General features: G+C 42.2%; 2 protein-coding genes across 6 annotated transcripts in view; one reads left to right on the top strand and one right to left on the bottom strand.

Moving 5' to 3' along the window:
* Positions 1 to 16,297: 16,297 nt before the first annotated feature.
* Positions 16,298 to 99,313, bottom strand: LOC133411721 (contactin-associated protein-like 4). 2 transcript variants are annotated; one of them, XM_061694381.1, is made up of 24 exons: positions 99,194 to 99,313; positions 82,233 to 82,343; positions 72,512 to 72,705; positions 66,872 to 67,019; positions 65,249 to 65,491; positions 61,812 to 61,987; positions 61,607 to 61,732; positions 56,684 to 56,963; positions 55,734 to 55,877; positions 55,489 to 55,663; positions 51,829 to 51,935; positions 49,259 to 49,378; positions 48,975 to 49,175; positions 47,456 to 47,618; positions 44,503 to 44,630; positions 42,929 to 43,099; positions 37,390 to 37,608; positions 33,924 to 34,163; positions 31,986 to 32,225; positions 28,025 to 28,158; positions 22,840 to 22,927; positions 20,388 to 20,606; positions 19,460 to 19,522; positions 16,298 to 18,152 (listed from the first exon to the last, which is right to left on the bottom strand). In XM_061694381.1, the coding sequence occupies exons 1-24, from the start codon at positions 99,270 to 99,272 to the stop codon at positions 17,956 to 17,958; spliced, it is 3,966 nt and encodes a 1,321-aa protein (XP_061550365.1). In that variant the 5' UTR covers positions 99,273 to 99,313; the 3' UTR covers positions 16,298 to 17,955. The 2 variants fall into 2 exon arrangements, with proteins under 2 accessions (XP_061550365.1, XP_061550366.1); XM_061694382.1 differs by lacking the exon at positions 19,460 to 19,522.
* Positions 99,314 to 126,166: 26,853 nt separating this feature from the next.
* The window catches only part of pold3 (polymerase (DNA-directed), delta 3, accessory subunit), an 8,296-nt gene continuing 2,497 nt past the window's right edge, over positions 126,167 to 131,965 (top strand). For all 4 annotated transcript variants that reach the window (XR_009769681.1, XM_061694174.1, XM_061694173.1 and 1 more), the window contains exons 1-8: positions 126,167 to 126,307; positions 126,921 to 126,976; positions 127,082 to 127,181; positions 127,276 to 127,315; positions 127,401 to 127,533; positions 129,488 to 129,734; positions 130,850 to 130,922; positions 131,405 to 131,540. Coding sequence is in view for 3 of the 4 variants with exons in the window: in XM_061694174.1 (XP_061550158.1) it covers positions 126,233 to 126,307; positions 126,921 to 126,976; positions 127,082 to 127,181; positions 127,276 to 127,315; positions 127,401 to 127,533; positions 129,488 to 129,734; positions 130,850 to 130,922; positions 131,405 to 131,540 (860 nt within the window). In the remaining variant the exon portion in view is untranslated. The remainder of the gene's footprint in view (positions 126,308 to 126,920; positions 126,977 to 127,081; positions 127,182 to 127,275; positions 127,316 to 127,400; positions 127,534 to 129,487; positions 129,735 to 130,849; positions 130,923 to 131,404; positions 131,541 to 131,965) is intronic.

Below are 131,965 nucleotides of genomic sequence, written 5' to 3'. Positions count from 1 at the left end.
AAGCGCGAGTACAAATTTATGACGATTTTGTTTTGGAGGAGCCTTTCCTGAATGTTTTAGGACTTAAACAAGTTTGTGCACCCCTCTCTCTCTTGAACACACCCAAAAGGGCAAAACTAAGCTGTTTCCCCCCCAAATAACGGCATCGTGTTAAACTGATAAAACTAAATTATAGCTGTTGAATTTATGTCGAAGAACAGCATTTCCCGATGCATCCCTGTCAACACACAGTGGGCCCTGCACACTCCCTTTAAAAAAACTAATCAAAGAAAGATGATTACAGAAACCAATCACGTTGCAAATTAAATGGAAACTTCACAGTAAAGATCCAATCAAAATATGGGCAAGCGTCAGTGGAAATTGGCGGCACTCACTTCTGAGGTAAAACGGTCATTCCCATATTTTGAAGCCACGCATGCCCTTCAACAACATTGCGACAGAATTGGCGCACCCCCTCTCACCTGCACACACCCTGAAAACAACAAAACAAAGCCTGTTTATTACCATTTAACTGACCAGGTTTCAAATTAAATTTCATAAATGCAATTACAGATGAAGTAGTCGTAGAACATCCATCCATCCATTTTCGGACCCGCTTATCCTCACAAGGGTCGCGGGTGTGCTGGAGCCTATCCCAGCTGTCTCCGGGCAGGAGGCGGGGTACACCCTGAACTGGTTGCCAGCCAATCGCAGGGCAGACAAAAACAAACAACCATTCGCACACACATTCACACCTACGGGCAATTTAGAGTTGACAATTAACCTAGCATGCATGTTTTTGGGATGTGGGAGGAAACCGGAGTGCCCGGAGAAAACCCACGCAGGCACGGGGAGATCATGCAAACTCCACACAGGTGGGCCCGGGATTTGAACCCCGGTCCTCAGAACTGTGAGGCAGACGCTCTAACCAGTTGTCCACTGACCGAGTTGGTGCACCCTCTGCTCTGCACACGCCTTTAAAAGCATCAAAAGAAAAGCTACATACAGTCAACAAAGGCCTCCTTTCGTCATGCTGAAATTCTAATTGCGGTAAACCCAAAGAAGGAACTAGAACTAGAAGGAAGTAGGTCCTGTCAGACTGGTAGGCTGTACAAAACAAGCGTCCACTAGATGACGCAAGAAGACAAGTCAACGTTGCACTTTTGTCGATCCCTCCGGTTGTATTTATTTATTTTGAAAAAAAATCAATATTTTGAATCCATCTAAAAAAATCGCAGCAAAGTGCAGCAGACACATATCGAAAATGGGAACTAACATAATAAAAAGAATAAGAGCTTGAGCGTATGTTTGTGTGTGATAAAGTGACTAAGTGAAGATTTTAAGTGTGCTGAATGTAAATGTGAGGCAGCAGTGGCATAACAAAAGGGCACCTGAGTGCTTTGCCTAAAAGGCTGTGCTGAATATTCACGCAGCGCACCTGATGATGTTATTTTTCTCCTCCAACAATTGCTGCTGAAAGCCAAAAATGTATTTTGTCACATGGACAAAAGCACAGAAAGAAACAAAAAGGGTTTTACAACTGTCAATCACACAAAGATGAGACGTTTATACAAAAGAGTTTTTACTACGGGCTACGATGGATTTGAGAACAAAAATCAACAAGGACATATCAAAGTGTGCAACATGTTTAAAGTCTGACACACACGCACACACAGACACACACACACTGTGATGTAACATGACTGTAATGCCAACAATTCTGAAATCAATGCAACACACTGTTTCATCACAACTACTGTGTGCTGTGTGTGTGTGTGTGTGTGCGCGTGTCCATATGAAACTGACATGGGTGTGTGTATCCGAGTGCATAAAGGTGTGTATATGTGAAATAAAGAAATTAATTCGAAGCACTAACTAAAAACAATTGTTGATTTTCTATTGAAACAAAATGTTTTTAAATAACAGAAATAAAAATAAAAGTAAATATAAAAACAATCTTTAAAACTAAAAAAAACAAACTAAAAATGAAAATAGAAAAACATCCATAAAACACCTTAACAATTAAAAGTCAAATTAAATACAACAACAACAAATGAAAATGGAAGTAAAAGTTAAAAAAAAAAAAAGAAAAGAAGAAAAGCCAGAATAAGGGAAATTCTCACCCATAAAAATAAAACAAAAACAATCTCTCAACCATAAAGCCAAAACCCAAAATGTGAAACTAAATAGGTGGGAATTAAAAAAAAAAATCCTCAGATAATAGAAATCAAACTAATAATATATATATATATATAATAAAATATAAAAATACAAAGTAAAAGTAAACAGGAAAAAAAAGCTGAAATACAGAAAAAAAACAGAAAAAAACGGTATCGTTGACATTTTTGCAGATTAACTAAAAAGAAAAACTGAAATACTATTTCTTCTGATCATCCTTGAGATGGTTCTACACCTTTATTGGAGTCCAGCTGTGTTTGATTATACAGATTGGACTTGATTAGGAAAGCCACACACCTGTCTATATAAGACCTTACAGCTCACAGTGCATGTCAGAGCAAATGAGAATTATGAGGTCAGAGGAACTGCCTGAAGAGCTCTGAGACAGAATTGTAGCAAGGCACAGATCTGGCCAAGGTTACAAAAAAATTCTGCTGCACTGAAGGTTCCTAAAAGCACAGTGGCCTCCATAATCCTGAAATGGAAGACGTTTGGGACGACCAGAACCCTTCCTAGTGCTGGCCGCCTGGCCAAACTGAGCAATCGGGGGAGAAGAGCCTTGGTGAGAGAGGTAAAGAAGAACCCAAGGATCGCTGTGGCTGAGCACCAAAGATGCACTCGGGAGATGGCCGAAAGTTCTAGAAAGTCAACCATCACTGCAGCCCTCCAACCAGTCGGGGCTTTATGGCAGAGTGGCCCGACGGAAGCCACATGCAAGACATGCTCAAAAACACCTGAAGGACTCCAAGGTAGTGAGAAATAAGATTCTCTGGTCTGATGAGACCAAGATAGAATTTGTTGGCCTTAATTCTAAGATGTATGTGTGGAGAAAACCAGGCACTGCTCATCACCTGCCCAATACAGTCTCAATAATGAAGCATGGTGGTGGCAGCATCATGCTGTGTGGGAGTTTTTCAGCTGCAGGGACAGGACGACTGGTTGCAATCGAAGGAAAGATGAATGCGGCCAAGTACAACGATATCCTGGACGAAAACCTTCTCCAAAGTGATCAGGACCTCAAACTGGGCCGAAGGTTCACCTTCCAACAAGACAATGACCCGAAGCACACAGCTACAATAAACGAAGGAGTGGCTTCAGAACAAATCCGTGACTGTTCTTGAATGTCACAGACAGAGCCCTGACTTAAACCCGATTGAGCATCTCTGGAGAGACCTGAAAATGGCTGTCCACCAACATTCACCATCCAACCTGACAGAACTGGACAGGATGTGCAAGGAGGAATGATAGAGGATGCCCAAATCCAGGTGTGAAAAACCTGTTGCATCATTTCCAAAAACACTCATGGGTGTATTAGCTCAAAATGGAGCTTCTACTAAATACTGAGCAAAGCGTCTGAATACTTATGGCTGTGTGATATTTCAGTTTTTCTTTTTTGATGAATCTGCAAACATTTCAACAATTAATATGAGGTGCCGTGTGTACATTCATGAGGGAAAAAATTTACTCAAATGATTTTAGCAAATGGCTGCAATATAACAAAGAGTGAAAAAAAAAAAAAAACCTCTTATCCAAACATAAAACCATCCACCCATTTTCTGTACCACTTATCCTCGCACGGGTCGTGGGCATGCTGGACCCTACCCCAGCTATCTTTGGGCGAGAGGCGGGGTACACCCTGAACTGGTCGCCAGCTAATCACAGGGCACATAGAAACAAACAACCATTCACACTCACATCCACACCTACGGGCAATTTAGAGCCTTCAGTCAACCTACCACGCATGTTTTTGGGATGTGGGAGGAAACCGGAGTGCCCGGAGAAAACCCACGCAGGCACGGGGAGAACATGCAAACTCCGCACAGGCGGGGCCGGGGATTGAACCCCGGTCCTCAGAACTGTGAGGCAGACGCTCTAATCAGTCGTCCACCGTGCCGCATAAGTCAATTAATAAATAAATAATCACCACAAGACTTTCTATCTTTCCGATTACGACCTGTCTCCTCATTCCGGTTGCCTGGCAACCATAGCTATTTAGGAAGCGAACGCCACGATGTGATACGTCACCTCTATTAAGGATTAGCAGTCGATTAAAGTTGTGCAAATCCTCTTCTTTGCTCCAAATCTACTCGGCAGCTTCCCTCTCAGCACACATTTTATTGCCCTTGTTGGCACTTGTCACTTGAAAGGGATGCCATTAAAAGCGGCGCCACCCGGCATATTTTATAGTTATATTTTTTAAAAAGTGCACCCCCCACAGAGAGGGTGGCTTCCCAAAATCTTCTTTTCCTTCGTTTGAGTGAGTGTCGCTGTCAGCAGCATCTGAACACACACGCCCACGCGCACACCCACGCACACAAACACACACTTGGCTTTAAATACATCCATTTGCAAATGTATTATTCATGCAGGCCCGGTAAGCACTAATGTATTTTTACCTGATGTTTAATGCATCGCAGCACACCAGCATGCTGAGACATGTTGTGTAATAACAGCTCTCCAACATGTCATCAAACCTCCCGGATGCTGGAAATATTCCGATAAAATGCTCACGTCGGAGCCTTATGTCGGAAAAGGTAAGGCTCGTCAAACATAAGTGTCAATCAAACATGCTTGCAGCTGTGCATACAGTCTGTTTGTTTTTTAAATCCAGTAATTTTTGTACTTTTCAAGTAAGGGGCGGCACGGTGTAGAACTGGTTACCGCATCTGCCTCACAGTTCTGAGGACCGGGGTTCAAAACCGTCCTCGCCTGTGCGGCGTTTGCATGTTCTCCGGGTACTCCGGTTTCCTCCCACATCCCGAAAACATGCATGGTACATTAATTTAATAGTCTAAGTTGCCCGTAGGTGTGAATGTGAGTGCAAATGGTTGTTTGTTGATATGCGCCCTGCCATTGGCTGGCAACCAGTTCAGGGTGTACCCCGCCTCTCGCCCGACGATAGCTGGGATAGGCTCCAGCACGCCTGCGACTTTAGTGAGGATGATGGAAAATACGGAAAATGGATGGATCCATTTTTTAAAGTACAGTTCAGTTGTATTTAACTTTGAAATACATTTACATGTCTGTTTTTAAAATGTTCCTAAAGTGCAGTACAACATTTGTTCAAGTTGTCAGTACAATACATTGTAACTAAATCATGTAAGTCGTTTTTTAATTTTCCAATACAGTGGTACCTTGAGATACGAGTTTAATTAATTCCGCGGACAAGCTCGTAACTCAAAACATCTCAAATCAGCTTTCCTTATTGAAATAAATGTAACATCCAACATGTCTTTTTAAATAAGAATAATAGTACTTGATAATATTGTACTTTATGCAAATACACAATAATGCCATAATTAAATAGAATGTAAGGAAGTTAAACAGTTTTTGCTTCAATTCAATGGACATTGTGTTGCTTCTTCTGGTGCCTGCACCTTGGCCGCCTTAGAGGCAGAGTATGATACTAACATGCAGATATACTGTACACAGAGACAGACACATCCTCAGTAAGATGCAAAAATATTAGTCATTCTTCACAGAGAATAAAAATATATATATACGTTGTTATATTGTCTGTCTATATATCTAAGTTTCCTACCTGGCAAGATAGATGCATGCTTAAAAATAAAAATGAAAGTAAAACTACTAAAACACTAAAACTACAAATTAAAACCGCAGGTGAAAGTACAATTAAAAAACCTTCACCCATTGTCTAAAGTTTTGAAAAAATATAGAAAAAAAGGTTTTTAAAAAAATCACCATCACAAATAAGAGTAAAACAACCAAAAGTAAAAAAATAGGTAATACAAATAAAAGTAAAATCATTCAAATCAAGCATCCATAAAACTGAAACTTAAAAATTAACTAAATATGTGTGATGATTACTTAAGTGATTTCTTCATTTTTCTTTTTAAGAAAAATTTTCACATCGTTGTGGTGTGTTGTGTTTTGAGGTTAAAAAAGCCATTTAATTCCATTAAAAAAAATAATCAGGCAAAAGTGAAGCGCTGTAAAAAAAAACAAAATTCAAAATGACAAATTGTTAGCCTAACAGCATCGTGCCTAAGCCATATTTGAACGTTTTGGGAAAATAAGAAATACCATTTTTAGCAAGCACATTGTTATTTTTTATTCATTTGCTAAGCGTAAGTTAAAAAGGACTTAGACAATTATGCTATTGGGCTAATGAAATGTACAATTGATGACTTGGAGCACAGTGTATGAGAAATTTAAAACAAATACGATTGTCTGATCGCAACTTAGCATGCAAACATTAGCACTACCACCTGCTTTTGGAAACTAACAGTGATTTTTTTTCCTTTGATGCTAATTTTGTCACACTTTTCTGCACGTGGATGCCAAAATGAAGGATTTATAAAATCCTTTGTCTTTGGAAAATAAACAAGGTCCTCAGAGGTGCGGCCTTCGCGATGGGGTCGTCGAGGTGTGACATTCGGAATGTCCGGATTAGACCAGCAGCGACTGGCACAGCGTGAGTGGCTCTGACAAAGCTTCCACTGAATGTGAATGTGTCTTAGTGTATGTTTTTGTGGAGATAAAATGGCCGCAGTAGCTGTATTGATTTCTCAGGGAAAATAAAAGACCAAGCCAGGACACACCTTTTTCAAAACAAATATTTAATTTTCCCATTTATGGCTAGACAGGAAAATTGGTTTTCATTGTTTTTTTGCTGGTTACAGTGTGCGCTGTTATTTCCTTACTTGAGACAATTTCATTAAAAATGTGTTAAGGTTTAGGTTAATGGTAGGGGATAAAGATTTAGGGATAGGGATTGGATTTGGGTTAAGGATTACCTTTAGGATTAGGGTTTTGGTAAAGTAAGATTTAGGGTTAGAGTTAGAGTAAAGCTATGGTTAGGGTCATGGTTGGGATACTGTAGGGTTAGGAAATAGGAGATTGGGATAGGTTTAGGGTAAAAATAAGGGTGAGAGTTTAGAAGTAGCGATTAGAGTTAGGGTGAAGATGAGGGCTTAGGTTTAGGAAGTCAGTACAAATCCCTGTGATGTCAAAATAAACAAGCTGTCTATATTTGACACACCACACACAAGTGTTGTTAAAAAGCCTGCCAAATTTTAATTGTTGAAAATATTTGCCAAGTATATACAATGAGGGCGGCACGGTGAGTCAGCGCATCTGCCTCACAGTTCTGAGGACAGGGGTTTGGAGTTTGCACTGTGTGGAGTTTGCATGTTCTCCCTGTTCCTGCGTGGGTTTTCTCCGGGCACTCCGGTTTCCTCCCACATCCCAAAAATATGCGTGGGAGGTTGATTGAAGACTCTAAATTGCCCGTAGGTGTGAATGTGTGCGCGAATGGTTGTTTATTTATATGTGCCCTGCGATTGGCTGGCAACCGGTTCAGGGTGTACCCCGCCTCTCGCCCGAAGTTAGCTGAGATAGGGTCCAGCACGCCCGTGACCCTCGCGAGGCTAAAGCGGTACAGACAATGGATGGATGGATATACAATGAGGCTTCAAAATCATGAAAAACCAAGCCATTCGATCCACTCATAAGTGCCATTTGGTGCGTTCACTCATTGTGCTGAAACCAACCCAACTCACCTGTCAACTGTCAAACAAACACAAATACTGCGATCTGGAAAAATGGATGCTACTTTGTCTAGTCTCTCTCTTATACATACACATAACCACGTATATATATGTAATATGTTTACATAAAGCCTCCAGTGTCTGGAATATATCTCACCGGGTCATTGCTTGGCTTTTCCACACCGCAACAATTGAAGCCCTGGTTTACACATTGACTATCAAGTCTGACTTTTTTTTTTATTTCCACCCTCCTCAAACTTCCACCTTCCTCTCCGTGACGTGTGCACACTCAAGGCCAACAACGAGGCTCTCTAAAGTGATCACGCCAGCCTGAAACCCCTGCCCACATGCTGACTGTCACATCGGAAATGACATTTTTTTTTGCCCTCCTTGCACTTCCACCTTTCTCTCAGTCATGTACAGACGCTCACGCCCAACAACGAGGCGCGCTAAAGTGGCCATATCAGCGGACTATCCATTTAACACTCTATCTCCACAATTGAGTAATACATAGTTCTCAGTCTTTGCACATTTTCAGCAATTATCTGAAACATGTATAATGTATTTTGAAACAAATCGTTGAATTGGACTTTTGGTAAGGTTAGAGCTTGGGTAAGGGTTAGGTCTATGATTAAGGTTACAGTTTGAGCAATTTTCGGGTTAAGTTTTTTTTCTGGGGGGGGGGGGGGGCAGTTTTAGCATTTGTATAAGGGTAGGGGTTACAGAAATTGTAGTGTCAAGTTTCAGATAAGGGTTAGGTATACGGTAATGACAGCATTAGTTGGGTAAACCCAACCCTTGTTCAAACCCTAACCCAACCATGACTGAAACCCAAAGGCCCAATCCAACCTTAGCATTACTAACCCTCACCCCGAATATCTTCCAGTTCAATGGACGCCATCTTAAAAATGCCGACAAACACACCACACGTGATGCTCATTTCAAAATGTCGATTGTTTTCACATGGAATCATGACAGCAGTTATCCACCAAGGCAAAGAAACGGCAAACGTAAATGAGACTCACGACATTCAGAGCTGCAAAAATGGTGATGTTGAAATAGGACTATCAGTTTATATAAATAGTAAAGAAAAGTGGACCTCATCCATAATACTGGGGTATACCTTTGGAGACTATATGCAGTAAGACCCTCCAAAGTGAATTTAACCCAAACATGCCTCAAACCCGAACCTTAATCATAGACCTAACCATTACCCAAGCCCTAACCTTACCAATATTCTAATTCAGAGATTTATTTCTAAATACATTATACATGTTTGAGGATAATTGCTGCAAACCTGCACAGACCGAGAATTATGTAGTAATGAATTGTGGAGATAGCAATTGAGAGAATTGTAAAGACAGCGCATGAAACAGTTTTTCATCATTTCATTTATTCACCAATTTATTTTTAAGGCCTGACTTTTCCGCGCCTTCAGGATGTTTTCGTTGATGACGTCCGAGTGTTGCTGATCAGACCGGGAGGGGCGTTGTTGTCTGCAGTTGTGAATAAAACTTTGCATTGTGGAACACACCTCGCTGTCTGTTTCAACCGCTTGATACACAATCCGACACGCACTTTTAAAGTGGAAGGAGAGTGGGGGATTATTCCAGCACACACAAAGAGCTCTGTGATTATTTGCAAATGTTGCTAACTCCCACCATGAAGAATCTGCTGCCCTGGTGGGCCTCGAATGAGGACTGGTTCCTCTGTTTGGCCAAGTTGTGCAAACGCTATCTGGCTGTCCCAGCGGCAGGCTGTGAGTGAGAGGTTTTTTTAATTTTCCTTTTTATATTCTTTTCTCTGCTATTATACAGTAGTACTCCACTCGAAAAGATCTCAGTGATGTCTGCGACTAGTCAACATTGACTCGACTTTCATCACATTCGTGTTGACTGAAAAAAACGCAACTCCTAACCTCAAACCTACCAGTCAAACCCTACCCTAACCCTAACCCTACCCTTACCCTGACAACAACTCCCACTCAAACCCTAGGATTACCCTAAACCCTACTCTAACCCTAGAATTAGCCCAACACTAACCCAAACACTTCCATTACGTGAACCCCAAACCCAACCCTGGTCTAACCCTACCTTGAACCAAATCCCAACCCTACCAGTTACCCTATCCCAACCATTACCTTAACTCTACCATAAACCTAGCTTTACCATAACCAGTTCCGTTACCAATAACGTAATGCTACCATGACTCTAACCCACCCAGTGGTTCAACCCTTACCCTACCATTGATGTAACATATCCTTACTCTACAAGTACCCAAAACCTACAATAGCCTAATCCTAACCCCAGTGGTCATTCAAACCCTACCATTACTCTATATTCTAACCCTATAATAACCCTTAATCGTAACAAAACCCTAATCCTAATCCTTACCTAAAACCATAACACTATGATGACTAGTACGCCAAACCCTAACTTTACCAATACTCAAATGCAAACTTAACCCAACCATTACAGCCACCCTAAATGAACCCTTACCTAAACACTAACCCCAAGTCTACTACTGCCATAACCCAAACTCTAACTGTACCGTTAACGTGACCCTCAACCCACTTTTGAGGAAAAAATGACTTGTTAAGATCAAGAATGGATAACATGGTGGACGGCTGGTTAGCACATCTGCCTCACAGTTCTGAGGTCCCGGGTTCAAATCTGACCTTTTTTGTGTGGTGTTTGCATGTTCTCCACGTGCCTGCGTGGGGTTTCTCCGCATATTCCGGTTTCCTTCCACATTCCAACATGCATGGGAGGTTGATTGAACACTCTAAATTGCCCGTAGGTGTGGTATGGGAAATGGATGGATGAATGAAACAAATATACCTGATGATATATTTGATGATACCTGAAACAAATACTACTAATACCAGTTACTTGCGCAGTTTATTGTCTTTTCGGATGGGTTAGACAATTTAACTTGGAGACAGGTCTGACCAAGAGAAGGTGTCAAAGCTGGATTTTTAACCTTCTTACATGCAAATGATCCAATCAATACACATACTACAGAAAGATATAGCCAAGTGGTCAAAGAAAGAAAGATGTCTCAAGGGGCGGGTTCCTAAATGCATGCAGTCTCCAAAACATCAAACCTTGCTCGTCCATCTGATGAGCTCATTTCAAATACTTTCCAACCTGGTCACTCATGGAGAGAAGCCCCACATCTTCATTTCCACCACTTTGAGCTCTTCTTCCAGTTCTGTCCTCTTTAGTGTCACTGTCTGTAAGCTGTACATCATGGCAGGGCTCACCACTGTTTTATAAACTTTGCCCTTCATCCTAGTAGAGACTCTTCTGTCATATAACACACCTGACACCTTCCGCCACCCGTTTCAACCTGCTGGGACCCGTTTCCTCACTTCCTGACCACACTCATCATTGCTCTGGACTGTTGAGCCCAAGTATTTGAAGTCCTCTACCCTCACTATCTCTTCTCCCTGGAGCCTCACTCTCCCCCTTCCACCCCTCTCATTCATGCACATACTCTATATTCTGTCTTACTTCGGCTAGTCTTGATTCCTCTTCTTTCCAGCGCATGACTCCACCTATCTAAATGTTCATCTGCTGGCTCCCTGCTTTCACTGCATATCACAATGTCATCTGTGAAGTTCATGGTCCATGGGGATTCCAGTCGAGCCTCATCTGTCAGCCTATCCATCACCACTGCACTATTCTAACATACTTCTCTGCCACTCCAGACGTCCACATGCAGTACCACAGTTCCTCTCCAGGTACTCTGTCATAGGCTTTCTCTAGATCTACAAAGACTAACTGCAGCTCCTTCTGACCTTCTCTGTACTTCTCCATCAACACTCTCACGGCAAATAATGCATCTGTGGTACTCTTCCTAGGCATGAAACCATACTGTTGCTCACAAACACTCACATCTGTCTTGAGTCTAGCCTCCACTACTCTTTCCCATAACTTCATTGTGTGGCTCATCGGATGTATTCTTACTAATCATTGCTACTTCCTGGTCCGCCACACTTCTCTTCTACTTCTTCCTCCTCTCTCCTTTTCCTCATTCATCAGCTCCTCAAAGTATTCTTTCCATCAATGAGCACACTACTGGCACCAGTCAACACATTTCCATATCAATCCTTTATTACCCTAACCTGCTGCACATCCATCACATCTTTAGCCCTCTGTCCGGCCAACCTGTATACATCTTTCTCTCCTTCTTTACTGTCCAATCTGTTATACATGTCATCATTTACCTCGATTGGTCTTTGCCGTATCTACCTTTGCCCTAGGTCACATTCGTGTGTATTATTGTCCCACTTCTTATTAGCTAGCCTCTCTTTAAATGCTTTCCTGTACTTTAAGGTTCCACCAGCAAGTCTTCTTCTCCCCTTTCCTACCAGAAGACACACTAAGTACTCTCCTGCCTGTCTCTCTGATCACCTTGGCTGTAGTGGTCCAGTCTTCTGGAAGCTCCTCTTGCACCCCGAGAGCCTGTTTCACCTCTTCTTCAAAAGCTGCACCAAATTCTTCCTTTCTCAGCTTCCACCACATGGTTCTCTGCTCTGCCTTTGTCTTCTTAATCTTCCTCTCCACCACCAGACTCATCTTATACACCACCATGTCATACTTCATCACCCGTTTCCTTCATCAACATGTCCATTACAATTTGCATCAATCACAACTCTCTCTCTGCCTGGAATGCTCTTAACTACTTTGTCTAGCTCCTTCCAGAACCTCTCTTTCACCTCTGGTTCACATCCTACCTGTGGGGCATAACTACTAATTACATCATACATTACACTCTCAATTTCAAGTTTCAGCATCATCACTCGATCTGACATTCTTTTCACCTCCAAGACATTCTTAATTAACTCTTCCTTTAAAATAACCCCTACTCCATTTCTCTTCCCATCTACACCATGGTAAAATAATTTGAACCCTGCTCCTAAGCTTCTAGCCTTACTGCCTTTCCAACTACTCTCCTGGTCACACCAAATCTAGTATAGCTCCCTTTCTCTTTATCATCATGTCAACCAACTCCCTAGCGTTTCCTGTCATAGCCCCAACATTCAAAGTCCCCACTTTCAGTTGTGGGTTCTGTGCTTTCCTCCTCTCTTTCTACCTAAAAACCCGCTTTCCACCTCTGCTTTGTCTTCGACCCAAAGTAGCTGAACTTTTACAGGCGTCCTATTGGTTAAAGGTACCAGTGGCAGATGCTGTTAACCTGTGCCAAGACCATGGAATTCTTTGGATCAACACTCAACAACACATTGGGAGTGGCCTACAGTTTGCACTGGCTTGTGCCCCCACCTTAGGGCTGTGGTCCTTACGCAAACCCTGACCCTAACTAAACACTAAACCTGACCACAAAACAATCATTTGAGATTGCATGGTTCCAGTCAAAAACAGCTGACGTTGGTTTTCAAAGTAGTCATGAATCGGTCCATTACCCAGTCGTCATTCCAGGATAATCAATTAATTAGCAAAATTTCTCTCCTGCTGTAATAGCAGATGCTATCTTTACCCGAGCCGCGCTCTCGCTCGTTTCGCTTTCAAGCCTCACGGAGCTGACGAAAGGGTCCGCCCACCTCCTCCTCATCATACCCCCACCCTCCCACTGTGCAAATGGAAGCATGGGATTAAAGGCGACATGCAAGATGAGAGTGGCACTCAGCAGGCCCGCGGGGGCATCTCGTTCTGTTCATGGCACTGCTGCTTCTGTAGCGTCGATGCACCAACTGTTTACGTGGCAGAAAAAACACGAAATTATAGGGGAATGCTGAGAGATGATCCCCCTTGATACAATGCCTATATGCCCCCAGGTGGCTATATGCATTAGAAGTGATGATGTCAAAGAAGATTGGACATAGGATGTCGTTTGGTTCTGTGATTGCATTGGAATCGGTTAAACGGTAGCGACGATATTAATAGTGATAAATGATAACAAGCTCATATTTGCATTAAGGTGAATGGTGAAAGCGCTGTTAGATATTTTATGAGTGACGCCAGGACAGAATTTTAAATTTTTTTAACAAAATCATGTTTTAAAAATTCTATTAAGATTTCTTCGATTTCATTGAATCCATCGAACGCTAGCACAGCTATTATACGCGATAACCAAATAATAATAATTTTCATATCAGCAAAGATTGTGAATGCTGAACATTCTGTTCGATATTTGGGTGGTTTCAAAATTATTATTTTTTAAATATGCTAATAAAATTAAATTGTTTGATTGTGTTTGAATCCATCGTGCGGGAGCACCAAAATTATTCAAGACATCAAGTAAAGGTGTTTATATCGGCATGAATGTGAATGCATTCAAACATTTGATCTTTTGGTGATGCCGTGATACAATTATTTTTAATCATGAAAACGTCTTTTCTAAATTAATAGCACACAAAGACAGAATCAAACACACATTTTCTTCTCTGATTGCGTTGGAAACAAACAAACAAACAAACGGTAGACCTGCTGTTAATCACGATAAGCGCTAACGTTTATATTCCCGCCAGTGTGAATGCTGATCGCTAAGTGGCAATAAAGGAAAAGGTGTTACGTGATTATTTATAAAACATCTTTTAATATCATCAGACAGTGTGTCAACAAACAAAAACAAAAAGAAAATACGCTTCAAATATTTTGGGGCATTATTTTTACAATTTCAGACATCTATGAAAAATGATAACGTGGAGAAGATGTGGAGTTTGGACTATCGTATCGGGACACTTAGAGGAAGTTGGACAAAAGCATTGGGACACCTGCAAGAAGTGAAAAAGTGAAGAAAATGTGGAATTGTGACAAACGTTTGGGGACACCTCCAGGACTTTTGATAAATGGGTCACCTGCAGGAAGTCAAAGAAAATGAGGACAAAAGCATTGGGACAGCTATGGGAAGTGAAAAAGTAGACAATATGTGGAGTTTGGACACCTCAAGCAAGTTCAAATAAAATGAAGAGTTTGGACAACAGTATGGGGACACCTACAGATTGAGAAAAGTGACAAAAAAAATGAGGACTTGGTGGACAAGATCTTTGTCCCAATATGTTTGTCCATTTCATTTCATTTCCCTTTCCTGAACCGACCTTCTGCCAGGCCAGCACTTTTGATTATTTTCGACCTTTTTGCAGAAAAATCAAAACAGCAGAAAAGGGAAAAAGTTCTACACAGGCAAGAAATGCAGAGATGCACCTTGAAGTTGTTGATAGTTTCCTCATTAAAACGCTTGCCGTCTGTTTGACAAACAGCTGCCGCGCCGTCTATCAGGATGGCTTCGCTCCATCGCGACGTGTCTTCATTACATCCATGAGTGCCTGAGACGTCGCTCTCGTCGCCGTCAAAAGGAGCTCTTCGAAAACAAGCGCCGCCGCCGCCAGCCTTCTTTGGAGATGCTTCAAAGCTTCAAAAGCTCTCCGAGGACTTTTAGCGAACTGCCACACGCTCGCAGCAGGCGGGAGAAACATGAAATAAAAACTACAAAAAAGCAAAAAGCCCTCTGTTGAGGAAATAAAGACGTTTCACAGACGTGTTTTGGATTTCCTGTCTCACATTGGCAACCTTGACAGGATTAATAATTCAGTAGGCCAACAAGAACAAAGTGAGTCATCAACCTCCTTCAGTCCACATTTGGATGTCTTTCAGCGCATAGCTTGAATGTCACTCAGTCGAGTGTAGACCTCCGACAAGGCAACAAGAATGGAACAAAACATTGTGCAGTGTCTTATTTTTGTTTGTTAGCTTGCAGGGTACATCGTGATTCATGGAGGTTGGAATCAGGTTCGGATTTTGAGCTTTTTTTGTTTTGTTTTTTTGGTTACAGTATTTCTTGCATGTTCTCCCCGTGCCTGCGTGGGTTTTCTCTCGGAACTCCGGTTTCCTCACACATCCCAAAAACATGCATTAATTGAACACTCTAAATTGCCCGTAGGTGTGAATGTAAATGCGAGTGGTTGTTGGTTTCTATGTGCCCTGCGATTGGCTGGCGACCGGTTCAGGGTGTACCCCGCCTCTCGGCCGAAGATAGCTGGGATGGGCTCCAGCACACCCGTGACCCTAGTGAGGATAAGCGCAACGGAAGATGAATGAAAGAACAGACAAGTCCAAAATTTTCGCATGACTATAAAATGACACTGAAATGGTAAGTATTATGCTTTATGAATAAAAATTAAAAACAGGTTGGTGTACAATAATTGGTTTCTTGAACTAACCCTTAACCCCTACTAACCCCTACCTTAAATGAACCTTTAAACCTAACCCTTCAAAGGGGAAGACAAGTCACATTGATTGCTGATCGTGCCAATGCCATCGTTTTTGTTTCCCGTTAGTTTCATAAGATATACAGTATGAGCAATTGGTAATGTATTGTGTTTCATGTATACTATTCTCTCGTTCAAAACACTTAGCAAAGACATTTTTACAATAATCTTCTTCATCGCTGCTACCCTCAAGATCCTGTCGACTCACTTGATTGCGACCAACATTGGCGAAGGCTTCCTTGTAGACTGCGGACCTGATCACTAGCTCACTAATGAGTTCCATGACATCATCTCTCTCGTACCATTTCATGCAATTAGGCAATAAAGTTGAAAGCTCACGTTCAAGCACAATCAAAGCTACAGTCGCAGCGAGATAACGAGAATTAACGGCCGCAGACATGTTTAAGGATGAACGTGATGACGTCAATACTGTACGTACAGGCTCGTGACGGAGTGACGGAATGAGATGATGGGTTAGGGTGCAGTGAAATGGAGCTTATCGGTTTCTGCAATAAAACCTTTATTTTCAAGGGGTTTTACATGTACAGTAGGAGTTGTTCGGTTTTGCAGGGTGAGGAAATGCAACATCGAACAATGCCATGATAAGCAGTCTGCTAGTAGGCGTGGCTCTATTTTTGTCTCAATGGCGATTGTCGGCTTTTGTGTTTGAACACCACAAATACATTCCTGTATGCACACTTTAATTCAGAGACCTACAAAAATACAAGGAATTCTTCCAAATACAAAGACAGTGTAGGTGACGACCGCATCGGAGCATTCTGATCGGAATTTGATCTTTCGGTGAGCCCAGGACGTCACTGCTGTTTTTCACTCATTTCCTTTTGATTTCAGTCAAAAGACAATTGTTGAGAAAACGCTCGTTTGTTAGAAAAATAATAGCACATACGCCCAGAATAAAATGCTAATTTTTGAATGCGTCTGTTAGTAGCGCCTCTATTGAGTGCACTCAAGGATCAAATCAATTTCTGTATGTGCACCTTCATTGAGATCCTGTCCTAAATCCAATGGACAATTGTACAAAAACTGAAGGGGAGTGTTTGAAAGGCGGCTTGATGCCCTCTATTTTTGTATTGTTTTGTAAAGAGCACATTCCGTGTTCTATTCAGGTCAATTTATTCAAACTCACTACCAGTTGATATGTGAAAACCGCATTTTCCTCCATACACCACTGCTGTGATTATGTCTTTTCCACATACACTACAACATGATCTGACGTTTGATATCAATCCAAAAGAAGTTTAAGGGACAAAGCTCACGTTTAGGAAAAATAATAGCACATGACTTAAAAACAAATGCTTATACTGTATTGTATTATTATTGTACATTTCTGTACGGGCACCTTTATTCAGATTCTGTCTTTGCCATGTATGACATGATCTGACATTTGATCTTGAGCAAAAAGACGTTTTGTGAAAAAGCTCACAATTGAGAGAACTAATAGCGCAAACCCCCAGGGTGAAACGTGCATTTTGTTTTTTGAAAGCGTTGGAATTTGTCGAGCGGTATCGCTGCTATTCATCGCAATAATTGATAAAATGCCTTTCTGTATGTGCACTTTTATCCAGATTGACATTTGATCTTTGTCCCCCAAATTGGGGGAACAAAATGCCCATAACAAAATGCAGATTTTGTTCTTTAAATGTATTGAAATGTGCTGAGAGGAATCACCGCTATTCATCGCAATAATTGATCAATAACATTTCTGCTTGCGCACCTTTATCCAGATCCTTTATCCTTTTGTGCATTTTCCACGCGACTTTCTTCAGGTTTGATTGGCTAAAACGGCCTTACAGTTACCTGTTACCGGTTGCTTTGGCATGTACCTTACACCCTACGATACGCATGTACTTGCGGACATGCTGGAATCATCCGGCTCATGTGATGTTTCCTCACCATTCTCCATTTGAAAAACTGAAAGATCGTTTCAAAATTGTCCAGAATATCGTACAAAGACACATTGACATTGTTGAATATTTACATGTGTACAACTATTTATAAGTGTGACCAAGCATGTCCGATTGCCTTCCCTCGCGCTCAGATGAAGTACTCTTTTGGGCTCTGCCCCAAGGCATTGTGGGAGTCTGTCTGGCATTCGAAGGGTAAGTCTTGGCTTTCCTCCTGCTGGCTGCCTTTCACTTCCTGGTTCTGGTACGTTTCCTTCCGCCGGTACACAAATTTGGCGACCACGGCCAGGCCGGCCAGCGTCACGAAGATGATCACCGCGATCACGCCTGCCAGGAAGAGCCACGAGTACGTTTGATTACGATGGCGGTTTTAAAATCTTTTAATATCCTTATATGAAATAAGCATATAAAAAAAGCTGTTTTCAGATTTAAAAAAAAAAATATTCCATTCTTTCCCCCTTTGGCCCTTTGGGGAGTTATGACCGAGCTCCACAAATGCTGCCTAGCAACAGGAAAGGGAAATGAGTGGGGGAAAAGTAAAATTTTGAAGGAAAAATCAAGATATCACAATATTAGGGGCAGAGTGCTAGTGTTCCACTAGATGTCTTTTTTTTTTTCCTTTCTGTTCATAATACAGTATGCATTTTATATGTAATACAGAGCAGTGGCTGCATTTTCAAATTCTAACTTGTTCATTTGCCAAAGGGGCAGTTGTGGTCAAGCCCCATTAATTCTGCCGAGCAACAGGAAGGGGAAAGAAGTGTGGGGGATGGGGAGTCAAATTACTGTATGACAGAAAAGTTGTGAAGAAGAAGAATAAAGTCTCCAAGATGAAATAATAAAGTCATGATCAAGTGTTCTACTTTGACAATACATAATATATTTTATTATTAATACTGACTGAATTTTCAAATTTTAACTTTTTCATTTGCCTATGAGGCAGTGATGATTGAGTCCCATGAATTCTGCCTAGCAACAAGAATGGTAGAAATGGGAGGGGAAAGTCAGATTATGATAGAAAAGTTGTTTAGTTAAAAGAATAGAGTCCTAATATTACAACAAGTAATGAAGTCATATTACTATGAGTAAATTGAATTTGATGAGAACAAAGTACTGTACTTAAGACTGAATTCTGAATTTGGGACAGATGAGCTAGTGCACCACCAGATCTAGCAGCCATTTAAAAAAAAAAATGTAATTTTTTTTTATATGCAACACGATATTTTATTATAAATAGAGAGCAGTGAATGAAAAGTCCAACTTTTTCATTCGCCTGAGGGACAGTTATGATCAAGCCTCATGTTTTCTGCCTAGCAACAAGTGGCCATGCTATGAAGGAGTATTAGGGTGACACCGAGTGAAAAGAAAACGTGTGGAATTACCAGACAAAGTTTCTGGTTGTGACTGCATTTGGGGTAGAGGCCCACCACACGTAGAAGTTTTTCTTTCTACGCATTTTATATTCCATACAGGACAGTGATTGAATTGTGAAATGGCAGTATTTTTTTTTTCCAGCTATGGGGCAGTTATGATCAAGCCCCATGAATTCTCCTGATAGGATTTATTCCCTCTGTTTTTACAATCACGTATCTATTTTATATATAATACAGAGCAGCAATGAAAATGTTAGATACCTCCAATGAGTGCAGAGTCTGTCCGCATGGCATTGACTAAAGGCTGCCCAGAACCGGACGGGTCTACAGCGACGGAAGACAAGAAAAAGAGGAAAGGAAGAAGACAAGAGGAATAAGAGTAAAAGTTAGGGCAAAGCAGGCGACATAACGCAGATGTCTGATGAGGCACAACGCGACCAGGCGGAAAATAATTAGATAACAGCGGAACACACAGCACAGCGGAAATAATTAGGTGATATCTAGTTATCCATCCATCCATCCATCCATCCTCCTACTGTATGTCTATCTACAGCACTATGAAAAAGAATTTGCCACCCTTCTCAAATGATATTTTTTGCAGAGCTTCCCCACTTCAATGTTTAAGATAATCAAAGAAATGTAGATATCAGACAAAGCTAACCCAAGTCAACATAAAATGCAGTTTTTAATTGGTGATTTGGTTTACTGAGGGAAAAATAGCTATTCAAAGACGGTGGGGAGGCCGCGGGCCCCGAAATGACGAGCTAGTTACACCCTGCTTCGAGCCAGCGCAGCCACCGCCGCTCAGCATGACAACCAAAGTGGATTAGCGGCTCGTGCATTGATGAAGAACTAATGTGAATTGCAGGACACATTGACTGTCGACATTTCAAACGTACGTCGCCGTAATAAATATGCATGCTTCAATTCGGCGCGACGTGACATTGGGTCTCGTCTTCCCCGATGCGCCGTTCCCCGCAGCTGGGAAAGCCCGTGAGCCTGACTGATTAGCCAGCAGCAGCTGGACGGCGGATTGAAGTATTTTACAAAGCGGGGGGGGGGGAACTAAACCCTTAACATTGTTCACTCACAGCAGAATGAAAGGGCTCATTTTGAACTCGTTTGAGTTTTGGCACAGGCAATTTTGATTCGCCAGCGTGGCAAACATGGGCAATATTCGCTTCGCTACCTGACAGGTGTGGCGTGTTGTGCGTGGCGTAGCTATTGGACGTCGCAGGCGAGCCGCAGTTAGAGCGGGCCAATGGCCCACTGACGTCCACGGTTCCACCGTGCAGCCGGAGCAGCGCCTCCTTGAGGGGGCTGATGGAATTAAAGCGAACCACCGACAGACAGCCACTGAATCCCAGCGTGGACAAGCGCGCCAGATCTGGATCCACATCGTCGGACTCTGAAGGGAATGAGAAGACCACCGAGGTGAGAATTGAATCAGTGGACAGTACATCCCCGCCAATTCATGATTCACCATGCTAGCCAACAATGAAGTAGTTGTGATAAAACAAAAAAACATTTTTGCCCCCAATTTAACAACTTTTTTCGAGTAGTTTTATGACTTTTCTGTCCTATTCATAAGATCCGTTTTTTAATTGGCTATTGTGAATTTGTCCTGCATTGTTGCGACTTCTTCACCTAGTCTTTCAACTTTTTTCTCCAATTGTCACGACCTCTTCCCGTATTCTTCCCACTTTTTGTCCTATTCTTACAACTTTTTTCTCCTACCCTCACAAATGTTTTCAAAAGACTTTTTGCTTGTGTTCTTGTGACGTTTTTCTCATATTCGTATCTTCTTTTCCTCAAATTCTTGCAGCATTTTTCTTGTATCATCACTTTTTCTCGTATTTTGGTGACGTTTTTTTCACCTATTCTTACAACGTTCTCCTATTCTTACAAACTTACAAATTGTTCTTGAGACATTTTCTCATACCTTGCGACTTTTTTCTGGTATTCCGACATCTTTTTACCCCTATTCTTAAGAATTTTTGCAAATTCTTACAATTTTCGATATTCTTGCTACTTTGTTCTCGTATCTGACAATTTTTGTTGTATTATTGCGACTATAATCTTGTATTCTTACGACTTTTTTCTTGCATTGTTACTTCTTTCTTGCACTCTTACAACTTGTTTCTCCTATTCTTCCAACTTTTCTTCTTATATTCTTAGAATGTTCTTCTTGTTTTCTTTCTTGTTTCTCCTTTTCTATGACGTTTCTCATATTTTTACTATTTTTTAATTTTATTATTACCACTTCTATCTTGTATTCTTACTGATTTCTCGTATTAATACAACTTTTTTGGTATTCTTGTCATTTTTTTCTCTCATTATTGTGACTTTTTTCTTGTATTATAACTCTTCTCTCATTCTTACAACTTTGTACGCGTTACTGTATTTAGTTATTTCCTACGTAATATTTTGCGAATGGTAGTTTGCAAATCGGCAGGGGTTGACTATAAACCATTCATCATCTTTCTTGTGTGTGAGTGACACTTGGCCCATAAGCTCGTCTAGGCCCAAACCCTCCATCACGGCCGAGCCCAGCCACCCACCATGTTTGTGCTTCCATTTGTAGCGCTGATAGATGACGGGGTCAGCGGGAAGCGACAGAAAATCCACTTTCCCGTTGCTTTTCCTCAATGACGGTTTGACACCATTGGTTAAAACACAAGCAGAAAGCACATCGTCGCCTTATGAGTCTAGTAAGTGTTCGCGATGAGACCATAACAGGCCACTTGTTTTACAGACAGGCTTTCTCACTGGCTTCCTGTTAAATTGGTGCATCCGAGACATAACGGTAAAGCCAAGATTTATTGGTCTGATCCTTCAAGACAGAACTCAAAAAGCAGGACATCACCTTGTCTGAAGTATGCGCCTGCACGGCTGTTGCGGCTTCTCACACTTAGATAATTGCGTCAACACGACAATTTGGCAATTTAGTCTCATCCATCTGACTAGTATATGTGATTCAAATTTGGTAGCAATTAGACAAAATATGTAAGACAAGTTTGTCTTTGAAAGACCCCTTGGAAATGGCCGAAATGTGCCTAAATATGTGTTTTCGGGTTCCTGAGAATTTTTTCATGAGTCTACTACACATGATAGACATGCCCAAAAAGTTTCAGAATGTCAAGTGAAACAGCTTTCAGGGGCTGCATTAAAAAAAAAAAAAAAGTCATGAGATATTACTTCATTTTGAGGAGAAGTTTGTTTTTGAAGGAGGCCTGGAAATGACGAAACTGACCTGAAAATGGCCACTTCAAACCAAAATGGCAGCCCTCCTGTCTGTATACAGGGATGGGTTCTTGAGACTTTTTTGAGTGTCTTCTCCTTATAGATACTGTACATCTGCCAAGTTACCATTTGCAAAGCAAAACTGGCTTCACAGGCTGAATTAAAAACAAATAATTTGTTCGCAAGCATACAAAACCTCTAGAACAGGTTTGTCTTTGAGGGAACCCAAGAGATAGTCAAAATGAGCCAAAGTTGGCCACTTTATTTCACAGTATGGGTTCTTGATACTTTTTGTGGGGGCCTACCCATGATACAGTGGACATGTCTACCGTATTTCATGCTGCTTAATGAAACTGGCTTCAGGGGCTGAATTTTCAACAGCCGTTGGTTCCACTCACCTTGTACTTTGCCAAGCAAAATTGACCTGATGCCACTGAATTCGCCATCTGACGTCAAGTTGAAGACTTCGCTGGTACGTTGGTCAACCTGGAAAAGAGACTCACAATATGGGTTGATGGTTTTTTTTATTTTTTTATTTTTTTTAGTCATCGACCTTTGCAGCCATTCTTTGCCAACACACCAAGACAAAAACTCAAATCCCTTGCAATTTAATGCTGACCATCTGTCGAATATAGGTGATTTAAATTTAGTAGAAATTTGGACACAATCTCTGTGAGAGAAAAATTACCTTAAATGGCCGCTCCAAAACCTAAATGACAGACTTGTTTTTTTTGTTTTTTTTTTTTTTTGGGCATGGCATTTTGAAACTTTTATGTGGGTCTACTCATGACATCAGTGGCGGGCGGTGTGCATTTCAGACGTGGGCCTTCGCCCAGCAGCCAAACCCCCACCTCCGTTGATGAATGTACATCAGTGGGGAAGAAGTTCCATCAGAACACCCTACCCTCACCAGACCCCTCCACGCCCCCACTCCACACACACACACACACACACACACACACACACACACACACAGTTGACAAAAGAGAAAGTTTGCTCAGCACCAAAGACCCTGATTGACGAATGCACTACGATGGAGAAACATTTAAAAAATTAAAATTGTGGCTGGTGACAGTTCATGTCAACCCCTTTTTATCCTCCATTACAACATTCAACTCTGTCGCGAGCCTACCCGACTAATGAATTATGATGTCATTGTTTAAAATCCGGCGGCACGGTGCACGACTGGTTAGAGCGTCTGCCTCCCAGTTCTGAGGGACGGGGTTCAATCCCCGGCCCCAACTGTGTGGAATTTGCATGTTCTCCCCGTGCCTGCGTGCGTTTTCTCCGGGCACTCCGGTTTCCTCCCACATCCCAAAAACATGCATGGTAGGTTCATTGTCAACTCTAAATTGCCCGTAGCTGTGAATGTGAGTGCGAATGGTTGTTTGTTTGTATGTGCTCTGCGATTGGCTGGCAGCCGGTTCAGGGTGTACCCCGCCTCCTGCCCGATGATAGCTGGGATAGGCTCCAGCACGCCCGCGACCCTAGTGAGGAGAAGCGGCTCGGAAAATGAATGGATGGATGTTTAAAATTGGATAAAACGGCACCAGACGTCAGCATTAGCGGCAGTGCCCAGTAGACTTGCGACACTGCTGTCGGAATCCTTTTCAAAGGCAGTTAATTAGGCAAAAATGAATCAGGACACTTAAAGCCTTACACGTTCACAGTTCCTATTGATTAATTTTTAATAAACCAGGCTCACTCAATTCAAATGTGCTGTTTTAGTGGGGTTCTGATACCAAATCTACAGTATAGCGGTTCACAATCATGATTTATCTAACAACATAACAAAAACCTGAAAACTTTCAATAAAACGCATCGTACTCACAGGAGATGCGTATTATTTATAGACAAACTCCACCCTCTTTTGCTCGCTGTGTTGGGTACGAGCCAGCCACGTAGTTGTTGAAGTGGTGAATAAATATTTTACCAGGTTGAAAACAAGCCAGCCAGCTTTAAGCATCGCCCGGCTTGTCTCGAAAAGTCTGCCCTGAAAGTAAATTTTTAACCATAATTTCTGTTATGTTCGTCATGTTGCTCAGCCCCCGGCTTCACGTAATGTTATGTGGGGAAGAGCCAGTCGAGTGGCTCTAAACCAATCAGAGTATAGAAAAATTCTAACGTCACTGGAGGCCAGCTAGCTACCGCTGTTTACTGAATCTGAAATCTGAAAAATAATGGATATGCCAACCAAATTTCATGTTTCTAAGTAAAACTGTCATGAGGGACTTCATTAAAAAATAAGAAGAAGAATTTCATGATTTATTACTAGTGTTGTCTTTTGTGATGTGTCTTCAAACTTCGCTGTCATGCACAATGATAAAAACTCAAATTGTTGGCCATTTAGCGTTGCTCATCGTCATGTACAATTTTGGTAGCAAGCGGACAAAATCTCTGGGGGGAGTCTGCCACTGGAAATGGCCAGAATGACTTTTGCATTCTACAAAATGGCTGACTTCCTGTCTTTTCAGGGATTACTTCTTGAGACTTTTTTGTAGCTCTCCTCGTGATAGACATGCCTTTCAAATTTCAGGCGGCTCAGTCAAACTGGCTTCAAGGGCTTAATTTTCTTGTCTCTCTGAGAAGTTCCATTTTGAAGGACCCCTGGGCACAGCAAAGACGATCTCTAAGACAACCGCTTTATATAAAAATGGCTGACTTCCTGTGTCTTTTCATGCTGCTGAGTGAAACTGGCTTTAGGGGCTGAATTTAAAAAAAAAAAAAAAAGGGATTAGAAAGCTTTGGCAGTGGTGGTTTGCTAGTTACGACTACAATGTAACATACAGTGTATTTGTGTTCCGGTTATCAGAAGCTAATCTATGCATCCGACAAGACTGCGGTTCTGCTTAGCATTCAATTTTGACATGATAGTCTGTTCGTGAAGTAAAAAAAAAAAAAAAAAAAAAAAAAAGTTCTCCAGCTCTTGGTTTGGAAATCTCGCACTAAAACTTTGCCAAGTGAACCGCGTCTGCGTTAAACCTCATCAGACAGACAGTGAAGCTTTAACTCGGGCGACCCCGGGCAGCCCGGAGCAGACTCCCTCTGTTCAGAAGTCCGACGTCGTTTGTAGGGCTAAAGCCTTAAATCCTGTCAGAAATATTTTAAGTTCCTCCTTCAAACGGGCGAGCCGGCCAGCCGGCGAGTCGGCCGCTAGAGCTTCTTTCACGTCAAGCAGACGGTTCAAGTGTTTCCTCGAAAAAAGATGCACTGAACAGGGGAAATAATGGAAATAAATTGCTAGCTTTAGCAATCTTTTCCTTCCGGAACTTTACTCATAGCTCTATGTCTTGAGATAAGCACTTTCTGACCATTTTGAAGTGTGTACAAGAACTCGAAACAATTGCATTTGTAACATTGCTAACGCTAATGCTAATTCAACACTTCCAGGCTGGTCCACCTGCACACAAACCGCTATAGCAGGTGACACAGGGTTGTCGTATATGCATTGTCTGATCATTTAACAGTGTCAACATTGATTAGTAGTGTGAGCGATGAGGCTAAAGCTAACTCAACACAAGAGGTGTCAAGGCTGGTCCAAATGAGCACTTACATTATCAGGAGCCCTGTAATATTTGTGGCATGAATGTTGCCTTTTCTCCTCCAAATTAGTTAAAATATTAGTAAAATCAACACTTTTACCAATGCATTTTTTTTTAACTTTATCTAATAACATTTAAATAAAATTACACTATTAAACAAGAAAATACCTGCAATTCAATCAAATAATTGTAAATAATACAATTATAAATGAGATGTAATTATTTTGTTATTAAAATAAAACATTTTACATGTACATTTTTCGTCTCTAAATTATCTGGCCTGTCTGTATGTTTTAATGCCAGTGACAATGCTTGTGCTAACGCAACAAGAGAGGTGTCCAGGCTGGTCCACTGACAGCACCTATTGTCATCGTAATAACAGACACACGTTTGTCCTTATTACAAACTTACACTAGCTTGTAATCTTGTAACCGGCCTAATGTTAAAGTTAAAGTAATAGAAATGACTGATGTCCTAGAAGACATGATTGGAAAGACCACTGTAGCAAGAGGAGGTCACATTGCGTTTCATCTTCTGACAATTAGGCGGTGAGATGACTTTATACATCATCGACTGCGGAAAAGATGAATATTTCATCAGAGGCTCTTTGCATGTTCCTGATGCAACTTTGACATCTCGATGAGGGTCGGTCGTCGTTTCTACAGGTCATAACCCTACAAAAATGATATATAGAATTTGAATAATGATGGAATGAGACTTGGATGTTGATAAAGCCAAGTTGGCTTGGCCACAAAGCAGAGCAGGTAGACTAAATTCAGACAGTCTCTTTTATGCGAGTACGAAATGCTTCAAACCAAAACGGTCAACTTCATGTTCCTGTTTCGATAGACATGTCCACTCTGTTTTGTGTCCAACAGGGAAACTGGTGTTGGAAGGCGAATTTTTTTATAACTTTCCAGGTGTGCGACCAAGTGCGGCGTCAAACCAAAATGGCTGTCTGGTTTCAGGGGCATTTTTCCCCCCAATTTTCTAGGGGAGTTAATCGAGTGCGAAATGGCTGCTCCAAACCAAAATGACTTCATTTCTGTTCAATTACAGCCATGGGTGCTTGAAATCTTTTCATGCCTCCTATTATGATAGCCATGTACACCCAATTTCCTTTCAATCTGAGAAACGTTTTCCTAAAGGCCTTTCCACTCAGTGTGGAAGGGCCCCCATGTCAAAGCGCAATAATGAAGGCAACGGGGGTGCAGTCATCCCATATTTGTATATGGTGACGTAACAGCCTGGAAGCATGTTGGGAGGCTTTCCCCGCTGAGTGGATCGCAACTTGGCAATATGTATTTGTCACACTGTTGGAAAACAAAGTCCTAACTTTGCTAATTCTTAAGGAGGAGGAGGTGACACAGCAGCGAAAAAAAAAAAAAAAGGGAATGGGAATATCCCATATTAATTTCATGGCAGCAACTCAGTTTAAACCTCCCACACAGCCTCCCACAGAGATGTCTCGGTATGTCATTTTCCTACTGGCCCAAAGTTCGGGTTAGGACGACACCTCAATTATTATGCCTTCCTCTATTTCCCCCTTACAGTTTACAGTACAACTCTGCCAAAATAACTCAGAAATCACTCCACTAGCCTCTCTGCCACTGAATGAGCTTTTTTGACGTCACAGCGTCAAAGTTCTTGAATAGAACATTTTTCTATCCAATGACACGATGCTCTCCATTGACACGACGCTCGGTGTCACGGCAAAATGAATGGGAAAGTCGTGGGCGTCAGACGCTTTGCCAAGTGCAGTGTGAAAAGGCCTTAACTTTCCAGGGGGTGCGACTGAGTTTGAAAATGCTGCTTCAAACCAAAATGGCTGACTTCCCACTCAGTTTCAAGCATGGGTTCTTCAGACTTTTTCTTGTGTCCTGTTATGATAGACATATGCCCCCAATTTTACGTCAAATTAATTTTCAAGGCGGTGCGACCAATGTTGTGGTATTTCTTTTCAACTAACCAACGTGCTACTGAGTGAATTTTGGGGACACTAAATATGTTTGTCTATTCTGTTAAGTGTGTTTTATGTTACCTGCAGAGACACGGCATCCATCACTCTGCTGACGACCACCGTATGCAGACGACCGTCAGCCAAACCCTTGGCTTGGCTCCTCAACACTTCGGCTTCCTTGCTGCTGTGGAGTTTATAGCGGACTTCCAGCTTATCTGCACACGCACACGCACACACACACGCACGCACATAATTCAAACCTTTTCTCATTTCTTATCTTGCCAAGCATCCGTTATCATTATTACAAAGTTACATCTTTCATCCTTAACCTGAATCTCAATAAGGAGCTTTGCATATTAAAGAGGATTAGGACTCATTGCCCATCAATAACACTAATTAATTTTTCTAATATTACCGCAGCATTAAGAGGAGATGTTCGGAAGTCTTTGAGGCAGTGTGGAGAGAAAAAAAAACATTGTCCTTCACGTGGACTATTTAGAGCCGCTTTCAAATACACTAATTGATCTTGTAAAGAACAGTGCTGGGCTGGGAGGTTATTTTTATAACAGCAAATGGATGTAACAATACACCACTGAACAAACCACGCCAAGATTTTAATAACCTATTTATCATGCGACGTTAGCATTTAGTGCTATTTTAGGAGCATTTGAATAGTCAAAGCTCTAAAAAAGACAAACTGGAATAGTACCCAGTAGAACGAAGACCTTCGCCAAGGTGGAAACATGAGCGGTTTGTTGGGTGTCATCAAACTTCGCTGAAATGCTCCACTCACACATGATGATGAGAACTAACATTTTCTCAATTCAGCGTTGTCCATCTGTCTAATATACTTGGTTTAAATTTGGTAGCAATTGGAAAATCTCGAGTAAAAGTTGATCTTTGAAAGACTTAGCTTCAAAGCAAAATTGCAGACTTGCTGTATCTTTATTATCTTTCTTCTTGAGACTTTTTTTGTGGGTCTATTTAGGATAGACATGCCTACCAAAGTTCAAGTAGGTAAGTGTAACTGGTTTCGAGGGCTGGATTAAAAAAATAAAGAAATAAAACATCACAAGCAGAGATATTATTATAGTTTCGTGTTTTATGGCAAATCATCAAACTTGGCCGCTATACGCCCACACGCAATGATGACAACTCAAAATATTTTCAAATTAGTGTTTTTTTTTTGGTCCTGTTCAGCTGCATGGCCGTGCAGAATGGTGGCTCTGTATGCCTTTTTTGCTGGAACAGTTTTCCTGTGCAACAGTGGAGTTCGAAATACTCCCTCTGCTTAGTTTTTAATTATTTAATTATTCTGATGTTTATTAGGGCAGTGGTCCCCAACTACCGGTCCGCGGACCGGTCCGGTACCGGTCATGAGGCATCGGGGACAGTGCCTCTGGATTGGCAGACCGGGGTGGTGGCTGCTCTTTGTCACCGATTCTGTTCATATTTTTTATGGACAGAATTTCTAGGCGTAGCCCAGGCGTAGAGCGGGTCCGGTTTGGTGGCCTCAGTATTGCATCTCTGCTTTTTGCAGATGATGTGGTTCTGTTGTCTTGATCAAGCCGTGACCTCCAACTCCCACTGGAGCAGTTCGCAGCCAAGTGTGAAGCGGCTGGGATGAGAATCAGCACCTCCAAATCTGAGACCATGGTCCTCAGTCGGGAAAAGGTTAGCGTGCCCTCTCTGTGTCGGAGATGAGATCCTGCACCAAGTGGAGGAGTTCAAGTATCTTGGGGTCTTGTTCACGAGTGAGGGTCCGTTGTAGTAATGAAGGAGCTAAGCCGAAAGGCGAAGCTCTCGATTTACCGGTCGATCTACGTTCCTACCCTCACCTATGGTCACGAGCTGTGGGTCGTGACCGAAAGAACAAGATCCAGGATACAAGCAGCCGAAATGAGTTTCCTCCGCAGGGTGTCCGCGCTCTACCTTAGAGATAGGGTGAGAAGTTCGGTCATCCGGGAGGATCTCAGAGTAGAGCCGCTGCTCCTTCACATCGAGAGGAGCCAGAGGAGGTGGCTGAGGCATCTGATTCTGATGCCTCCCGGACGCCTCCCTGGTGAGGTGTTCTGGGCACGTCCCACCGGTAGGAGACCCCGGGGACGACCCAGGACACGCTGGAGAGACTACATCCTTCGACTGGCCTGGGAAAGCCTCGGGATCCCCCCGTGTGCTACGGACACACGCAATGACTAAAAGTCAAATGTTTGGCAGTTTAGCACCACCCATTTGTCTAGTACACACATTTGTTAAACACACACGAGGTTAAAATCTTTGACCAAATCTCTAGGAACAGTTTGTCTGGAAGAACCTTCAACTGTGTGCACGCCACATATCAATCGACAACTGCCTTTATCCTGTTACCTTATGTCGCTAATGTCATTACGTTACTGTGCAGGAGCATACCAGGATACAAAATAGGAGTCACCAGGAAACATTTACAGTCAATCTTAATGTTGACAAAGTTACATGAGTTTCATTGTGACCTACTGAAAAGTGGTGGTAATGTCTCACTAATGACACCAGTGGACTTACCCTCCTCCAGGCCTGGGTTAAAAAGCTAATAACGTGCGCAGCTGGAGAGATTAAAAAGGTAACAGAGGCTGACAGGATGACTGCGGCTGGAGGATGAAGTGACTGACAGAGCTTGTTCGGATTACCAAAGCAAAAGAAGAGTAGGAGGAAGTGGTGCAGGGGGTCAACATCAGGCGAAGACGCTGGGCATGGCCGACAAGATAAGACGAGATGCGATGAAGACAAGCATCTTTGAGGAAAATGAAAGGTGAGGAACTGAGGTTTAAAAAAAAAAACAACTACAAGTCATCAAATTTTGACACCATGCTCCACCCACATTCCATGGCATAGGCAAAAAGCTTGGCATTTTAGCATTGCCCCTTTGTCTAGCATGTCAACGTCCGAGTCACGGTCTTTAAATAGCCATGGAATGTGCCCAAAAGGGCTGTTTCAAACAATATTATCAACTTCTCATTCAATTTTGGCATGTGTCCTTCAGACTTTAATTTGCGTCCAGTTATGATAGACATATGCAGCCAATTACGTGCTGATCGAAGAAACAACTGTCAAGGGTGGTTTTTTCTCACCTTCCAGGTGGTGCAACTAAATGCGAAATGGCTGCTTCAAACCCAAATGGCCTACTTCCCGTGAGTCCCTGAGACTCTTTTGTGCGCTTTGTCACTTTGTGATGATAGACATCCACCAAATTTCATGTTGATCGATGAAACTGGTATTAGGGGCTGATTTATTTTATTTTATTGTTTTATTTATTTTTTTACTTTTCAAGGGGTGGAATTAAGTGTGACAAGGGTGCTTCAAACCAAAATGGCCGACGCCCTGTTCAGTTTCAGGCATGGGTTCTTGAGACTTTTTTGTGCGTCTTGTTATAATATACATATGCACCCAATTTCATGTTGATCAGACACACAGGTGTCAGGGGCTATTTTTTTCTAACTTTCCAGGTGTGACTTTCCTAAGTGCAAAATGGCTGCTTCAAAGCAAAATGGCTCACTACCTGTTAAACGTCATGCATTGGTGTTTGACACTTTTTGTGCGTTCTGTCATGATAGACATTTGGACCCAATTTCATGTTGATCTGAGGAACTGGTCTCTGGGGCAATTTTTTTCCAACTTTCCAGTGGGTGGAACTAAGCGCCAGATGTGTGCTTCAAACAAAAATGGCTTATTTCCTATTAAATTCCCAGCATGGCTTCTTGAGACTTTTTTGTGCTTTCTTTTACAAGAGACATGTCCACCAAATTTGGTGTTGATGGGGAAAAAAAAAAATTCTTCCCAGGGGGTGCGCCAGAGTGCGAAATGGGTGCTTCAAAACAAAATGGCTAACTCCTTGTTCAATTTCTGGCATGTGTCCCTGAGACTTTTTCATGTATCCTGTTATGATAGGCATGTCCACCCAATTTCATGTTGACCAGAGAAACTGGTTGAGTGAGTTCTTGGTGGTCGTGTTGGGGACCCCTTAAATACATTTTCACCAGGATTAAAAAAAAAAAAACATATTCCTCACCATGCTTGTTGATGAGCAGTGCCAGGTACTCTCGTTGGTACGATGACACATAGAGCAGCAGTGCAGGACTCTGGCTGGTTCGGAAGCTCAGTGACACGTTCTCTGCTCTCAGGCTCACGTCAGACAAGATGGAGGAAGGCGACGGTGGCTTCGCACTGACATTCCCGCCGCCCCGCTCGGAGGCTTCCATCTGGAAGGCGTAGCGGATGGACGTTGTCGGCTTGAAGACGGCCGACACATCTGGAGAGAGGGCGCAGATTTATTGTACCTATCTGTAGTAAACTGTATATTGTATGCTTCAAATTTGGTAGCAAATCTGGGAGAAGTTCATCATTAAAGGAACACAGGAAATGACCAAAATGATCCTAAAGTGGTTACCCTACTTCAAACTAAAATGGTAGATGCTCATTCCGTTCATTTTCAGCTATGGCTTGTTGAGCCTTTTTTGTGCGGTCTTCTCATTATGGACATCGATACCAAATTACGTGTTACTAAGAAAAACTGGCTTCAGTGGCTGAATTTTCCAAAATAATATGAGGTTTATTAATATTGGAGGTTTAGGCCTTCTGACAAATTTTCTAAATTCCCAGCCATGATCCACCTACACACGATGAAATCTCAAATGTCTGGCAATATAGCACAGCCTAACCCTAACCCTAGCATGTGTGGTTAAAATGTTTTAGCAATCTGAAAAAATCTTAATTGGGAGTTCATTGTTGAAGGATCCCAAGAAATGACCAAAATGAGCTTCAAATGTCTGCTTCAAGCCAAAGTGGCAGACTTCCTGTTTGTTTTACAGCATAGGTTTTTGACACTTTTTTTTGTGGGTTTACCTGTATTAGACAATCCCACCATATTTTAGTTTTTTAAGGGGTGAATTTTCAAAATTTCCATCCAACTCATCCAAGATGGCGCATAACCGTGTGGTCGTCTCGGTTTCGTGCTCTCTAGTAATGTCTATGTCTTTGTGTTTTTCGTTCGTCTTTGGAGACATTACGCGACTAATTTACACAAGGGAAGACCTGGAGATGTTGTAGCCCATCCAGGAGATGGGCTACAATTGTCGGGTTACTCGGGTCAAGCCACTTCTGAGCCTGAGCCAACGTAGGAAGCATTTCAACTGGGCCAAGGAGAAGAAGGACTGGACTGTTGGCCAGAGGTCCTTGGTCCTCTTTTCCAATGAAAGTAAAGTGTGCCTTTCATTCGGGAATCAAGGTCCAAGGGTTTGGAGGAAGACGGGTGAAGAACAGAACCCAAGCTGCTTGAGGTCCAGTGTGAAATATCCACAGTCAGTCATGATTTGGGGTGCAATGCCCAGTGCAGGTGTTGGTAAACTCTATTTTCTTAAATCCAAGGTTACCACAACAGTCTACCAGAATATTTTAGAGGACTTTATGATTCCTTCTGCTGAGGATCTCTATGGAGATTCAGATTTCATCTTCTAGCAGGACCTGGCCCCTGCCCATACTGCCAGAAGCACCAAAACCTGGTTTGATGTCCATGCCATCACAGTGCTTGACTGGCCAGCCAACCCGACGATCTAAACCCCTTGAGAATCTGTGGGGTATTATCAAAAAACTTCAAATTGTTTAAATTGTGGGCGCTGAATCTATAATCTATGAAAGTTTAACTTTTTTAATGGAATTATGGAACTAAATACACTTTTCCATGATATTGTAAAATGTTGAGTTTTTTTTGTTTTGTTTTTAAAGGGCCCCAAAAAATTGGTGAAAATGAGCCTTTAAATGTCTACTTTGAGCCAAAATGGAAGACGTCCTGTTCATTTTACAGCATGAGCTTTTGAGGTTTTTGGAAGGTCTACTCAAGATGGACATTCCCACCTGATTTCTGGTTGTAAAGTAAAACTGGATTCAGGGGCTGAATTTTCAATAATGTCACACGCAGACATTTTACTGCAAACTACGACTGGACGTTCACCTGTGTGACAGAAGACTCCGTCGTAAGCCGACTTGTCGCAGTCGCAGTGGAAGCCATTGTTCCTCTCCACGCAGCGACCGTGGTTCTGGCATAGCGCTCCGTAGCTGTCGCAGTGACCCGGGCAGCCAGGTCGGACGCCGGGTGTGATGCGCGCCCTCTCCTCCAGGTCCAGGGTGGCACCGTTGAGCTGCAGGGAGCGGATGCAACCACGGAAACCCTTCTGGCGGGATGCCGTACCCCCTTTAAATGAATATTGTCAATTTGTTCTTTCAGACAAGCAAACACCAAAGGCATGTAAAAGGTGACAAAGAAAAAAAAAACATTGTAGGGAGGGTCTGGGGGGGATCCCCTGGGCCCCCGCAGAGATTTTTTTGTATTTTAACAAAAATTAAGCAATCTGGAAGACTCTTCAAGAGTATAGTAAGGCAAAAAACAAAACAAAAATTCTTCACGCGGTCAAATTTATTGACACCGCTCAAGTACATGTTGCATCCATCCATTTTCTTTACTGCTTATCCTCACTAGAGTCGCGGGCTGCTGGAGCCTATCCAAGCTATCTTCGGGAGGGAGGCGGGGTACACCCTGAACTGGTCGCCAGTCAATCGCAGGGCACAAATAAACAAACAACCATTCGCGCACACATTCACACAATGCCTACGTTTAAGCAAAAATGTTGCTTAAACGTAAGAATAGCAATAAAGGATGTCCGCTCCAGACGTGGGTAGAGTAGCCAAACATTGTCAAGTAAGAGTATTGTTACTTGACAATAATGTGACTCATGTAAAAAGTAGTCCTCCAAAAAATGACTTGAGTAAGAGTAAAAAGTACACAGTGAAATAATTACTTAAGTACTGAGTAAATAGTGAGTAACTTCAGATTTTTTTAACCACAGCATGAACATCAATAAAAGAAAAATTACTAAATAAAACGTGTGTGGATGTGCGTGTGTGTGTGTGTGTGTGTGTGTGTGTGTGTGTGTGTGCGCAGTCAAAACTACAACAACACATCTGCAATTTACTGCAAGGTGTTTTCTAAAGTTATATGTGAGCTGAAATATGCACATTTGTGCAGACAGTGCCAGACAAATACTACAATACATGAAAGCTGTTGTTTTTGTTCGTCTAAATGTAAACAAGAGTAGCGCGCCGTTGCCTTAATGGTAACGACGACCTTCCCAAAATGGTGGCCACGTAGGCACGACAATCAGGTGTGCTGGCTAATCTAGTGTTAATACCTATGTCCGGGAAGCCCAATAGCAGACGTGTGAAGTTATGTTACTTTCTTGTGTCGTTTGATTGGTGAACTTGACTTAAACGTCACTAGTGCTTAAATTGGATTGGCGCAAACAGCGCCCAATGCGGTAGTCGAAGTCGTAGTCTCGAGAACAAAACAGTTGATAAATAAGCAATAATTGATAAATAAAAGTAGCGAGCGACATTTAGATCATTGTAACGGAGTAAAAGTACCGTTACTTCTTAACAGCAGAAGCGGCGGAATGTTTTCTCTGGTCTCGTCAACCCCTGTTACTTATCCAAAGCAGGTCCCGAGCCCACAGGCGGAACCTCAGGCCAATGCGCTGGCATATTAGTCCGCCACGGAGTAATATTCACAATTACATCTGTATGTGGATGGTGGATGTGTGTAATGGCTCTAGCTGCCAGTGTTCAAGGAGTACGAAACAGCCTCTGACGTCAGCGACGGCGAACCCTCATCGGATGTATACGATTTACATCAATGTCCAATTTTGAGTTCAAAACGGCGAATATCGCCGAATGGAGACTGACTTGCATGTATGTTTTTTTAAGTTGTCTTATTCTAACATATGAAACTGTTGATATTTTATTGTAACCTACGCATGCATGGGGGTTTTTACGGTTGTCTTCTTTTAACCAGGGCAGTTCTGGGAGAAGCTTACGGTAGTCTAGTTTTAACCAGTGCAGGTTTTACGGAATTTATGGTACTCTCATTTCAAAGTGAAACTTTTTGGGGTGTTATGGTAGCCTAATTTTTACTTGCTCGTTGTTTTTTCACATTCGCTTAATTTTAACATGGGGGAGTCATGGTGGTCATATTTTAATCTGAATAAAAAAAATAAAAAAAATCAACAGTTGTCTCATTTCAAGCTGCATAACTATTGGGGGATTTATGTTAGTCATACTTAAACCTGTGTAATTTTGGGGAGATTTACATTAATGTTATTTTAACCTGTGCAACTTTAGGAGGATTTACGTACATTTTATTTTGACCTCTGTAACTTTAGGGGAATTTACGGTAGGAAATGCATCACTCCTGTTACACCAAACCTTTCCCACTCTCATATAATGTCTGGGATCAAGGGTTGCGGTGAATAATTACACTCCATTTCCTCTCTGGAAAACAAATCGTGGACTTTAGGAAACATCCTTCACCACAGCTGCCCAAACAAACAGAGTGCTCAGGTAAACACGCTTAGCACATTACTGGCTAAAATCAATATTTCATGCCACTTCCTGATCCAATCTGCTGACTTGTTGTTTGCTGGCTTGTTGATGGACATGGAGTGAAGTCCATGATGAGATTTACACAATGATAAAGCCTAAACAATGGATTTAGCTCTCTGGATATGGACAAACAGCGTCAGCGAGATGAACAGACCGCTGGTTGTATTGATGAAATTTTGTCATAGCTCGTTAATGGCTAATTACATGACGGACTGATTAATGACACCCCGTGGTTTAGGTGGTTCAATTAATGATTCTTTTAAGAGCCTCACAAGAATAAATCACATCGGGAAGTTTATTAGCACGCCATGCTGACTGGAGCAATTTTCTTATTAGTTCTGTGGTTAGGGAGATAATGAAGCTAAGATGACCAACACAGGCAACTAAATTCTAATGCCCCGTTTCTAGGGATTCGGTTCATTTCGGCATGGTACGCATTTTTCGGGAATTTCTGTTGCGAAGGTTATAGTAATGTTCTGCAGTTGTACACAACTGAATGGTAAATGTACATTTGTTAAGCGACAAATAAGGTAGGCTAACAAAGATACGCACCAAAAATTTAAATTCCCTTTCCATTTAGTGGTTCAATTTGGCAGGGTCGGCACGGTGAACGACTGGTTAGATCGTCTGCCTCATTGTTCTGAGGACCGGGGTTCAATCCCCGGCCCCGCCTGTGTGGAGTTTGCATGTTCTCCGCATGTCTGCGTGGGTTTTCTCCGGGCTCTGCGGTTTCCTCCCACATCCCAAAGACATGCATGGTAGGTTAATTGAAGATTCTAGATTGCCCGTAGGTGTGAATGTGAGTGCGAGTGGATGTTTGTTTGTGTGTGCCCTGTGATTGGCAGGCAACCAGTTTGGGGTGCACCCCGCCTCCTGCCCCATGATAGCTGGGATAGGCTCCAGCACTCCCGCGACCCTTGTGAGGATAAGCGGCTCAGAAAATGGATGGATGGGATTTGGCAAGGTACGCATTTTGATTGGCTCACCAATGAAGAGCTGGCTGTTGAGCTGCAGGTGAATGTGTCCATCAGCGGGCGCCTTGCGGGTGGCCGTGGGCATGGCGTCCAAACGCAGGCACGCCTCTTTCACGTTGCGCTCCACGCGAACCCGATGCCAGCGCTCGTCATTCAGCGGGGAGCTCGAGTTCACGTAAACCTCCAGAGGACCGTTACCCACGTCGAAGGAGAACAGAACCCGGGTGGGAGCTGGTGTGAGACAACATGGATACCATTACATTATTTTTTATAAAACAAAACACTATTTGGTTCTTTAAAAAAAATATATATATTTTTTTTTCTTGTTGAGTTGTTAGTCTAAAATGTCTTAGTTAGGTTCGCTAAAGACAGCTCATATTATTCAACTCTAATGAACTTAACATACCATCCGTGTTTTTGTAAACTTTAAATACTCTTTGTGACTTTAACGAACGTAACATACTACTTTATGTGTTTTTTTCGTCAAGATCAAAGAACAGAACAAAAATAAGTTTTCGTAAACTATTTTTTTGGGGTCTTTAACCTTACGCACATGGTTTTGTAAACATTTTAACTAGTAGACTCAAGGAACGCTCATCTCTCTCCAATGTTTGTGTCTCCTATTACTACGGTCTCGCTCCGGGTTCACTCCTAGGACTACTTCAGTTTTGTTCCAGACACTCGACTCCGTTTCTGCAAGCGCTGACTGGTATCTACCATGATGCCGCCTACCCGTGTGGTTGCCTCGGTTACTTGTTCTTTAGTATTGTTTATGTTTTTGTGTGTTTCATTACTCTTTTGGAGACATTACACGACTCACTTACACAAGGGGAGACTTGCTAACCATCAAGGAGGCTACTCTGGACTTTCTTTCACCAATTTTCACAAATCCGCTCAGTTTTTTCTCTGAGTTACTCACCAGAGCAGCGACCGCGTTAGTTTCTGTGAAGATGTGTGTGTACCAACATAGTAATTTCGCACATTCAATAACAACAAGCCGTGGTTCACTGCCAAACTTAAGCAACTTCGCCAAGCTAAGGAAGGCACATATGAGAGCGGGGACAGGGCCCTGTATAATCGAGCTGGAAACCAGCTGACTAAAGAAATTAACATTGCAAAGAGAAACTATGCAGCAAAGTTGGAAAAACAGTTTAGCGCTAACGACTCGAAATCAGTCTGGCATGCATTCCAATCACTGACCAATTATAAGCGACGATCACTCCAAGCTGAGAACAATAACATTAGCCAACGATTTGAACACCTTCTACTGCAGATTTGAAAAGGACACTTTCACACCCAACCAGCCACACCACCGACCACAATCACACGACAACCTGCGTTAACCATCCACCAACAGGATGTGAGAAGCATCTTCAAACAACAACAAAATTAACGAAGTGGCAGTCCCAGACCATGTGCATAGTACCATCCTGTTTCAAACGCTCCACCATCATTGCAGTCCCCAAGAAACCTAAATCTCTGGTCTAAATGACTACAGGCCTGTCGCCTTGACATCTGTGGTCATGAAGTCCTTTGAACGGCTCGTGCTGGACCACCTCAAGAGCGTCACAGGTCCCATGTTGGACCCTCTGCAGTTTGCCTACCGAGCGAAGAGGTCTGCGGATGATGCAGTCAAAATGGGACTGCACTTCATCCTAGAACACCTCGACAGTGCAGGGACCTATGCGAGGATCCTGTTCGTGGACTTCAGCTCAGCGTTCAACACCATCATCCCTGAACTCCTTTCCTCCAAGGTTCTCCAACTCATTGTATCGCTTGCCATCTGCCAGTGGATTTACAGCTTTCTGACGGGCAGGACACAGCAGGTGAGGCTGGGAGAGACCACCTCATCCACACGCAGCATCAGCACTGGGGCACCCCAAGGTTGTGTCCTCTCTCCGCTGCTCTTCTCTGTCTACACGAATGACTTGACCTCAACGCACCCGGCTGTCAAACTCCTGAAGTTTGCAGATGACACCACTGCCATCGGCCTCATCAAAGACGGTGACGAGTCTGCATATCGACAGGAAGTGGAGCGGCTGGAGCTGTGGTTCAGCCGACACAACCTAGAGCTGAACACGCTCAAGACTGTAGAGACGATTGTGGACTTCAGGAGGCATCCTTCACCACAGCTGCCCCTCACGCTGTCCAAATGCTTTGTGTCAACCGTCGAGACCTTCAAGTTCCTGGGAATTACAGTCTCTCAGGACCTGAAGTGGGCGATCAACATCAACTCCGTCCTCAAAAAGGCCCAGCAGAGGATGTACTTCCTGCGGCTTCTGAGGAAGCATGGCCTCCCACAGGAGCTGCTGAGGCAGTTCTATGCAGCGGTCATCAAATCAGTCCTGTGTTCTTTCATCACACACCGGTTTGGTGCTGCTACAAAAAAGGACAAACTCCGACTGCAACAGACAATCAAAACAGCTGAAAAGATTGTCGGTACCCTACCCACCCTTGAGGACTTGTACGCTGCCAGAACTAAGACAAGCGCGTGCGTCCTCTCGGACCCTCCACATCCCGGTCACCAGCTCTTCCAGCTCCTTCCCTCAGGTATGCGCTGCCGATCAATGCAAACTAGAACTAGCAGACATTCCAACAGCTTCTTCCCTCTTGCCATCAACTTCTTAAACAGCAAACCTAAAATTCCATTGCAACATGCTGCCAATATTTTTGTCTTGAGTTTGTTGTTACATTTCTGTCGTGCCAATTATACATACGCGTGCAGTCACTGTAGTAGTCTCGCCACGCTGCACTATTTGCATATCTGTTGTTGACCACTACTGGCCACTCATGCCAGAGTAGCATCTGCCCCACTTGCACACTGACTGAGGAGTATCTGCAACATTTGCACAATCAACATTGTCCCAGATTATCGTTACTTTAAACTGCATACACTCCTTGAAGTCTTTGCGCCATTTGGACAATGGTCATTGCACCGGACTATTGCTATATTAGTCATTCAAACTGCTAGAGGACTCTGCATCTTTTTGCACAATTGTCAAAAAAAATAAATTATAAAATTTTCCCGGCATTACCAGATAACTAGCAAACCTTTATTGCTCAGTGACTGTTTTTCTCAATGTCTTTATGTCTCAAAAGTGTTCTGTGTCAATTGACTGTTGTCGTACTAGAGCGGCTCCAACTGCCGGAGACAAATTCCTTGTGTGTTTTTTGGACATGCTTGGCAAATAAAGATGATTCTTATTCTGATCTGTGCACCAGCCCAAGCCTCCAGGGCTCAAGAAGAAGAAGAAGTTATTCCGTATTGTGTGACCACTTTCATTTGCGCTATTGATATAATTGCCTGGGGCCCATTATGGATCGCCGCATGCCGGAGTTCCGCCGGACAATGTCGGGCTCCTGAAAGATTTAGTAGAGTACTGGCCAAGCAGAACGCCGGTGGCGAGCGGGAGGAGAAGATGAAACAATATTCTGACTCCCTTTGTTTCTCGGGACTGGCGCCTGGCGAGAAAGTTACCCCCGATGGAAACAGAGCGGCAGTATTCCAAGCTGGAACCTGGTGATTTCCCCAGGGCGTCCATGCATTAGCTGCTGTTTTTGTCCCCTCAACTCCCATGTCGACCATCGCGGCACCACAAATGAAAGTGTGTGGGCTCGTCAAAATTTCACATCGTAAACAACCGTCTCATTCTCATGCAAACTAAATCACATGGAAATGATACCCAGAAGCCCCTCTATCTTTTTCCTATCTCGTCGTTCTGTACACTGTATTGAGGATGAAAGCAGATTTGGAGGTACATTGTAAAAAGTAATGAGGAATATTATACTATCATACTATTATGCAAAATTTATTGTCCATACAGTGGTGCCTTGAGATATGAGTTTAAAGGAACTAGTTAATGGTGAGAACATCAGCAACAACTTATTCCATAGTTCTGGACTTACAAATGATGTCTGCAGAAAAACATCCCCCCAAAATAGACTCAGTAGTAATTTTATACTTGTTTTCTAATGAAATATTTGATTTGTAGCCATATTTTGGCCAGCTCACATTTTTCAGCTACAACCTGACATGTAATGAACAAGAATTCATTGAACGTCTATGTATTCTGTGGTGTAAGTTTTGCTTATATTTAAAGTCTGGATGTTTTTAATTTTTTATTTTTTAGACAATAAAGAGTGAAAATAGTGATAGTGAAACATGTTGGAAGGCTTGTTGTTTAAAAAAAATCGAACGTTGAAATGCCTCCTTAAAGAAATACAACAGCCACATCATCCCACATGAAGTAATTCTTGCAGATTAATTAATTAAGAGAGTTCCTATGGATGACAAAAGGCATTTCTGTAGGTGGCATTATGACAGACACGGCTGACTGCCACAACGTCAGATGACCTATGCCGAGCGTCTTGCCGTGTTTGCATCATTTGAATCGATGACGCCCTAATAAATTAGCAACCTTTCAGCATAGGAAATTAGCGATTGAACATAATTTTGGGGCTCTAGCTGATGAAAAGGGGGCGTTCCAAATTAGTTACTCACCAACTGCTCCAAAATGTATGGATATTATTGGAAATGAGTGCCAGTTTCATTTTCTTGAGCAAAAAATAAAGAAAATCAACTTCATAGTGAAATATGAACCATTAGGACCCATACTTCCTTTGATTCGTCCTGTGACCACGCATATAACTCAAAACACTCAAATCATCTTTGCCACCATGATAAATTCATTGCGGCTCATTCTGATGTGCATGACTTGGCCACCAGGGTGCAGTATAATACAGTCATACGTACAGTTTCACAACTACTGTAAGTGACCCAGCAAGCTGTTATCATAGTTTATCACAGATAATATGGGTATTGTTATATTGTCTGTCTACATGTGTTGCTGGAGCATTTGTGTTCAAATAACCGTTGCTTAAAGCGTTATAACACCGCTACATAGATGCTATGCGTTCGCCCATCTTTGGTATTTACCATTATGTGCTAGCATGAAGCTAGTGACTTTAAGGCAAAGTTATGTTGTTTTAAATACACAACGTGTAATTGCCTTTGTTTTATGTTTAGTTTGACAGTAAACCAACACTGGGAGGGGCAATAAACAGCTTGAAGCCTCATCTTTGATGAATTATTCACTATCTGCTTGTTGGGAAGTGAGTTGAATTCATTACCACCATAGAGCGCTCGTATCTCATATTTTTGTTTGCAAGTCAAAGCAAAAAAAGAAACAAATCGGCTCATGTTTACATGATGTTTTTAGAGCCAGAGGCGGCTCGAAATTACGCAGAGGCGGGAATTTTATACGCAGATGGAACGTCTTTTCCCCCGTCTCATTGTAAGGTATTATTGTGGCACAGCAGAGCTGGGACTGTGAAAGGCTTATCCCACCCTGTTGTAAGTGTCCCATTGTGGGATTCTGTATCGGCTGTGTGAAAGGGACAGTTAGATCCTGTTACGGCTCCAATGAGGCCCTTTTCCAGGTTCTCAGCGTGAAACAGACTGAAAACAACACACCTCGTTTCATTAGTAAAAACCTGTTGGCTGTTAATACATATCATAGTATATTAATCAAAACCTGGGGAGCTAACTCACAGCTAAGCTCAATGCGTATGAAGTCCCTGATGCCCAGGTTCTCCATGAAGACTCCTGAGGGAGCGCCGGTCTTGAACAGGAAGGAGATGTCGGCACTCAGTTCGCCGTGGAACGTCGGGAAGTGGAGGTAGGACGTCTCTGTGGCAAAGAAGGCTGCGTTCCAGAAATTCTCTTTGGGGAGAAAATGATTTGAATCATGAATTGATGCACTTTTGATGATCTAGTGCTGGATTTATAGGGTGTGATTGAAGTGACACAATACAGATTTTTTTTTTTTCTGTCAAGTGGTCCAATTGGGATGTGCGTAACGGCAAAGAGAAAAACAATACATGGACTTATTTTGGGCTACATGGGCTTCGATTTTTGTTTCGTTTGTGTATATATACCCTGCGATTGGCTGGCAACCAGTTCGGGGAGTATCCCACCTCTCGCCCAGTCAGCTAGGCTCCAGCACACCAACGATCCAAGTTAGTGTTTATTATTATTATTATTATTTATTTATTTCTTCTTCTTGTCTAACTCTACGAGTTACACTTTTCGTTCATATTCTTTTTTTCGGACTCATTGTCTGACTCTTCAATTTGGACTCTTCTTTTCCAGATTGTTCTCTGACTTTTCGATTCTAAGTCTTGTTTTCAGACTCTTTTTTTTTCTGTCCAACTCATCAATTCAGACTCTTCTTCTTGGACTTTCTGATTCAAACTCTTGTTTTCGGGACTCTTTTATTCTGACTCTTCCTTGTCAAACTCTTCCATTCAGATTGTTCTTTTTGACGATTTTTTTTATCTGACTCTTAGATTCTGAATCTTTCATTCAGACTCATGTTTCTGACGTCTTCTACTCTGGTTCTTTAATTCACACGCTTGCTTTCATTGTTTTTCTTTACAGACTCTTTTTGTCAGGCTATTCTTCTCCGGCTATTCCATTCAGAATCCTAAATTCGGACACTTCTTTTTCAGACTATTCTTTTCTGACTCCCTTACTGATTCATACTCTCCAACTCTTTTATTCCTGAATCTTCTTTGATGGCTCTTCTTTTCCACACATTTCTTTACCAACTCAGATTTTTGGAGGCTACCTTCCGCTTCTTTAGACACTTCCTTCCGGACTCCACTTTCAGATTCCTTTCCTGAATCAGCTTTTCCAAATAGTGTTTCCTAACTTTTCCATTCAAACTCCTTTCCCAACTTGTCTTTTCTGACTCTTCTTTAATTAATCTTAAGATTAAATCTGATACATTTGGCGTGATATAGACTTCAAATATTGTCTAAATATGTATTTAAAATGTAAACAGACAATGGGGAAAAAATCGGTAGCAGGCAGTGAATCAGAATTGGACACTTGCAGGGTCCTGCAATGTAAATCCAGCCTACAATATCATTTCTTATGCACATGTGGGACTCAAACCTAGAGCCCTTTGGTCACAGGCCGACTGCTTAACCACTTCCCCTACAGTCACCCCCTGCCTCTCCCCTCCCCCATCTGACTATATTTGACTAATATGTATGAATGTTTTTTCTGTGGTTCTCCACTGTATGCATGATTTATTTATTTACATAGGTGACTGGACTTACTGTCGCCATGGCAACGCAGCGGCCCCACCCGGTAGGCAGCCTCTGAGCCAGTCCGCCTCACGTCGCCTAGTATCAGGGAGCGGACAGGGAGGTTCTCCTTGTGGATCAGCAAACCTGTGTCCTCAGCGCTGCAGAAAGGAAAATATATACTGTAAACAGTATTATAAATTACATACGCCAGTTTATATTATTCATCCTTATCATGTCATACATGCCTGTGCTAATTCAATCCAGGGCAAAATGTAGCCTCTGGTAATAAATACTGAAATATTTAGCCACTAGAAATAGATGTTTGAACTGAGAAATGACAGGAAAATGTAAAGGCCAAGCGCAAGCGCTAACAGTGTGAATAAAACATAAGAGGTTACAAAGAGCAAATGCACAGAAGGTAGTATGTACAGTCTAGTCATAAAAAATGTATGTTCGGTTAGTTGACGACAGTAAAATAAATGTCTTGCTTTGTTATGAGAAAAAAAAAACTTGAAAACTGAATGCTGAAAACACAAAGAACGTTTTCAATGTTTATGGAAAAGCATTTGTTAGTTTCTTGAAGACTAAAATATGTGTAATATTTACAGAAAAACTTGTATGTTAGGTTCTTTAAAGAGCCAAAAAGTGTTCAACATTTACAAAAACACTAACGTGAAGTTTATTAAAAACCCCAACATTTTTGTGTTACACCATATTTAAGTCTATACACTTCTCATGTGAGATTTACATATTTCTTGTTTTATACAGCGCGAACATTATATTTATTGGCTATAAATATTTTATGTGCTATACACTTCAAGGTCACTGATGGTATAGTGGTACACTCGCCTGACTTTCGTGCGGACAGCGTGGGTTCAGTTCCCACTCAGTGGGGGTGTGAATATGAGTGTGAATGGTTGTCCGTGTCTATATGTGCCCTGTGACTGACTGGCGACCAGTTCAGGGTGTAGTCTGCCTTTCGCCCCAAGTCAGCTGGGATAGGCTCCAGCGCCCCGTGACCCTAACCAGGGTAAGTGGTGTTGAGAATGGATGGATGGATGGATATGCACCTCATGAAGCATTTACATATCCATCCATCCATTTTCTGTACCGCTTATCCCCACCAGGGTCGCGGGCGTGCTGTAGCCTATCCCAGCTATCTTCGGGCGAGAGGCGGAGTACACCCTGAACTGGTCGCCAGCAAATCGCAGGCATTTACATATTCAATGTTATATACAACTCTAACATCATATTTAATGTATATAGACCTCAAAATGCATTAAACTGTTTTTTAACCATGACTGTTTTCCAGATTTTTGGGGGGGCATGGCTAAAACGGTGCCTCGTAACGCACTCTGCACGCATGAGTGGTCCCTCCACAACGATATAAGCACTTACTGTAAGTGACTTTGTTCGCATCAGCGGTTATGCTGTTTTTGTCAGTCTTACGGTTGCGTATGATACTGTGAACCACAGGACACTCATCCTAAAAGTAACCCAAATGTTACAGAATTCCACCTTGGTTTGCATAATTGAATCGTTACTTAACAATCAACGCTTTTATGTTGAGATGGATGGCAAAAAGAATCGATGGTACACCCAAAACAACGGACTCTCACAAGGCTCAGTCTTAGCTCCAGTTTGGTTTAACGTCTACACAAACGATCAGCCACAGTACCAGAACAACCACAGATACAACATCATAGAAGAAAAACTTTCAGATGCCCTAACCACACTCAGAATACTACAAGAAATGGTACCTGAACACAAACCCAAGCAAGACTCAGGTTTGACCTGAACAACCATCAGGGCAACAGAAAATTCGGAATTAAGTGGAACAACGAGCTGACAGACCATCTGTTCCCTGTTTATCTGTGAGTAACCCTCAATAGAACGCTCTCTTTCAAAGAGCATGTCTCCAGCCTTTAAGGAAAACTCGCATCACGGACAAACCTCTGAGTAAACTTACTACCGCCACCACCAGTTGGGGTGCTGACCCCAAAACACTGAGGCAAACAGCTGTGCCAATCCACCGCTGCATATGGTGCCCCCATGTGGGTAAGGTCGTGCCACGCCCACAAACTAGATGCAGAGTTAAATAAAGTATATCGGATAATAACGGGCGCTCTAAAACCAACACCCTTGCCAGCTCTTTATCATGTAACAGGCATCCCACCACCACACGTCCAACAAGAAACAATCACGAAAATTGAACGCTAGCTTGTTATGTCTACAACCCAAAAATGCATCTTCCCTTCAGATAGTCTGATGGCGTGGCCACTTCAAAGTGCCTCATGGTCGGCTGTGAGTGTGCGCACGTCACACAGAGAAAGGCGGACGTGCAAAGAGGGGGGAAGACTTTTTTAAAAAGTCCAACTTAACAGCTCGCTTCGGGCTGGCGCGGCCGCTTTAGAGCACCTCGTTGTCCGCAGTGAGTTTGCTCACGTCACTCAGAAAAAGGCAGAAGAGCAAGAGAGAAGAAAAAAAGTCTCATGTGATAGCCAGCATGTGGACAACGCCTTGTCGCAGCGTGTAAAAGCCCCACGATGACCCGGTAAGATATATTCCAACCAACCATCGGGGGCTTTAAGCATGTATATTTTCGCTGCTCCAACATTTTGGGATGTGGAGGCATAAGAAAGATGTCTGTTGTTTGATTGACAGTTGATGGTTGAGGGGTTGCATGGTGTCCAGTGGACAGACCCACAGTGTTTGACACCAAAGACAACAGAGACAAAGACAACAGCTTGAATTTGAAGCCTTATTTTAGACACGATTTTTGTCATCATTAAAATTTGGCAGGGTTGTTAATAACACGCTTCACGTTCTTAACTGTCACTTGACAGGGACTTCAATTTGTCTAGTCTTGACTACTTGGTGGGCACGGTGGCGGACTGCTTAGCACGTCTGCCTCACAATTTTCTCTGGGTAATGAGGAAAAGCGGTACAGAAAATGGATGGATGGACTATTTGGTGTAGGTACCGTTCTGCACTGTCAGCATCACAGTTGCAGTAACGTTTGGGATCCAAGCAGTCTCCCTGCAGGCCGCATGCACACTGCTGGCTGCCCGGCTGACCCCCGGCCCAATAATTCTGACGTCCACCCGGAGCAGCACCGCCAATCCACCAGCTCAAGGGGGAGCCCTCTGGAATTCACCACAAACGTTAGCATGTCATTCAAAAGCTTCTCTTTGGATTTGAGCACTCTTATTGTTGGACTCTTCTTTTTCCGACAATTCTCTTCACTTTTTTTCCCAGACCCTTATTGTAGAGGTCTTTTCTTAACCTTTTCAAGACTTCTGCTGTGACATTTCTTTCCGTGCTTTTTATGCATTCTTTTTGGGCTCTTTTGTTTCCACTATACTGTACTTCTGCAGACGCCTTTTTTTGCACTGACTTTTCTTTTCGGACTCCCGCTTTGCTGACTGTTTTTTTTTCCAACTCTTCTTTTCCAGGCTCTTCTTTCCCGACACTTCTGACTCTTCTTGTTTTGTTTTTCGACACTTCTTTTCCAGACACTCCTTTTCTGACTCTCCTTCACATACTGTCTTCCCTGACTCTTCTTTCTGGACACTTGATCTTTTTTTTTTACTATGTCAGGCGGTTCTTCTTTCTAAGACTTCTTTTTTGACCCTTCTTCTCTCGCTTTTCGGTTCAGATTTTTGGGTGGGGGTGTTTTGTTGTGACTCTTATTTTATCACTCTTCTTTTTCCACACTTTGATTCAGACTTTTCAATTAAGGCTCTTCTTTTTCAACTACTTTCTGAACTCTTCTTTTCCCAACTTGTCACTTGTTACTTCTTTCCGGAATCTTATTTCCCGTCTCTTCTGACTCTTCTTGTTTTTGGAACTGCTGACGACATTTTTGGCTCTTCTTTTCTGGAATCACCTTTCCTGAATCTTCTTTTCTGAACTTACTTTCCAGACTTGTTTTCTTACTCTTTCCAGACTCTTCTTTCCTATCTCTACTTTTTAACTCTTACTGTTGGACTCTTCTTTTCTGGCTCTTCTTTTTTCCATAGTCTTCTTATGGTTTCAGACTCTTGTTTTCAGACTTTGTAATTACTCCTCATAATCTTCGTTTCTGACTCGACTTGTTTCATGTTTACTGTTGGATTCTTCTTTCCTGACTTCTTTATGGACACTTCATTTCTGACTATTCTTTCCTATTTTTTTTTTTACTCTTGGTATTGTACTCTTCTTTCCTAATTCTTCTTTCTGCATTCTTCTTCTCAGAGTATGGTTTTTGGATTCTGTCGTGACTCTTCTTTTTGGAATTGTTAGGTTCCTCTTTTCCATACTCTTCTTTCTGTACTCTTCTTTCAGGACTACTTTCCTGTGTCATCTTTCAGGCCTCTTCTTTTCCAACTCTTCTTCTCCAGAGTCCAGACTCTTATTTCCAGACTCTTCCTTTCAGATTACTTTTCTGACTCATCTTTGAAGACTCTTCTATTGTCACTCTTCTTTAGAGATTGTGACCGCTAAACAAAATGGAGCCTCACCCGGAGTGTTGAGGAGGCGGGACTTCCTGCAGTGGTAGGCCATTTCCTGCTGGCAGTGGTCTGACTGGCCGATAACGGCCAACAGCTGCTCCTCGCTAGCAGAATAGTCCAGTTGCACCAGGTGCTGATGTTCACCACTAGATGGACTCAATGTGGTCAGCTCGGTGTTGTTGTGTCGGATCTCCATCCATGTGTTCTCCTCTGGTGGGAAAAATTGGAGGTTAAAGAAAAACAAATACGTAGATATTAATTATATAAAAAAACAAAAACAATGTGTGCCTCACCTGTCATATTGCAGTAAACTAGTTGAGGTTTGATGGGACCGCTGCCATCCACGTCGATGTAGAAATATCCTGATGTGTTGCCATTGTGTTTATACGCCTCGCAGGATTGTTCGTACACCGCTAGGAGGAAGATAGGTAGGAAGGTTTACTGAATTATGCTGAGAAAACGCCTTCCCGCATGGTTCAGTTCAATAACTTCAGGAATTACATTTTTGCCTGCACTCTTTAGATCAGAGGTCTCAAACTCGCGGCCCGTGGGCCAATTGAGGCCTGAGGAACGATATTTTGTGGCCCCATACTCGAGAGCAAAGCTTTGTGTTCGTGTAAATTGCTTGTTTTTCTCAAAGACATCTTTTTGCCGAGTCGTTGCCCTAGACATTTTATATGTATTTTTGCAGTGATGGGCGACCATGGCTCAGCCTCACGACAGCTTCCGGTGGGGTTTGTCGACAAATTAGCCAACCCAAATTCAAAACATTAGTCACTTGGTTGAAACATGATTCCAAAGTGACACTATAAGGATGGAAAATATATTCTGTCACCCAGCCCCAGTCATGTCTTTCTCAAAACCTGCCAAGGAGAGAGGTTGGTGACAAGCAGAGACAATTTCAGGAAAAGACGTAGGCAAGAGAAGCCTACATTCTGAAGAACTGTTCATGTACTGAACTGTTCTTGATAGATTCAAAACGTTGGATCAGTTGTCCGTTTTTTTTGGAATACTTGAAACATTCCACAAAAAAGGGTAATACCTGATGTGGCCCAGGCTCACCCAGACTCTACCTCCAAGTAAGTTGAGTTTGAGACCCTTGCTTTAGATAATATCCTTATTACAGTATGTTATAGCGACATGACAGAGCTATTCATAGCATTTAGTGGAGCCTCTAAAATTGAACGCCCCTGAGGTTGTACGAGTCAGAAATGCATAATCTTCTAGAAAAAAATATCCCATTAAATATAATAGTCTTTAAAGCTGTCATCCACAACATAAAATAGTCATACAATAATTACTGTGTAATCAAAAACAATAATAAAAAGTGGCGCAAATGAACAACATCTACCTCTTTTCGAGGAGCCGTTGGCTACCAGCACCGGTGTGGGTGGTGATCTGGAAATGTATGTTTATGTCTCCACATTAACAGGTACTGTAACACTTCAGTGGTTAGAGGATGAATTTGTACGCTGGATATTGAACTATTGACAGTTTCACTCGGCCGTTTTATTTACCTCGCGAGTTTCAACAGCTCTATTACACACTACGTTGGTGTATATTCACCCGCTAGGGGTTGTGAGAGGGGGAGACGGGGACAGTTGGACTCGGCACAGCCTATGTCATACCGAAGCGACAGACTGCTGTGTTATAATGCTGAGTTCCAGCAGTAGGGGGCGCGGATTATATCTTTACAAAACTGTTTTGTTTTTTTTAATATGAAAGTACGGAAAATGGATCAATGGATGGATTTTAGAGTCCTCAACTGCTAACATGGGTTTTTGTACACTTTTTGGGTCTTTAATGAAAATAAAGTGTTTTTTTTTCCACAAACATGAGAGACATTACCCCTTGAACACCTAAGCCTCAAAATGTCTGCGTGGACCTTTTTGCTTATTTTGATTATGAAAGGATCAGAAAATGTCCTGTGAATAAGTGCTTTTGCCACTTTTCCCAGAAAACATGGAATTTTCAAATATCTAGCAGGTTAGGGTTAGGTTAGGTTATCCTTGACGTGTCGTCGTCAACGTGTCAGGGATAAAAATTTAACAATCTTCATTGTTGCTCACATACATATTTTTTACAGAAATATAAAAGACATTTTAGCCTCTTTTACGAACCAAACATGTGCATTTTTGTTAATGTTGAACACATTTTGGGCTTTAACAAACAGACTGGGTATTATTTCATTAAAAAAAAAAAACATTTTAGGGCAAACCTAACATAAACATTTTGGTAAACTTTAGTTAACATATGCATTTTCGTAAATGTTTTCTCTTTTGAGGTCTTTCATGAACATACAGGGTTTTATTGTCAACAGGAAAGACATTTTAAAGCCTTCAACAAACCTAACACATTTTCACTTTTTGGGTCTGTAAAAAAAAACGACTTTTCATAAAAGTGCAAGACAATTTAGTCTCTTCAATGAAGGTAGCACATGAGATTTTGTTCACGTTGAACACCGTTTGGGTCATAAAGACTATTTGGGGGGTTATTGTAAGCATGAAAAGACATTCTTCAACTAATTTAACACTCATTTGAGTGAAGAAATTTTTGTGTGTGTCTTTAATGAACATACATGCTTTTTGTAAACACGAAAGACATTTTAGGGTCTTCAACAAACCCAACATACATGTTTTCACAAAAACGGAACACTTTTTGGGTCTTTTGTTTTTGCAAACAAAGACATTTAAGAGTTAGTGGTCAATTTACTTTTTGGCCGTGCAAAGTGACTTATAAAGAAATACAGCAGCTGATCCATATTAAATGTCGCAGTGTGCTGACTCTGCCTGAGTTTGCAGGGCCTCGCTTTTATTTATTTTCCACTATTTCTATTTCGGAGACTGGCCCCGCAATGACTCACAGCTGTGGCAGGTGGCGCCACCGTAGCCGCTGTCGCTGCAGTTGCAGTGGAAGTGCGTCCAGGTTTGAGTGCAACGTCCACCGTGCTCGCAGCGACTCGGAGAACACCTGAAAAAAATAAAATAATAATAATAATATATATATATATAAACATAAATACAGATGAAATATTACTTATGGTTATATGTTTATGGTAAAAATTGAAAACGTTTGGAAACCTAGGACATACATGGAATATCGGATGTTTTACTGTATACTTAAGATTCGGATATATCATTTATGTTCTGCTCTATTGCAGAGTTTCAAATTTGTTTTAGTTTTTTTTATATGATGCAAAAGAAGTGTTGTTTCACGTTATTACTCATACTCATTAGAGCACAATTGGATGATAAAATCGCTGTAGTCCTTTTTTATTTTTAGTGGTTGATTATCTTTCTGTTTCATATGTATGATAACAACAACCTAGGCTAATGGCGGCCAGACTTACAACTGATGTAAAAATCAAACAAAATCACAAAACATCAGACATTGGATGAGAAAGTTATTATTAATACTCATCTTACCACCAACGGACAATAAAATCTGTTTTGCCCGTCTTGAGTATTTGTTTCTATTGATGTTGTTTACATATGATGTGAAAAGTATACTCCAAACGCGATCTGACTTGCATCCTACGTAATTACGAAAAAAAAAACAAAACAATAAAATAAACAACCCCCAAAAAACACTACTGGTTTTAGGTTTTCAGATTTGTGTTTTATTACAGCAATGCTGATAACTTACACCTGGAGCCTAAGCGTGATCCGACTTAAATCCTACGTAATTAGTTACACAAAAACGTATTAATTAAATGAATGCATTAATTAAACAAAAGCAATGACATAAACAAAAAATAACATTAGATGTTGCACATTTGAATAATATTTCTGCTTTTTCCAATGTTTTTTTTGCACCAATAACTGAAACCTGTAAGGGAATATTTCGAACTGACTCAAATCCTACATAATTACCAAAAAATGAGAATGTTTTACATTTCTAATTTTCCTGCCCCTTTTCATATTGAGTTGATTTCTGGTTTCATACTGTGTGTGTGTGTGTGTGTGTGTGTGTGTGTGTACTTCTATTGTATAGAGAATGGTACAAAGCAAAAGAAGAAAACGAATTACAAAACTTGAGAGGTTTCATTTGACTTTTATTTCATTTGACCTGGCTGAAAACTTTGGTGACGTTTTCTTCCTGATGCGCAACAGTAAGAATACTGGAGGGTAGATGTAATAATAAGGTCCCATGGAGTATGACTACCACGCTGGCCTTTTGTTGAAAAACGACATTTTCCACCTGACTTGCGTTCAATTCAATCAACGCGTTCACCGAGCGTATGGCTGCTACGCGCTAACCACTAACAACACAATGGATGCAAAATGGAGGAGTTGTGACCTTGGCAAGGACATCAGCTCGCTTCGTTAAGCGTTAGCTCGTTTTATTCCTCACACGTTTCTAGCCGCATGTTTTTTTGTTTGTTCGTTTTTTTGACGTCCGACAGGTTTGATAATTGTGGTGAACGTTGCATTAATTGAGCGCCGGTTTGTCAGCCAGACCAAACTAAACGATTAGTTCTGCTTCGGTGGTATCACTCCGTGTGACGCTAGCGATCTGACATGGAGTCTGAGGCTGGATTGATGGCATGTGGTTCAAGTGACAAATGTAAAAATAAACAATAGTTCACGGGACAACTGTAATTGTGCCCTATGAATTTCACCTATGGATGACTAACTACAAATGTACCTGGAAATGCAACATATAAAACATTGTGTTACATATACTATATGTATGTACTGTAACTATTATGAGCAGTGTAGAGACGTTCAATACGTAACATGCTGCATTAGAGGTGTACAGAAGATAAGAGTTGTATAAATATTAAATATGTGCAGTAAATAGGATACAAACCCTAAATATCGCATTGTATAGAACAGGGGTGTCAAACTCTTTTTTGTCTCGGGCCGCATTGTAGTTACGATTTCCCTCAGAGGGCCGTTAGAACAGTGAAATATATAAATGTTTAATCATCACCAAAACATATTACCATTACACAACAAATTGAGGGATAACTAGTTTTGAAATCAGAAGACAAGAATCAGAGTGTGTTCAAGTATTGTTTAAGTTACTGTAGAACAAGGGTTTGGTTACAGAAAAATGCAATATCTCAACATTATTGTTTATTATTATGACTGAATTTCTATATTTTAGAAAGAAATTACAGCAGGACAGTTATTGCAGTACATTATGTAATTGGATAAAGAGAAATTCTGCATACTGTTCAAATGCAAAACATAACCATTACTCTATAATTGTAATCATTAATAAATGATGGCTTCAATATTTGGTATTTTAATGTTTTTATTTCTATCACCCTTGTAATGGCGGACGCAGTTGCACCCTGAATCACATTAATCAGATCACAAAAGTCAATTCAAACTCAGCACTCTATTTTGCAAACAAACAAATAACAATGCTGATAGATTGACTTGGATAGTTTATGCATGGACAATAGTTTAGGTTTCTATTTTGTGAAGGTACTTGCCAGCTATTTATATTATATACAGTATTGATATGTCCTATATCTTCTATTGTCGCTAAAATGATGCAAATCTCCCCACTGTGGGACTAATAATAATAATAATAATAATAACAATACATTATCTGATATTACCAATATGTATTATTAATAATAATAATTTCACCCCTAAAGCAGCTTTTTTTCCTCTCTCTCTTTAAAAAAATATCGTGTTTATTTCATCAAATTTATTTAAGACATGTTTGTCACGGTGGCCACACACAGCGCCGTACTGGCCGGTAATGTCGGAGGCTGGATTTTTTTTACCCCCATATCCAGAACAATCCATGTTACGTCCGTGACGAGTCAGCGTTCAGTGATTTCCGGAACAAAATACGGACGTGTAACATTTCACAGCTCTGGAAATGGCTTTCTTGCCATTTTTACACGATAATTAATATTGTAGCATCGGAGGAAGTTGACAATGGAATCCCTAGCATGCAGAGCAGCATTTTCTTAAATAGTTGCTAAGAATGACTTATTTACTGTTGATGTTAGATGTTAGATGTTATAATTATTCCCTACTACTAGTCGTAGTAGAAGACATTGTGTATCCAACCACCACTTTCATTTTGTTATTGTTCACTATCTGTTGGTTTATTTATTCAAAAACCATGAGTGAGTGTCGTGTTGTGGTTACTCACTTGCCTCGTTGTCGCTCATTCGTACTAGTGGCCAGTGTTTGCTACTTTTCTTGGAAGTAAAGCTCTTTATTATCAAAGCCGCAGTATGTCTTTCTCGTTTTTATGATTCGCGATTCCCTTAGTATCAACTTCAACCTGCCACAGTGGCTGTGTTACCTCGGTAGAATCCACCCGCAGTTGGTGGGCATTAATGTCAAGCCCTGTGTACGGAAAATTAAATATCATTTATATAACTTACATTGAAGGTGTAGCAATGTTAAATATGATGTAGATATTGTTACATCAGTCAATTTTATACAACATTAACTATGATGTAAATTTGGCGTATTACAATTGTATAGAAACTCCTTCCAGTTAACATGTTGTCACTTAGCCAGCAACCTAATAACTAATAACCGACCTGTCCATTATCCCACACGTGTCAATCATTAGGTCACTGTAGTTTCCCAGCATCCTTTGGTGCACCAGGATGAGGTCTACTTGTTGCTGGTCCACAGTCAGTTGGCGGAGGCAACCCTGAAAAGCGGTAAAAGGGTTCCTGCAGTCCTCCCTCCTCTTATCCTCCACAGGACAACCTCAACAGAACATAACGTTTTAAATGTGACTGTATATGATGTAGGAGAATGTTGTCAGATGTACACCTACCACCGAAGAAGAGGTCCTTCTCGACGGCAATGATGAAGGAAGGACTGGATTGAGCCATTTCATCTTTGTCCACACTGATGCTCAGGTGTCCTCGTCTGGACTTCAAATCCACCGAATGCCACTGACCGTCATCCAGACCAGAACCTGGCAACCAATCCACACAGACTCCCAATTCAGTATTGTAAGCATTTTCTTTTTTTACATTTACATCGTGAAGGCTCGGAACCTAACCATAACACTGAACTTGATCCCAATTTTACGCTAATCTAAGAAGAACTCAAACTTAACCCTAACTCAGGGTCTGCAACCTTAAATACTCAAAGAGCCATTCTCTCACAGAAAACAACACCAGGAGCAACAAAACCATTTTGACATCTAAAGTGAGAATACGACTGCATATCTCTTTTTTTTTTTTTTTTTACCTGTATTTCTACCTGTATAAAAAACTAGTGTGTTGCATTTCCGAAATCACACATTGTAAACTGACATCTGTGAGGCGTGAGCAATGTTTGTTTTTAATACAGCTCATATAGCACATAGCATTAAATATTTTGTTTTCTTCAGAAACTTTTTTCTGGGATTTTTCCATGGTTTGTCTATCGGACGTGGAACAGGTCAACAAATCTTGGCGCCCATGTGTCACAGATTTTTTTTTTTTTTTTTTTTTTACAAGAGCACTACGATCTTCAAATTTAGAATTACATTAGAAAAATGAAAGAACTAACTGAGAATTTAAATTAAATCCTCATTATTTATTTTCCAAAGTCACAGAGAGCCGCAGCAGACACACATACTCGGACCTCACTCAACCCTTATTCTAAGATAACAATAACCCCAACTGAACATGAACCCAAACCGAACAAGTAGGAACATAAAACCTTAGAACTGTTACGCAGACACGCTAACCACTCTTGGACCGTGCTTGCCTATATTTAATGTTCTGTACTGACCTGCCTTGAGCTCCAGCAGCACGTTGCCAGCCTTCTGCACCCGCAGCCTGAGCCGGGTGTCGCTCAGGTACACCCAGATGATGCCAGCCTGCCGAGGAAGCCGGAAGGTGAGCAGGAGACCCTCCCGGTTCCAGGTCCGGAACTGAAGCCCCACGGACACTCCCCCAGCGGGCAGCAAGTCCGCCACCCCCGCACCTGGCAACTGGAGGAAGCCTTGGGGCCCGGGGAAGGTGGCCGCCACAGCCAGCGTCTGGTGGGCACATGCGAAGGTGACATTGCCCTGTGAGACAAAAAAAAAAAAAAATTCAAAACAGCAAAAGCATGAATATTAATCAACTGTGGGGCGTGGGGTGGGAAGGGGGCGTGTCTGTGTGACCGCGGGTCACAGCGCTCCTCATCAGTGAGTCTCCTTAAACGTGACATTAGCAACATTAGCATAACCATGAGCAGCCAATAGCGTTAGCAAAACAAAACTGGGGGGGGGGGACAAAGTCAAATGAAAGACAGGTTCTTTATGGTGGGATGAAATGAAATTTAGTAACAATGCTGAACCGATTTAACTGTAATGTAACAAAGGGTGTTATTGCTTTTTGTTGTCTTTTTTTCTCTGTGTCTGGCACCTCTCAAACTACATACTACCAGTCAGCAAACATACCGACGTCGGCTTGTCATCAAAAGTTCCATTGCCCTGATGATGACACGTAAAGCATGTTTGTGGTGCAGTTTGCATAAATTCAGGTTCATGAGGGGTGTACAAAGTCACTGTACTGAAATTCTTTTTTAAAAAAGCTGCTGCCATCTCTCCATACACACACATTCACATTGTGTTTGTGTTTTAGAGAAATCATCTCTTGAAGAGCCTCCATTGGAGCGTTAACCGAGCATGTGAATAGGTCCACTTTCTTCCTCCAGTATTCATCATTTTTGTGTGAACTTTTAGAGTGAAAATGCTCCCCAGTGAGTATGACTTTTAAAAAGCAAGGGAGGTCTAAATGGCCAATATGGAGGTGTTATGCTGAGAGACTCCTTTGCCCATCGCCTAATTTATCATAAAAAGCCAATAAGGGATAAACATAATATATATATCAAGGCAGTCAGATGGCAAGATGCCATTTATTGAACAATGCCTCGATGGTGAAAAAAAAATAAATCTTTCAACCACCAACATTAAATGACACTGCATAATCTTACTTCTATTAGAATTATGGACAATGTTATTATTTCATAGCCAAGCAGATTAGCATCGTAGCTAACTAGCCATGGACCTGGAATAAAGGGCTCTATTTTCGTAGATAGCGTATCTGCGGCGTGGCGCAAATAATGATTTTCATCTATACGCAAGTCTCGCTCCACGTCTGCCAATTTGGCAGAATGGTCTGTGCCAATCTGGCCATTTCGGCGCAGCGAGGGTTTTTCCTGGGAGATGCGCCGAGCGGTATGACAATTTGGAGGCAGAAAGCCTGTCTGAATTTAGGCTTGCTGAGACAACGGCTAACTATTGGCGCAGCTGGTCTAACACAATTTTCACGAATTTGATCGGGGCACAGGCAGATAGGCAAGCTCCGCGAACGTGTGGTGGATGTCAGACGTATTCCATTCATAAATACAGTATGTGAACAGCGGCCATGAAACTCTCTTAATCATTATTGAATGCATTATTATTATTAATATCATTATTATATTGTTGAAATAATCCCACTGGCCGGCACAGTTATGGGGGCACACAAATGATCACGAGTGGGGGTCGGTCTCCGAGTCCCCACTTCACAGCGTAGATCTGTGATCTCCTCCCAAGCCAACTTTACATCATCCGCCCGTGGAGGTCTGCTTGCAGTTCGTATATATACTTTGCATCGACCTCCCAGACTCAAGCAAATCAGTTTCTTCTTTCGCCATGTCAAAGACTGTCAGTGTGCACTTGTGAGCCGCATTTCAAGAGGATGAGAGAAGCCGCTTTGACGGACATGAATGAACTCGGCGGTGATCACGGCCACAGCAGCCAGGACATCCCTCTTTTAAATGTGCCGGTTGCACTGGTCCATGGAATTAGCTACCTCATCTGGCTCCTCTCGATGTGGCGGAGCAGCGGATCTAATCTGAGATCCTCCCGGATGACCGAGCTTCTCACCTTATCTCTAAGGGAGAGCCCGGACACCCTGCGGAAGAAACTCATTTCGGCCGCTTGTATCCGGGATCTTGTCCTTTCGGTCACAACCCACAGCTCGTGACCTTAGGTGAGGGGAGGAACGTAGATCGACCAGTAAATCGAGAGCTTCGCCTTCCGGCTTAGCTCCTTCTTAACCTTACCAAGGAGGGTGAGGAGTTCTTCTTAAACTTCTTAAAAGGGGGGACCATCACCCCAGTCTGCCAATCCAGAGGCACTGTCCCCGATGTCCACGCGATGTTGCAGAGGCGTGTCAACCAGGACAGCCCCACAACATCCAGAGCCTTTAGGAACTCTGGGCGAATCTCATCCACCCCCGGCGCCTTGCCACTGACGAGCTTTTTAACCACCACGGTGACCTCAAGGCCAGAAATAGGAGAGCCCGCCTCAGAGAACCCAAACTCTGCTTCCTCATGGGAAGGCGTGTCGGTGGAATTGAGGAGGTCTTCAAAGTATTCTCCCCACCGGCTCACAACATCCCGAGTCGAGGTCAGCAGCGCCCCGTCCCCACTATACACAGTGTTGATGGTGCACTGCTTCCCCCTCCTGAGACGCCGGATGGTGGACCAGAATTTTCTCAAAGCGGTTCAGAAGTCTTTCTCCATGGCCTCACCGAACTCCTCCCTCCTCCTTTTTGCTTCAGCGACCACCAAAGCTGCATTCCGCTTGGCCAGCCGGTACCCATCAGCTGCCTCAGCAGTCCCACAGGCCAAAAAGGACCGATAGGACTCCTTCTTCAGCTTGACGGCATCCCTCACTGTTGGTGTTCATCAACGGGTTCAGGGAGGACAGGCACCGACTACCTTACGGCCACAGCTCCGGTCGGCCGCCTCAGGAGGTGCTCTGTTATTAGACTTCCGTGCTCACCATGGACTGTCCATAACGAACACCATGTTCGAGCATAAGGGTGTACACACGTGCATGTGGCACCAGGACTCCATAGGTCGCCGTTCGATGATCGACTTTGTGGTCGTGTCATCGGACTAGTGGCCGCATGTCCTGGACACTTGGTGAAGAGAGGGATAGAGCTGTCAACTGATCACCACCTGGTGGTGAGTTGGCTCCGATGGTAGGGGACGATGGCAGGCCCAAACGTATTGTGAGGGTCTGCCGGGAATGTCTGGCAGAATCCCCTGTCAGAAGGGGCTTCAACTCCCACCTCCGGCAGAACCTCACCCACGTCTCGGGGGAGGTGGGGGACATTGAGTCCGAGTGGACCATGCTCCGCGCCTCTATTGCCGAGGCGGCTGACCGGAGCTGCGGCCGTAAGGTAGTCGTTGCCTGTCGTCGCGGCAATCCCCGAACCCGTTGGTGGACACCAGCGGTGAGGGATGCCGTCAAACTGAAGAAGGAGTCCTATCAGGCCTTTTTGGTCTGTGGGACTCCTGAGGCAGCTGATGGGTACCGGCTAGCCAAGCGGAATGCAGCTTTGGTGGACGCTGACGCAAAAACCCGGGTGTGGTAGGAGTTCGGTGAGGCCATGGAGAACGACTTCCGGACGGCTTTGAGGAAATTCTGGTCCACCATCCGGAGTCTCAGGAGGAAGAAGCAGTGCATCATCAACACTGTGTATAGTGGGGATGGGGCGCTGCTGACCTAAACACGGGACATTGTGAGTCGGTGGTCGACAGGCGGATCGGTGAAGCGTCTGGTGATGCGGACTTTGTATCGGTCCGTTGTGGTGAAGAAGGAGCTAAGCCAAAAGGCAAAGCTCTCGATTTACTGGTCGATCTACGTTCCTACCCTCACCTATGGTCACGAGCTGTGGGTCATGACTGAAAGAACAAGATCCCGGATACAAGCCGGGTATAGCCGCTGCTCCTCAGCATTGAGAGGAACCAGATGAGGTGGCTCGAGCATCTGTTTAGGATGTCTCCTGGACACCTCCCTGTTGAGGTGTTCCGGGCACGTCCCACCGGGAGGAGACCCTCTGGACGACCCAGGATATGCTGGAGAGACTACATCTCTCGGCTGGCCTGTGAACGCCTCGGGATCCCCTCGGAAGAGCTGGAGGAAGTGGCTGTGGAGAGGGAAGTCTGGGCTTCTTTGCTGAAGCTACTGCCCCCGCGACCCGACCTCGGATAAGCGGAAGAAAATGGATGGATGGATGGATGGATGGATGGATGGAATTTCGATTAATCACCCAGCCCTCGTATTTACTAAATTTAAAAAAAATCTAAAAAATGTGAAAAATACAGATGTTAGAGGTTAGATCTGATAGACTTCATCAGCTTTGTGTCCTCTAATAGTAGCTTGGGTGAAAATTACTTAACAAACTGCAGGTTTATGCACCTGTAGGGGAAAAAACTATAGTGCCCCAATTCTGTCTAGCAACAACTGATGTGATGAGGTAAAATAACCGGAGTGAGGATCTACTGTATGTTTCTGCGCGCCTGCTTGCTCGATAACATTTTATTTCAGTCACGACGTTTTATGATGAATTTATAACACATGGCCATTGGAAGTCTTATTTTTCACCAAAGGAGAGAGAAACCAGTTCCCTGTGTCAAGAAGAGTGGTGAGTTGCATGATGGGGCCAGTGGGGCAGTGCCCACACCACATCCAACATCTACACAACAAAGGCTAACATAAAAGGGAAAACATTATTTCTTGGATTTGACCTATTATGTTTAAATGGAATTCTGCGGTTTGTTAAAATGTTGCTAGCTAAATGTGAAGCCAATTAGCACAAATGTAAAGATCATCACTGTCTATTCGTTTGACGTTTGACCTTATCAGAAAAGCCGTCACTGACTGACCGTCACGGTGACTCGGCGGTCACCACGTCTGGCCATCTCGATCAGGTTATGTTGGTTGTACGCAAAGTTCTCGAGGCAGCCTCGGAACCTACTGTCGGGAATGTTGGGAATTCCGCCCACGCTCAGCTGGAAGACACCAGGATGCAAAACGTGAAGCATGACACAGAGAGAAGAAGGCAGATGGCGGTGATGGTTTTTAGAGAACCTGCTGGATGTGCCAGTGGTGGAAACACGGCGGCAGGTCCACGGTCTCCCTGTGCTGGTCCACGGTGACGTTGCACCGACCCGCGTGACATTCTACGGCCACCAGGTGCCATTGTTGGTCATCCAAGAGGCTGCCCAACGAAGCCACATGTCGATGTCCGGGACTAGAAGTCCATGCTAGGAGAAGAAAAAAAAAAAAGATACTGTCAAGGTGATTTTATATTCGAGGCAGTGCCCCACCAAGTCCCCCCAAAAATGTGACCCTCTGAAATCATACACAGTCCATTCAGTAGGCTGTTCCATCTTTGTTTTGTTCAGAATTCAGTGTCCTTTTCTTACGGGTATCGTCTCAAGTAAGGTCCGCCAGATCCAGCACATAGTGCGGTACATGGTGCCTAAAAAAAGTTTTCACAAGTTTTTTTATCATGTCAACTGTTTGTCATCTGTCTGATTTGAGTACTAAAAAAAACAAAATGGAAGAATAACTTTCTAACAAGACATCAAACAAAGTTGCAAGAAAAAGTGTTGTGTATTCCAGAGACATTGTTGTCTCCCAGCAGGAGGTTGAAAGTCGGGTTGTCTTATCTCATCATCATCTTCATCATCACAAGAAGAAAAAGTGGAGATGTGAAGCCAAATATTCCGGCGTTCACGCCAAACGTGAGACGTTATAAATCTTAGATGAGCGTCGGCGGCTCCAAATTAGCAGGGCCAGGTTCCCACAGGTCCAGCTCTGTGGGGAGAACGAAGGAAGGAAAAGCTCCAGAAGAAACCCAACGCAGTCGTTAAAAATGTATCCATTGGTGTCGAGGGAAGCCGAGGAAGAAGATGATGGACAAAAACATCTTCATCTGAAAATGAGGAGGCAGGAGTTTGTCTCCTAGTCAACAACTTATTTACAATCCAAAGAATAAATATCTTATTTTGTCACTGGCGCATGATAACAAGAATCGCTTTTGCATAAAGTTACGGTTTCCCGACGGGTTTCCCGTCGGCACCATGTACCGACGGGAAACCGTAACCTCCGGTTTCCTCCCACATCCCAAAAACATGCATGACTTGGAGACTCAAAATTGCCCGTAGGTGTTTATGTGAGTGTGAATGGTTGTTTGTTTGTATGTCCCAGTTCAGGCAACCAGTTCAGGGTGTACCCCGCCTCCTGCCCGATGACAGCTGGGATTGGCTCCAGCACGCCCGCGACCCTAGTGAGGAGAAGAAAATGGATGGATGGATGGATGGATGGATAGACTATAGCATCATTATTAACAGAAGTAGTAGCGGTGATACAGTATTATCATTAGTAATAGTTGAAAAAAATAGAAGTAGTTGAAGTAGTATTAATACTAGTAGTTAATAGTTGTTCTCTTTTAGTATTTTTATTATTAGCATTATAGTATAAATACTATTAGTAGGATTGGTATTGGTAATAGTAGTAGTAGTAGTAGTGGCCTAATAGCACTAGTAGACAGAGTACTAGTAGAGTTAGTATCATGGTATTAATATTTGTAGGATTAGTAGCTGTAGCTTTAATAGTAGAAGTATAGTAGTACAGTATAGGAATAATAGTTGTAACAGTAGTACGAGAAGAATTTGTAGTCTTAGTATTTGCAGCCAAAGTATTGGTAGTAGCAGTAGCGGTTGTGCTAGTAGGATTAGTAGTTATAGTTATTGGAATAGAAGTAGTGGTAGCAGTAGTTGTAGTAGTGGTGGTGGAAGAGGGACTAGTAGTTGTAGTAATAGAAATAATATAAGTAGAAGTGGAATTAGTAGTACTAATAGCAGTAGTAGTGTTAACAGTCGAAGCAGTAATGATAGTAGCTGCAGTCGTAGTAGTATTATTAGCAGTAGCATGAGTGGTAGAAGTATAGCAGTATAGTATTAGTACTAGTATTATTAGTAGTAAGAGGCGGAGGAGGCAGATGAGGAGGAGTACCGTTCAGAGTCAAAGTACTTGTAGTAGTAGGAGTAAATGTAGTACTAGGAGAAATCATATTAGTAGAATTTGTAGTAGATGTAGTATTAGTAATAGTGGAAGTAGTAGGAGATGTAGAATTAGTAGAAGTAGAATTAATAGCGTGCGATTGGCTGGCGACCAGTTCAGAGTGTACCCCGCCTCTCGCCCGAAGATAGCTGGGAAAAGCTCCGGCAAGCCCGCGGCCCTAGTGAGGAGAAGCGGTACAGAAAATGGATGGCTGGAATTAATAGTAGTGATATTGGCAATAGCATTAGTCGTAGTAAAGTTTTAAAGCGTGCATTTCTGCATTGAAATGCAAATGTTTTTGTTTGTTGCTATAGCGTGAAAAAGATGAGATAAGCAGAGGAAATATGAAGATAACCCATTCTTTCCAGCCAAAAGCAGACAATGAGAAGATTATTGCACATACAGATAGTGAATATTGCACATGAGGAGTGAACATCAAATCTGATTTTCAAGTTTCACTTGAGCACACCAAGCTAATGACAAACATCTGAAATGAAAGCATGACTCACAAGTCAGTGGATCATCGTATGACTTTCAACAATTACAGCAGAACACACAAAGGATATTATATCTACTTTGGAGAAATTCAAACTTAAAAAAAACAATAATACCCTACCTTGAAATCTGACCTGAAGCCCTGCTTTGAGCTCCTAACACTTGGTGAAACCCTAACCTTGGCATGAAACCATACTTTGAATCTCTAAACCAGATTTGAAACCTTAACCCAGGCTACAAACCCTAATTTGAAAGCCTAACCCTTGTTTGTAACCTTACCCCTGGTAGGAAACCTTACTTTAGAACTCTAAATAAGGCTTGCAACCCGAACCTTGGCTAGAAACCTAACCCCCGTCGGGAAACCGTCATTTGGAACCTTTGCTCAAAAAAAGACTTGAAGCAAATTTAAAACCCTAACCCAGGCTTGAAACCCTAACTGTCAACCCTAGTGCTGGTTTAAAACCCTTTGAAACACAAATTTGACAACGTAACCCTGGCTTGAATCCCAAAGTTGAAGTCTAACCCTGAGTTCAAACCTATTTGAAAGCCTCCCCCTTGTTTCAAACCCCTCTGTTGTTTTTGGTTAGTATGTTGATACCTGGCGGCACGGTGTGCGACTGTTTAGAGCGTCTGCCTCACAGTTCCTATGACCAGGGTTCAATCCCCGGCCCCGCCTGTGTGGAGTTTGCATGTTCTCCACGTGCCTGCGTGGGTTTTCTCCGGACATTCCGGTTTCCTCCCACATCCCAAAAACATGCATGGTAGGTTAATTGACAACTCTGAATTGCCCGTAGGTGTGAATGTGAGTGTGAATGGTCGTTTGTTTGTATGTGCCCTGCGATTGGCTGGCAATCAGTTCAGGGTGTACCACGCCTCCTGTCCGATAGTAGCTGGGATAGGCTCCAGCACGCCCGCGACTCTTGTGAGGGTAAGCGGCTCAGAAAATGGATGGATGTTGATACCTTGTTGTTGTTGTTCTCCTGTGGTCGCCATGACGAATTTTCCTGCCTTGAGCTCCACACTGAGTCCGAGTCCCCAGGTTCCTTTAGCGTGCAGCAGCGTCCCACAATTCTTCAGGCTCTTGAACTTCAGCGAGACCTCCTCCTCGTTCTCTTTCTCCTCTTCACTGGACGAGCTCCTCGACACGCCGCTCCATGAGTACGCCACGATGCCGCCCTCGCCGTCCAACGACATCACGTCAGAAGCTGAGGAGCACAAGTCACGACCGTGTCCACCAATGAGAAGACTGTCAAGAGTGGGCTGGATAAAAGTGTGCTTACCTATGACTTATTTGATCATTTTTAGAGGGAAAATCTCAAAGAGCACTGAGCGCAGTTTGCACGATTGAAGAACAACTAGAACCACAACTAGACGAACACACAAACCAAAGCTTGAAACCTTACAGTACGCTGAAACCCTAACTATGCCTTGAAACCCTAATTTGAAATCCTGACACTCGTTTGAAACCCATAAATTGGCTTGAAACCCAACCCCTGGCTTAAAATGCTCATTTGAAACTCTAACTGTGGATTAAAACTTTAATTTGAAACCCTAAACTCTGTTTGAAACCCTAAACATGACTTGAAACCCTAATTTGAGACTAATGCTTATTTGAAACATTACCCCATAAACCCTAACTGTGTCTCGAAACCCTAATTGGAAACCCTAGGCATTTTAAGACCCTTAATAGAAACTACTTCAAAGCCTTTTTGGAAACCCGACCCCACGCTTGAGACGTTTTGAAACCCTAACCCTTATTTGAAATCTTTCCCAAGGCTTGAAACACTAACTGTGGCTTGAATCCCTAGTTCTAAAATCCAACCTGTGTTTGAAGCCCTAATTCGAAAACCTGGCCTTTGTTTCAAACCCCAATCCTGGCTTGTAACCCTAGTTTGAAACCTTAGCCCAGGCTTTTTTTGAAACCCCAACCCTAGCTTGAAACTCATTTAAAACCCTAATTTCAAGAATTCAAGGAATTTGTGTCATACCAACACACATTTACACATGATATGGCAGAAAATTAGATATCCAAGGTCCCAGATTAGCCCAGTAAGACTCAAGACTATATCAAGAATAATAAAAGAAAATAAAACCCTAATTTGAAATTCCAACTCTTTTTTAAACCCTAACCATGGCTTCAAACTCTAAACTTATAGTGAAACCCTACTTTGAAACCCTAAACCTGGCTCGAAAACTCAATATGAAACACTAACCTGTTTTGAAACCCTGTGGCTCAAAACCCTAATTTGATGTGCTAACCTTTTTTAAAACCTTGACCAAGACTTGAAACCTTAATTTGAAGCGCTAACCCTTTTTTGAAACATTAACCCTGGCTTCAAACCCTAATTTGTTGTTTGCCGCTCGCCTTCAATAAAATACTATCTCGACGTACGACGTGATATGAGAGAGACGTGAGAAATAAAACCCAGATTGTGTGTCTGTCGCTGCTAAACCGTCAGGAGAACCAGACAAAATTCCAATTGGAGGAAGAAGTGGTGTGATGCGATGTGATATTTTTATGTTCCTTCATTAAAGCCTGATGGTCCACTGGCGTCTCTTCTAACGAGCAAAAGTGGGCGACTCACTGTAAGGGCAGCCGTAGACCTCCAGCCGCAGTCCGATGCGTCCACCGGGGTTCCGACCCACGGGAAGCAGACGCAGGAAGCGAGCGATGGCCGACTGCTGCAGCTTGTGCTGAACCACACTGTCCGCGTTGATGTTGCCTGAAAAAGACTGACAACAAAAAAACAACACACTAAGGAACACAATCATGTGAACTACATATTATCAATGGATAAATCAATGAGTGGTTGGGGCAGAGATCCAATACTTGTGTCCACTCTTTTCCCCCAATTTTCATTTTCTGTATGTGTCTCAATACTTTTGACCAAACTTCACATTTTCTTTCATTTAGTGTCCCTATACTTTTGTTCACTTTTCACTTCCTTTAAGTGTCCCAATACATGTGTCCTCATTTTTGTCAAACAAAGATGTTGCTTGGATGGCAGCATATGCGTTGCTCCTTCAGGGTTATTTAAACCAACAGGCTCACACCAAGGAAGGAGACAGAAGTGAGAATCACAACTTGAGTTAAGTAACTTTGCAAAGTGAGAGCAGCTACAAGAACAAGCACCGCGCTTAGCTCTCCCAACTCCTCTGAGGGGCCTGTCCTTGCGCAGCTCTTTTTATTAAAGCTTGAGTAGGTGGTATCACATTCCGTGACCTTTTAAGGAATTGTTTGTTATCAAGATATGGTCAGCGCCTGGAAGTGTGGGGGTTTGTGCCTTGTGGAATGTGCATTGTAGTACTTTTCCAAACTGCTCTTGTTTCCAGTGAACAAGGGTGCTATCATCGTCATGCAGTTACAGTAACAATGTGTTTTTATGCGATAATGCGATATACAATTTTTCCATTAGCTCCATAACCTGTATGCACCTTTTGAGATGAATGGTGCCTTCCCAGCATGTTATCTATGCCATGGGCACTAAAAACACCCCCATACCGTGACAGATGCTGGCGTTTGAACTTTGTGCTGATAACAATCCGTATGGTGCTTTTCCTCTTTGGCAAGGAGGACATGACGTCCATGATTTCCTAAACCAATTTGAAATGTGGACCCGTCAGACACACTCAATGTTGGTTTTCTGCCGTGCTGCTCACGTGCAAAGATTTTTCCAGATTCTCTGTATCTTTTGATGATATTATGGACCATAGATGATGAAATCCCTAAATTCCTTGCAATTGTACATTGAGAAACGTTCTTAAACTGTTGGACTACTTGCTCACGCAGTTGTTCAAAAAGTGGTGAACCTTGACCCATTCTTGCTTGTGAACAACTGAGCCTTTCGGGGGTGGTCCTTTCATACACAGTCGTGACACTCACATGTTTCCAATTAACCTGTTCACCTGTAGAATGTTCCAAACAGGAGTTTTTGAGAGTATTCCTCTACTTTCCCAGTCTTTCGTTGCCCATGTCCCAGCTTTTTTGGAACGCGTTGCAGGCATCAAATTCAAAAGGAGAGAATATTTGCAACAACAAAAAAACAATGTTCATCAGTTTGAACATTAAATATATTGTCTTTGTAGTGTATTTAATCGAAAAGTCTTTGCAAATCATTGTATTCTGTTTTATTTTACACAATGTTCCAACTCCATTGGAATTGGGGTTTGTACATTTGTCCTCATTTTCTCCACTTCCTGTATCTGTCCCAATACATCTGTCTGCAATATTTTTCACTTCTTGTATATGTCCAAATAATTGCATCCAAATTTTCTTCACTTTTTCACTTCACATAGGTGTCCCAATAATTTTGTCTGCATTTTACTTTTTCTCTCATTTCTGTTTTCTGTCCAAACTCCGGCGGCACGGAGGCCGACTGGTTAGAGCGTCAGCCTCACAGTTCTGAGGACCCGGGTTCAATCCCCGGCCCCGCCTGTGTGGAGTTTGCATGTTCTCCCCGTGCCTACGTGGGTTTTCTCCGGGCACTCCGGTTTCCTCCCACATCCCAAAAACATGCATTAATTGGAGACTCTAAATTGCCCGTAGGTGTGATTGTGAGTGTGCATGGTTGTTTGTTTGCCGCCTCCTGCCCGATGACAGCTGGGATAGGCTCCAGCACGCCTGCGACCCTAGTGAGGAGAAGCGGCTCAGAAAATGGATGGATGGATGTCCAAACTCCAGTTTTCTTCAATTAAGTGTCCAAATACTTTTGTTCACATTTTTCTTCACTTTTCACTTCCTTTAAGTGTCCAAATACTTTTGTCCATATTTCCCTGCCTTCCTTTAGGTGTCCCAATTAGGGTTGGGCATCGTTTGAATTGGAGCGATTCCGGTTCCGATTCCTGGTTCCTTATTTCGATTCCGGTTCCAAACGATTCTCGGTTCCGATTCTTTTAGGGGGCTCGGTCAAAAACGTTTGCATGGTTTTAAATAAAGGGTGTCCAAATTATGAACATCCATTTTCTTAGCAGCCCGCAGCATAGACTAAAATGAACATTTGACTTAAGGTTCTTTATAACCAGTATCAATATCAAACCTATGAACTAAAAGGCAACGTGTGTGGAACTAACCCAATTGACTTAATATTCATTGATTAATGTTTCAGCTAAAATTTAAATATAGCATTGTTAAAATAGTTATTTGGGACTCTTTCATCACGTCAAAGGGTTTATATGTGCAAGTTTTAACTTGACTTACTGTTGCTTGTAGTCTTTTATTTTAAAGGGTAAGCACCGGAACGCACCATTTTGGCACGAAAAGTAACTTCACAAATGCTATAAAACGCTGATTCCTTTCCCTACCCACCGATGAAGCACAAGGTTAGTGTTTGTGATACTCTTGAGACAAAGTTTATGTGAATTTTGTCCCAAGGAAAGTTGCTACGGTTTTAGCCCAATGTTAAGCTTTTTTTTTTTTTTTTTGGTCATCGGCACTTCTGTTGGTTTGAAGACTAAAATAAATGCTAAAAAACATCAGTGCAGAAGTGCAACCAACTGTTTACCTTGTTAGCTGTCTCAATGTTTTAGTGTTTCACTTACCCAGTTGACTGTGAGTTGACTTCACTGAAGCTCGGCACGGTGTAGGCTGATGCTCGGAGCGCGTCAGACGCTACACATCGTGAAAGCCTCCTTTCCCCAATATAATCTTATTCCAAGTGTTGCACTGAGGCGACTGGTCATTCATTTTAACAAAGTTAACACACACTTTTGATCGCCGTTGGGCACAAGTCATCGTGCGTGTTCTTCTTCATTGGTTTACGACGCTTCTTCATTGTTTTTCGCCACTTCTTCGCAGCTGGAGAACTACGCATCGAATCCAGGAACCGAAATTTTAAAATTTGAACGGTTCCAGTAGAACCGGAACGTTAGTCCCGGTTACTATCGGTTCTCGATTCCCAACCCTAGTCCCAATACATTTGTCCAGATGTTTGTCACTTCCAGTATGTGTCCTAATACAATTGTTCAGAGTTTTCTTCGCTTTTCCCTTTCTTGACACTTTTGGCCACATTTTCTGCAATTCCTGCAGGTGTCCCAAGACATCTGTCTAAACTCCAAATTTCCTTCAGTTAAGTGTGTCAATCATTTTGTTCACATTTTTCTGTACTTTTCCCTACCTTTTGGTATCTCAATTCCTTTCAGAATCATAATCAGAATCATAATCATCTTTATTTGCCCAGTATGTCCAAAAAACACACAAGGAATTTGTCTCCGGTAGTTGGAGCCGCTCTAGTACGACAACAGACACTTTTGAGACATAAGACAACGACAACAACAAAAAAACAGTCACTGAGCAGTAAAGGGTTTCTAGTTATCTGGTAATGCTGGTATTTTTTTTTTTTTACAATTGTGCAAAAAGATGCAGAGTCCTCCAGCACTTAGAGCAGTTCGAATGACTAATGTCGCAATAGTCCGGTGCAATGATCATTGTGCAAAAGGCGCCGAGACTTCAAGGAGTGTATGCGGTTTAAAGTCACGAGTCGTGCGATAATCTTGGACAATGTTGGTTGTGCAAATGTTGCAGATACTCCTCCACCAGTGTGCAAATGGAGCAGATGCTACTCTGGCATGAGTGGCCAGTATTGGTCAACAACAGATATGCAAATAGTGCAGCGTGGCGAGACAACTACAGTGAGTGCACGAGTAATGTATAATTGGCCCCACAGAAATGTGACAACGAACTCAAGTCAAAAAAATAATTGTCCACAATTTCACCACTTCCGTACTTCTCCCAATACTTATGTCCACATTTTCTACACTTTTCCCTTTCTGCAGATACTCTTGTCCCCATTATCGTCACTTCCTGTATATCCCAATACTTTCATATTTTTATCTCGGCAGCACGCTGGACGTATTATTTTAGCCTACGGCTGTGGTGTGGTCCGCGCGGGCATGTTCCCGGGCAGTTAAATGGTGCCGGGTGGCTCAGAAATGGCAACAGGTTGTCCACGTCAGCAGCAGCTCATCCTCCATTCTGCATGTGTTATTAACAATGACTCAAAACGATCATGATAAATGTGATTTTCTCAGCAGGATGAACAGATCCCTGCAGGTCGTACTGTTTAAAAAAGAAATCAGCTACTAGTGATGCAAATTACCACTAGTTTTACAGCCGAGAGTATGACTATGATAAAGTGCATTTTAGCCTCAATGTATGACAATTTATTACATTTTGATCTGGCCAGGCTTGTTAGCTCAGCTGGCTAAGCTCACTAGCGACAGTTTTGGGAGTTACGTTAGTATTTTGGCTAATGAGTTAACAACAGCATAGCATTGTTCTACAGATGTGCCACAGACACAACTACAGCAATTCTAAGAAACCTTTTGTTTATTCACAGTTCGGCCTAGGTGGAGGAGTGTGCGTGGTTCTAGTCTTATAATTACGTGTGTGTGAGCAGAATTACCTTTTTAAAAAATACTAAATCAATTTCTGAAAAAAAGCCTGTGGAGAGGAAGAAGGAATCACGCTGTGAGAAGTAGGGGATTGATCATTTTTTTCATATTTGTGAACAGCTGGGCTTTGGCGGAAGTCTGCGCTCTACTGAGTGACAATAAAGTCAAAATTATGAAGGTTGTGGAAAGGAAGAATGAGGAATTTTATTGTAAGAAGTTGGGGTCCAGAATTTTGGCAGCTATCTGCGCTGTACTACCTACCACTTTCTACTTTTATATCCATGTTTGTGCTCGCAAAAGTACGCCAACACAGCAACACCAATTTCCGAGAAATCTTGTGGGAGAAGAATACATTTTGGTGTGAGAAGTTGTGGATTGCAAATTGTTTTTAAACATTTGTTAACAATTTGGCCTTGGCGTACATCATTGCTGCAAAATTACACTAAAAATCTCAAATACATTTCTGAGAAATCTTTTGGTATAAGAAGTTGGGGATCACGCATTTTTTGCGGCGATCTAAGCCCAACTGAGTGAGATACTAGCAAAAATTTCCAAGGTTATGGTAAGGAAGAAGAAATTTTGGTGTGAAAAGCTGGCTATCAAGCTTTTTGTAATTTTTGTTCCAGATGGATCTTGACAGAGGTCGGCACTGCAAAACCAAACTGAATCGATTTCTGAGAAACCTTGTGGAGAGGAAGAAGAATGAACTTCGGCGTGTGTTGGACTCCAGAATTTGGCCTTGGTGGAGATCAATCTAGTTTTACAAGCATGTGGGTTTGTGTGTAATAATTTTGGTGAATTGAATTTGGTGAAATTTGGAGAATTTGTACACATACGCCCATGCTGTCCTCCAGCCGGTGCTGCTTCCAGTTGTGACCGGTGTCGCTGAACATGAGCAGGTAGGATGTCAGCCAATCAGAGCTGCCGTAGCGTCCCTGCGTGGACACCGCCGTGATGGTGGTCCTCTCCCCAAGGTCGACCTCCAACCACTGAGATGAGTCGGAGGTCAGCGGAGACCAACCTCCCGCTCCTGAAAACAAAATAACGTATTGTTGTCAGAAAAACCCCGTTCACATCGACTCTATAAGCCAGCATTTTCCTGGATTCTGGTCCTGTGTCTAAGGTACTGGTGTGGGGGGATTGAAGTCACCCAAAAAATGATCAGGCTTCAGTGGCGTAGCAAAGGCATAACAGCATCTGTGTGTGAGGCACCAATTTGCAGGGGTGGGGGATTGATGACGACCCATGGAAGTTTAACAGATGCAGTGTGTCACCTGCATGTAATGTACTCACACAAGATTGGCATTGAGCTCAAGACAGGAAATTACCAGCTACCATCATAGTATCAGAGGCCGAATGCCGGCTTTGTGTAAGGTACCAATGCAGGATGGGGAGGGGAGTTGACGCACACATTTTCCGGGTTTGATGTAGTATAAGAGGCGGAAAGCTGCCTGTGTGTAAGGTACCGATTGTGAGATGCATGTTTTAAGTCACTCTGCAAATTTTCTGTCTTCCGATGTAGCATCAGAGGCAGAACGCCAGCTGTGTGTAAAGTACTGATGCTGGTTCAGTGGGTTAAAGTTGACCCAAACATTTGTCACCTTCCAACTTTGTACCAGAGGTGGAATGTGTCTCTGTGTAAGGTACTGATGTGGAATGAGGAGTTGAAGTTGACCCGCAAATTTGTCGGCTTTCAACATAGTATCAGAGGCTGAATACCACCTGTGTGAAAGGTGGATGTGTGTGTAAGGTACAAAGGCACGATGGAGGGTTGATGTCGACCCGCAAACCCGTAGCAGCAGGGACTTAACGCCACCTTTTTGTAAGGTACTGATGGAGATGAGGTAGGTAAAAGGAATACTACTACGAAGGGAATACTACCTGTTTGTAAGGTACGGAGACATAACAGTGGGCTTGAAGTCAACCCACTAATTTGGAGGTGTAACAGATGAGAAACAACACTTGTGTGTAAGGTACAAAGACATGATGGGGTGTGGTTGAAGAACACCTGTGAATTTGCTGGCTTTTGACGTGGCATTGTAGGCAGAACGCTACCTGTGTTTAAGGTACCGATGTGGGAGCGAGGGGTGTAAGTTCATCCGTGATTTTTCCAGCATCCGAATTCACCGCCTGTGTGTAAGGGGCCTCGACAAAAGTGTTTAGTTTAACACCCGACACACACTGACTGCACCCCTTCGTGTTTAAAGCAATTGTCACTAAGCCAGTTGAAAATGAAACAATACCATTATGCCTCTGATCTGCCATTTTGCCAGGAAGGCCGTGTGAAAGGGGCCTATAAAGTCACCTTTCATGAATGCCTTCTTTCATGGTTTTCATTTCGAAAGGCTGCTGGAATTGCTTTGAATGCAGCACATCACATCTCCATTCGTCTTCATAACGTCAACAGATGGCGGAACTCTGCCAAATCCCCAAGAAGGGCCCCACGTAAAAGGTGCCACCGACGCACCTTTTAATTCTCATTCATCATCTGCGTGTAGTTGTCACGCCTGACAGTCTCATTTTATCACTCATCCAACTAAATGTTGATGTCTGGTTTTTAACGCTTCGGCTGCATGGCCGGCTGGCGAGATTATGTCCAAACAGCGTGTGCTTTGTTTTCTATCGCCAAACAGCTTTTTCATGCTCAAACGAAATGTCCTCATGGAGAGAAGCTACGTTCTCCACCACTTCACTTTGGCAAACTGTTTGGCCTTGGAAGAGCTCTGCTCTACTAAATCACCGCCGCCAAGTACAAAAGGATTATTTTGATTGGCAGCAGGATTATGCAAAAAAAAAAACTACACAACCCAAAAAGATGGGACTTTGGTGTGAGAAGTTGGGCATCCAGAATTTGGTAACAGTTTGGCTTTGGTGAAAATCTGTTCGCTGTTGAGTGAGTGTGTCCTGGAAGAATTAAGTAAAAAAAAAAAAAAAAAGACACTACCAAACCAATTCTCAGGAAATGTAATTTCAGTTTGAGAAATTGAGATGAGCCTGACACGTGAACTTTGAAGGGTCTAAAAGGCCAAACGCTAATGCGCTCCGGACGACAAGACGGAGGAGCGAACGGTTTGATCTTTTCCGGAAAACGGCCAGGTTGAAGGAAATCCGGGAAAGGAAATCTACGCCGTGGGACACCTTGGAAAACCCGAGTGCGGCCTGTAAATTTCAGTGATGTGAAGGCGGGTAATAATAACCATCCTTTTACCATATTTAGGTACATGAGAGACATTTAACAACTTATTATTATTATTATTATTATTATTATTACCCCACCTCTCGCCCGAAGATAGCTGGGATAGGCTCCAGCACGCCCGCGACCCAAGTGAGGAGAAGCGGCTCAGAAAATGGATGGATGGATGGATATTGTCAATATATTTATTTTAATGTAATGCAAACCTTATTATTTGAATTTTATTTAATATAATTGTAAACATTTGAACATAAACATATTTGTTTTATTCAAATTGAAAGCAAATGTATGTACAGTAGGCAGCACGGTGGCCAACTGGTTAGAGCGTCAGCCTCACAGTTCTGAGGTGCGGGGTTCAATCCCCGGCCCCGCCTGTGTGGAGTTTGCATGTTCTCCCCGTGCTTGTGTGGGGTTTCTCCGGGCACACCGGTTTCCTCCCACATCCCAAAAACATGCATGAATTGGAGACTCTAAATTACCCCTGGGAGTGCATGTGAGTGCGAATGGTTGTTTGTTTGTATGTGCCCTGCGATTGGCCGGCGACCAGTTCAGGGTGTACCCGCCTCCTGCCCGATGACAGCTGGGATAGGCTCCAGCACGCCCGCGACCCTAGTGAGGAGAAGCGGCTCAGAAGATGGATGGATGGATGTACAGTATTTGAGTTGTATACATTGTAATTGTGTTTATTTTATGGTGTTTATTTTAATTTCATCTAATGTAATTGTATTATCTAAATGTAATGTCAATGGTTTTTATTTGAATGTCATTGTATTCATTCTAAGTTGTTTTAATGTCATGTATTTCATGTAAGTTACATTTATTATATTTGATTTATTTTAAGGTCCTTTCTTTCTTTTCTTTTTTAAAATATTTTTCCATGCCAGACTTCTTTGAATTCCAAGCAAATCCAAAGTGGAAAAATCCTCCTGCAACAGACGCCGTTTGGGCGTCTGTTCTTCGTCAAGTGTGTATTGTGAGTGTATTACGCTGTCACTTCTTTCCCGTCGTCACCTGACACCTGACACTTCTCAATTTGTCTGTCTCGGCCTAGCGGAGCGAGGCCCTCCGAGTGAGGAACAAGGACGCGTCACGGTTGGACGACCGCAAAGACGACGACGAAGCCGACCAATAAGACAACCATCGAGACAATGTCGTTCTCTGCGCGAGGCTCGGATGGACGCCAGGCTTACAGGCTGCTGAATAATGCAAAGAAATTCCAGTCGCTGCCCCAAAAGATAACCAGGAGAGTGAAAGGAAAACCTGAGTTTGTTACTGCCGTGCTTAGTTACTGAGGTAATTTAGTTCATTACTGTAGTTAGTTCTTTCATGACTGGAGTTATCTTGTTAATGTAGTTTGTTACTGTTGTTATATCCTAAGTTACTAAGGTTATTTGGCTTGTTACTTAGTTAACTACATTGTTAGTGTATTTGGTTAGTCACTGTAGTTAGTTTGTTACCTGGTTAGATAGTTACTGTAGTTAGCTTCCTACTGTAGCTAGTTTGTTACTCTATCTGGTTATAAAGTCTGTTACAGTATGTTTTGTTACTGTAGTTTTTTGTTATTCACCGTATTTTAGAGAAGGAGAAGGTATTCGTCCAGGATATCCCTGTACTTGGCCGCATTCAACTTTCCTTCGATTGCAACCAGTCGTCCTGTCCCAGCAGCTGATAAACACCCCAACAGCATGATGTTGCCACCACCATGCTTCAATGTTGGGACTGTATTGGACAGGTGATGAGCAGTTCCTGGTTTTCTCCACATGTACCGCTTAGAATTAAGGTCAAAAAGTTCTATCTTGGTCTCATCAGACCAGAGAATCTTATTTCTCACCATCTTGGAGTCCTTCAGGTGTTTTTTAGCAAACTCCATGCGGGCTTTCATGTTTCTTGGACTGGGGAGAGGCTTCTGTCGGGCCAATTTGCCATAAAGCCCCAACTGGTGGAGGGCTGCAGTGATGGTTGACTTTTTAGAACTTTCTCCCATCTCCTGACTGCATCTCTGGAGCTCAGCCACAGTTATCTTTGGGTTCTTCTTTACCTCTCTCACCAAGGCTCTTCTCCCCCGATTGCTCGGTCGGGCCAGCTCTAGGAAGGGTTCTGGTCATCCCAAACGTCTTCCATTTAAGGATTATGGAGGCCACTGTGCTCTTAGGAACCTTCAGTGCAGTGCAGTGCAAGTGTAACCTTGCTCAGATCTGTGCCTTGCCACAATTCAGTCTCTGAGCTCTTCAGGCAGTTCCTTTGATCTCATGATTCTGATTTGCTCTGACATGCACTGTAAGGTCTTATATAGACAGGGGTGTGGCTTTCCTCATCAAGTCCAATCAGTATAATCAAACACAGCTGGACTCCAATAAAGGTGTAGAACCATCTCAAGGATGATCAGAAGAAATGGACAGCACCCGAGTTAAATATATGAGTCTCACAGTAAAGGGTCTGAATACTTTCAGTTTTTCTTTTTTAATAAATCAGCAAACATTTCAACAATTACGTGTTTATTTCTGTCAATATGGGGTGCTGTTTGTAACAAATGGCTGCAATATAACAAATAGTGAAACATTTAAGGAGGTCTGAAAACTTTCCGTACCCACTGTATATATAATAGTTTGTTACTGTCATTAGTTACTGTAGTTATTGTTTACAGTTAGTTAAGGTAGTTAGTCGGATAGGTTGTTTGTTTGTTTGTTTGTTTGTTTGTTTGTTTGTGTGTTTGTTTGTTACTGCATTAAGTTACTGTCGTTATTTATTTTTGTTTATGTAGTAGGTTTGTCGCTGCAGTTTGTTCACTATTGAAATTAGCTACTGCAGTTAATTTCTTGCAAAGTTACATTATACAGTTGCTGCAAAGCTTTCTACTAATTAGACTATCAATTATTGGGTTAGTTAGTCTTAGTCAGCAAGTTATTTAATTCAGTTCAGACATGCAGTCAGTAGCATACAGTCAATTAGTCAGTTGCTACTTGATTCGTCGTCTCTCCACGCCGCCTCGTATCAGCTTGTAATTAAACGTTAATTATACTTTTAAATCGAAGTCCTTTGGGGAAAAAAAAGTGATTACAGCAGCCCAATTATTTTCTTGAAGTCTGCGTAATTGCCTCGGCGTGGCGTGGGAGCGTCAGGAAGCGATCAGACATAAAGGGCGCTATTAACATTTGGCATGCGGCACCGGACCTGGAAAGCCACACTAGCAACACGCTAACCGTTACAATGGCAATTACGCAAAGACAATTCAAAATACAACGAGCAGGGTGTGGAATCTTCCCTTCCAAATGGAAACGAAATCTTGTTCAAGACGAGGACACGCTGCCAAATAATGAGTTAAGAATTCCGACGACAGAAAATCATGAAAATTATACAATAACACTTTTCATTGACACACACAGAGTGTCACAGTTAGTTCGTTAGTTAGTTAGTTAGTTTATTTGTTTGTCACCCTAGTCAGTGACTAGTTAGTTTGTTACTGGATTTAGTTAGTTCATTTGTTCTTTGGTTAGTTAGTTCGCTACTGTCGTTAATTTGTTCTATCGTTAGATAATGATTCTTGTTCAGAAAATGGATGGATGGATGAATTGTTTGTTACTGTCGTCAGTCAGTGACTAGTTACTTTAGTTATTTAGTATGTGGTTGATTAATTTTTTCGTGAGTTAGTAACTTAGTTTTGTTACTTTGCTGGTGTGTTACTGTAATTAAGTTAGTTTCTGTAGTTCGTTGCTAAAGTTTGTTTATAGTAGTAATTATGTTAAAGTATGTTATTTTGTTCATTAGTTAATTAGTATTGTTTCTTACTAAAGGTAGTTGGTTAGTTAGTTTGTCAGTTAGTTAGTTAGTTAGTTAGTTGGTTGGTTGGTTAGTTAGGTAGGTAGGTAGGTAGGTAGGTAGGTAGGTAGGTCACTAGTTTTTCCATGAATTTTTTTGTTGGTATGCTCAAGTCCTTATTTTCAGATCATGAATAATCTATATCTAAATCTGTCAAGCTAAAGGTGCTCCACTGAGGGTGGCCGACACTAGCGCCCCCTACAGGACGCATATGGCGTGGCGAAGGCCTGCGCTCTACTGAGACCGCTCTTGCTTGTTTATTGTTGTAGTTGTACGACATGATTAAAGATGAGGCAAATGAGAATATTTGTGGTGGCAAAGTCAGCTCGGAGTGAAGTATTGCTGACAGAAAAATATCATTTAGCGTGCTGACGGCGGGAGTGAGAGTCTATGTTGATAAAATGCACATTTAAGAGCGGCGCAATCACTCGTCCGTGTTCATTTACACGGACGTCAGGATGCTCCTCACCGCACACACACTCAATTGGAACGCTTCATCTATTGATTCATTCGCCCGCTCAATACACACACCGTGCCCTCGTGTGTGTGTGATCTTTTGTTAGGAACTTTGTTACTTGTACCTGTAGTTTGTTCCTGTTGTTAGTTGATTCGTTAGTGTGGTTAGTTAAGTTGTTACTGTGGTGAGGTAGTTTTTTACTGCAGTTTGTAAGTTTGTTACTGTAGTTGGTTAATTGTAATTTTTTTTTGCAGTAGCCACTTTATCCATGTAGTTTGTAACTGTGGTTTGAGGTTGTACGTGTTACTGGAGTTCGTAATGTAGTTTGTAACTGTAGTTACGTCATTACTTAGTTGATTATCCAGTTCGTTACGACGGTCAGCTTGTTGCTGAAGTTAGTTTGTGACTATAGTTATTTAGTTACAGTTTCTTATTGTAGTTTGTTACAATAGCTAGTTATTGTAGTTAAGGTACATAGTGTTTGACTGCTGTTAGTTAGTTAGTTAGTTAGTTAGGTTTATTAATGTAGTTAGTTTGTTACTGGAGTTAGTTAATTGCATAGTTCGTTGTTGTAGTAACTTTGTTAGTGTAGTTGTTTGTGACTGTGGTTAGTTCCTGTAATTAGTTTCTTACTTAGTTGACTACATAGTTTGTTACTGTAGCAGTGCATTATTCAATTACATACTATAGTTTTGCACAGTAGTTTGTCTCTCACTGTAGTTAGTGCGTTATTTGTTTATTGGCATCGTTTATTAATGCATTTTGCTACTTTGTTTGTTTGTTACTGTAGATACCGTAGTTTCTTGCCGAGTTCTGTCTGTTATTGCAGTTAGTTGCAGTTTGTTATTGTTGTTTGTTTGTTTGTTCGATTAATGCCGTAGTTATTTCATATTTTTATGCATTACCATACATATAGTCCATGACTTGTTTTTACACTTACAGCTAAGAATGTTAAAAGCACTGTTAATAGCGAAATGTAAAAAAGAGCATAAACGTTTTTATATTTTACTGTTAACAGCGGTTCATACATTTTTACACTTGTATGAAATCTAAGCGTGTTAATAGGCCAGCGGATGACTTTGTTACGCTACGTGACAAACTACGCAGAATTATAACCTGCCGCCACTTTCCACTGGGCTACATGTGCACTATTTGGCTCTTAACAATCTAATGGACCAAGTAGCATCTGGAGCACATTAACAGCCTGCTGAGGGGAAACTTTTCATAGGTAAAGAGACAGAGATATTTTTACAAGAGAGCTTTTATCAGCGGTGGGAGGCCACAAACGTCCTGATCGATGCTCCTGCTAACGTCGCTCTGCCAGCACATTCGCTCCATCGGGTAACGGAAAGCTTGATTTTTTTTTTTTTCCCTTTTTGTGCTTTTTTAGCTTGCCTCACTTTGACAAAAATCAATGCTCCCCTCCAGATCCAGCACTTCACCTTCATTTCCTTTATCACTCCTGCAACAACTCCACAACTTTGAGTGCCAAAACGTACTGGAAAGTTTGTGTTTTTTCCGCATCCCCGGGCGGTCTTATATTGATGCCAATTGTCACAAAGTCTTTACTTCGAATGTAACTTTGGGAATTTTAGATGATTACGCTCAAAGGAGACTTTCACAAGTATTTCATTGTGAAGTTTTTAAATTGTGAAGTATTTCACAATTTAAAAGAGTTTCCAGGTGTCTTAATAACGTCTGTGGCATTATGTCCTCAAAGTACCACAAGGATCATGAATTAGTCGTTTATAAGAAGCTAACACTGTTATCTCACTCAAAGCGAGCACCCTGAGAGATGCAGCATTTCATCACCAAGCCACTGAATGCTACTTGTCAATTAATGTAGTGGTGTGAAGCATAACATCGGCGATGATTAAAAAGTAAATTCTCATAATATGTCCCGGCGAGCGGCATGGTGGGCGACTGGTTAGCACATCTGTCTCACAGTTCTGAAGACCCGGTTTCAAATCCGGCCTCCCTGTGTGGAGTTTGCATGTTCTCCTCGTGCCTACGTGGGTTTTCTCCCACATCCCAAAAACATGCATGGTAGGTTAATTGAAGGCTCTAAATTGCCCGTAGGTGTTAATGATTATGTATATTTGTTTGTATGTGCCCTACGCTTGGCTGGTGACCAGCACAGGGTGTACCCCGTCTATCGCCCGAAGTTAGCTGGGATAGGCTCGTGCACGCCCGCGACCCTAGTGAGGATAAGTGGTACGTAAAATTAATGAATGAATGAATGTCCTGGCGAATATATTGCTGAAAATGTACTTCTGATTTTTATTTTATTTTTATACAGATAGTTGTGTGTCTGGAGTGGCTGCCCATCCAGCAAGTGTGAAATTAACAACCATATTGTTACCCGCCTAATTCTTAAAATGTGTCTATGAATGAGTCGTTTTAAAAATTTCCCCACATGATGTCACAGTTTCAAAGCATGATATGTTTCCTTTAACTTTCCCAATGAAGGATTTTTCTCGGGGTATTATAGGGGTCCTGGTAGTGAACCTTAGGGTACACCACAAATCAAGGATTTCCAGTGTATTACCCCCAGGATGGTTGTTTTAAGAGGCATCAGGTGCTTACTAATACACAATAACAATTAAGTTTCACAAATAACGAGCATTTTCAAGGGTATGATAGGGGTCCTGGTAGTGAATCCTGTGGTACACACCATATGTCAAGGATTCTCTGTGTATTAGTCCTAAAACGGCCAACTTGAGAGGTGTCAGTTGCTTCCCAATACATAATAACACATATCAATAATGAATTAACTGTATTCAGTTTTACAATTAGATAGCTTTTCCTAAGGGCCTGATAAGCGCCCTTGTGGTAAACCCTGGGGTATACCATAGGTCAAGAATTGCCATTGTATTAGCCCCAAAATGGACAATTTAAGTGGCATCAGATGCTTACCAATACATAATAACACATTTTGCTTTTCTATTGAGACATCATAGTTGGAACAATGATAAATGAAAGACAATGCTTAAGGGCCCGAGAGGAGATCAATGGAATAATTGTATTTCCATACCACAGCAGAAAGGCAATGTGTCAGTATGACCTTGTCAGGGTCATATTTCCCACTCACCATCTCTCCTGTTAAGCTTGGCAAAGACTGGAGCGTGACTAGCAGACAACTGGGAGGAGCTTCTGAAGGCCGACGCCGGCAGATTAGACACCAGAGCGCTGTCGCATGCGTCTGTGGATGCAAAACAGTGCAAGTCATCATTAATAATAATGAACCATCATTTAACCAATCAGAGTAATTAGTTGTTACTAAATCTTATTTTATATATCTTATCAAGACGTTTTGGACAATTTGTGAGAACCATCCCAATATTTACTGTACATAACTTTCTGTACTTTTTGAATTTTGTAGGTGTCCAAATACTTTTGTCCAAACCATACCATTTCTTCCTGTAAGTGTACCAACCAATACCTTTGACCACAGTTTGACTTCATGTAGATCACGATGTCTCAGTGCTTTTATCAAAACTCTGACTTTTGTGTATTTTTTATTTTTATTTCCTGCAGGTGTCTCAATACCTTTGACCAACCTTCTATAGGTGTCCCAATACCTATGTCCCCCCCCCCCCCCCCCCCCCCCAGAAAAATCACTTTTTCTTCCTGTATTTGTCCTAAAACCTTTGGCCAAAATCCCCAAATTTTTCCCCCTTTTTGCTTCCAGTGGGTGTCGCAATACTTTTGTTAGAATTCCACACTTTCTTCACTTTTCCCTTCCTGTAAAGTGTCCCAAAACCTTTGTTAAAAAAAAATAATAATAATAAAATAAAAATAAAAAAATCCACATTTTCTTAACTTTCTATAAGTGTCCCAATACTGTTGTCCAAAATCACATTTTCACTTCCTGTCGGTGTTCCAATACTTTTGTCCTCATTTTCTTCATATTTCTACTTCCTATATGTGGCCCAATACTTTTGTCCAAGCGCCACATTTTCTTCAGTTGTGTGCCTCAATACTTTTGTCAACATTTGCTTAATTTTTTCCGCTTCGCAGTACTGTACTTCTGTCCTAACTCCCCCTGAGGACGAGGTGTGTGCTCAGAGTTCAGGTCCACTGAGGAAACACTTGAGAGGAGGAAGACGAAGCAGAGGAAATGAAGTATAAGGAGTTTTTTTCCCCTCCTTTGAAGAGTCTCCAGTGCACTAGAGGAAAAACGGATCTACTAACCGAAATGTTCAGACGGTCAACACAGACGTGACCCCGGCTCCTTCCAAGGATGTTAAGCGAGAGCACCTTGCTGCTCGTCACAGCACTTGTACTGCTGCACTTGTAAAAGACGCTGGAGAAAAACTCATCTCTTTCCCTCATGTTTAACATTCAGGAAGTACGCAACAACACCTCTAGGAAATAGAACTTTAAATTTTTTTAAACACTCAGTTCGGGGAAAGGTTTCAAGCTTGGGTTAAGAGTTCACATTTCGGTTGCAGTTGGTGTTTTGGGTTCAAGTTAGGGTTAGGGGTTTAAATTCGGGTTTCAAGGTAGAGTTTGGGTTCAAATTCAGCTTCATGGTTCAAATTCAGGCTTCAAAGTAGGGTTAAGGATTTCAATTCAGGGTTTCATGGTAGGGTTAGGGTTCCTTTAGGGTTAAGGATTCAAATTGGTGTTTCAAGCAAGGGTTAATGTTCTAAAATATGGTTTAGAGGTTTTGGTTTCAAAAGAAAGTTTCAAGCCTGGAGTAGGGTTTCTAACTAGCCTTTCAAGCCTGAATTGGGGTTTCAAATAAATGTTAGGGTTTAAAATTGGAGCTTCAATCCAGGCTTAGGGTTTTAAGTTTAAATTTCAAGCCTGCAGTAAGATTTCAAATTAGCGTTAGGGTTTGAAATTGGTGTTTCAAGCCTAGAGTAGGGTTTTAAATAAGGGTTAGAGTTTTAAATAAGGATCTCAACCCAGGGGTTGGGTTTCAAGTTAAGGTTTCTCAGATTCACTCTCAGTCGTCTTAATTTTCTTTTGTGCTTATTGGGTCTTTCATCAGGTTCGTGATGAGCTAAAAAGACCGGAAATGAATAATAGCTCATAACCGGCGCAATCATGACATTTAAAAAATATATTAGGATAATAAGGGATATATATATATATAATTAATCTTGGTCCTGCATCAGCTGTTGCTGTTTGATACGTTATTCTTTGTAAAGGCCAAACTGGAGATACAACACATCTACTGTAACGAATCTATTGTACCGATTGTAACAAAAAGCCTATTCCTCTATTACAACCCCAATTCCAATGAAGTTGGGACGTTGTGTTGAACATAAATAAAAACAGAATACAATGATTTTCAAATCATGTTCAACCTATATCTAATTGAATACACTACAAAGACAAGATATTTAATGTTCAAACTGATAGACTTTATTGTTTTTAGCAAATAATCATCAGCTTAGAATTTTATGGTTCTAAAAAAGCTGGGACAAGGTCATGTTTACCACTGTGTTACATCACCTTTTCTTTTAACAACATTCAATAAACGTTTGGGAACTGAGGACACTAATTGTTGAAGCTTTGTAAGTGGAATTCTTTCCTATTCTTGCTTGATGTACAGCTTCAGCTGTTCGATAGTCCGGGGTCTCTGTTGTCGTATTTTATGCTTCAGAATGCTCCACACATTTTCAGCCAATCGCAGGGCACATAGAAACAAACAACCATTCACGCACACATTCCCACCTACTACGCACGTTTTTGGGATGTGGGAGGAAACTGGAGTACCCGGAGAAAACCCATGCAGGTACGGGGAGAACATGCAAACTCCACACAGATGAGACCGGATTTGAACCCGGGTCCTCAGAACTGTGAGACAGATGTGCTAATCAGATGTGCTAACCAGTTGTCCACTCTTCCGCCTATGATAAGATATAACACAAATAAAAAAATTCTAAATGTTTGTTTTTAGATATCTGTTTCTCAATGGCCCATGGCGACAGGTGTGTCTATCTGTATCGTATCGCAACAAGTCAAAATCTAGATCACTTGTCTACATCCAAGCTGTGTTGAATGCAGCATTTAAGTTCTCAGTTTCCATTTTTTCCTCTTAGCTTAATACTTAAAAGTCATGGAAGAGTGGCAGTAAAGTTGAGCGGGGAAATAAAAAAATCAGCATTTAAGTGTGTCGGTCCCAAGATTCAAAATTAATCTGCCCAGCGTCTGAGGCTTCTCCAGGCACAATTAAACCACCTCCCACCCTCCCTCCAACCCGTCTATGCAGCCAAGAGAGAGTGAGAACCCACAGCTCATTGTCCACTTTCTTTTTTGAATAACAAAGAGCCCGGAGGGTCCAGCACAGCGGTGGGGACCATGAATACAGATGAGCTCCAGCCATCAGCTCCAAAATACACACACACACACAAGGTCTTGCCCTTTGGAGCGCTTTTACGCATAAAAAAAAGTCCCACAGTGCTTCACTCCTTTTTTTGTGTTCATTCCGATCACGTTGGAATGTTGTTTCGGTGATTGCACTCAGGCAGAAAATATCAATGCACAACTTCTACTTCAGATCCTGCTTGGACAACACTCTTGCATCTTGGTGTAAATAAATAAATAAATAATATAATATAAGATATTACTACTATGAGAATCAAGTCATAACCTTGCAGGAAGTCTTGATTTGATTGAAAAATAGTTGGAAATTTCTGTAAACAAAGTCAAATTCTCACGAAGATAATGTTGTATTTTTTGAAAAGAAAGAAGAAAAATGTAATCCTATGAGAAATAGTCATAATTTGTTCATGAAAATAACATTGTCTTGGGAGAACAAAGAAGCATTGTCCAAGAAAGAAAATTGTAGTCTGAAGTCATATAGAAAAGAAATAAGTCAAACTCTCATGAGGATAAATTCCTAATTTTTTGAGGTTGTAATCTTACAAGAAATAGTCCTATTCAAAGTAGCATTTTATAAAATAAATGTAATGAAAGTAACTGCATTTTTTTGTGAAAAATTCTGGAATAAAGTTGAGGAAAAAATGTAACCTTACGTGAATTAGATTGGGGGGGTAGGAAAAAGTTGTAATTTCAGATCATTAAATTGTGTTTTGTAGGGGGAAAAGGCGTTACGTCATGAGATTAAAGAATTTTTTTAAGACAAAAAATGGAATGTGATTAAAAAAGAAAAAAGTTGCAATCACATGCACATAAAGCCGAATTAATTCATTGATTCATTCATCTTCCGTAACGCTTGTCCTCAATTTTTAAGAAAAATGTCGCAGTCTCGTTAGAATCACGTTCAATTTCCTCATTGGCTATCATTCGAGGTGTACCTAATGAAGTGTCCAGTGAGTGCGTGGAAGAAGGGTTAATGCATCATGGACGCTGCGTTAAACAGCTCAGATTGCCTTTAGCGCTCAGAGCTAATCTAGCTCTTAGCGTCGGGTACTTCCTCACATCATTTACATTCCCTGAGTGTGGATGGAACAAGCTGATTAAGACTCTTGCATTATTCAACAGGAGTGCGCTGTGTGTGTGAGCGTGTGTGTGTGTGTGTGTGTGCGGCCAAGGCGTTAATTGATTAATTGAAATGCCGAGGCACTAACAAACAGCCCGAAGGTGAAGACACGGCGCTGGAGTGCTCGCCTCCTCGTTTCATTAGCGCCACGTTAGCGCAGAATTAGCAACCAAAGAGGCAGCAAGGGAAAGCGAGCCCGAGAAATAATATGCAATTACTGCGACTCACTTCTATCACTTACTTAACTTACATACTTACTTTAACAAGCTACTAACTTTTTCAACTGGTCACTTCAACTAGTTACTCCCGTTAATTAGCTTACTTCAATGACCTATGTGCTTACTTCAACAAACTACTCCCTTACTTCAACGACCTTCATACTAATAGAAGTAATTTCCTTGAACTAACTGCTTACTTGGACAAGTTACTTCCTTTAACTAGTTACTGACTTCAACGACTCGCTTACTCACTTAGAAAAAGCTTATCTTAACTAGTCACATCTTACTACCCTGAACCAGCTTACCTCAACATGCTACTTTTTTCAACGAGTCACTTCAACCAAGTAGTTGCTACCATTATTGAGCTTACTTCAAGTACCTACTTACAATACGTTCATCAACAAGTTAATTAATTTAACTAGTTACTTACTTCAACTACCTTCTTATTTCAACTAGTCACTTCAACTAGTGTTGAAGTGACTAGTCACTTCAACTTGAACATCATTAGAAAAGAATGGTCACTGACTCACTGCATTATTTTTCTATTAGTAAGCCATGTATTTCCCTATTAGCATTGAATTTATTTCCCTATTAGTATTCCATTTGTTGCGTTTTTCAAATGTAATTCATTCTCCGTCTTAATGTCTCTGTCATGCGTGGCCCAACATTTTTAAAAAGGATCTTAACGAGAACACACATTCATATTTTGTCGTGTGATGACTGTCATCATCAACACGCTCATGCGCTAATACCGAATTGCGCATTGAGAGTGATGGGATTCATCTAACACAACAACAAAAATAATCCTTATTACTGAAGATAACAGTAAATGGATTATTGCATTAATCATGAAATATAAAAAAGGAAAATATGCAACTTTTCCATTGTATGGACCATTCAAGAAAATTAGCCTACCTTGAAATTAATGTTCCTTGGTTCTAATATGCGATAAAGCTTTTGGGTGTAATCCAGATAACAAAGGTGGTGGCAGAAAAACTAAAATTAGAAAAAGACATTTCTAACTCAGTCAAGGATGGTAAAGTGGTACACTCGCCTGACTTTGGTGCGGGCAGTGTGGGTTCAGTTCCCACTCAGTGATGGTGCGAATGGTTGTCCATGTCTATAAGTACCCTGCGACTGACCGCCGACCAATTCAGGGTATAGTCTGCCTTTCTTTTTTTTAGTCTCCCAGCTGACTATCCCAGTCAGCTGGGATAGGCTCCAGTACTCTGCGACCCCAACCAGGATAAGTGGAGCTAAAAATGGATGGATATTTCCATCCTGTACATTAAGGCATCTGCCTCACATTTCTGAGGTCTGGGATTCTAATCCCAGCTCTGCCTGTGTGGAGTTTGCATGTTCTCCCTGTGCCTGTGTGGGTTTTCTCCGGGTACTCCGGTTTCCTCGCACATCCTAAAAACATGCATTCACAAGCAGAGATGCGGTGTGGTGTCATGGTTGTGTGTTCCGGTTTTTGTCTTCCCCCTGTTTCATACACACCTGCTCCTGAGTGCATCTTCACCACCTGTGCCTCGTTCACCCTAATAACCCCTGGCATTTAACCTCGTGCCTCATTTTTTCTCGTCGCCAGTTCGTTGTACCTTTTCGTCGCGTTCCAGCCTTCCTTTTTTCCACGTCAAAGACTCACAGCAAGACTGGACCGATTATCGACCTCGCCTTTTTGCCTCACGTTTTTGGATACTGTTGCCTTTTTTGGATTGCCTGCCTGTGTACCGACCTCTGCCCTTATATTAAACCTCTGTTTTTGAAAATGTCCATTTGTTTTGGAGTCGTGCATTTTTGGGTCCTATCCTCTGTTCCATTCATGACAGTGAGGTTCACCTCTTTGTGAACAAGTGCGTGAGAAAATAGTCGAACAGTTTAAAGACAATGTTCCTCAACGTACAATTAAGGGATTTCATCATCTACGGCCCATAATATATTCAAAAGGACCAGAGGGTGTGTTCCAACTACAGAGCCTCCTCAGCCTCCCTGGTAAGGTCTATTCAGGGGTGCTGGAGAGGCGGGTCCGTCGGGAACTCGAATCTCAGATTCACGAGGAGCAGTGTGGTCTTCGTCCTGGCTGTGGAACACTGGACCAGCTCTTCATGTGTTTTGTGGACTTGGAGAAGGCGTTCGACCATGGACTCCGCAAAGGCTGCCCTTTGTCACCGATTCTGTTCATAACTTTTGTGGACAGAATTTCTGCTTTTTGCAGATGATGTGGTTCTGTTGGCTTCAGCAAGCCGTGACCTCCAACTCTAACTGGAGCAGTTCGCAGCCGAGTGTGAAGAGGCTGGGATGAGAATCCAGCACACCTGCGACCCTAGTGAGGATAAGCGGTACAGAAAATGGATGGATGGACATTTCTAACTACCTGGCCAACTACCTACCGACCAACCTACCTACCTACCTACTAGGACTCTGACTCATATTGACAGTAACAAAATGACTTTCAATCAAATTGTTACCCCTTGTACTATTCCGAAATAAGACTCCAAGAAATAAGAAGTCCAATTTGATTATTTGAAAAGTACGCTGGCACGTTTTGTCATTTTCCCCTTTAGAAAAGTTTTTCTTTCTATCTTAAAGTGGATTACTTTAAGGTGGCACGGTGGACAACTGGTTAGCACATCTGCCTCACAGTTCTGAGGACTGGGGTTCAAGTCTCGGCCCCGCCTGTGTAGAGTTTGCATGTTCTCCCCGTGCCTGTGTGGGTTTTCTCCGGGCACTCCGGTTTCCTCCCACATCCCAAAAACATGCATGGTCGGTTGATTGGAGACACTAAAATGCCCTCAGGTGTGACTGTGTGCGAAAATAGTTGTTTGTCGAATGGCATGAGAAAATGTTGATATTGAAATAGATACATATGCTTCGATATCACCCTACTCAGCAAGGGAATCAAACCCTAGGAGAAAATGTTGTGACTGAAATATCAATATTCAAAATACTAGCCTTCGCAGCGCTGGAATTAATTCCGAAGAGAAAATATTGATACTGAGATATTAAAATAGGAATCATGACTCTTCATTAAATATAAAAATACAGTGACAACTGCTGGATTGGCTTCGCCTCTAATACATTAATCCGCTTCCTCTTCCTCAAGACAACAAATTCAGAGAGCAGATGCTGGCCCACACAGACACACAACCATGCACACACGCGCACACACACACACACACACACACATTCATTGGAGTAAGTCAGCGAGGGATAAAATGGGAAAAATAATATAAGCTGTCACTCGAGTTGTGAGAAACAACAGCGGAAATGCCAACGGGCAAAAAACTGTGGATAAATGTATTGGGACACATGTCACTTGAGTCAATAAATGGACCTCTACCAAGTCCCGAAAATAAAGCCAAATAGTAGCTATTTTACTGGCTAATAGAAACAATATTTCAAGATGATAGTTGTCAGTTGCTGCTAGGAAAAGTTCATAGGGCTGAAATATGGAGTAGTTGACCTATGGGCTCGTGAAAAGTTCTACATGGGCGAGCAGGGGCTGACAGCACACTTGGAAAACTACACCCAAAACAAAAATATAATATTGGCTAATCTATATTAAATATATGTAAATAATGTCAATGTCTTCCAAAAACTCAGTTTTTAACAACCAAAACAGTTTTGTTAATGCGTTCCAAATGCTAAAGTCCAATGACAAATCAAATCATTACGACATTTTTTTCAGTCAGTTATTGTTAGACAGAATTCATTGGGCTGGACTACTCTATAGTTGCCCTGCGGGCCAAGGAAAATATTGGCATTACCCCACTAGGCTGGTGACAAACACAGGGCTGTTGAATGCAGTGCCATCCATCCATCCATCCATCCATTTTCTACCGCTTATCCGGGTCGGGTCGCGGGGGCAGTAGCTTTAGCAGGGACGCCCAGACTTCCCTCTCCCCAGCCACTTCATCCAGCTCTTCCAGGGGGATCCCGAGGCGTTCTCCTCCCAGTGGGACGTGCCCGTAACACCTCACCAGGGAGGCGTCCGGGAGGCATCCGAATCAGATGCCCCAGCCTGGCTCCTCTCAATGCGGAGGAGCAGCGGCTCTACTCTGAGAGCTTCTCACCCTATCTCCAAGGGAGAGCCCGGACACCCTGCGGAAGAAACTCATTTCGGCCGCTTGTATCCGGGATCTTGTTCTTTCGGTCACGACCCACAGCTCATGACCATAGGTGAGGGTAGGAACGAAGATTGACCGGTAAATTGAGAGCTTCGCCTTTCAGCTTAGCTCCTTCTTTACCACAACGGACCGATACAAAGTCCGCATCACTGCAGACGCTGCACCGATCCGCCTGTCGATCTCCCGTTCCATTCTTCCCTCACTCGTGAACAAGACCCCAAGATACTTGAACTCCTCCACTTGGGGCAGGATCTCATCCCCGACCTGGAGAGGGCATGCCACCCTTTTCCGACTGAGGACCATGGTCTCAGATTTGGAGGTGCTGATTCTCATCCCAGCCGCTTCACACTCGGCTACGAACCGCTCCAATGAGAGTTGGAGCTCACGGCTTGATGAAGGCAACCGAACCACATCATCAGCAAAAAGCAGAGATGCAATACTGAGGTCACCAAACCGGACCCCCTCTACGCCTTGGCTGCGCCTAGAAATTCTGTCCATAAATGTTATGAACAGAATCGGTGACAAAGGGCAGCCTTGGCAGAGTCCAACCCTCACCGGGAACGAGTCCGACTTACTGCCGGATATGCGGACCAAACTCTGACTCCGCTCGTACAGGGACCAAACAGCCCGTATCAGGGGGTTCGGTACCCCATACTCCCGAAGCAACCTCCACAGGACTCCCCGAGGGACACGGTCGAACGCCTTCTCCAAGTCCACAAAACACATGTAGACTGGTTGGGCGAACTCCCATGCACCCTCGAGGACCCTGCCGAGGGTGTAGAGCTGGTCCACTGTTCCACGGCCAGGACGAAAACCACACTGCTCCTCCTGAAACTGAGATTCGACTTCCCGACGGACCCTCCTCTCCAGCACCCCTGAATAGACCTTACCAGGGAGGCTGAGCAGTGTGATCCCCCTGTAGTTGGAACACACCCTCTGGTCCCCCAGAGGGTGTGGGGACCACCACCCCACCACTGGGGACCACCACCCCAGTCTGCCAATCCAGAGGCACTGTCCCCAATGTCCACGCGATGTTGCAGAGGCGTGTCAACCAGGACAGCCCCACAACATCCACGCTCTAACCAGTCTAACCGACTGGTTAGAGCGTCGTCCCCGTGCCTGCATGGGTTTTCTCCGGGCACTCTGGTTTCTTCACACATCCCAAAATCATGCATGTTAATTGAAAATTCTAAATTCCCCATAGGTGTGAATGTGAGTGCGAATGGTTGTTTGCTTGTATGTGCCTTGCGATTGGCTGGCAACCAGTTCAGGGTGTACCCCGCCTCCTACCCGATGATAGCTGGGATAGGTTCCAGCACGCCTCCAACCCTAGTGAGGAGAAGCAGCTCAGAAAATGGATGGATGGATGGATGGATGTTGCTTCGCAGATTTTTAGGGCTCGACCATTGTTGCCCCACGTTCCATTACATTTTTATCCATTTTCTGTATCGCTTATCCTCACTTGGGTCGCGGGCGTGCTGGAGCCTATCCCAGCTATCATCGGGCAGGAGGCGAGGTACACCTTGAACTGGTTGCCAGCCAATCGCAAGGCACATACAAGCAACAACCATTCGCACTTACATTCACTACGGGCAATTTAGAGTTGTCAATTAACCTAGCATGCATGTTTTTGGGATGTAGGAGGAAACCGGAGTGCCCGGAGAAAACCCACGGGGAGAACATGCAAACTCCACACAGGCAGGATTGAACTGTGAGGCATACGCTCTAACCAGTCATCCAACGTGCCGCCCACATGACCCAATTAAAAAAAAAAAAAACTGCCATAAACTTAACTACACCGACTAGTCAGTTTGATTGACAACCTCTTGACAGACAGCTGACGGAAACAGGATGTCTGAAAGACCGACCGAAAACCTATATTTGTATGTGAATAAGTATTGAAGTCAATTATTGCTTGGCAGATTTTTAGGGTTCGACCACTGTTGCCCCACAGCCCAATAAAAAAAAAAAACTGCCATAAACTAGCCACGCCAACTAGTCAGTTTGATTCACAACCTCTTGACAGACAGCTGACGCAAACAGGAAGTCTGAAAGACCGACCGAAAACCTATATTTGTATGTGAATAAGTATTGAAGTCAGTAGTTGCTAGGAAGATTTTTGGGGCTTAACCATGGTTGCCCCATGGCACAATAACAATAAAAAAATTAAAAACTGCCATAAACTAGCCACACCCATAGGTCTGTTTGATTGACAACCCCAAGACAGACAACAGACGGAAACAGGAAGTCTGACATAAGATGGGTAAATTTTCTCAAAACAAAAATCAATTACGTCACGTGATACATTTATAGTTGTTGCGAGGCACAATTCCAAGGGCTCACCCAAAGTTGCCCCATGGGCCAATTAAATAATTTGCTTTAGCTAGCCAGAAGACACACTCACTAGGTTGTCTGACTGACCCAAAACGTTTTTCCTCCAACAAAATTCTAATTAATTACGTTACATTACATAGTTGTAGTTAATTACGTTACATTACATAGTTGTAGTTAATTACGTTACATTACATAGTCATAGGTACTGCCAATAGTTTTACCATGGGTCAATAAAAAACAAGATTTCAGATGGAAAAATAGAGGCGTGTTTTTCCCGATGAAATCATGATGAATAGCCGGTAGCAAAGGCGTGTTTTTCCCGATGAAATCATGATGAATAGCCGGTAGTAAAGTCTTGGAGGTCATTCCTCTTATCTGGATCATGTCCTGGTCCAGTGGAACGTCTCCACCGAGATCCCGACCCGACTGATAATAAAATCTCAGCCTTCCCTGACTTAATAAATCCGCATTCATCCCTCTCGACCTTGACTTCTGCCTTTCATGGCCGCACTTATTTCCATAAGTGACTCTGAAGAGGAAATATGAGCACAAAGAAAACAGGCTCTGGTGCCGCTATGCTGTTTTGTTCAGCTGAAGGGTGCTTGATGATGAGCTGCGAGGTTTAATGGAGGGAAGCTAATGGTCCCCTCAAGCTTCCTCAGCTCAAACAAGCAACTCCTTTAACAGTAGCTTGACTTTCTGCCTTAAGCCTGCCAGTAATTACTCTCAAGTGCGAGGGGAAAAACATGGCTCCAGGGCGCCGTCATTCTTCCACCGTCCTACAAGAGGTGCTAATGCTAACATTAGTGGTGCCTTAAAAGCTAAGAGGTCATTGTTCTTTAGGACCCAAGCAACTGCTCAAATTGTAGTTTCAAGGACTTACCCATACATTTAAGTGACTTCCAAAATTGGCTGGGTAGTGCCACCTGGATTTAAAAAAATAAAAAATAAAAATCAGCCTCCAAACACAGTTTCATGTAGAAATGTGAAATTCGATCGGCATATCTATTATGAGTAGACCCTCAAAAAAGCCTCAAGAGCCCATGCCTAAAGAGACACAGCACGTCTGCCATTTTGTTTTAAAAAGTTCATTTTAGGATCATTTTGGTCATGTACAGGTTTGTTTTGAATCTTTTTGAAAATTGAGCCCCCGAAGCTATTTTTTTTTTTTTGGTCAACATGTCAATCATGAGTAGACCCACAAAACAATCTAATGAAGACATGCCTGGAACGACACAGGAAGTCTGCCATTTTGGTTTGAAAAGACAGAGATCTCAAAGAAAAGCCAGGATTCATAAGCCTTCATCAGCAGCCCAACAATTGACAGCTCCCCACTGTTGGATTCATTTCTGGTGTGTCCGTTTTCAGCATATTGCTTTGTTGTTATTAGCATTAGGATTCCCAGTCCAAAGACAACGGACAGAGGCATCATCTTCTTGACTTTTGTTGACAGTCGGTAACAATTTGAAATGTAAGCGTACAGGTCTTAGCTCTCATTTGGTGAAAGTACACCGTTAGCACCGTTTCCATTGTTAGCGTTATGCCTTCCCTGCATGGACGATTATCAATTTGACTTTGACTCCAACAAGCGAACAGCTTTTAACCTCTACACCAGGCGGCAGTCATTCGCCATCGCTCGTCACCTCAGGCGCCACCGCCGTCCAAGTTCTGCCATTAAAAAACCCAATTGGAAGCAAGCGGGGAACTCCGAAGGAAGGCGAGAGCGAGCAAGCAAGTGACCGTCGGCATGCAAATGAGCACAGCGTGCGGCGCCATTATCTTTCATTAGGCTGGGATTAAAGTCGTTTGCTCTTGTCGGGGCTGTCTGTCAGCGAGATGGCGTGGAAATGAAATGCAGAGAGAAAAGGAGATCATATGTGTTGATGACGACAGGTGGAAGAGTGAGTGTGTGTGTGTGTGTGTGTTTGTGGATGGCTTTGTATGTGTATGCTTGCGTGTGTTTTGCGCATGAGAGTATGTACGCGTGTGTGTGTGTGTGTGTGTGTGTGTGTGTGTGTGTGCACGTGTGGATGCGCGTGTGTGTTTGTGGATGCTTGTGTATGTGTGTGCTTGCATGTGTTTGTGTGCATCCGCGTGTGTGTGCACCCATGTGCGCGTGTGAATGACCTAGCCGATCAAAAGCTTTTGGTTCCAAACTCGGCACAGGTACAAATGATGCTTCACAAGCGCTCAGCCGTGTGAAATGATCACGTCACGCTCTCTCTCACACATCCTTGCCGTTTTGTCCAGAACAAGAACTCTGATGATTTTCTATGATATCCTATTCAAGCATCCTCCAAAAGCAATTCTGTAGAAAGTTTTCCCTGCAGGAGAAAATATCAATTTATCAGTATAGGCCTACCCGATACTGCAATCAATCACAGAACTGGGCATTTTCTATACTTTTCACTAATGTGGCATCTCAGTGTTTTTGTCCAATTTGCCCATTAGTCTTGAACAGAACGATGCTTAAATATCAATACTCCCATACCAGCCTTCCCAATGCTTGAATCGAGTCGCATGTCACAATATCAGTATTGAAATATACAGACTGCGATAATAGCCTTTCCGATACCGGTATCAATTCCCAGGAGAAAATGTTGATACTCCATTACCAGCTGTTCCAAGAGTGGAATCGATTCCCAGGAGAAAATACGGATACAGTCTTCCCTCGCATATGAGCTACTCTCTGATTTCACCTATTTGCTGATCTTTTTTAGGGGTGGGACCTATCCTCTGTTGTTAACTAAAAAAAATACAATTTGCTACTTATGTGCTAAGGCCAAAGCCCAGTATAATAAATATTGATTTGGTGCCATCCTGTGGCATTTTGGTACGTGGAGCTATGTTGAGGTGAATTGAAGAGCTTCACGTTGGGCCTTGCCGCCAGCTTGTGGCATTTATAGGCAACGATAAACCTTTCGCTCCGGCGTCAATTGCTCACGGCAAGGCTCGCTCGGTCCCCTGTACTGAAATATTAATCCTTGGATACTTGCTTTCCCCATACAGGAACTGATTTTCAGGTGAAAATATCAAAGCTGCTTGGCACAACACTGGCATGGATTCCCAGGGGAAAATCCATCTTTTCTGATATTGGAATTGAGAAGAAGAAACTCAAGGAGTTACGGTATGTTAGCGGTGAAAGCACTTTACGTTGTCGTTACTACTTGTATATTCTGGTGTTGTTGTTGTTAGCATTCCAACGTTAGTATTGCCAGGCTGCTTTTGACTTATTTATCATCGCGAGGCCCGAGGTCACAATTTTGTGCATTAGCTTCCCGCCTCCGTGTGAGGTTATTTTAGTAGCTCTACGATAGCATTACACTACCAGAAAAAGGCGAATAAATTGAGCTGTGACAACATCATCATCTTCATCATCATCGCCCTCTAATCTACTGTATTCTATAGCCGTAATACTTGCTGTTGTTCATACATGGATCACAATGTGTTGGAACAGACAGGATTTACACCAGCTTGTGTGGAAGGGCATCATCATGGAAGCATCTTCTATCCAAAAGTATGTGGATACTCTGATCTAATACCGGCTTCCACAATGTACGAATCAACCACTGGAAGAAATTATCAACACTGAAATGTCAATAATTCTGATATTGACTTTCCTGGTACAAGGACTGGACAATATCCCAATACCGGCCTTTGTTTTCATGTACTGCAATTGATTCACAGGAGAAAATATCAAGACTGAAATATTGGTACGCCGATACCAGCCTTCCTGATATTGGAATTCATTCCCAGGAGACAATACCAGTTTTGACTAAATCCCCTCAGAGCAGGGGTGTCAAACTCATTCTTGTCACAGGCCACATTACAGTTACGGTTTCCCATTAGAGGGCCATTATAACTGTGAGACCATATAATGTTTGATGTTTAATCACCTCATCATATTATTACATATAGACAACAACTTGATGGATAACCATTTTTTAAATCAGAGTCAAAGCATAATAGTTTTCTCAACTATAATTCAAGGTATAGTAAAAAAGGAGTTTGGCAACCAAAAAAATGCTTGCAATATCTCAACACTATTTATTACATATGATAATTTGAAAATTTGGTACAGATTTTAGCAAGAATTGTGGACGTTTCGGAAGGCCATTTAAAATGATGTGGTGGGCCTTGAGTGTCACACCTGTGCTCGAGAGACAATATCAAGTCTGAAATATTGTGACTCCCAAACCAGCTTTCCCAATACCAGCATCGAGTTCCAGGAAAAAAAATATTGATACTCTGATACAGGTGTTCTCGATACAGAAATTGATTTCCAGAAGAAAACGATGATGCTGAAACGTCAATAGTCTGATACTGTCCTTCCTTTATTCATTTATTCATTTTCCGTGCCGCTTATCCTCACTAGGGTCGTGGGCGTGCTGGAGCCAATCCCAGCTGACTCTGGGCAAGAGGCGGGGTACACCCTGAACTGGTCGCCAGCCAATCGGAGGGCACATAGAAACAAGCAACCATTCGCTCTCGCAGTCACATCTACGGGCAATTTAGAGTCTTCAATTAACCTACCATGCATGTTTTGGGGATGTGGGAGGGAACCGGAGTACCCGGAGAGAACCCACGCAGGCACGGGGATAATAATGGAAAGTCCACACAGGTGAGGCCGGAATTTGAACCTGGGTCCTCAGAACTGTGAAGCAGATGTGCTAACCAGTCATTCACAGTGCCGTGTCCTTCCTTCATAGTGGAATCTATTCTCAGGAGGTAATATTATAACTGTGATAGCAGCCTTCACAACATTGGAATCGATTCCCAGGAGAAAATATCGATACTTTGATACCAGCCTTCTCGATACTGAAATTGATCCCCCGGAGAGAATATTGCTACCAAACTATCAACACTATGACACCAGCTTTCCCAATACTGGAAATACTGAATATTGATTCTCCGATACCAGCCTTCCTAGTACAAGAATTGACAACACCCTATGGCCTTAGCCTTCCTAATAAATTCTCAGAAAAAAAATATGAATATTGAAATATCGATTTTGGTATTGATATTTCCGGTCCTGGAATCCAAGAAGTAATATCTATATCAGTCCCGCCAAAACCATCTACTGTTTTACTTGGTATCATATCGGCAAGGAAGACCGTTTTATTGCTGATGTAGCTTCTAAAGTGTCATTTTGGTTCATTTATTAGCCTGGAGGCAGACAGCAAATCAAAACATTTTGCTACACATGAAGCAGGCGTCGCGAAGAAACGTTTTTGCTGTCTTTGCCGCCCCCTAGCGGCCAAGAAAGCAGCACATGCCCTAAAAAAACACAGCCCTTATGTGTTTTGGGTTCCTCTTAAACGCACACACACAGAAATGATGAACAAGAAGATGAAACAGATGGAGACGGAGGACGAGGAGGAGGCTGACGACACATTTTTACACTCAGGAGGAGGAAGAGTCGACATCAAATGTGCCCTTTGGGGAAGAAGATGAAAAGGAAGAAGAGAACAAATGACGTCCTAGATGCTTTCAACTTTTTTGCATCTTGGCGAGCTACCTTCTGACCCTCTTGAGGATGACTCACTGCATGCATGAAGATGATGACGAGTAGATAAAACGCACCCTCATCATCCTCACACTCGACACACTTTATAGATCTATTTTCTTCACATAAAAGATCCAAGAAATGAGCTCCCAGGTTCTCGTTTGCATATCAAATATCAAAGAAACAAGCAAGTCCAACATTTTAATTGCAACTTTTCCCACTCGCGGTCCATTTTTAGTGCACTTTCTTGCTTATTTATAAAGTGGACCGAGTTTCTTAGTTGTCGCAAGCCGGCCGAGAAGGCTCCGCAGCGGGGGTCGCGCTCGCTGCGTCTCCCTTCTCCTCCTCCGGTGGGCAAGAAAGAGAAAGAAAAAGTGCCCAGATGAAAGCAGCGAGCATGCTCACCTTGTGCTGGAGTCCCGCACAATAGCGACGAGAGCGCAAACAAACAAATCCACGCGGTTCTGCTTCGGCGCGCATCCATAGTGATGAGAGGATGAGGAGGATGGTGCGGATCCTTCTCCTCTTCCCTTCCTCTTCTCTACTGGTGATGCAAGTGCGCACTGAAGGAGGAGATGTGAAAGAGAGAGAGAGAGAGAGAGAAGGAGGGACGGGGGGAGGAGAGAATAAGAGAGCGAGAGCGGAGTGCGATAAAGAGAGAGGAGAGTCAGGAGAGAGAGTGGAAGAGAGAGAGGCCTAAATAGAAGGTAAATGAGGGAGAGAGGAGCAAAAAGCAGTAAAGATCGGGGAGAAAATGAGCGCGAGGACGGAAGGAAGGAAGGCAGGAGAAATAGAGAGGGAAAAGGGGGTGGGTTAGGTGAGGGGAGGAAGGCAGAAAGGAAGTTTGGTGAACTAAAGAAGGAAATGAGGAGGGGTTCGGGAGAGGCCCAAACATTTTGGCATATTCATAGGAGTACACAATTCTCAAAATTCAGCCCCCGACGCAAGTTTTACAGCACCAACATGAAATTGGGTCAGCGTGTCTGCCACGAGTAAGCCCACAAAAAAAGTCTCCTGAAGCCATTCCCAAAAAGACACAGAAAGTCTGCCATTTTGGAGAGCCATGAACGTCACATACTGTATTTGAAAGTGTATTTCCCTGAGAGACATCTACTATTCTTTAACATGGAATCCAACTAAATGCATGCATCTTTCAGCAAGACCAACAATTTTAGAATATAATAAGTCTCTGAATGTATTCTTTTTAATAACTGCGTTCTACTGACGCTAACCAACAATAAATAAAATAATGCGACGTCTGTTGCAGCGTTTGACGTGGTGAGGTTGCGCTTCATGCAGCCTCTGTCCATTTGTCCTGAAATGCACGGTAGTCCTCGTCTTTCTTTCTTTTCGCCAGCTTGTCAAGTTTGCTCTGCAGAATTAGTTAGCTATTTGATATAAAGGAAGGAAGTTTAGTCACTGATGGCGTAGTGGTACACTCACCTGACTTGGGTGCGGGCCGCGTGGGTTCAATTCCCACTCAGCGACGGTGTGAATGGTTGTCTGCGACTGACTGGCGACCAGTTCGGAGCGTAGTCCGCCTTTCGCCCGAAGTCAGCTGGGATAGGCTCCAGCGTCCCGCGACCCTAACCAGGATAAGCGGTGTTGAAAATGGATGGATGGAAGGAAGGAAGTTTATTTCTTGACCTCACAATGACCTGGGTATTATCCAATAACACTAGAGTTTGGTGTCTGACGCTAATGTATCCGGAAGGACAGCTGTCAAGGCTCAAGCCACCCGCATCGGTAGATCATTGGTGAACCCACAAAACATTCTGAAGAGGCCATGCCCAAAAGGACACAGGAAGTCTACTATTTGGCTTTGAAGCAGCCTTTTTGGGTAATAATAAATAGCCTTTCACTTCAAATATGAACTTGTCCTGAGAGATTTTAAAAATTCAGTTTAAATTAGTATCATGAAATTGGCCATTTCAAAAACACACATGAAATCCGCTATTTTGCTTTAAAGCAGCCATTATGGGTAAAATGAGCCATTTACAGTACTGCAAAGGGGCACTTGTTCAAGGAATTTTGAAAATTCAGCCCCTGGAGCCATTAATTAGCAACATGAAATTTGGTAGTCATGTCTATCATGGGTAAAGCCGCAAAAAATGTCTCGATCCATGTCTGAAAAGGCACAAGAAGTCTGCCATTTGCAAAGATTCAAGGAGTTTAATTGTCATACAAATACATTGACACATGATATGGCAGGAAATTTGATACCCAAGATACCAGATTAGATTGGAATTGTGAAATATGAATAGAATAAGAAAATAAGATACAATAAGACAACAGAGAAAAGATAAAAAAATACTTAATTGCAGTTGTGATTGTGTGCAAAGGTGCAAATGCAGCAAGGATTAGCATGAATTGCACATAATATTCACATGATATGTTCCATGGTCCTTGTACTTGAGCAGAGTTTTGTAGCAGCCATTTTTGGTCATATAGGCATTTACTTCAAAGATTAATTTAGCCAAGAGATTTTGAAAATTCTGCCACCCAAAGGCACTTACTGTATGGAGCGACATGAAATTTGGTTCACATGTCCGTCATGGGTAAACCCACAAAAAAGTCTCAAGAAGCCATGCCCGAAAAGACGCAGGAAGTCTGCCATTTTGGTTTAAAGCAGCTATTTTAGGGTCAATTTGGGAATTTCAAAGTGTCCTTCTAGGGCGAATGATTTTTTAAGTCATAGCTCATGATTTTTTATTGATTTTTTAAATTCAGCCCAAACATCAGTTTAACTTGACAACATGCAGAGGCGGGGAGGATTGCGGTACATTTACTGCGTTACATTTACTCAAGTAACATTTTGGATAAATTGTACTTGTCAGAGTAGTTTTAATGAAGCATACTTTTTACTTTTACTCGAGTATTTGTGTTTAAAAGAAACTGTACTTTTACTCCGTGACAATAATCTACATGCCGCTCACTACATTCACTATTCTACGGTCACAAGTAACTGTCAAACATGCATCTTCTGGGTTACGTTCCGTTCTTTTCTGTTCTCTTTCTCTCTCTCTCTCTCACTCTCTCTCTCTCTCTCTCTCTCTCTCTCTCTCTCTCTCGCTCTCTCTCTCTAATGTTTCTGTAAGGCTCTATGCATGGGTTGTTGTCTTTTTCCACTTCAAAATTGAAATGGTGGCAGTTGTGTGTGGACTGCTATTGAACATGAGTTTGAACGTGATCTGTTACTTCTGAACACAACCACATGCCAGTGATCAGAATCATCTTTATCAGAATCATCTTGATTTGCCAAGTATGTCCAAAAAACACACAAAAGGAATTTGTCTCCGGTAATTGGAGCCGCTAGTTGCTAGTTATCTGGTAATGCCGATACTTTTTTTGACAATTGTCCTCTAGCACTTAGTGCAGTTCGAATGAATAATATTGCAATAGTCCAGTGCAATGACCATTGTGCAAAGGGCGCTGACACTTCAAGCGAGTAGTCCAATAATCTGGGACAATGTTGATTGTGCAAATGTTGCAGATACTCCTCAGTCAGTGTGCAAGTGGGGCAGATGCTACTCTGGCATGAGTGGCCAGTATTGGTCAACAACAGATATGCAAATAGTGCAGCGTGGTGAGACTACTACAGTGAGTGCACGAGTAATATATAATTGGCCCAACGGAAATGTGACAACAAACTCAAGACAAAAAAAATTGCCAGCATGTTGCAATGGAATTGTAGGTTAGCTGTTTAAGAAGTTGATTGCAAGAGGGAAGAAGCTGTTGGAATGTCTGCTAGTTCTAGTTTGCATTGATCGACAGCGCCTACCTGATGGAAGGAGCTGGAAGAGCCGGTGACCGAGATGTGGAGGGTCCGAGAGGATTTTGCACGATCTTGTCTTAGTTCTGGCAGCGTGCAAGTCCTCAAGGGTAGGTAGGGGGGTACCAACAATCCTTTCAGTTGTTTTGATTGTCCGTTGCAGTCGGAGCTTGTCCTTTTTTGTAGGAGCACCAAACCAGACTGTGATGGAAGACCACAGGACTGATTCGATGACCGCTGTGTAGAACTGTGTTGATGTTGATCGCCCACTTCAGGTCCTGAGAGACTGTAATTCCCAGGAACTTGAAGGTCTCGACAGTTGACACAAGGCAGCTGGACAACGTGAGGGGCAGCTGTGGCGAAGGATGCCTCCTGAAGTCCACGATCGTCTCTACAGTCCTGAGCGTGTTCAGCTCCAGGTTGTGTCGGCCGCACCACAGCTCCGGCCACTCCGCTTCCTGTCGATATGCAGACTCGTCACCGTCCTTGATGAGGCCGATGACAATGGTGTCATCTGCAAACTTCAGGAGTTTGACAGCCGGGTGCATTGAGGTGAAGTCGTTCGTGTAGAGAGGGAAGAGCAGCGGAAAGAGGACACAACCTTGGGGTATCCCAGTGCTGATGCTTTTTTCACAGTAGGGCTCTGAGATCGACAGACTCAGGTCAAATAGTGGAGCACAGAGTCCAATGCAAACATGGTGAAGCAGCATTTAGCTATTATGCTGCACACAAATGGAATAAGTTGCCAACAGAAGTGACGTCAGCCCCAAGTGTGCATGTTTTTAAGTCACGGTTAAAAACCTTTTTTTAGAGCATTTCCGCTTTTAAATATTTCTTGTAGTGTATGCTTTTTTAATTATATTTTTCTTTTTTTCTTTTTTTTTCTCTATGTATTAAATGTTTATAATCGTTTTTTTTTCTTTGTTTTTAAATGCTTTTAATCATGTAAGGCACATTGCGTATGAAATGCGCTATATAAATTAATTAGCTTTGCTTTGCTTATTATTCCCTTAATTCTGAATCTCTTCCATTCTCCATTAGCTCATTAGGTACACATCTAATTATATGTGACCAACAGAAAACAGTCTTGTATTTTGCTTAATTGTGTTCTCTTAAGAACCGTAGGAGTTACAAGGCTGTCATCACATCAAGTACACAGCATAGTTTGTTCAGAAATTAAGTTCAGTTCAATTGAGTTTGAAATACAACGTCAAAACAATTCAGTGCAGTAAACTCAATCAATCATAATCTCAGTTGTTGTTCATTTAAGTTTTATAGGGTGTGAATACTTTTTTAGTATTATGATTTATGGGGGGGGAAATGTGCAAAAAAAATTTCTTACCACTCCAATATATGTTGTGACTGGAGGACGTTTGTGTGACTTGACTTGCGACTTGCTTAAACCAAGTCATGACTTGAGACTTGCTTGTGACGTGCACATATTGTATGTGACTTTCTTACACCTCTGCTAGACCGATGGGCAACACTTAAATTGTTATATTTAAAGTTCCCCGATAATAAACTGTAAAATAAAACTAAAATAAAGTCAAACTACTAAACTACATTTAACAGCCAGCAAACGGGAATGACTATGATGGTGAGCTTTTCAGGACATTTTCACGCTTTCATGTTATTTTCTTTAGCATCTGCTTGGTCAACTCAAGGGTTTAGGGCACCCTTCTGTTTTGGAATCACTGCTTTAGAAGAATGAACAGCTGAAAGTCAATGCAAAGACTTTTGTTTGTGTGATGGGGGAAAAAACGATTATTTTCTCCCACAGTTGAGGAATGTTTGTGCACTCGCTGTCTGATTGCAAAAAAAAAAAAAAAATCATTTCGATCTTCACAGTCAGTCAGAGTGCAAATGTGTCCGAGGGGCTCGATGAAGATGCTCGGGTTTATCTAAGATGACGCGTCAGCAGCCTCCAAAGCGGACAGAGCGTCTGTGGCGTGATAAGCCGTCGATGTTTTATCCACGCCGCGCTCTTAGCAGTTTATCTGGGATCAAACACCGCTAAAACCATTTTTTTGTCCATCCGAAAATCCCTCTGTGTGCAGATTCTTCCTTTTATGTGATTCGAAGAACCGCAGTGAATAGTTTTTGCTTGGGATAATGTTTTAGAGGATGAGTGAGTCAGTAACAAGGGACTTGCTTTGTTTTAGTGGGGGGAAAGTTGATTAAAACACAATCTTCTTGTTTATTTATCAAACTTTTTAACAAGCTGCAGGCAATTACCTGAACACAAATGTTTCATAATTTAGCGTTGGTCATCTGTCTTGTTTTGGTAGTACTGTGATCTGGTAAAAAGACCCCTGGAAATGGATCAGATTACACTAAAGTAGTCGCTTCCATGAAATAATGGTATAACTCCTGTGCCTTTATGGGCATGAATCCTGAAACCTTTTTGTGGGTCTACTCATAATAGACATTCATCCATTTTCCATACCCCTTATCCTCACTAGTGTCGCGAGCATGCTGGAGCCTATCCCAGGTGACTCTGGGTGAGAGGCGGGGTACACCCTGAACTGGTTGCCAGCCAATCGCAGGGCGCATAGAAACACACAAGCATCCACCCACTATCAGGAGTTTGCTTTTGGAAATGGCCAAAATGACCCTAAAATGGTCCCTTCAAACCAAAATAGATTATTTGCATTACTTCCTAAGGGGGGGGATTCCCCATATGCAATTTTGTGGCTCCACATTGCTGTTAAATAGCTTGAAATAGTTAACGAAAAAAAGTTTTTATTATTATTATTTTTAAATATGTTTTGGGGTTTTGGGGGGTGGAGGGTGCATTTTATTCATGGTTTATGCCAAGAATGATACATTTTCATTTTATTTTATTTTAGTTGAATAGCTGTAAATAAAATTGTTTCAACTTATTAAAAATTATTTGTAATTTTTGTTGCTGTTATAGGATTCTTTATTTTTATTTTTTTGTTTGATTTTTAAATTGTCTGCATTTTAATATGTGGTTTGTGCCAAGAATGGTAAATTTCATTTTTATTTTTATTTTATTTTTTGCATTTTTGATGACCCTACCATCCTTTTGGTTCAAATTTGGTAACAATTGAACAAAATTTCTTGGAGGTGTTCGTGTTTGAATATGGACCAAACCAAAATGAATTATTCCTTTTTGAATTATTTCCTATAGGGGGGAAAAAAATGTCAATTTCCAAAATTGGAATAAATCAGACTTCCTTTACAAACTCTGCCTGGCAACCAGTGACCACAAGAGTGATAAGCGATAATATCGGAATCAGAATCGGAATCATCTTTATTTGCCAAGTATGTCCAAAACACACAAGGAATTTGTCTCCGGTAGTTGGAGCCGCTCTAGTACAACAGACAGTCAATTTACAGAACACTTTGGAGACATAAAGACATTGACAAAAAACAATTGTGCAAAAAGATGCAGAGTCCTCTAGCACTTAGAGCAGTTCGAATGACTAATATTGCAATAGTCCAGCGCAATGACCATTGTGCTGAGACTTCAAGGAGTGTATGCGGTTTAAAGTGACGAGTAGTGCGATAATCTGGGACAATGTTGGTTGCGAAGCTGTTGGAATGTCTACTAGTTCTAGTTTGCGTTGATCGGTAGCGCCTACCTGAGGGAAGGAGCTGGAAGAGCTGGTGACCGGAGGGTCCGAGAGAATTTTGCACGCCCTTGTCTTAGTTCTGGCAGCGTGCAAGTCCTCAAGGGTGGGTAGGGGGGTACCGACAATCCTTTCAGCAGTTTTGATTGTCCGTTGCAGTCGGAGTTTGTCCTTTTTTGTAGCAGCAGCAAACCAGACTGTGATGGAAGAACACAGGACCGATTCGATGACCGCTGTGTAGAACTGCCTCAGCAGCTCCGGTGGCAGGCCGTGCTTTCTCAGAAGCCGCAGGAAGTACATCCTCTGCTGGGCCTTTTTGAGGACGGAGTTGATGTTGGTCGATATGCCTTTATTTATCCCACAATGGGGAGATTCCCATTGTTGGCAGCAGCAGTACACACATACAAGTACACTCCACAAGCAAAAAAACAAACAGTACAAAAACAGTAAGTGGACTATGTATAAAAACAAAAGAATTACGAAATATCGCAAGCTAACAGAATAAAAATAAGACATAAGCCTACAAAAATATTACACAGGATGTAAAGTGCAACAATGCAGATAAAAATATATACAGTATATCTAAATGTAATTTATGGGTATTGCACATTTGACAGGCTATTGCACATGTCGTTGGCCCACTCCACTGGGAGCGGAGCTGCTTGTGGAGTCTGACAAAAGAGGGGAGGAAGGACCTTTGATGCCTCTCTTCGCACAATGGGGAGGCCTGAAACAGCCCGTCACTGATGGAGCTTTTCAGGGCTCTTACAGTTTCATGTAGCAGATAAGATATTCTAATGCTCCACTTTGCTGTTAAATCGCTTGTAAATATTCCGTTTTAATTTCTTTTCAATTATTTTTGTCATTTTTGTTTTGTTTTATGATTGAATTATTTCTTGTTTCTTATTTTCTTTTTTTCTTCTGGATGTTTACACATTATTTATACCAAGACTGGTGCATTATTATTTATATGCATTTTAATGCCCTACCTGTTTTTTCCTCATGTGACACACCAGCTGTCTGTCTGTTTTCGTGTCAGTACGTCCATCTCCCGTCAGCCAGTCGCTTCTTGCGTGTCCCTTTGCTCCTGTCACTTTCCTCCTGGCTGGGTTACTTCCGCTCCTCATCCTCTTCGCCGTCTACTTTACAATCATCTATCAGTGAGGAAGAGGAGGAAGACGAGGTGTTGATGTCTTTCAGAAAGCGGCAACAAAGCCCGACGGACTGACCTGAATCTGGCAGCATACCTGGAACGTTCCGCTTCCATTACAAACACAACGGGGGGAAAAGACATCAACCACCAGCCAGGAAACAGATTACACTTGTGTGTAGTCCAGCACAAATCTGATTCTTCTTTCTTACCTCTTCAAGGGAGGTTTTCAGCTTTCTATCTTTGATTTTTGGGATTGCAGAGGAAAAGAAAAGGAAGAGCTTTTCCATTTGGTGAGAATCTGGGTAAAGGTGCAGGACCAGTCCAAGTGCGAAAAGAGTGATCAGAAAGTCCCTAGCCAGATTTTCACAAATTTTGGTAAGATTTGATGAAAATAGTCTTTGCAATTTCGTGAGTATCTGGTGAGACTTTAGATAAAGGGGCAGGTCCAGTTCAAGTCTCAAAGGGTTTTGTTGTGTTTCGATGTGTGTTAGCAGGATTACACAAAACTGTGTGGGCGAATTTTCACGTATTTAACAAAAATCGAACAAAAACTCATTTTGTAAGGATAAAGGTGCAGATCCAGTCCAAGTACAGAAACAGGCATGAGTTAGTTAGTTATTAGTTACTTAGTTGGTTACCTAGCAAGCTAGCTGATCTGCTCATTCGTCCATTCAGTAGCCCTCAAACTGTACAGCTGATTAAACAAAAAAAAAAGCAAAAATCCATAAAATAACTTCTTATTTTGGTGGGAATGTTGATCAAGTCCATGTAGTTAGCTGTCGTACTTCTCTCGCTTGAGTGGTATGCGGTCAGCTGACTTCAGGGTCAAATATATATGACAACATAAACTGAAGAGCTTAATTATTATTTATTAGGTCAAAGCGTCTCGCAACAACATTGGTTCCTCTTTTTTTAAATTAATGCCTTATGTTTTTGATACTCACAAGAAATGCAAAGTTTAAACTGAAATATATTTATATTTGTTTGAAATTGCCTCACTAGAAACGTTTGTAGACAAGAAAATGCAGTTTCCTGCTATATGCATAATGTGAATTTAAGAAATATACTGTTGATTATCTAAAAGAGGAAACCAATTGGTCATTCATTATTAAGTGAAATGTCTCATTTTCTTTTGTGTATTCATAATTTAGCCAAGCAAACATATATTTTATCCTCACACTTGATTATTCCGATAGAATTGTCAGTGTAATACTCGATTACTAATTGCAGCACTACTGGATGCAAATTCTTCTTTGTGACAGGTCTATTTAACGTCACTGCAGAAATAAAGTGGGACAAAGTAAGTAGCATAGCATTTTCATAGAATAACTGAAAACCTACTATCAATCGGTTTTCAAGGGGCAATAAACTAAGCCTCCATGTTAACGATTGGCTTTGACGGTGCAAACATTTTTTGACCAGTCCCCTGGTTTTCTTATAAAGGTTCAATGCACTCGTTTATCAAATTTGTTTTGCTAAATAAATATGGATTTTAAAATATATTAAATGTATAAATACAATATAGAATATACTGTACACATATTAATTAAATATAAATATTCTATATCTTAAAATATCTTTTTTATTTTTTGGTAAAATGACTCGAAAGGGGCGGCACGGTGGACGACTGGTTAGAGCGTCTGCCTCACAGTTCTGAGGACTGGGGTTCAATCCCCGGCCCCGCCTGTGTGGAGTTTGCATGTTCTCCCCGTGCCTCCGGGCGCTCCGGTTTCCTCCCTCACAACCCAAAGACATGCATGGTAGGTTAATTGACAACTCTAAATTGCCCGTAGGTGTGAATGTGAGTGCGAATGGTTGTTTGTTTGTATGTGCCCTGCGATTGGCTGGCAACCAGTTCAGGGTGTACCCCGCCTCCTGCCCGATGACAGCTGGGATAGGCTCCAGCACGCCCGCGACCCTACTGAGGAGAAGCGGCTCAGAAAATGGATGGATGGATGGATGGATGGATGACTCGAAAGGACTCAAAACTCAAAGTGTAGTACTTGCGACTTGACTCGGGACTTGAGGGCAAAGACTTGAGACTTACATGTAACTTGTAAAGCAAAGACTTGGTCCCCCCAGGTGTTAAGACACTAGATAACTACTCCACATAACATCACTAGCACTGCCTTGCTCATGACTCCCTTGGTGTGTCCGTGAAATATAGCCAAACATTAGAGTGCTTCTGTCTTTAAAGCAATGTTGGAAAAGTTCGGCGCCAAAATCTTGCGTGTGACATCATTCACTTGCGGCAAAAGAGGAATCTATAAGTGGAACTGTCAGGCAAGCAAACAAATGATTCCTAGGCATCAAATCACTGGGAACCGGTTCTCATAACAAACCGGCTTTTTATTCCCATCCCTACTTCTAATACTACCTCCGAAGCTAGAAAAATGCCAGGTTTTCCATTCACGTGACATAAAAAATTTAAAAAAGATGCGAGAATCCTGCCTTTTACAGGCTTAGCGAAAAAGGCCAAAGACTATACTACATGTCATTTTTGATGTGGAAAACGTTGCTCCTGCGGCAGATTTCCCTTTCCGAACTCTCTCACGTTTATCAGCTCATTTTCACATCGGAGCTCCCCCGAGACATCATCCCTTTATTCCACAATGAAAGACGAAAGAACGTTTAGACAAAAGCTCTTCGGTGACATTGTGAAATAGGCAACATGTGTTCTCTGTGTTACTTTTAAAAGCCTCAGAGAAAATTTCTTCTTTTCTTCCGATTAGTGAGGAAGCTTGGTGTCACACAGCAGATGGCCTCTGACACAAAAGTTAATTGCTTCTCGCCCTTTTATGAAGGAAGACCTGAAAGACGATTTAACAGAACACACTTCTTGAGAATCACTTTTCTTTTTCCTTTTTTTTTTCTTGAAACATCACTTTCTTTTATTGGCAAATGTGACTTTTTTACAGCTGTGGCTCAGTAAGTAGAGCGGGTCGTCCAGTGACCGAAGGGTCATTGGTTTGAATCCCGGCTATGACTGTCCGCATGTCAAAGTGTCCTTGGGCAAGACACTAAACCCTAATTTGCTCCCAGTGGGCCTGGCAGTGCCTTTGTATGGCTTTGGGCACTGTGATAAAGCACTATATGAGTGCAGTCCATTTACCATTCTTCTTCTTTTTCTTCTTCTTACGCATATACTGTACATTATGAACAAAAGCACCTACACAAAACACACACAAATATATTCAAACCCAAAACACAAACCAACACAAGTTTTCCAAACAAAAACGACAAACGGTCGAAACGCATAAATAAGTGAAAAAGTATGAAACTAAAGTAAAAGACATGGATGGAGCCACAGCGGAAAGACGATGCCAACAAAGGAAACACAATCCTAACTCCACAAGTTAAGAATAAAGAGAAAGGCAAAAAAACAGCATTACTTATATCAAACGAACATAAACATGGTAAGCACATAACATATTTGAACCGTGAAAATATATCCGCTTAAAGCCTCCGGGTCGTTGCAGGGCTGGCTTTTCCACACTGCGACAACAAGTTGCTCTGAAGCAGCTGTGCCCGTCCACACACTAGCTGTCAAATTGTACTTAAATGAGTTATGTGGTCTTAATGGTCCATATTTCATTCACTAACAAGTAGATTTGTATGTATTTTTTGCACAAGAACATTCAACTGGCAGTCATTTACAATAATATCAATGCATTTTGGAGAAATTTTTAAATAATTGCCCCTTTCATCGTCAAAATCTCATCTTTTTAGCAAAAAAAAAAAAGAAAAAAAGAAAAAAAAAAGACTGGAGACACTACAGAGATCGTGTGACGAAGGAATGTGTTATACTATAAAGTGGCTGTATTACTGTACTTTAAAATGGCAGTATTAGGTAATATTTTAAGCTGTGAGGTGGAATCCCCTTAACTCCAAAATGACACCTTTTTCATTCATTCATCTTCCATTGTTCTTATCCTCACTAGGGTCACGGGCGTGCTGGAGCCTATCCTATCCCAGCCATCTCCGGGCGAGAAGCGGGGTACACCCTGAACTGTTCGCCAGCCAAACAAACAAACATTCCTACTCACATTCCCACCTACGGGCAATTTAGAGTCTTCGATCAACCTACCCTGCATGTTTTTTTGGGATGTGGGAGGAAACCGGAGTACCTGGAGAAAACCCACCCAGGCACGGGGAGAACATGCAAACTCCAGACAGGCGGGGCTGGGATTTGAACTCCGGTCCTCAGAACTGTGAGGTGGATGTGCTAACCAGTCGCCCACTATACCACCTAAAATGACACATTTCAGGAAAAAAAAAAAGAGAGCGTGCTTGATTTCCAAAATGCTTTGTTCAAGTTGGTATTATACCTTATATTGCTGTCATATATCGTTGCTCTCATGAAAAACAGCTAGCACCCCAAAATTATCATCACTCACAAATTTAATATGCTAAGAAATCGCTAATTTATAAGATGTGTCGTCAATTAAAATGATACAAACATGACTGCGAGTGCCACACATCCTTGAACTCAAACAATCATATAGGGTTGCTTTGCACTCTGACATGAAAACAACAGCAATGGAACCGTAAAATTATCCATCGTTAATTCAACTGGCTAAAAAAATCGCTAATCTATTAGGGTGTCATCGATTAAAATGGTAAACACAGTCTGAAACACTAAACGTAAGCGTATGAAAGATTAATGTCCCAAAACTGTCACAAATCATCACCAAAATGTACGTGGACATCTCTACTCATGGCAGCTTCAACCCCAATAAACCATGATAGTGAGTGCTCACTGTAGTGAGAGTATATAAGAAGGAAACACTTATTGTCCATTAATTTAAAAATATTGGGCCGATAGTTGAGGTGTAAGTGGGTATAAATAGAGAGGTCCTCGTACATTTTTGTGACGATTGATTGCAATTTTGTTAGCACAAGTGACGCCAAGTTAGCACAAGTGACGTCAAGTTTTTGGCAGGGAGATCATTGTCAGGTGTGTGCTGTGTTCGACCAGCCACCCGACCCCATCAAGGTCCGTCGTCAGCCGAGCCCCATGACCGTACAAAAATCCTTTAATATGTCACAAAATCAAACGCCTGTTTAACGTCATCTCGCAAAACTATTTTATCAAGCTTTCAAGCCTGATAAAATAGTATCAACACAACTCCGTGATGGCAGGTGTCCGCCGTGACAGCCAGCAGTGCACATTAAAGTTTGCCTGAGTCACACAAAGCCACCATGCACAAAAATGCCTGTGTCTTCCATTGGAAATATGGTCAAACGTCTTCGATGAATTTGTGATGCAATTATTGTAAAAGTTAGCGGACAAAATCCACTTATACTGTACAGGCGGAAATTAATCTACAAACATTTGCATCATGTGGGATGAGGTAGCTATCGTCTTTCCACAACAAGGCATTTCAACAATGCCATTTTCTGAGCCGCTTCTCCTCACTAGGGTCGCAGGCGTGCTGGAGCCTATCCCAGCTGTCATCGGGCAGGAGGCGGGGTAGACCCTGAACTGGTTGCCAGCCAATCGCAGGGCACATACAAACAAACAACCATTCGCACTCACACCGACAGGCAATTTAGAGTTTTCAATCATAATTTATTATTATTAATGTATTATAATATTGTAAAATATATATTTTTTAAATAATTTGTCTAATAAATTAGGGTAGTGTAATAGTCCAAATACGGGTCAAACTTACTTTTTCAACCTTCTATCCATCTCTGAACCTCATTTTCTGGTATGTTTTTGAAAAAGTTGAAACCTGGTTTCATGGGAGTTTGCCCAGTGTTGCACTGATTAATCAGTAAACGCTTTATCTCTATTAATTTCTGCACTTAACTTGAAAATAACAAACATGGAGTTAGCACATGCTAGTCCTCAGATTCTCAAGTAAGTGCGAAGGACTTACACTGTTTGACATTGAGCATCCGTGACTGTAGCTGCCCTAAATTTCAAACTAAGAGTGGATGGTAGTTTGGTATTAAAATAAGAGCATTCATTTGAGCGTCTCAGGATGAGTTTAGCTTTCGCTAATCCACCCGGCATCAGCGTCACGCTGCCTGAAGCGCGACTCAGTGCAATTCTGTAGACAGCAACGCTTGCATCAGTTGTATGAGCGCAGTAGGAGATGAGTGTGAGGGGCCGTTAGGGACATTATTCAGGATTAGCTCTCACGCTTACTATTCAAATGCTTTCACACACACACACAAACTACTGAAAGGCTCTCATGTGGACTACTCAAACACTCTCATTCCACTCGAGTCTTGCTCTGATTAACACTACTCAAATGCTCTCATTTACACTCCACAAATGCTCGCATTTACACTACTCAAATGCTCTCATTGACTACTCAAATGCTCTCATTTACACTACTCAAATGCTCTCATTTACACTAGTCAAATGTTCTCACACTAACTATTCAAATGCTTTCACACACACAAACTACTGAAAGGCTGTCGTTACGACTACTCAAACACTCTCATACACACGAGTCTTGCTCTGATTAACACTACTCAAATGCTCTCATTTACACTACTCAAATGCTCTCATTTACATGACTCAAATGCTCTCATTTACATGACTCAAATGCTCTCATTTACATTAGTCCAATGCTCTCATTTACACTACTAAAATGCTCTCATTTACACTATTTAAATGCTCTCATTTTCACTAGTCAAATGTTCTCATTTACACTACTCAAATGCTGTCATTGACACTGGTCAAATGCTCTCATTTACACTACTCAAATGCTCTTATATGCACGCATCTTGCTCTCATAAACACTACTCAAATGTGTTCACGCGAGCATGTCAATCACATTCTCCCACACATCACTGGCATTCACGAGTTCATGTCAATCATGCTCACACATGAATAGTATAAATCTTTTATGAGGTAGTTCAATTCAAAAAGTTAAATTATAGAGATGGACTGCACACTGCACAAACTCAGAGTGAAGTATTTTATATTTAAAATATGTATAATTTTGATGATTGCAACGCGTAGCAAATTACAAAAATTCCCCATATTGAGAAACTAAAATATAACGTCAAACGAAATAGTGAATTAATTCAAGAAATAAAGTGATTTTTAATGTGGAAATTAGGCTGGAATTTGCCCTCTGAAAAGTACACCTGCGCAAGGGAGCTTAAACGCGACTATCCGGCCATCCTGCGTGCAACGATTGTAACGCAGCGGTGTTGAAAACTCTGTCTTGAGTCCAGGAGTAAACACACGTCCACTGCACTTTAGCCCGAAAGGCACATTTATTCGGCAACATTTGCGTCCGAATAATGGCGTCTCGCTCTTGATAGACGAGAAAGCCTAGCCCTACGACATACACGACACGGCTTCTGATTGGCCGACCATTACGTCATATCCTACAGCGTTTACACATTAAAAGCAACCATTTTAAATCAATGAGGAAAAGCGTTATTGAAACACAATAATCAACAAGTATACGACATATATACATTAAAAATATATATGTATGTACTATACAGTATAATGCTATGTAAGGCTACTGCTTAATTTAGGCTTACTATTGTACTTTATGGCTGTTGGTCAATGCCATATTTTATTTTGAAACCACTTACTTTTCAACTCATCTAAATACACGCTCACATACACGCCTAAAATGTTTGGACACATACACTTCAAACACACTCACATGAACATGTCAGATCTCGTCACATACCATCAACAAATCCATTCATAAAATATACTCAGATAGATAGATCAATCGATCAATCGATCAATCGATAGATAGATAGATAGATAGATAGATAGATAGATAGATAGATAGATAGATAGATAGATAATAGTTGATTTGACTCGTGTAAATGAGAGCATTTGACTAGTGTAAATGAGAGTATTTGAGTAGGGTAAATGAGAGCATTTGAGTAGTGTATATGAGAGCATTTGAGTAGTCAATGAGAGCATTTGAGTAGTGTTAATGAGAGCAAGACTCGTAGGAATGTTTGAGTGTTTGAGTAGTCCTTATGAGAGCCTTTCAGTAGTTTGTGTGTGTGTGTGAAAGCATTTGAATAGTAAGTGTGAGAGCTAATCCTAAATAATGTCAGGATTAGGCCCCTCATAGTGTTCAGACATTAAATCTCTTCATAGTCATGAAAATCATGTAGTTGGCATTCAACTTTTAAATATCTCATATAAGATGTGGACTTTAAATTCTGTCCGACTTTTCACTAAAAGCCACACACATAATGTAGAAATCCTATTTGTCCATTCGCACGCACACACACATACACACATGTATGCGGAACATACAATTGTTTGTCAATTCTGTGTATGCATACTGTAAACATCTGTTTGTCCATTCACATTACACTAAAGGCTTCTTGGCCATTGCACCATCCCTTTGTTATGAAACTCACTCACTCGCTCACTCACTCACTCCCGCTGTCTCCTTTATCTTTCCATGAACACAACCTGTTAACATGTCCAGTCCCATACACATATCTGGATTTAAAAACCATAACCAAACTAACAATCGATCCATCTTGTTCAAGGCCATCCTTGATTTTGAGTTTGGATGCTACAAACATGTCAATACCAGATCATTCATTACCTGCTTGCAAACAGAAAAAAAGGACTCTCAGGTCTCGTCCCACAATGCTTTGCTGTCACAAAGCAAAGCGAGCATGGACAAGAATCCTTTTCAGCCTTTGTGAAGCATCTAATTGAGCGAACTGCTATTGAATTGCATCTTGCCGTGTTAGGACAGTTCACCATCATGCCTGTGCCGTCCGTGCGTCTGTCGGTGTGTGTGTGTGTGTGTGTGTGTGTGTAAAAGGGTTTTTTAATGATGCAGGACAGTCTGCTTAATGACATGAACACGCGTGCAAGTGTAGGCGTGTTCTGGGCTGGCGTGAAGCGACTTTCATTTGGGAACACAGTCTGTTAGCAGTGAGATGGTATCGGTGTCCGCTCAGTGCTGCTCACCAAACAAAAGGACATTGTCTCCTTCCTCCTCGCTTCTTCACAATTTGCATTTGTGAGCCACGCGAGGTGTTAGTTGGATTTTGCGGCATCAAACTTGCCCTAAATGAACATGTTTTGTGTCATTCTCAGACTTTTGTGCAAGCTTTTGGCTTCTTGAAAATGACAGATGGGACAGTGCATGGTCAGAAAATGGATGTACCGTACATGGTTTTCATGTGCAGGTGCAGCATCATAAAGTGGACAAACATGGTTTTCAAAAAGCTTTCCTGTTAGAAAATGGTTGCCAAATACAAAAAAAAAAAACTTGAAAAGATTGTTTTCAAACTTAGACATTCCACCTCAATATAGTATGATTTCTTTTTTATTTGCATAAAATATGTAGCTGTAAAAGGTTTACTTGCTTCAGTAATTGTAGATACAGTACATGTTCTGACATGTTGTTGAGGTGATGCATTCTGATTGCCTCTAACATTTAAAGCCTTCCTTGATGGATTCTTTTATGAGAGATGTGTTGGCGTTTGGCAGTAAAAAGCAAATAAATAACATTTGCGTAATGCTGCACATTTAAATGCTCGTGTCAACATTTACAATCTTTCTGCCTGGGATGAGAACACGTTTGTCAGCGGAGAACAGGTATCGGCCTCCCAGACAAGCATAATGAATATGTACAATGTGGTTCATTCCCCCTGCAGATGCAACTGTGGGGCATATTTTTCCTGCGCTCAACTGCGGGAATCCCTCAAATCAACATCCTGATGAGTTTGAGGATTGGAGCTCTTCAAAAACCCTCCTTAAAGCCATATTTCACACACAAATCCAATGCATGCGAAAGTGGAAGGCCACAACTGAGGCCAGCTGCTGGCAGATTAATCTTTGCCAGGATCAAAACTTACTGTTGTGAATACACTCACATTGAGGTGAAATTATGTGGCATTAAATGAAAAATCCTCCAAAAAATTATCCAAAGATAAAAGAAATACAATTATTTCACAGTTTCAAAGTGTGTTAACGTTTTGTTTATCTCGACTGTTCGGGAAAATATAAACATAAAGTGGAAATACATATTTTTCACAGGACATCTATGATCATAAAGTGAACTTATTGGTTTCCAAGAAATAGTGAATGATCATAAAATAGACAGATGCAGTTTTCATGTGGCGACACGGTGGGCGACTGGTTAGAGCGTCTGACTCACAGTTCTGAGGACCGGGGTTCAATCCCCGGCCCCGCCTGTGTGGAGTTTGCTTGTTCTCCCCGTGCCTGCATGGGGAGAACAAGATCATTTTTGCTCATAATGAGCTTCATCTAATGCAGAAAAACATGGGTGTGACCATTTATTAGCAAAAAAGAAATAAATAGTGCGATTGATGATGAATAAACGCGCACAGGTGGCTCATTAAATCGCTGTTCTATTGTGGCCATCAATTTCCACCAATGATCTTTTTCGCTTTTCTGGACTTTATTACCACCACGGTGGGTCCTCATTTCCAGTTATCATCTTTCTTTCATTCCATTTTCCTCCTCGCATCCAGTAATACTTTTGAAAAAGTGTGGTGGCAATTCCGAGTGAATAAGTAATGAACGTTAACAAGTGGCTATGGAAATTGTAACAAAAACACAATCCAGAGCCCCCGACCCCCGCCACCTCTTTTTTTTCGACAGAATCATTTCAAGGTTCATGCGCCTTGTTAATTTGCCGCCGTCGTGTTTTTTTGCTCGGCTGACTGCGGTGACGTGGAAAGTAATCGCTAGCGTATGCAATTTACAATCACGTGGAATGAAATTAGCTCTTTGAAAGCCTCCATTAAATAAAAAAAGGAGTAAATTGTCTCACGGTAATTTCGCAATAAGCCGATGATGAGATTCAAAGTTTTGTGACGAATTGACTTACCCAATAACTAAATTTTGACAATAGTAACCATGGTCCAAGGACATAACAGTCCTCCAAAGGTTTGTAGGTCTGGGATAACGTCCATGCAGTCAGATCTGTTCAGGGCTGCAGTCCCTAACCCCAAAGTTCAGAGAACTGTATAAAGTACTACCGTTCCTAGTGCGGTCTGCTTAATATTTGACCTCAGATGCATTTCTGCCTAAAACTCAAGGAATTTTTAGTTAATGGTACTTGTAGTTCCAAAAACAAAAAGGTTCCAGTAAGGTATGGTCAGTGCTGCAGCCCCAGCACCAAAGGTTGCTGGACCTCTCGAAAGAACTACAAGCCTTTTGGTCTCCATAAATTAACCAGGAACTTAATTTAGACAATAGTCCTCCAAAAGTTATTTGTTCAAAGGCAAAATCCCACACAGAAAAGCATCAATGCCATAGCATGGCTGGAAGACCACAGAGTACTGACTTAACCCCTCTCAAAACTCCACATAAAAGTTCCTGATATTTGTGATTTTCATAAAACACGTGAACTACTATATGGATTAGCACCTTCCTATTGAGGTGGATTTCCGGGTTTGAGAAAGCGTGCATGTCGACTGGAAGCAAAGAATACTCCGAGACACAGGCGGCTGGGCTAAATCAGGTTTATTGAACAAGCCTTTGTGTCCTAACAGCTGTTTTCATGGTCAGATTTGCTATCAGCCCACCCTGAAAATTTCAGTCACAAGCTTATAAATCTCGCATCTGTGGGCGTACTTGTAGGTACCGCCTTAAGCCTGATTGGTTTCACTAAGGTTTGAATAATACAACTACTTCCTCTTGGTGTCACTTTTTGTCCATCAGGTGGACATTGAATCAACCGAAACCCAAAGTAATGAATGAGACAGGATTTGACGCACCAAATGGCGGTCGTAACCTTTGATGCTACAAATTTTATGGCTCCGTTTATGGCTCGATTCATTGTTTACCCAGAAGACGGATTGTCCTGTAAACTGCAAGGGGGATTTACAAATAAGGATTTGGTCTCAGTAATGCAATTTCCCTCTTTGAAGTTGAAAGAGAGATCTCTAAAGCAGGCAACACTTCTGCAGGCCTACTGCTATACTGTAAAAATGTCTCTCTTCAAGTCCGTATTAAAAATACACTACACGATCATGCTGACTAAGTGGTACCTTATATTGCATCCCGAGTCTTAAACTCACAACATGCTGGTGTTTTGGTGACTCCGAGAGCTAAAATGAAAGTCAGCAGGTTCTAGAGCAATCTCTATTCAGGCTCCAGTACTGCGCAATGCCCTACCCATGGAAATTGGAGTGGCAACCACTGAAGAAATGTTTAAAACTCCACTTAATACGTATTTCTACACTCTCACATTTGGTTAATCGACACCTTGTATGCAGCTACTCTTGCCCTGCCTAACCCTCCAACATTTGGATTTTGGCCTGTTTTACTGCCCCACCCCCCTCCCTCTCCTGTTCCAAGAGGGGGCTTGGTCATCCAAAAGTTCCTAGCTCCAAAAAAAGGTCCTTTGCATTTATTTAATTTAAACATGTACATCGGTTACGCATGATAAAAACGTAAGATACTAACATCCATCCATTTTCTGAGCCGCTTATGCTCACAAGGGTCGCGGGAGTGCCGGAGCCTATCCCAGCTATCAACGGGCAGGAGGCAGGGTACACCCTGAACTGGTTGCCAGCCAATTGCAGGGTACATAAAAACAAACAACCATTCACACCTACGGGCAATTTAGAGTCTTCAATTAACCTACTATGCATGGTTTATTTTGGGGATGTGGGAGGAAACTGGAGTGCCTGGAGAAAACCCACGCAGGCACGGGGAGAACATGCAAACTCCACACAGGCGGGGCCGGGGATTGAACCCCGGTCCTCAGAACCAGTCATTCACCGTGCCGCCATATATACGAAGATATATTTAATTATTTTCACAGAAAAGAGGATGAAAATTACGGTTTACCACATTTTAATCATGTGTGAATGAAAATTTTAATCGTTTTTCAGTCCAGGGGAAATGCCAATGTCCAATCGGATTATTCTAACTTTCAAAGCATGTTGTCTCAGTTTAGGTGGTTTAAATTGTTTTGAGTTTAACTTTGGAATAAGCCGATGATGAGACTGAAAAGTGTAATTACAAATGGTCTTTTTTGCACAAAGAGGGATAGAAAGAGCAAATGGTCCAGAAAATGTTCAGCTTCTTGTTAAACGCGTGTGCCTGAGACACATGCAGAAAATGATGAACAAGCAGAGTTAATCTTGTAAACGATGCCAACAGCTGCCCGGTGATCTTTTAAAATTAGGAAACAGCAACAATTTATCATCTTTTTTTACTAGCCGAGTACATTAGCTTCACTTGCGGTGTGGACATTTTCAGTAAATTAAGTAATGTGGAAAAAGGATATGAATGTTTAATATTGAAAGCAAATCAACAGCCAAATTGTTATTTGTTATTTTATGTGGGTTCATATTTAAATATTTGTTTTAGTACAGTTTTTTAAGATAATGGATCTATCTGAAGTTGGGACGTTGTGTAAAACATAAATGAAAACAGAATATAATTATTTGCACATCCTTTTCAACCTATATACAATTGAATATGCAACATTTTAATGTCCACTGATATATGTATATCTATATCTATATCTATATAAATATAGATATAGATATAGATATAGATATAGATATAGATATATCCCCTCCTTGAGCCATCACCTTGTCGTGGTGGAGGGGTTTGTGTGTCCCAGTGATCCTAGTAGCTAAATTGTCTGGGGCTTTATGCCCCTGGCAGAGTCATCCATGACAAACAGGTCCTAGGTGAGGTACCAGACAAAGCACGGCTCAAAGATCCCTAATGAGAACGACAAACAATGGACTCCGTTTTCCCTTGCCCGGACGCGGGTCACCAGGGCCCCCCACTGGAGCCAGGCCTGGTGGTGGGGCTCGAAGGCGAGCGCCTGGTGGCCGGGCCTGCACCCATGGGGCCCGGCCGGGCACAGCCCGAAAGGATAACGTGGGTTCCCCTTCCCATGGACTCACCACCTGTGGGAGGGGCCATAGGGGTCGGGTGAAGTGTGAGCTGGGCGCCGGCCGAAGGCGGGGACCTTGGCGATCCGATCCCCGGCTACAGAAGCTGGCTCTAGGGATGTGGAATGTCACCTCTCTGGCAGGGAAGGAGCCCGAGCTGGTGTGTGAGGTCGAGAAGTTCCGACTAGATATAGTTGGACTCGCCTCCACACACGGCTTGGGCTCTGGTACCAGTCCTCTCAAGAGGGGTTGGACTCTCTTCCACTCTGGAGTTGCCCACGGTGAGAGGCGCCGAGCAGGTGTGGGTATACTTATTGCCCCCCGGCTTGGCGCCTGTACGTTGGGGTTCACCCCGGTGGATGAGAGGGTAGCCTCCCTCCGCCTACGGGTGGGGGGACGACGACAACTGATTGTTGTTTGTGCCTGTGCACCAAACAGTAGTTCAGAGTACCCACCCTTTTTGGAGTCCTTGGAGGGGGTGCTAGAGAGCGCTCCCGCTGGGGACTTCATCGTTCTGCTGGGGGACTTCAATGCTCAGGTGGGCAATGACAGTGAGACCTGGAAGGGCGTGATTGGGAGGAACGGCCCCCCCGATCAGAACCCGAGCGGTGTTCTGTTATTGGACTTCTGTGCTCGTCACGGATTGTCCATAACGAACACGATGTTCAAGCATAAGGGTGTCCACACGTGCACTTGGCACCTGGACAACCTAGCTCGCAGTTCGATGATCGACTTTGTGGTCGTGTCATCATGTGATCCCTGATGCAGTCCACCTTAAATTCGTCTGTCACACCGACAGCACAACTCACCGCTGGTCTGCTGCCCTCGTTCATGTCCTGTATTATTCTAACATACTTCTCTGCCACTCCAGACATCCGCATGCAGTACCATAGTTCCTCTCTTGGTACTCTGTCATAGGCTTTCTCTAGATCTACAAAGACACAATGTAGCTCCTTCTGACCTTCTCTGTACTTTTCTATCAACATCCTCAAGGCAAATAATGCATCTGTGGTACTCTTTCTAGGCATGAAACCATACTGTTGCTCGCAAATACTCACTTCTGTCCTGAATCTAGCCTCCACTACTCTTTCCCATAACTTCATTGTGTGGCTCATCAACTTTATTCCTCTATAGTTGCCACAGCTCTGCACATCACCTTTGTTCTTAAAAATGGGCACCTGTACACTTTTCCTCTATTCCTCAGGCATCTTCTCACGCACTAGAATTCTATTGAACAAGCTGGTCAAAAACTCCACAGCCACCTCACCGAGATGCTTCCTTACCTCCACAGGAATGTCATCAGGACCAACTGCCTTTCCATTTTTCATCCTCTTTAATGCCTTTCTAACTTCCCCCTTACTAATCATTGCCACTTCCTGGTCCACCACACTTGCCTCAACATATTTCCATCTCTATCCTTAATCACCCTAACCTGCTGCACATCCTTCCCATCTCTATCCCTGTGTCTGGCCAGCCTGTATAGATCCTTTTCTCCTTCTTTAGTGTCCAACCTGGCATACATGTCATCATATCCCTCTTGTTTGGCCTTTGCCACCTCTACCTTGCCCAGTGTCGCATCTCAATGTATTCCTTCCGCCTCTCCTCGGTCCTCTCAGTGTCCCACTTCTTCTTAGCTAACATTTTTCCTTGTATGATTTCCTGTACTGTGAGGTTCCACCACCAAGTCTCCTTCTCTCCTTTCCTGCCAGAAGATACACCAAGTACTCTCCTGCCTGCCTCTCTGATCACCTTGCAGTGGTCCAGTCTTCTGGAAGCTCCTCCCGTCCACCGAGAGCCTGTCTCACCTCTTCCCGAAAAGCTGCACAACACTCGTCCTGTCTCAGCTTCCACCACATGGTTCTCTTCTCTGCCTTTGTCTTCCTAATCTTCCTCCCCACCACCAGAGTCATTTTACACACCACCATCCTATGCTGTCTAGCCACACTCTCCCCTACCACAACCTTACAGTTGGTAATCCTTCAGATTACATCATCTGCACAAGATGTGCTGCTACCTCCGCTCTTGTAGGTCACCCTATGTTCGTGCCTCTTCTGGAAAAAAAGTGTTCACCACAGCCATTTGCATCCTTATTGCAAAGTCTACCACCATCTGTCCCTCCAAGTTCCCTTCCTGGATGCCGTACTTATCCATCACTTCTTCATCACCCCTATTACCTTCACCAACATGTCCATTACAATCTGCACCAATTACGACTCTCTCTCTGTCTGGGATGCTCAGAACTACTTCGTCTATCTCCTTCCAGAATTTCTCTTTCACCTCTAGGTCACATCCTACCTGTGGGGCATAGCCACTAATCACATTGCACATAACACCCTCAATTTCAAGTTTCAGCCTCATCACTCGATCTGATACTCTTTTCACCTCCAAGACATTCTTAGACAACTCTTCTTTTAAAAAAAAACGACTCCATTTCTCTTCCCATCTACACCATGGTAAAATCCTTTAAATCCTGCCCCTAAACGTCTAGCCTTACTGCCTTTCCACACAATATATCAACCTTTCTCCGAATCATCATGTCAACCAACTCACGAGATTTTCCTGTCATAGTCCCAACATTCAAAGTCCCCACATTCAGTTCTAGGCTCTGTGCTTTCCTCTTCTCTTTCTGCCGAAGAACCTGCTTTCCACACAGAGCAGCCCATATTGACAGAATTTATTTTTTGCAGATGTATTAAAAAAGAAAAACTGAAATATCACACAACCATAAGTATTCAGACCCTTTGCTCAGTATTTAGTAGAAGCACCCTTTTGAGCTAATACAGCCATGAGTCTTTTTGCGAATGATGCAACAAGTTTTTCACACCTGGATTTCGGGATCATCTGCCATTCCTCCTTGCAGATCCTCTCTAGTAGTCAGGTTGGATGGTGAACGGTGGACAGCCATTTTCAGGTCTCTCCAGAGATGCTCAATTGGGTTTAAGTCATGGCTTTGGCTGGGGCATTCAAGAACAGTCACGGAGTTGTTCTGAAGCCACTCCTTCATTATTTTAGCTGTGTGCTTGGGGTCATTGTCTTGTTGGAAGGTGAACCGTCGGCCCAGTCTGAGGTCCTGGGCACTCTGGAGAAGGTTTTCGTCCAGGATATCCCTATACTTGACCGCATTCATCTTTCTTTCGATTGCAACCAGTCCTCCTGTCCCTGCAGCTGAAAAACACCCCCACAGCATGATGCTGCCACCAGCATGCTTCACTGTTGGGACTGTATTTGACAGGTGATGAGCAGTGCCTGGTTTTCTCGACACATACCGCTTAGAATGAAAGCCAAAAAGTTCTATCTTGGTCTCATCAGACCAGAGAATCTTATTTCTCACCATCTTGGAGTCCTTCAGGTGTTTTTTTTTTTGCAAACTCTATGCGGGCTTTCATGTGTCTTGCACTGAGGAAAGGCTTCCGTCTTGCCACACTGCCATAAAGCCCCGACTGTTGGAGTGCTGCAGTGATGGTTGACTTTCGAGAACTTTCTCCCATCTCCCGACTGCATCTCAGGAGCTCAGCCACAGTGATCTTTGGGTTCTTCTTTACCTCTCTCACCAAGGCTCTTCTCCCCCGATTGCTCAGTTTGGCCGGATGGCCAGCACTAGGAAGGGTTCAGGTCGTCCCAAACGTCTTCCATTTAAGGATTATGGAGGCCACTGTGCTCTTCGGAACCTTAAGTGCAGCAGAATTTTTCTTGTAACGTTGGCCAGATCTGTGCCTTGCCACAATTCTGTCTCTGATCTTTTCAGGCAGTTCCTTTGATCTCATGATTCTCATTTGCTCTGACATGCACTGTGAGCTCTTATATAGACAGGTGTGTGGCTTTGCTTATCAAGTCCAATCATCCATCCATCCATCCATTCATCCATTTTCTGAGCCGTTTATCCTCACTAGGGTCGCGGGCGTGCTGGAGCCTATCCCAGGCACAAACAACCATTCGCACTCACAGTCATGCATGCCTACGGGCAATTCAGAGTCTCCAATTAATGCATGTTTTTGGGATGTGGGAGGAAACTGGAGTGCCCGGAGAAAACCCACGCAGGCACGGGGAGAACATGCAAACTCCACACAGTCGGGGCCGGGGATTGAACCCAGGTCCTCAGAACTGTGAGGCTGACGCTCTAACCAGTCGTCCACCGTGCTGCCTCAAGTCCAATCAGTATAATCAAACACAGTTGGACTCCAATGAAGGTGTAGAACCATCTCAAGGATGATCAGAAGAAATGGACAGCAGCAGTTAAATATATGAGTGTCACAGCAAAGGTCTGAATACTTATGACTGTGTGATATTTCAGATTTTCTGTTTTAATAAATCTGCAAAACTTTCAACAATTCCGTTTTTTTTTGTCAATATGGGGTGCTGTGTGTACATTAATGAGGAAAAATTAACTTAAATGATTTTAGCAAATGGCTGCAATATAACAAGGAGTAAAAAATTTAAGGGGGTCTGAATACATTCCATATCCACTGTGTAGATATATATATATATATATATATATATATATATATATATAAGAATAACTTTTTAAAAACTGATAAAAATAATATGCAGAAGTAGGACGTATCAGTACCATACTTAATATGGCATTATTTGCGTGTATACATGTTTGTATGTATGTATGTATTAATCAGTTTTTAAGATACGGATACTAGAATTTCCCTCAAGGTTACCCTTATATATTTTGTTCATAAATAGATAATTTGATAACACAAAATGTTTTGCAAGCCATTATTTTGTTTTCTCTTTGATTTTCTATGTAATTTTTGTTATTATTATGTTTCCATATAATTATCATTATTAGTATGTATGCTAAATCCATCCATCCATTTTCTGTACCGTTTATCCTCACTAAAGGATTATTATTTTTATCATACACAGTACTTTGTATTTTAGAAGACATTTCTTCTAATGTATTGCGAGACATGTAACGCTACACGCAAAAGCCTTTAGTGGGCAGCACGCAGCAGAAGTGGAATGAGCGCATGCGTACTCACGTGATCGCCTGTACAGGAAGTAAATAAAAAGTATTCCCGCGTAGTTTCGTGTTTTCAAACGATTCCTAAATGCAATTATTTGACAAAATGGACGAGCTTTATCTGGATAACATCGACGAGTACGTCAACGACCACGACAGGATAGTAAGGACGATTTTGTGTGGCTTTACTGTCAGGTTCGCAGTTAGCTTTTTTTGTGTGCGTGTATGCAACGGCGTTTGGAGTTGCCGAATGTCCATTGACACAACTGACGATTTAAAGTTAATCTCCACACTGAATGGCGATAACAAGGCAAATAAAACAAAAATGTTCAAGTCATGTTGTTTTACAGACTATTTGGATTAATTCGGCATCAGTTTAATCTCGGAAAAGGCGTTGCAAAAAGGAACAATGACACTTGACGTCAACTGTATTGTAGCTACCGAGTCATGTATTGACAAAAGCGCATTTAACGTAAATCTCACATACGGCATGATGTTCAACGTCATATTGTTTAAAATGCTTTTAGGACTAATTCGGCGTTGGTTTCATTTCTGAAAAGGGGTGAAAACAGTGCAAAATGACTCTAAACGCCAACAATCATCAGTTTGTAACTGCAAACCACAACTACTCTGAATGGATCGAACTTGGCTCAAATTGAAGATAATTTAATTTCAAATGTGACCTTAACGTCAACGAGACTCGTCCTGATATTACCATGGAGGATCTTGTTTATGAATAATAAATAAAATAATGTAATAATATGTCTGTTCAACAGGTGACATATAAATGGCTGAGTCTCACTCTTGGAGTCCATGTTAACACAGCTAAACAGTGAGTCCTTTTGTTTTATTGTAAGTAAAAAATGATGATTGTGATGATTTTAGTGATTAACACAAACAAATTATGAAACGCAATACTTTATTTATGTTTACCCAGAATGCTATATCACTACCTGGATCACAAAAGGAAGGAGAGCTCAGCTCAGCTCCATGCAACGTACTTGGTGTCGGGAAAGTTTGTGGATAATGGTCACACGGTGTGCTAAAACAACTCAAATCCTAAGTTTTTTTTGTTTTTTTTTTGGTGGGGGTGACTTCTGATTATTTATAAAAATATTGTTTCTTCTCCAGAGTCATAAGGTGTCAGTGGTGCGCGAGGAGCAACTGGAAGGTGTGTCAATTCATCCACATTTAATTAGTTTCCCCAGATTCACAAATTCTGTCATTCTAATTGTGTGCGTGTTCGTTTTTTGCAGATTTCAAGTCCAAGATGAGTTTGATTGTGAGCGTGCACGTTTACAGCGTCCAGAAAGCTCTACTAAGGGACAGCGGGCCGCTCTACGCCGTCGACTATGATGCCGTCAAAGACAACCTGCTCAACTGTAGCAAGTACGTCATTCTCGAAAGGGTTTGACCCCACATTGCAGGGTTGTTAAACACTTTTTTAAATGGAACTATACATTGCACAATGTATAAGAATAAACTGATTTTCCGAAATGAAGAAGTCCTTCAATTTAAACTGCTGATTAATCTGAAGTAATTACCTGTTTAGTGTCTATAAAATGCCACATTAAGCAACATGTTCTTTGGGTATCACAGCAATGCCCAGATACTTGAAAACTAATTTGTGAGTGGTATGGGGAATAATCTGATTAGACCCCGATAGTGTATTTTGACTGCTGCAACATTATTCTCATGGAACTAGGACTTTTGTTAAACTATTGTGTTTTTGAAAATATAATATACACATAATATATTATGTGTTTCGGCCTGTCTTGATAGCAAATCTTTTAGACAATATGTTTTCCCAAAAACTATCATGGCAAACAATAATATCAATGTTTTTTATGCCACTGATGTAATGATAGTAGAGCATAATAATTCAAGTAAATCCTTTTTAAGAACAGCTCACTTTTAATTCTAATTCTAAAAATAATGAACATTGACATTGTAATGTAGAAAAATAAATAAAATGAAAAAATAAACGGACTTCAACTTCTACAAATATTAAAATTGGGCACAGAGGTATAAACAGTGTAATGCCTCAACAGGCAATATACTGCTTATCAATTATCCAGTTGGTTAAAGTGCTAAGTAGCAACATTAATGACAACACAAGTAGATCAAAGCAACCTGTATTGTACAATTTGTACTACTTTTTAAAAAGTCTCTCAGCCTTTCTTAAAACCCTGCTTTGTCAACATGGTCAACGGTTACATCGCTGACAATAGTAACACTATAATGTATATAATGTGAGCATACGTGCGCCATATACGCTGTCACGTTTGTATTTGCGTTGTTGAGCAAAGACTTCCATAATTTCAAGATAACAGGAAATGTCCCACCGTATTTTTTGTTCCCAGCTGAAGAACTTGGGTGGGATGGTTGTGTTCAAAATTGATTTTGCCACTTTGAGGTTTTAAGTTGTGTTGTCTTTGTTGCAACTTCACACAATTTGAATGCGATTTCGAGCGGCTAGTCATGCACCACGTCAAGTCCCCCCCCCCCTCCTCCTTGGACCCCTTCCGATTTGCATATCGGTCCAACCGATGACGTCGTCTCCACCGCCCTCCACTCTGCCCTCACACACCTGGACTCTAAGGAGTCATATGTCAGAATGCTGATCATAGACTTCAGCTCAGCATTCATTACCATCATCCCTAAACAACTGATCGACAAACTGGACCAGCTGAGGCTCAACACTGAGCTGTCAGAGAGTTCAGATTCCTGACAGGCTGAGTCCACAACAATCTCTGGTTTTTTTTTCCCACGTTCAGGGCGAGACTGTTGTCCATGCACCACCCAGCAATGCAGCTCACCTCACTCCTGTAGTCTGCGTTGCTGATGAGACCCACCACAGTTGTGTCGTCTACAAACGTGATGAAGATGTTGGAGCTGTATGTCGGTGTCCAGTCATAGGTCAGCAGGGTGAAGAGGACGGGGCTCAACACACAACCTTGAGGGGCCCCCGTGTTCAGAGTGATGGTGCTGGATGTGTTGCTGCCGACCCGTACTGCCTGCGCTCTCCCTGTCAGAAAGTCCAGCAGCCAGTTGCACATCGAAGTGTTGAGCCCCAGCTGGTCCAGTTTGTAGATCAGTTGTTTAGGGATGATGGTATTGAATGCTGAGCTGAAGTCTATGAACAGCATTGTGACATATGAGTCCTTAGAGTTCCTACTCAAAAGGTTACTGGACCTCTCAAAAGCAGGGTCTTCTTTTGGCCCGAAGAAATTATCCCGGAACTACATTTAGACAACCGTTCACATGGCCCAAACACACAATGGTACTTCAAAAGTTCCTAGTTTTTGCCAGCATGTGTGATGACCGAGTTTGTCCATCACAGGTACAGCGCCATCCGCTGCCCCGGTGCCATTCCCATGTCCTCAGTGGAACGCAACACGCGGCAAGCTCCGGCTCCTCCTGTTCCAGAGCCGCAACAGAGCAAGAAGCCTTCCACGATCGGTGACGCTGCTTCCAAAGCCACGGCGACCAACGGCATCATGGGAATGTTCGCCGGTAAAGTCGCAGCGGTTAAGAGCCAAGACGGTGGGAAAGAGGTTAAGTCACCTCCTCAGGAAACAGCGGATGAGGTTTGTCTCCATACAACCTCTATTGAGCCAAGGCCAATAATGTCACTGTTGGGTGGAATCCTCGCATCTCCAAAATGCCTTCTTTTCAGGAAATTAAAAAAACGGCATCTTGCTTGCGTTCCAAAACACCGCATGGTTTAAATTGCTATTATACCTTGTATTGCTATCATATACCATTGCACACTAACATCAACACAACAACACCCCAAAATCATGTTAAGTCGCTAATTTAATTCACAATAAATTGCTAATTTGTTACACTGCCAAAATGGTCTTGACACATCACCACCACCAGCTGTGCAGATCAAAATCCGTGCTCTCACTGATTCCCCCCCCCCCCCCCCCCCCAATTAGAGTTGGGCATCGAGAACCGATTGGAACCGGAATTTACATTCCGGTTCTTCCAGAATCGTTAAAGTTTTTTAAAATTCTGTTCCCAGTTTCAGTGCCTTAAGTCCCCCGACCCCAAAGAAGTGGCGAAAACCAACGAAGAACGCGCACTTGTGCCCAACGGCAGCGGCGAACAAAAGTGTGTCTATGTTACAATAAATGAACAGTCACCTCAGTGCAAGACTTGGATTAAGATTATATTGTGCAAAGGAAGCTTTCACGATGTGTAGAAGTCTTGACGCACTCCTTCCCACTCCGAGCCTCAGTGTACACCACACAAAATTTCAGTCAAGTCAATTGGGTGAATGAAACAATAAAGTACATCTATGTCAACATTGAGGCACCTAACAAGTTGAACGGTGGGTTGCATTCTTGCATTAATGGTTTTTAGCGTTTATTTCAAACCAATGTAAGATCTGATGACGGCACAAAAACAGGACAATTGTCTTTATCTGTGTACCGGGTATTACTCAATGTGTGCATGACATGGCTTATTCAGTTTTATGAATGACAACAGGTGGATCCACAGGTTAATTATGTACCTTGTGGAAGCGCATGGTGTTATTCTGTCACTATACGTCACTGGCACAGATAGATGAAGAAAGATATGTTATTTGTAGTAAATAATTATTTTCAGACCAATCAAGTGAAATTGGTGGTTGAGAGTAATTCATTTAAAGAAAACTGGAAATCTGACTTATATATATATATATTCTTTTTTTAAGGTGGATGTCCCTAAAGGTAAAGCATCGGCAAAATCCAATCACCTGATGAACTTCTTTGGCAATCAAAGCACGAGTAAGTGAATAATGAATTCTCCATCCATCCATTTTCTGAGCCGCTTCTCCTCACTAGGGTCGCGGGCGTGCTGGAGCCTAACCCAGCTGTCATCGGGCAGGAGGCGGGGTACACCCTGAACTGGTTGCCAGCCAATCGCAGGGCACATAGGAACAAACAACCATTCGCGCTCACAGTCATGCCTACGGGCAATTTAGAGTCTCCAATTCATGCATGTTTTTGGGATGTGGGGGGAAACCGGAGTGCCCGGAGAAAACCCACGCAGGCACGGAGAGAACATGCAAACTCCACACAGGCGGGGCCGGGGATTGAACCCGGGTCCTCAGAACTGTGAGGCTGACGCTCTAACCAGTCGGCCACCGTGCCGCTAATGAATTCTGTTTATTAAAAAAAAAAAAAAAAAAAAAAAAAAAGTTCTGATGGATAATACATACACATGCTGATGTGAAATTATTTGTAAAACGTAAATTCTCTGATTTCAGAGAAACAAAAGAAGCCTGTAAAGAAGGAGGAAGAAGCGGCAACGCAGTCTTCCTCGTCGCAGCTGCAAGAGCCGGAAAAAAAGCAAGAAGAAAAGGTCACGGCGGAACTGCCGAAGCACAACAAAAAAGACGCAAGGTTTGTGAGTTTTCAATGACTGGACAATTCATTAGGTACACCATCCTTTCATGAGCCCAACACAAAAATTCTGCCAGATTGTGTTTTACTTTTGCGGTTCCACCATATTGTTCAATTACTGAGAGAGCCAGATTATGATGTGGGGCTAATTTACATACAGTAATAACAGCCCCCACGCACTTTCTCTGCCTGTAAATTTGCAGCGAAGGTTTGGTGAAGATTAATAGCCACTTTCAAGCGATGGACCTGAGTAAAATTTTTGATAGGGGTATTTTTGTTTGGCGATTGTTTGTGAGATTTGCTTGTCTGCTGCACGAGCCACCTACACAGATCCAGACATGAATTTACCGGTGTAAGATGATTGCTTGGGGATGAAGTGCTGCATCCACAAGGGAATATGCAATCCATGCTTTTACTGGTTTATG

Source organism: Phycodurus eques, chromosome 13 (genome assembly GCF_024500275.1).
Source record: "Phycodurus eques isolate BA_2022a chromosome 13, UOR_Pequ_1.1, whole genome shotgun sequence".
Classification (NCBI taxonomy): Eukaryota; Metazoa; Chordata; class Actinopteri; order Syngnathiformes; family Syngnathidae; genus Phycodurus; species Phycodurus eques.
Note: the sequence above shows the minus strand (reverse complement) of the source record. Positions and strands in the feature narration are given on the sequence as shown.

What these genes read in the sequence shown, in the direction of transcription:
- LOC133411721 (XM_061694381.1), bottom strand. Translation starts at nt 99,272, where the DNA reads ATGGATGCGCGCCGAAGCAGAACCGCGTGGATTTGTTTGTTTGCGCTC. An exon ending in ACCGCCGAGTCACCGTGACG is followed by an intron (nt 56,964 to 61,606) that starts GTCAGTCAGTGA and finishes TTTGTCTCACAG; the next exon opens with GGCAATGTCACCTTCGCATG. An exon ending in CCGCCTCCTCAACACTCCGG is followed by an intron (nt 47,619 to 48,974) that starts GTGAGGCTCCAT and finishes GGTGAATTCCAG; the next exon opens with AGGGCTCCCCCTTGAGCTGG.